This window comes from Melopsittacus undulatus, chromosome 2 (genome assembly GCF_012275295.1).
Source record: "Melopsittacus undulatus isolate bMelUnd1 chromosome 2, bMelUnd1.mat.Z, whole genome shotgun sequence".
Taxonomy (NCBI): domain Eukaryota; kingdom Metazoa; phylum Chordata; class Aves; order Psittaciformes; family Psittaculidae; genus Melopsittacus; species Melopsittacus undulatus.
Genome location: NC_047528.1, coordinates 114,649,013 through 114,790,845, shown reverse-complemented (window position 1 = coordinate 114,790,845; position 141,833 = coordinate 114,649,013). Strand labels below are relative to the sequence as shown.

The window sequence follows — 141,833 nt, the reverse complement described above, 5'->3', positions numbered from 1 at the left end:
AAACAGATAAGATGAAAGGTCCCAGACCTTTGATGAGTGCCTAATCCTAAAAATTCTACACCCCACCTCGAGTGCCAAGTCTTCTCTCATCATCATTCTCACACACAGAATGCCTATACCAGCCCATACCTAGCAGAGACAGAAAGATTCCTCCCCAACATCAGCCTCATGTCTGTTCACATGCATGTACAAACACACACCAGTAAGCCTGCAAAAGCAGAGCAGAAGTTGCAGAAGATATGCTCACCAAACACTGCATATTTCCTCACTACAGACTGAGCAAAATGCACCAAAGCAACTTCATTTTCTTTAGCAGGAGGGGAAAAAACGTATCTCTGAGAACAAGACTAGTTTCATCAAAGCACAGAAAAAAGCATTGTGCCTTCCCTTGTGCATGCGCTTCTTGTACCTCATCATTCTAGGGATGGTGGGGATCAAGTTGATGAAAATAGCACAAAGTTCAGAGAAATAAATTATCAGAAGAAATACAGGTGAGGGAATGCCCCATCCCTGGTGGTGTTCAAGGCCAGGTTGGACAGAGCCTTGGGTGCGATGGTTTAGTGTGAGGTGCCCCTGCCCATGGCAGGGGGGTTGGAACTGGATGATCTTAAGGTCCTTTCCAACCCAAACTGTTCTATGATTCTTTGACAACATGTGGGAACTGCAGAGAATCACAGTGTCCAGCATAGGTTCCTAACTTAGCTGAATGAATAAGGGCCTTATACCATGATTTAATTTAGCTACACTCCTTTGGTCGGAAGCTTCTTACAAGAGGAAGGATTAATAATAGTAAGATAAAAGACAGTTTGGACCAAGGTTTGGAAGGCCTATCAGACTTAGGCTGCATGACAGCTTATTTTTGTGCCAGGAGGCCTTTCTGTGCCTTTACAACTGCCCATTTTCCTAACACTGTGGTTGCTTAATTAAGGAATGTAGTCCCAAGAGTCAGCCTGAGAAACAGACCTCTCCCAACATTCAGCAAGCACTCCATGCTTTTGATGATCTGCTGCTCTTCAGAATCCAGCTCACTCCCCAGCCATCCTGCAAAGCTGCTGCAAGCCTTAGCACTGCTAGAGAGATTACTCAGAGAAACATTTCTGCCACCATGGCTAGGCCTGGTTCTTCTGAAGAGAGATGGACAAGGTCCTGCTACTCCTGAGCTCCCTTCCCATGATCTACTCAAGGCACGAGAATGTTAAACACATAGTGGTAGGAAAAGAAAGACAGAAGAGCCAAAGGCTTTTCACATTTCTCCTATCTTGCTATGGGAAAAATGATGGGAAGTCACTCAGGTGAGATGTAGGACAAGAACTTGAACAGAAAGAGAACTGAAAGGACAGAAAACCACTACCAAGTCTGAAGCCCCAGAGCTCACAAGCAAGCTGCTAAAAGATCCACGTTGGTATTTCATCAGAAATTCATTCCACACAACTGTTCAGGCACTGGCATGTAACACTGTCAAACCAGGGCGTTCAGTTAACAGACACCTGATTTAGGTATCTCTTTCTGCTAACCTGGTAGCTTTTGCAGGATCATTAATACAAATCAAATTATTAATAAAGAATGAAAAATAGATTTACCAATGCTCCCTTACACAGGGGGCTGCACAACATAAAAGAGAGAAATGTTCTTTTGCCTCTTCCACAATATCCTATCCTCTTTCAGATTAGCTCTTAAGAAAGTCAAAACAGACCCTAACATCAGTTTAGTTCCTTTTCAGACTCAGGTTTCCATCCACCTATTGGAAGCATAATGCTAATCTCACCGTAGGATTTCATGAAGGATTTCAAAAAGCAAGTGGCTGCATGTTGCTGTTAGCATTATTAGGTATTTCATGTATCACTGACTTTTAGGTATTTATTCCTCTGAACCTGTAAGAGAAACACTGAGGAACAAGTCACACTGACATGACAGCAGCCACAGGTGAAATCACAAAAGAGGAATTTGACAATCACAGTAAGATCAGAAGAGTAGGCAGAAGCTTTGCCAAGTTCCTCCTACCTGGCCCCAGAAACAGCACAAGAATTAACATTTCCATGGGTTCCGGAGGGTGGGCTTTCTTCAACCACAGCTGGCATTTCAATCTCAAAATCTCTTGGCACGTTCTGGATATTTGGCTCTGTGAAGGCTATTCGACCTGAGAAGGAAGATAAGGCAGAACTAAGTAAGGGTCCAAAAGGAGTATCTCTAACTTAACACAGCAGAGTGCACATCTGCATCTCCAAAAACCAAGGGGCAGGAGGGCAGGACATGACCTGAGAAAACTGAAGGCAAAATAATTTGGATGGAATGGGCCTGAGATGGTTCCCCTGCAGCATTTCTGTAGCATTAATAAGAAACTCCCAAATCCAGAAGATCTTCTGGGGTCAGAGATTTACATGCTAATATATGCAAGAGATTAATAATACTGCTCAGTGAACACAAAAGCTATTTTAACACACCTACACTTTCAAATTCACGTCAAATACGTATTTCAGTATTTTCATTTGGTTTAAGTAGAGCAGGTTTGATTTTCCATCTTTTCCCATTGGAAAGCTGCCCCCCCCCCCCCCCCCCCCCCCCCACAAATTATTAAGAAGTAAGGATTATGCACACTTTTCTTTACCTGTAGCTGTGTGAGTCTGTGACACTGGATATATCCTTTCCATTCCTAATGCAGAATTCAATCGCTTTTCCCTCTGTAGTGGGAACACCACTTTAGTAATGGCATTGTTGATCCTCCTCCATTCCAGTATCAGCCCTGGCAATGGGTGAAGTTTCTTTAATTTCTCCAAAACGTCCTTGTGGGGAGAAAAGGGCACACCTATAACCAACTGCCTTCAAAGCTTGGTTTAGAAAGTTCCTGCAGGAAAAAGTGACTCCTTCACCCACAGTGAGCTTCGAGTGTCACTGCCTTAAAATGAAATGGATACCTCCTGCATTTATGTCACCTACACCTGGATAATCAAAGCACCATGAGACACAGTTACTTCTCTTCAGACTTCTGCATCCTCATCACCACTTTTAGTCTGTACCAACCAATAAATCATATGAAATGATCAAATAAAGTGTCACTTGCCATAAGTCCCCTACATTGTCTCCTCTTGTCCAGCGTTAATGCTTCTCCTCCAACTTCTTCCATATTTTTCTCCCTGCTCTCTCCTATCCGTACACCAGGAACATATAAAATGAAGCCCTTGACCATGCTCCTTGAAAGACAAAGCTGATCACTAGCAATCAAATCCTTTCAGTTTGATCAGAACACAAAGAGACTAACAAGAATGTCAAAAGACAGTGGCACACAAACAACTTAAAATAACCCTTTTTTTGTGTGCAGCAGGTAGCTCATCCTTCCATATCACCAAAGGAAATCATCACTTTGCTTCTTGCTGTCTGCTCTGCCACCACCACTGCACTCACTTCATCACTGCCACTTGAGTTTCAGAAATCAATACCTGTCCTCCAAGCACTGACTACACTGAACAAGGGGAAACTAAGAAAACAACACAGATTAATGAGTCCTGAGAATAGGGAGCACATATATCTGCTAATATCACTTGTCTGGCAAGAGAACTCATTAGCTTGCAGCAACTGGTATTAATGCAGCTCCACAATATTTATCAACTAGCAAGTATGTCAAGAGCCTTCACATATATACAAGCTTTTGATAGACTAAATTTGTTAAGCCATCAGATCAGCCATTTCGAAGACAAATTCTCTAAAGCACAAAATAGAGATATGGTTGTACCAGGCAGTGAAAATACTGGATTTATCACCATGGGATTTAAGTATCTTTCAAGCTGATGTTGAAAAATTCTTCTACTATTGGTTTTACAAAATTATTGTGCTATTTTGGTCTTACATGTGGTTTGGGAAATCAAATTCTGCCTGATTCATTCTTATTGATGCCTGCTATTTATAGTCATGTCCTCACTACACTAAGGTTTTAGGAAAGTAGGAGGAGCTAATGGCTGCTAAGAGAGAAGGCAGAAGCCAGTTTGAATTTCCAGTGGTAACTGGAGGAGCAAAAAGCAAGTAAAATTTACTTTCATTTAAGTCAGCGTACCCAACTCTGATGGATCCAAGCAGCAAATGTGTGAAGCAAGAGGGAGTTATTTGTATAGACCAGAACCCAGCTTTACTGTACCTTGGTTGTACTCAACTGCTTGCTTAACCTAAGCCTGTTTCCCTTAGCAGTTGCTCTTCTGGTGTAACCCAGAGTTTTCTTGTTCCCTTGAACCTTCACATCTCCATTCTGTGGCAGCTTCAGCTCCAGGAACAAAACCTAGAAGAGGTCAGCATTTCCCTTCAGCTTCTGCATGCAACATGCAGGAGAACACAAAAAACAACCGAGCATTGAAACAACAAACACTTGTTCCAACCACAGGACAGGATGAACTCTTCAGGTAATTAAGAAGCTAATGCAGGATCTCTGCCTTCACTACAATTCCATCTCATTTTAATTAACTACAAATGGAATCTAAAACTCATTTTGTGAACACTCTGAGGTATGTTTTCAGAAAAGGTAATTACCTCCATCCAAGAAGTAAGGTTACTGCTGACAGGCAACTGTAATCAAATGTGATGGTAAGATGACTGAAAGTGGGAAGAACATCGGTGGAAAAAAGAAGTGTTAGTAGGGAGCAGGCTTCAGAGCCACAGGAATGGCACAGGAGGAGGTGGGCACAAATATAGAATAGCCAGAATATTAATTTTCCTAAAGCACTGCCAAGAACTGGAAAATGAAGTATCTGCTCACTTAGTGACAGACAGAACATGGGTCTTCATTTCGCATTTATGCAGCATTACACACTATTTAGCAGCTATTGTGTTGCATTTCACAGCTGGCAGAAAGGAACAGAAGCGGCAGAAAGCTTTTATCTTCCTCATTTATAGAGCACGAAATTTGTACTGACACAAAATTAGAAGGGTAAAGCTCTACTAACCTACACAAGATACTTCCACATGGGAAACAAGCTTCTGTAGTTCAGAGAGCAGCACATCTGAGAACACTTTCCTTCCCCTTCCCCAGGAGGAGGAGTGAAATTGGAGCCAAGCGTTATCTCAGGAGTTCCAACTCACACTCCTGTCACTGAGCAAAACTGCATTTGCAAAAAGGGAGAATTATTTCTGTAGAACTTCTTTTACTGGTGGCTGCTTGCACATTTTGACTACTTCCATATGAAGTATAGTCCCTCAGCAAGCAATTAGTATAGAGAAAAGAAAGAATTAGGGGGAAAAGCATGCACAGCAGTTAGAATCTATTCCTATGGTTCCATGTAACATGCATTAATAAGTATATAGGAAAGTCCTTCAGGAATAAATGCCTTGCTAATTTACACAGAAAACTTTCTTAGGCTTTAAAAGAAATCAGTTCTATACCAGTTCTTAAAATCAAACAGTAGCTGACTCAGTTAAAGCAGTCTTTCCTGCTCTTTCATGCCTGTGTAGGGACCAGGGTAATATGCAGCTTATTCAGTACCATTCTTAGACTCAAACTACACATCACATCTCATGTGGAGAGCACTGGTACTGCAAAAAAGCTTCTCTAGTCCCGCACCATTCACCCAAAATATTCCAAAAGGCATTTAATGGTCAGATCATCTCATGCACCATGAGAAGTCAAGGTCCTCTCAAACGTGCTTATTTCCACTTGGCTTTATTTCCAACATGCTTACTTCTACATCAGAACGATCAGTAACAAGCAGGAGACACAGAGCATCTTGCAAGCTCACCATGAGTGTAAAGACAAATCAGCTCTGAGCAGCATTCAGTTTGTGTTTTGTCTTTTCCCCATATGCAGTCTCCTCAAGAAGGCTTTTTTCGACTCCCTCTCCTGCCCTAACCCCTACATACCTCTGCAATGTCATCAGGGCTGGTCAAGGAGAAGCTGTGGCCTGCCAGCTGATATGCCTTGGTCTCAAGCTCACTCAGCTTAGCTAGCATGACTTGTTTCTGGGTTTCATATGCCGCTGTGCTAAAGCCGATGCCATTCAGCTCCAGCAGAGCCAAGCAGTAATGGGAGGGCATCTCCACTTTAGAAAATACATCTGTAGTAAGTAAAAACACCAAGAAGAGTTTTTATGACTACAAAAATAGATCAATTGCAGATAACAGATTCAGTAAAAAAACCCACAACTAGGGAATCCTCAGGTTTTTAAATCCTGAATGTCCTGACACACGGAAATCTTTCAATATAGATTTTAAATACTTTCGTTTCTGAAATATTTCATAGTCAGAAATATTTCATAATAAGTATTCCAGAAAATATTCAAGAAATAAATATCACAAAAATATTATGAGAATAACAACTTTTTTGTTTTCCTAAGAAATACACATTTCTTTGTACTATTGATATTTTATAAACCATAGACATGCTTAATCTAAAGCTTTCCAACTTGATGCACCTCAGAGCATCTTCCAGTACCTGAAGTGGGCCTACAAGAATGCTGGAAAGGGACTCTTCATCAAGGACTGCAGGGATAGGACAAGGAGTGATGGGTTCAAACTGAAACACGGGAAGTCCAGGTTAGATATAGGGAAGAAGTTCTTTACTATGAGGGTGGTGAGGTACTGGAATGGGTTGCCCAGAGAAGTGGTAAACCGCTGGCAGTGCTCAAGACCAGGCTGGATGGAGCCTTAGGTGACATGGTTGTGTGTGGTGTCCCTTCCCATGGCAGAGGGTTGGAACTGGCTGATCTTAAGGTACTTTCCAACCCTGACTATTCTATGATCAAGGATTCATTCCACCACCCACATCTTTTAAATATGTTCCAAGGCTTAATTGTAATCATCAGAAATGATGTGGTAAACTTGCAAGGCTTCAGTGAGACTGGACCCTCATCTTAGGCTTTGGATATAACTTAGGGGAAACGATCATAAAGCCCACCAGTAGTTATGTGCTTTTTGCTTGCTTTTAAACAGAGATAAGTGCTCAGCAAATCTTAAGTGTAAACACACTGAATCATTCACTATAGGAATCAAAAGTTCCATGGATGCAACACGTACATGGGAAACAATGTTATGCGGGCAGGCAAGAAGAAAACATCTGAGAATTTTAGGAATTGTTTGTGACAAGGAAATGCAAAAAGTTTTGTAAGATTTTCATGAGAAACCATAGACAGACCCAAAAGTCTCCTCAGAATGGCCAGAGGACTCACCTGGGACATAGAGATCAGCTTGATTCAGAGACTTAAAGCAAGACTCTGCAACTGCTTTAACCAATGGAACTGGTGGATATTTGGGATGTAAAAAACTTCTTTTAATATAAAGTTCACTATTTTTTTTACAAAAGAGATGTACTTCCAAGGGAAGCTCCCTCTTTTTTCTTAAAAAATGAACAGTTTGCCACAGAATATACTTAGAGAAGAACTTCCATATGTCCTCTCTTCACTGATCATTCAGGACAGCTACCTTTACCCTCCATCTTTGCCCCCAAGTGGAGGAGATCTCTTTACCTGTCAGATTTTCCTTCTGTAATTCATTATGGAGCTGGTTCATGACATTGAAGCAAAGCACAGACTCTATCGCTGCTCTGTACCGTCCAGAATGATCTGCGCTGGCACTAAGCCCCAGGCTCTGCACCCCTTGGCCGGTGCCCACCCCTTCCAGTAGAGGTAGCTCGCTGGGGAGAAAGTTGATCACCATGTTGTGGAGTGTCCGTTCCTTAGAGCCAGAATCAAGCAGCCAACACGCAACCTTAAGAAGGGAGACCTCCATGAGACCTCTTTCCCATTTAAGTCATCACACCAATGTTCCTGTTTAAGTGCAGGTTAATACAAGGTCATAGTGCATTCTTCATTTGGCAGGCAGACTGGCATAACTTGTGGAAAATTTACAGGATTCCAGATAAAACCTTCAAGAGGGGCATAAGTCACTGAAAAGCTTCATTCTCACTCAAAGTTGAAAACCTTATCCCCTGTCAACTAAACACATCTAGAAGTGTTGTCCTGAGGCTTTTTTCACTTATTAAAACCTAACACAAAGGGGATTAAATATGAAGGTCAGAATCAAAAACATGTTTAATCTGAAAACTGACTTTGTAAAAAGTCAGAACTTGCTATTGGTCTAGAATATTAGTCAAGCTGAGCTCTCCTATGTTTTACACATCAGCACTAGTACCAAGAATTATACAAGGCAAATTTTATTCATGGTAAGCCTCATACCTCCCACTGTCTTCAAAGCTATTTCACTCATAGCTATATCTCAATTTCTTGTGTCAAAATAGGACAATACATAGGTTTCTGCACTGTGTCTACTATGCAAGCAGAAAGTAAAAACCATACGTGTATATATAGGGTGGCAGAAGGGGTGAATATGTATATATTCATTGCATCACTAAAATGACCAAATATGAATATGACTTCATTTAAGACAAGAAACAGTGCAGGGAAAGGTGCAACTTTTATTGCTCTTTAATTTTATCCTAACATAAAAATATGTGTCAGTGTAAAAAGCTAAGTTCTTGCATTGAATACCTTAGCTACTTACCTGCAGATTTTAACACTGACATTTTGCTATCCAGCCCAAGTGTGATACAAAACCTTAAAATCAACACTAGAAAATTCAACACATGTAGAGCATTCCCTAACAAGGACAAGAAGGTGTTTTTACCTCTTTTTAGTGTTTCTTCTGAGCTACAAATGGTAATCAAACCTTTTGAAATTACATGGCCACTTTGCTTTGTTTGAGAAAATGATGGTAGCAAGGTGGTCCATACTCATAGTGGACAAATCCTTGCTTACAAAATCTTCTGCTGTTAGAATCAATAACCTGACCAGAAGTTCTGCCATTCTGGTCCCAGGCTTCCTACTGCAACAAAAGAAGAGGTTAGCCCTGTCCACTGCTACAGGGGAAAGAATTAACTTCATCCTCCCCACACAAGCAATCAGGTGTGAAAGATGAATGTGTTAACCTATCACTGAACCTACCCTGTTTCCCCTGCTGGCACCATGAAAACAAATAGCAGAAGTCTTCTCTAAATACTGTTATAGATTTCCCACTGGAAGAAAATGTCACTAAACCTCTTGAGAGGTGTGAATATCCAAATCAAAATGACAGAAGGAACATACCAGAAGGTATTCCTGCCTTTCCACTTGTGTGTTTAAACTAGTAGTTTTACCCAAGCCAAATTTCTTAATCCTGCAAACCTTTGGGTCCTCAAAACTTCCTTCCAAGGAGATGCCACAGGCCATCAGCAGAGTCTTGTAGTGTTGAATGAAGTTATACATCACAAGCGAGCGCTCCTGCTGGGGCTTCTTCTGCAGGTACAGCTGCAGGTGATACAGTCTCTCTGTTACAGACAGGTTTTTGTCCAAAGGTGGCGGTGCCAAACTCATGCTGATTTCTAAGGCAGGAAATACAAGCAAAAGTCCTTTTTTTTACCCACTGCATGATAAGAAAGGCAAGAGAAAAGTCTTGAATGCAATCACCTAAAGCACAAACCCTACAGTTGGACTGTGAACACATAACAATAACTCTATATGGATATTACATATTTTATCAAACCAGACAAGGCTCTGAAAACAATATGCTGTGTCTGTACTACCAAACATGAGGCCACATAGCACAGACTGAGTTATAAATCAGCATTCTAGTGTCATATTTCTTCTGGAGAGCAAAAATTGGAAGAGGCTGAAAGAGAAAAGCAAGTAAGCTAAAAGGAAAATGGGAGTAAGCTAACATCTTAGCTATATGCATGCTCAGCAGTCCAGTGCTTGAGTCAACTACCTGGACTTATATAGCAGCATAGATGCTTCCACAACAGCATGTTAAATGGTGTTCAAAACTTAAGACTGCTGAATAATGTGGCTAAATTACTCCATCACACAACTGAGCTGCACTTGGGACACTCAAAACAATTCCAAGAACCTAGCTACTGAAGGTACTTTCTTGAAATGCCATGTCAGGTAACACAGTGCAGCCTGGCCACTCACCAGTCTGGTCTTCCACCTGCTGCAAAGAGATATAGTAGGCATCTTTTCCACCCCAACATACTGCCAGTCCAACTACCAGGATGTCTTCAGAGCCTTGGACAGGAAATCCGTCATCTTTAACTTGCATCCACTGAGGAGAACTTGCTAAAGAAATCATTTTAAAGTTACAATTATAAAATGGCACCATAAATACAGAAGAGTTTGGATCTGGAATAACACACAGTTATTTTCATGTATAGGGAGAAAAATCTGTTTCTTTTGGGGGAAAAAATATCACAAAACCAAAACTATTTAGAATAGCAAAACTTTCTCTTAACAGAAACAACCACCCAGAGAGCATTCCTGCAAACTCTGGCCTCTCTTCAAGAGCTGAAACAGAAATGTATTCCCTCCTTCTACTCTGATGGATGTTTCTCATTGGTCTGTCAGGTAAGGAACATTGTTGTTGTTATGGCAATATGACAGCAAAGAATCTAACTCTGCTTAATCTCGTCATTTTAAAGGAAGAGTAGTTTTATAAAGCAGCAGCAGCAGCAAACTGCAGCATCTGAATACTCCTGTGGAGAAACTGAAGCCATACTGCAAGAACCCAGAGACTGATCTGAATTTCACACATGCACATTGAGCCTTGGTTAAGAGGCAGTCCCACAGGTAACTCTGTGGAGATGCTGCGCGATCTGTACAGTTTACTGTTGCATATATTATTCATGTTAAAAGATCCTAAGGTTGTTTCTGAGATGGATGAAGGGTCTGCACAAGCCAGATGTATTTTATACACAATGAAACGTTAAGAATGTTTAGATGCTCTCACATACACACAAGCTGCTAACACTTCATTACTATAACCAAAGACTTACTAATGAAATGCTTGACCCTAATTCTCCTTCCTCTGCTAAGACTGAGCTGGCAATATCTAGTTAATATCAGTAATTGTAACCCTTTTTGCAATCCCCTTCATTCTCCACTCCTGCTTTCAGCTGTAGATGCCATCCTGCTGTTCACAAAATAATACACAGGAACATGGAACTGACCTTGTCTGAATTTGCCCCCAATCGTTGATTTGGGAGACAAAAGACATTTTGTCCTTTCACATGCCACTGAGATGGAGAATCTGCTCTTCTTCTTCCACTCTGCAACAAAAGTCTGGAAAAGTTCTTTGTTACTTGCTACATCAATGATAGTGAAACTTTCAGCACTTAGGGGAACAAGTGGAAAAACATCCTGAGAGAGCTGCAGCGAAAAGCCTTCGTCTACAGTGGAATCATCTTTTATCTCATCAGTCTCAATCGAGTCTACACTTCCAAGATTGACCTGGAGTGTTTTTACCTGCTGCTCTGCATTGTCCTTACTATTCTGCTGTGGCTGAATCAGCTGCCCTTCAGGCAAGCAGGTGACTTTTCTCTTCCTTGCAGATGTCACAGGGAGAGAAAAAGAACTCGTCAGAAAAGGTTCTTTGCAGGGTGTTGGAGGAATAAGCCTGTTGTTCCTGTCTGGTGGAGGACAGGATGTTCTGTTGGTTCCCCTCAATGGACGCATTACGCAATCTGTTTTCTGAAGACCCAACTTTTCTCTTTCATTTTCTTTAACCTTGAAAGAGTTTACCGAGTGCTGGCGAGTGGGCAAAGGCTCTGGCTGACAACAGCCAGATTCTAAACCTGGATCTTGCTCTTGATTAACAGGAGCAATCAGCTTTCCTTTCAAACAGGAGCTTACTGAAAGCAGTTCAGTGCCTGAGGCACCAGGCCATTTGTCTAATACATCCTGCAATCCCGGGCTTAATTCAAATGAGTGGTCAGTCCACACTGCTGGATGGATATTCTTGTCTACAGTTTGATGGCTTCTCTGGAGCTTCTCACCTTGATCTTCTGCTAGAGCCTTTGGACAAGGATCACTGCTAGAAATCACTGGGTTTCTTAATCCTGACTGACTGTGAAATGTAGAAGGAAGATCTCTGAGAAAAGACGGGGAGTTTGCATGATCTAAAACTTCAGCTATTATATCAGAGAATGTTGGAGACACACTGGTAGGCTGCACAGGATCCCCATGCTCTTTCTGATTGCCATTGACATCAAATTTATTCTGAAGAGGCCTTAGGTTCTGCAAAAGACCATCTGGAGGAAGCAAAGCCTCTTGCTTCTCCACAGGGTCCTTTCTATCAGGTTCCGTGATGTGAGCAGCTGGAAGGTCATTGACATTACCAAAGCTATCATCAAACAGCAAGCTATCACTCATATTCAGGCTTGTTTCAGGGACAGGGTTGCATTCTACTTGCATGTGCTCCCTGCCAAAAGGGGAGGTTGCTTTATGAAGGTCTTTGGACACACTCTCTCCTTTCACTGACTTTTGGGTCTGGAAATCTTGCAGAAAGCTGTGTAGCTGAGAGTCAGTCACTGAGAAATCACTTCCTGGAAGGAAATGCACAGATTCTGCTTCCTTCACAATGGGCTGGAAATTAAGGCCTCCAGACTCCAACAAGTTATTACTGCAGTGCTGAGATGTGGTTTTTGTGATATTATTTGTAGTGATAAGACTCGATAAGCCCAGTTTCCTAAGTGTTGCAGTCAGCTTCTCATCAGGAGCATTATCAGTCCGTGAAGTGCTCAGTTTCCTGGGGATTTCCTGCTGTGGTATTGCAGCCAGCTCTGAGCCTTGTATTCCCTGCTGTCCAGTGATTCCAGCTGCTCCCTCCTGTTTTATTAGCATCTCAGTTTGAGTATCCAACTGGAAGCTATCTTCAAAGTCCCTACAGTCAGAAAACAGATGAGAGGATGGACCATTACGAACTTCAGCTGCATTGCAAACACCTCTGGATTTTACTAGAGAACCTTTAGGATGACTGCTGGCTTTCTGCAATGCTCCAGCTTGTGGCAATACTCCATTGGGCTTCTCACTCCCATTTTGGTCGCTATTCTGAATCTGAATATGGCAGGATTTATCCTCACCAGAACAAAAAAGCAGAGGCTTCTGTATCCTGCTGCCACAATGGACATGTCTGCTTCCAGAGCAGCTAGCAGTTACGTTACCATGGACTGTGTCTAAAGCCATCTGCTGCTTACCCATCATCATCTCAGCACATCCTGCGTCTGTTTGTATTTTACTCATTTCATTCTGCTTATTAGTACTGGTTTTCTGTATCCTTGCACTGCCAGGTATTACCAGACTTCTTGCAGTATTATGTTTCTCCACATTAATGCGTGGAGTACCCTGCAATGCATCAGGTGCCTGCAAACACACTCTCCCCTTAGGCAGTCCTTCATTGGTGGTGGTAGGCTCTGGAAATAATTCTTCCATTTTGTCTTTTCTCTCACGGTTTATTTCCCCCATCTGTACAGAATTTGAGAGCTGATGACCTCCAGACCCTGTTTCCACAGATTTCTTACTATTTTGGTCTGAAAAATGATTATCTGTTGAAACAGTGGGGTGGAAAGCAGGTGGCTTTGGTATGTCTATGGTAAGTGTATTTGAATCTTCAAGAAGTGACCTCTGCAGTTTTGAAGCAGTATTTCTGTTCCTAGTCCTGTTTAAATGCATGTCCACACTTTTTAGCAATCTAGAGGCTGAAGACTTTGTTCTCAGTGCTGGCGTTTTTGCTTCTTCAGTAGGGAGTACTGGAATTGCTCTTCCAGAATCCAGCTTGGGTTTGACCAGAGAAACTCCTTCTACATTTGCATTATCTCCACACCTATTTGGCCGTTTCCTAGCACTGCACACAGTATCATCACTGCCTTCCTCTGCTTGAGCCTGTCTCCTGCCTGGGAGTTCACTCTCAAAGCTAGAGCTTTCTGTACTACTGCTTAGTCGCCTTTTGTGTCCCTTTTTAGTAAGGGATAAGTTTCCAGTTTGAGAACCAAGGCCGTTACAACGTTCAACTCTGCAGCCTTTCTTGTTTAACACCCTTGAAGACTCAGAAGACTGCTCTCTACTCGATCTATGTAGTCTGTCTTCCCGTTCTGACTCACTGCTGATCACAGAAGATGTATCAGTCTCAAGAAAAGACTCTGGGTTCCATTGCACTCCCATCAGTGCCAAATCCTGCTGGAGAAGTCCCCTGGCTTCCTCCACAATGAGGGAAGCTGCTTCTCTTTCAGTTAAACCTTTCATTCCAGCCATCCAGATGCTGCGCACAGTCCGACGCTCCTCTGCTGATTCTTCATCTTCATCCACAGCCCTACGAACACTATGGGAAAGGTAACAGACAGATGTAAACATTTATGCATAAAATAACAAACAACACAAGGAGATGCCACTATTCTCCTCAGTCCCATTTCATTTCATTTCACAGCTTCACTATATCCAAAATATAATGCACTTAATAGGAAATAACCAGTTACTTCCTATTAAGTGGTTGAGTTTTCTATATGTGAATTGATGCTGATTAAAGATATTACTGCCTGTATACCCCAGAAGCATTCCCAGGTTTCCATGCCCAAGTGTGTACCCCAGATGAGTCCCACCTCCCTCCTAGGGGAAGATTCAGGGTCTGAATCAATCCCTCTTCATGCACTGTTTTCCAAAGCCAGGAAGCTTCAAAAGCATGAACCAGACAAGTGCCACAGCACAGTCCAACAAGTACTTGATCAAGGAAGATTGTCATTGCACCAACATGAAAATCACAAGAGAATCTCAAATGATATACAGTAATAAATCATCAACTCTTTTGATCATATGGCAGAGCCACCTTCTAGTGGCAGCAAAAAGTCTTCAGAAAGCATTAACAATTCACCCAAGACTGAACAGTGCATTGAAAAGAGGAATAAGAAGAAATTTAGGTCTCACAAACTTATGCTGCAAATAGAAGATGCTTCTATTCATTTCCAAATAATCATGGAATGACTGTGAGCAGTCACAGAGACCTACAAGTTATTTCTAACTAATGCTTGACACTGAATACCAGAAGGTTGCCACATTATATTACAGGTTTCATCCTGTTATCCTTCACCTGACAAACTCCTTTACTTGACTTGTGGACTTTGTGATTTCTCACCTTTTAAATGGTACTGAATTCTTCAGAGCGGTTGCCACCTCATCAGGACTGGCTTTAGCAACATCAGCCACTGTGACAAAGCCAGCGTTGTACAGCATCCTGGCACGCTGTGCATTCAGCAGAGACACTCGTACCAGGTCACAAAGCTCCCTGTGAACCCCAAAAGTGAGGCGGCTCTGGAACTGAGAGAGCAACAGCTCCATGTTGTGCCAGCCCAGTCGATTACAGAAAACCGTTACCATTCCTGGAACACAGAATTACAGCAATGCCTTAACTCCAGCTCCACAGTTCAACCAAGCTGAATCCATTTTTCCACCTCATCTGATCTGCATTCACTTCACATTTCTGACCTTCCCATTACTTACAGAAACTAACTCATGTTCATTGTACCCATGACTAGGAGCTGGTCTTGCAAAACTCAGTCTCATAGCAGCCTTCCAGTATCTGAAAGGGGACTATAGGGATGCTGGGGATGGGCTGTTCATTAGGGTCTGTAGTGATAGGACAAGGGATAACAGATTCAGACTTAAACAGGGGAAGTTTAGATTGGATATAAGGAAGAAATTCTTTACTGGGAGGGTGGTGATGCACTGGAATGGGTTGCCCAGGGAAGTTGTGAATGCTCCATCCCTGGCAGTGTTCAAGGCCAGGTTGGACAGAGCCTTGGGTGCCATGGTTTAGTGTGAGGTGTCACTGCCCATGGCAGGGGGGTTGGAACTGGATGATCTTAAGGTCCTTTCCAACCCAAACCAGTCTATGGTTCTAATCTAGAATTAACTAGTTTATCAGTGAGTCATAGATTGTGAATGACACTGCTTTTTCAAAGATGCTGATCTTGAAAGTGTGAAGCACATGTATATCCTGTAACGGGAGTCCAAGGAACCACAAACTGAAGAAGGCAGAAAAAGCAGTGATGAGAGCCACTAAGAGAAGCCATAGATCTTTGAGGAAAGCCAGCACTGATGTCCATGAGAGCAGAACTTGGCCTGTAGATCTTGGCCTTCAGTTACTGAGAGCATCACAGGAGGTAGCAAAGTCTGTGATAAAGGTTACGACTGTAGTTCCCAGCAGATGGAAGGTGCTAAAGAGCAGAGCAAAGATAGTTTCTTACTCACACATTGCATCTTCAGAATATGAAAGTAACTGAAAGACACACATTTCTGACTACTTTTACAGTGATTATGGAATACAACTTTTATCCTCTCATAACTATATGTCATGTCAATAGTTCATTTTACTTCCAAAATTACTTTTGTGAAAATTATGAATACTGGGAATAGAGACTTATGAAACTGCTACAACAAAAAGTTATTTCTACTCCCAGAATTAATTTGAACAACTCTGCATCATTTGGTGTGACCTTTTCATTTTGGGGCTTTGACTCATGCTCAACCCACATACAAGGTTTTGCAAATCAAGCTAAAAATGTCTTAAAAATTGAAGACCCATTTACGGAGTAATAGAGGACTTAGGCATGTCTCATCCACATGGTGGGCTGTTACTTTTACTGCTACACAGCCCTCTTAAGGAAATGAAGTTCAAGGTGACAGCTATCTGTCTTCTTGTTATATGGTGACAAATGACCCAGAAACTACTCACACTGTTTTGAAAACTACAAACTTGTATTTCTGGCCAATTAACATTGCAAGCAGGAGAAAGTCATGTTAAGTTTTAGAGACTCCAAACTTTACCCATATTGAAAGGTATTCCTGATAGAGCAAAGCTTCAGGATGGATCTGTACTTATTTCCACACTTAGTACTGAACAAACCATATTCTTGCACAGCACACAGATGGTTTCCACAGACCTCAGCATGCTACAGCACTGCTTGATTCCACTCAGCTGGCCCCCTTCCCACAGCACACTCTGTGGTTCCATCTCAAAGCAGGGACAACCATAGATGAATCTATCAAGCTGGAAGTGGTCTTACAAGACTGCTTGTTGTTAGTACCACACTGTGACAATCTTATCTGGAAGGAAAGAAAACAGACTAGCCTATGACTCCTGGAGTATTTTGCCCTGACAACTCACCTGCATAGGTGGCAGCAGATTGCTGCAAGGACTGAAGCTGGCCACGACTGCAGCCGTATTTCTTGGTCATATCCTTTAAGGGAACCTCACTGATTAAATCCAGAAGGGCAAGGCTGGTGAAAAACCTGTAGTAGTAGTAGCACACATGGACATAAAATCATCAACAAGGGCACATTAGTGTACATGGCAAAATGTACCATGATAGCATAGAACACAATGGTACTAATAGCATAGCATACAAAAGAAACAAAGGTGGCTTCCAAAAATATCAGCACAAACATCTTATGGCAGCAGTGTCCAGAGCAGACCAGATCCAGACTCTCTGAGCTATCAGCTCACTCAGCAAGAGAGCCAGATTCTGGAAACAGATACAAAGCCTGTTCACTCCACATGTTATATCCTCTAATCTTCACACATTCACACCAATCTGTGGCTACCTTTTGTGAATGGCCATTTGTCTGTGCTGTTTCTCTGTTCTAGCAATGATTTTGCCCTTTACAGAGCGAGCCAGAAAACCTTCTTCAATCCCCACCAGCTCAGCCACACGTTTCATTGAGGCAGGCAGCTTCTCCCATAAACAGAAAAACTGGTACCAGTCAATTGCAGTCCACTCCTCATACACTGGGGTGACCTAAAGAAAGGAAGACAATGCAAAAACCTATTTCAGAGAAACAAACAGAACAGAGCTCTGGGTAAACAAAAACACAGCCTAGGGAATGTGGTTGGAGCATCCTACACACTACTCAGAGGAACTGAGTCATAACCATGTACCCTGAAGAAAGCAAAAGCTCTTCTAACCTAGTTTTTTGGTATTTGTACTGATGAGATATGACTCATATGGGTACTCTAATGATCTAGCAATCTGGAATCTTGGTCAGATTGCTCTCTACATCCAAGCCACTAGAAGATGTCCAAGTTTCATCTTTATTTTCCTTTAACAGAACTAGGTTTTATGCTGGTTTTAACAAAACTGACAGCTAGGTATTAAAACCAGTAGCAACCACACTAACCACTGCCACAGCATCTGACAAAGCCAGAGGGATTATAGCCTTTGCCAGAACTTGCTGAAGCTTTCATTTACCCGGAGTACAAGAAAACTCAGCTTTGATTAACACTAAGAAAAAAGCCACCCAGAGCATTCAAACACTTTTAGACAGAAAAGCAATTCTGTTATAGCTCAGTCAGCACAGAATCAGTGTCAGTAAGAGGAGACAAAATGTCTTCATATCTGTATTGATATACTGCAAGATTCATGAGTCTGAAACTACTAATAGCTCTTGGGGAATATTTAACATAACACAGAATACCAGATGTCTACATCATTGTAAATCATCCATGCCCCTTCATCTGCTGATAAGAACAAACTCTGTTAAGGTTGGGGATTGTCTTTTGTTGTTTGCTGCTCTTTTTTGCTGCAAGTTCTTCTTGACTAGCAAATACTTGCTTTAATCTACTTGCCTAAAACACAAGGAGCTGGAATTCAGTTTCCTATTTGTAATAAGTAGAAGATTCAAGCCTTAAAGAATTAAGAAGCATTATAGCAGATGTCCCTTTAGCAGATGTCCCTTAAATTCCCTTTAGCCTATAAGGAACAATTCTTTAAAAACTAAAGAGCCATAAAACCCAATCAAACCTTCACCCTTGGAAAGGAACAGACTTGCAAGAAAGTGTTTCAGGCTAGCTAACAGAGGAGAATCTCAAGAACATGCTGTTCAACAGTGTATTTGACTAAAAATAACATTAGACATGCTGCATTAGACATGTAATGAAAAAGTACAAGGTAAAAAAGTCTATTGCCATCACAGTCTTTGATTTATCAGCCTGGTAAAGAGAACTCACTTTATACTTAAGGAGGCTAAAGACAACTATCAAGTTTTGGATGATGACTGTATGATGGGCCTCTGGCAGCCATGAATACTAAGATGTTCACTGAAACTCCATCTTGTTTCTTCAGTAATCTTCACAGGTTCATGGCTTCCTCTCCAAAGGTCTTAAATAGCATTGCTTAGCTTAAGTGTTTGTGCACATGACAAACTTTGGGACACATTCCCTCAAAAGATTTATCATGCTTCTTCCTTTAGCCCTGGAAGCATCACCAGGCAAGTAAACCAAATCAGAGATGAATTTCACTGCTACTGAACTGGAGAGAGGCTTTTTTGTAGGCAAAATAGATGATAAAACCCCAAAGGTTTTCTGAGCCTCCAGAAGCAATCCAAGATGCAGCCTGCTGAACCCAAACACGCAACAAACCAATTCTGAGTATCTCAGAAGAATTACCATTATTCTACACACTCAAAATATACAATGTTCCGAAATCTTTCAAGGTCAGAAGTGGCCACAATGGGCTTAGATGGGTATAGAGTACCTGCTTCTGCAACACGAACTATGCGAGCAGACTAGTTCTGAAGGACATTCAATTTAGAAACTTTTCCTCATGAAGCATGAGTGAAGCAGAGCACAAAACACCTCCCTACATTCATGGAGCCCTTGAGTTTTGGCAGGACAAAATACAAAACACAGAAGGAGGAACCTACCAGGTAGACAATATGTAGATCATTCTCCAGAACAAAGCTTTTCATAGCTCGCTGCAGGTCAGCAAAGATTTCCATGGCTTCAGTTGGTGAAAGAGAAGAGGAAAGGGTAGCTGAGCCAAGATGTGTTGGATGATAAACCTTTGCTGTGTAAAAAAGAAAACAGAACCACAGAAGAACATTGAAGTGCAAGTTTCTATCTTACTTTCAGGCTGCAAAGTATTTTATAAGTATCAATTCTACTCACTTCTCCCGACTGCTTTCTCAAGAAGAAATAGTATATTTTTCCATTCTGAAGGAAAATGGAAACAATAAAAGCCTTAGACTTGCCTAAGTCTAACCCAGCCTCTTTCAGAGGGCTGATATCACAAGCTTCTATCTCTCTAACTAGTCAGACTAACAGCTGTGACAACTCTGAAGTAAAACACTGGAATCCCATTTGCCATCCTGCTTAGGAGATATAATTTTTGAGTATTTCTTTCTCAGGAACACAAAACATCTCCTATCATCTTGTCTTAAAAAAGAGATACAAACCACTTGCAATGGGGATTTTCATGGGGATTACCTGACATTACTGTAAGAGTCTCATCCTTAGCCATTTTAATAAAATCAGGAAAAAGTGCAACCATGCCCACCAAGCAGCAGCTCTAGAAGAGACTCTTAGAATGTACTGGTTCTTCTTGAGAAAGCCAAAAATCACAGTCTATAAATAATATGCAGAAATCCTACAGTAAAAGTGTGCCTTGTTTAAGGATATTTTGGGCATTTGTAGACTAGGATGCATCAGTCCCAAAGGTAACAGGCAGAGAGGCCGTCCAAGAACACGCACATGCACAAACTGTTAAAGCAGATGTAAAGACACACTTCAGAAAGCTAAAAACCTCTTGAAACAGATGAGAACACCAACATTACCTTTCACATCATCGCCAGAGTCCAGAACCTGAATGAATTCATTTTCTAGCAACCAAGCTACGCAAGCTTCAATAGGTCCAGTCTGCACTTTGTCTTGTGCTTTCTCATTTTCCCACTTGTCTTCTTTCAAGCTTGATGCAAGAAGAGTGCAAGAAGCATAGGTCTTCACATCATCTGGAGTGCTGGCCACTCCCCCCACTATGATCTGTTGAAGACAACTACTTGTTCACATCATCAGAGAAGCACTAGGATGCATCATAGATCAGAGAATCAAAGACATTGACCCATCAGATATCTAAGTTTTAAAGAACCAGTATGAGAGGGAAACATGAGGCAAAGCAACTGCCAACCTTTAAGCAAGGTTTTCTTTCTTGGCAAGAAGTTAAAACATCTTAGGTAGAAGTAAAAGGACTAAGCTATGGGAAAGAATGAATTATAAAACCTTATTTTGATAGCAGACATACACATAGCAGTAATTTAGATTTGAGACTAGCCCTTGCCATTTTGCTTAGCCAACATTGTGAAATCCTTTTAAAAGGTTAGAACACAAACTGCAATCTTCTGAAGACATAAAGCAAAGCAGGAAGGAGGCTCTTCAGCATACTGAAGTTTGCTCTTAACAAATGTGAGTACTACACTCCACTATTGTTGTCCTGATTGAAAGTGACTTTTTTCCCCTGGATTTTGTTATCTTTTTGGCTCGTAACTGTTTTTTCTTTCCAAGTCATTGCCATGTGTGTATCTTTCTTGAGATAGCAAGGTGTTTAAATAAGAACTTTCTTTCATGGTTTCAATGGATTTGTTTCATGTTATAAATCAATGCTACCAAAAAGGAACCCCCATCTTTTAGATGGCTTTTAGGTAGAAAAATACCTTTAGAAATTCCATTGGTCTGCTAAAAATTCAAAATCTATGCGATCACAACCAACTTGTAAGTGCCACAGCAGCTTTCACAAGGCAGTAGAAGTAGTACAGCAAATGAGCTGTATTTAAAGAGCCTAAGCTCAGTTCCAGACCAAAGGCAACTCTGGAAAAGGAGATAAGCTCACATATGTGGAAAAAAAGATCCTTCTGGTCCATTTTACTCCTGTAGGAACTCTACGGAGGAGAGCAGGCTAAAGGGAGCAGATCAGGTACCACATCTGCTCGTTCACCAAAAATCTACTTACAAAACTCCATTTCTGTGCAAAAGAGGTAGATAAGTTGAGAAAGGAAATAAGGAACCTTCCAAGGTTCTACAAATATAATGGCTCAATTCAGTCTAGAAAGTCTCTGAGATCTGTAGTTTACAAGTATCTCTCAGTTAACAGCTCAGGTCACATCTGCAGAGTGATGCTTCCTCCACTGTGTGCAGTTTACATGCAGACAAAAGAAACTTCTGCTTCCAGGATTAATAAAACTCACAGTGTGTGTGGAACAGGGTGATCAGAAAAGCTGGGACTGCCCCATCCCTGGCAGTGTTCAAGGCCAGGTTGGATGGGGCTTGAGGCAACCTGTTCTAGTGGAAGGTGTCCCTGACCATAGCAGGGGGTTGAACTGAATGAGCTTTAGGGTCCCTTCCAACCCAAACCATTCCATGATTGTGTGATTATTTCTGCCTGAAGTCTGAGCATATCTAAGCAAAGCTTAGTAACCCTTGTTTGACTGTGCTCAAGCCCTAAAACACAGCAAGAAGAGACTGAATCATATCAAACAAAATGCTGAATATTGAAGCGAGCTGGGTAGACTCAAGTAATTTTCTTCTGAAGCTGCTTGGGTTGACAAGGGAGGAAACAGAAGAAAGAGAAAGTGCACAGAAAACATTTCATGGTCTCACAAAAGAAACCACTCAGTTCTAACCCCTCTCTGCATGTCCTGTACCTCAAGTATTGCTCTTTTCATGCTGGAAGCAACACCTTCCCCTTCTCTTCTAAACAAACAACTGCGAACAGGCTTGAGAGATCCCTGCAGTAGAGCAGTTCCTTTTGATCTTTCTGAGGGCTTGCAAACTAAAATGCTCTCACCTACGGGGAAAAACAAACATAAGCAAACAAACAACGACCTTTGTATCACATCTTAGCAGTGTAACAGCTTTTCATCACAGACATATTACTGGAATGGAAAACCATAGATGTTATTTAAAAAGCTGAACACCAAAAAAGAGAAACACCCGTGCAACTTTGAACAGTGTATATCCATTGCTATGTAAGAACTCCACAGAAGCATAATACTTTCAGAACTAAAAGTAGAGCAAACTTAAAAGTTACATTATGCTGGTCAGGGTCTTGCCAAATCATCCAAGGAGATTCCATAGCCTCTCTTCTCATCTCTTTTTCTGCTGAACTATTCTATGATTCTATGAACAACTCTCACTTCTTGTTCTGGAATGGACTAGAACTATAATATCCAGTGGCATCAATTTTTCTTCTATGCTACATTATTAAACTGAAAAGATTCTCAAAAACAAGAGGAAAACATAAAAGCTGAACAGCACTTCAACAGCTTGGCTAAGTCAACCAGCCTCCACTCCTGAGATGAAATAACACAGACACCAAAGTAATTCAGAAATCCAAAGTTATTAATCTAAGTAACTATGCATCCTCTGAACTTTCATATGTGCACATATACCTACACACACATATCTTAAGTATCATAAATAGATACTTAAGATCTGAAGTATCATAAGTATCCTGAATAGTTTCCACTGAAAATACATCCAAATATACCTTACCTTAAAATTCTCTCAGACATCAAGTGAATCTCTTAACTACCCATGGAAAACGCAGCACAAGACAAAGGAGATCTTTCCAACAAAGCAATTTTGGTTTTAGTGTGTGGTGTCTGCCCATAGCAGGGCATTGGAGCTGGATAATCTTAAGGTTCTTTCCAACCCAAACCATCCTATGATTCTATGAAACTAGGTCTCTGGGAGACCTAGCCTAATAAGAAGCCTTGCCAGTTGTCACAGGATAAATGAATTATGGGTAGGACAAGCTTGCCTTTGGCTAAGAAGAGAGCATTAGATATGATTGGCTGTACAGTAAATACCATGATAGGTTTCTGACAACTACTTGAGATTTAAGTGCACACTGTCTGAACACCAAGGTACTTTTGGTAGTGGGTATCTCAGTAAGATCCTAGGAATGTTATGATAAAACCGTAGCTGTGACAACGCTACCATAATTAGCAAATCCAGAGGTAATGAAAACACAACTGCACTTTAATGAACAGAATAAATAGCACAAATGCAGTGTAGGTGAGTAACAGAATAGAGCTTAAACATTATTACATGAATGAATTACAGAATGAAAGGCATGCTCAGAGCATGTGCCTCTGGGAGCTTTATCCTGCCAGGTGAAACTTTTAACATCTGTTCACCAGGTGCTTTTGCCAGAGGTGAGAGTACAGAAGACAAACTGCCTGTAAGCACTTTTCTGTGAAAGCAAAGCTTGTTTTGATTGCAGCAATAAAGAACATTCCCTTATTTCATAGTTGGATTCTGATATGACCTCCAGTTCCCTCTGAAAACACTGACTCTTCAGTGTGATAAATGTGACAGAAGATGGGTATCCACTTGACTCTACTGTATCTGACAGTCATTCAAGACTTGGAGGAAACTCTTCCCAAAGATGCATCTAAGAACTTAAAGCCAGTAATTGCAACCTAATGAACAGTGTGTGTGTGTGTTTGGTGTGGGGGGGAGGGAAGGAACTAAGCTATCTGAAGAACCCTTACTGAACATTTCAGATGAGAAGGGAAGTCTAGGTTAGCATTAGATGAGACAAGCACCAGAAAACTTTGGCTATCTACTCACAGAACTCCATTAAAAGCAAAAAAGGCCCTGTTATATTGCAAAGTTGTGTTCAGTGATCATGAACAGCTTTACCTTGGGAACGTGACAGTTTTGATGAATGCAAAAAAAAACCCAATTTCATTCTCTAAAATGATGGGTTTAAATTTACATCAAATTAGAAAAAGAAATAAAAAAATCAAAACCTGAGACAACCCAACACTATCATATTGGGAGGAGAGGGGAAAACCAACCCAACAGCATTTCTCTGCTGTCAGCTGAATTTCATATCCACATAATGCATTTTTTCCAGCTGAAGTTGCTAATCTCCAGTGTCCCTCCAGTGTCCCTGAAAGAGCAGCAGCTGGTAATGTAGCTTTGTGTTCTCTCCAAAAGACTCTGTGGAGTGGGAAAAACCCAATACATTTACAAGGCTCATCAGCATAAACACAAGTGATTACGGTGCAAAACACAGACATATCACAACTGTCAAAAATGGGCTCTAATTATTGTATCTTGGGGGGGGAGTGAAAGAAACTTCAAGAAATAATGTCATTTTACCCCTGCCAACTACACTCAAATGACAAAGTCTGTACCATTTCAGAATACAGCATGCAGCTGCCTTTTGCTTTAACACATGGGGATAGCTCCCAGAGATATAGGTCGCAAAAATGCTCTGTTGCTATGCTACTCCAGCAAAAATAGAAAGTGAAATGTAAGAACAGTCTGCTTACACAGGGTTCCAGCAAGCACCAATCACACCATCAGTAGGGCAAATCCCACTTCCCGCTTCTGTTAAGCTTCTGATTCCCTGTTTATACTTGTATAATAGGATTTTTCCAAATATCATCCATGAAGACAAATTTCCATTGCAAATTAAAATAGCAGGCAGGATTATTTTGTTGAACATTAACCAGTGCCGCTGTGTGCATGAAGACCCCATGTTATCCATGAACCACTGTTCTTCTTTCCCTGCTTTATTGTTGCATTGCTGCTTTCAAGATCCATAAAGGTTATGGTTAAGTTTAGTGGAAGTTTAAGAAACCCAAATCAGAACTTCAGATAACAGAAGTTTCCAAATTCTAGTTACAGACTCTAAGTGCATTTCATACATTTTAGGCCTGTGCAATAAGAGTTCACCATAAATATTGTCACTGAAACTGTAACTGCTTTAGTAAACTCACCATGGATCATGGATCCCAGACCACGGTTTCCAGAACTAAGGCAAATGAACAACACAGCCTTAGAAGCTAACAAGTATTCAACTCAGAAAACAGCCCATTCCTGAAGTAACTGCCATGTAAATACCAAAGTCTCATGCAGTCAAAAGAACGCCCTGGGAATTACAGTTTTTACTCCATTAATACCAAACAAATTCATCTTGATTAACTTAATCATACTGAATACCAAAGGAATTTATCATGATCAGCAACTAACTGCGAAGCACTGCACTGGATTTAATCCAGTTAACGTTGTTCTTAGAGAACATTAATAAAGCCTCTGCTTACCCTCTGTGTCTACTCCTTTCCTGCCAGCCCTTCCAGCCATCTGCTTGTAAGTGAGAATGTCCAGCAGTTTGCCACCAAACATGGGAGTGCGTATAATGACTCGGCGTGCTGGCAAATTCACTCCAGATGAGAGAGTGGAGGTTGCTGCTAGGACTCTGATCAAGCCCTGGCGAAAGGCTCCTTCAATGATGTCCCGTTCATCAAAAGTAAGACCTGAGGAGAGATGGCTGTTAGTGAATCTAGAAAAGGTGAGACTGGGTTTAAGAGCTAATAATATTACTGGCCAGCAAGGGGAAGAACAAAGTGAATGAATATTTGCCTTTCAGGGTTAGGAACAGGACTTATAACACCACCTCAGTTAACTTCTTTCAAACTGTAAGTGTAGCAAAACTTCACCATTAAGTTTTTATTATTCAACTGACAGGAAGAGCTATAAACTAGCTTTTCTAAGGTTCTTGTACACATCATAACAAGATGAGCAACTGTCTACTCCATATCTACAAGCAGTGCAAGTGAGGGAGAAAGAAACAAAATGAAAAGACGCAAACTGGATGTAAGAAACAGTAGGAAACTAGGAATTAGTCATTTGCCATCCTAACCCTGGAATCCTCCTTCATTATTTCCAGTCTAGGTTAGAGGGCTAATATGTATCTTACTACATTTCCTTGAGGGCTTCAGGCCAATTTTATTCTTGATAAAGAAATCCACACTCAAGCATTTGGAATTACTTACACTACATATTCAATACCATAGATAGTGCTCTCTCTACCAGAGTCAGTCTCTCAGTAGATCAACAGCTCACATACACTAGTGTCAACTTAAATAAGAAATAAAAGATGTAGCCAGAAGTATTTGCAGCACATGCTCTTTTTATTTATGCTTTCATTGCTATACTTCTATTTACTCATCTATTTTAGTATGAAGTTGAGGAAAACTGCTCTGAAATACTCCAGCAGCTTTAGGGACAAGTTGGAAATGACTGGGCTGCAAATCAGATGAATTTTCACCAAAAAAAAAAATATTATGTTACTCAACATAATCGAGAGAAGATTTATCATAGCAATGAGGGAATTCAAGTCTTAGGCCACAATAAAACAATGTGAGGTTCTTGAAGCATTTTAATTCACTCACAAGCTACAGAAGGCTTCAAAAAGCAACTGATTAATTACTGATAACTGCAGCAAAAAGAACCCTTAATACTTGACCATCAAGACCAAGAGATTCAGGAATACCTGCATGATGAAATGCCACTCCCCATGGCAAAGTACATTGGAGCACAGAGTCCAGGCCTGAGACAGAACGCTTCAGCTGCTCCAGAACCTCATCGATCCCTTCTCTGTCCACAGCCACTGGGGCCAGGGTTGAGTTTTTTCCAGAACCTTGAGATAGAAAATACCTTTATAGTTTCTACTAACATTAATTTTCATTCAAGGCTTCAGTCTTCTATCAACTACATTTCTCTTACTCTCAGCCTGTTGCAAACTGTAGAACTCCCTGGCAATGATGCCTGCCAGCTTCTCACACCAGTTCTTGGACGGACAGAAAAGCAGGACTGAATGGCCATCACAAACAGTCTCATAACACAGGCTCACGACATGGTCTTCATCTCCCTGAATTGAGACAAAAGATTTTCAATGCACTTGCACACTGAATGGGGCTTGTAAATGCTGTCATTCTTCTGTGTCACAGTACCAATCTTCTGCTTCAAGTCATAAAGGGGAGCAAACAAAGAAGATGGAGCACCGTTTCTTAGCTTCTCTCTGCTTTTGGAAGTCCAAGCACCAGTATGACCACATTGTTAAGGCCAGCCCTAGATCTACCCATGAATAAATATAAGGTTTAGCTCTTGCTTTCATAGCTCTGTTTCTGAATGAAGGCCACACTGCTCAAAAAAATCACTGCAACCTCTATGTCATGGCTAACAGCAGTGATGAAGAACTAGGAAGAGGTCCAAGGGAAAACATTCTTCTGCAATAACTAAGCAAGACTTATCAACTAGGATGTCTGAACTAAAAGCATGAGACTTAGAAGTTTAAGCATACCCAATAAGATGCATGCAGCAAGCACAGCTGACCAAAGAGTGCAAGTGGAAGGCTTTTATGGATACTTACATAGATGTGCATGCAAACTCCTACTGTTCACATCTTGCTTTTTAGGTTTTAAGATCCTAACAGAGTGCCTGCAACTGATCTGTTTTGCTTGGCTAAGCCAGATTCTCTTCCAGAAAGCAAAGGAGGAAGAGAAAAATGTAGGTGTACAGTAAGAAATAAAAAGCACTAAAATGCAAATGAAAACGGGAGCAACGGCAGGAACTGCATATACACAGCAAAAGATCGGTAAGGATTCAGCCAAATTCAGAATTGGTAAGGTCAAGTTCCCTCTCCTGGTTCAGTCTAAGACACAGAAGTCTGAAAGTCCAGTGACAGATTTCAAGCCCAAGAGGATCATCTGGTCTTATAAAATAAGCTGGCTCCCATAAACTATTGACTCATGAGCCTAGTTTACCTCTTTCTCACACTTAATTTAGTACCTACCCAAAGCAGCCACTTCAAAAAATAGCCAGAAAAGGAGATGTAACACCACCTTCTCAATATGACCTCAAAAGAAAGCTTCCAGGTATTTAGTCACAGACGTTACCTTTTGCTTCTAGGTTATTTTTTCTTTGCTGTACCACCCTGCTACTGGCAACAGAATGATGGTGCACCACAAAACTGTGTGCCAAATATTCCAAAGTATTGCTCACATTCAGCCCGTATCATCCAACTACTACACTAGTATTACACAAAGCAGTTAGAAGAGCTGGGGAGAGAATTCATCCTTCAAGAATCCACAGAAAAGGAGCCTACAATTAGGAAGTGCTAATTTCCTATTTCTACGCATTTGGTTCTTCCAAATCATTACAGTAAATTACTCATAACTTATATCTTTTTCAAGTGCACAAAAGGGCTAACTACTGAAGCAGATTCAGAAGAATCAGGATGGACATCTGCCTTAATGACAAAATTAGATCATTTAGGAATTTAACATAAGCAGGTTCAATACCAGATTTTAATGCAAATATATTCTCCCAATGATTAATGCAAATTCCTTGGCCTAACCAAGAAATACTTTCAGTTATGAAAGTGAAGTGGATTACAGGACACAAGACAGGGTGGTAAGGGAAGAACCAAACTCTTTCTACCTGTCACGTGCTCAGAAACAAGATAACTGCAGTCAACTTTGTCTTCAAGTCAGAGTCAAGAAACTTCATGCATGTGTGTTTTGGTTTGGTTTTTGTTTAAATCAGGAGAGGACAAAACCCCCAATTTTGTTCTCAGTTTAAGCATACAACCTGGGAAGCAAACAGTAAAGTTGGGAATGTCATCTACTACCAAAAGAAACCAATTAAAAAGGTACCAGCATCTGTCTGTTTAACATTAGCTGTATAAAAGCTGTTATTCCAAAGCCACTGCTCAGTTTTGTTACCTTCAGTTGAAGCTTGGGCTGGAATTCTCGCACTAAATTCATGGAGGAGTCATAAATGTTGCTGCCAATTTTCACCCACTCTTTGAGGGGCACAGGCCGAAAATCTGTAGAGTACAGCTCTGCGTCTAACCATGAGGCTAGGAGTCCCAGATTAGGGAGGGTAGCACTCATGCCTATTATCTGTATCCCACCAGAATCTGGACTGGTCGTCTTCACCTCTCTGGAAGTGGTTAAAAGAACACGAAAGTTAGTGACCACACAGGCTCCTGTGCTGGAAAACAGGATTCAGAAAAGCTAACTGAATCCACTTCTTTCCAGTGGCTAAAGTGCAAAGCTGTTTCATTCAGCATCTTGACAAAGAAACAAGACATACTCTTTTCTTAGCAAACACACATCAGGTTATGCATTGATAACAAAATAATACAACTTTTTATCACTTTGAAGCTAAACTTGAAGATTCTTTAGGTAACAACAGCCATAAAATGACTGCATATTTGGAGAAACCGGAAACAAATCAACTATTTCCTTGCCATTCACAAAAAACATGCAAAAAAGGAATGGTTCTTTCTAAGCTTAAATGCCTTAATTAAAACGCTTCCATTTGTTCCAATTTCAGGACAAATAATACTCAGCTAAGGTCTTCTTGGAGTTGGGAACCAAAGCCCTTAGTTCAGCAAAGCAGCAAGCAGCTTCAGTTCTCAAAGTGCTGAACAGCAGCTTCCACTAACAGCAGTGAGAAGTAATGGACTCTTAACAGAACTGAAAACACAAACCCTTAATTTAGATGCCCAGATCTATATTTTAATTCAGGCTTTTACATCCACACAATAGGGGGGGTTATGCTCCCAAGCCTACATTTGAAAACTCCTCATTTGTATTGCACTGAGCCACAAATTGAGACTTTAAAAATTAAATAGTCTGACAAATCACTGTGAGCTCAGAAATAACTTGAACCTTCCTTAGAAGATCCAGGTAATCTTAGTTAAGATAAAGGAAAAAAGACTACTCAGAAGCTACAGTAGATGAGACAGAAAAAAGGAGGATGTGGAGAGGCAGACTCTGTGATCCAAGCTCTTCAAGCATTTGCTAGGATAGCTCTGCCATCTAGGTTGAAGATTTCCCCCCCTACAGCTCCACAACACACTCTCTGCTTGGGAAGCAGAAAAATCTGCTGCAGAATTCTGGCTGGCTCTGCAGAAGCCTCGTGGAGAAGCAAAGCACCCACACTGGTGATGGGCATCAGAGGATACTCTCTTGGTGAGAAGACACAGCCTCATACTTCAGTGGAATGTCCAGCTAACCACTTAAAAAGCTCTTAAAGGCACTGGTCACTCTGATAATCAGTCAGGCTGGACAGTGTTTAAAGAATTTGGATAAAGGAAAAAAAGCAGCACAGACTTGGGAGGACATTTGGGATAAAACGTGGTCTCCAACTCCAGGAATCTCAAGTGGATTCCAAAACAAAGTAGCAGTCACCTCCTTTGTGTCTGTAGGTGGTACAGGGAACCAGTGTCAACTTGACCATAACAAAGAGATGCTGAATCTGGGCATTTGGGCCTATATGATGAAGGCTGAAGTACTGTGTCTTTCCAGGAACATTCCTTGATACATCTGTCCCTTTTTCCCTGACAAATGTTTTCTCCCTCCTGCTTCTTCAATGCAAGGGATGAAAGCAGAGAGTGGACTTCACCTGTGCTGCAGCTGGTGAGGTAAGGTAAAAAGCCAAGGTATATAGCTATGAGGTAAGGTAAATAAGGTATATAGTTATGAGGTAAGGTAAATAAGCCAAGGTAAAAGGAGTGGCAGCCACTCACTCTGCTCTGAAGTGTACTGGATTCCAGGACTTATGGGCACAATATGAGAAAAACTCAGAGGTGATTAAATCCAGAACATTGCTGGATGCTGGAAATCAGGATAGGAAATACTGGCTAACATGTCTGCTGGAGAGCCAGTGTAGAAATGGCAGTTCCCCCAGCACTAAATAGGTAGTCTGTGCTTAGCCAAGCACTGGCACAACTCCAGACAGGAAGCAACAGAGAAAACTGGCAAAATCTGGCTTTTAGTGCTAAGGAAACAGTTGATTTTGACTTTCTCTCAGCACCACCACCAAAGGTTAAGAAGCTTGATGCACCATCTCCTCTATGTGCCTTTGTCAGTGGTTGGGCACTACGGAGCCACTGGGCAGTTTGGTTCTGGGAATCTAGATTCCGAATTCTTAAAAGCCTCTAAAGCTCTTCTGAAACACCAGATCTGTTCTCCAGTGTCCAGTCAGTTGTGCTAAAGGCAAGAAACCATGAAACCATGAAACCATGAAACCACGAAACCACTACGATAGCACATGATACTAAAGATCATCCTGAGCAGTATTGCCTAAGCAGACTACTGGCACATCCCCTCAAGTCTTCTGATCAATTCACCATTGACAAGTTAACAGCATGCTCACTCTTCCACAGTACCTGACCACTTCAGCAGTATAAATACCCCATTCCATGAAACACTGAAAGATGAAGCAGAGCAAGTTTGCTGACAAAAACATTAAAAGAAATCCAGGCTTGGGGGGTTTGTTTTACATAAGTAGGCTAAAAAAAGTAAATGAAAGTTTCAGCCTTATTTCTTTTCCTGAGAGAATGAATCCCATGGCAGCACGCGAATTGAAAACCATGAGGACAAGAGGTTTTGACTACAATGGCAGGCCCCTGAGAGGTGGTAGGATGAGACTCTAATAACCAAAATAGGTCACCATTCTCAGAAAACCTGGAGCAAATTTCCTGTCATCCATACAACAGAATATTTAGAACAACACATAATTTAGCATTAAGAGACAAACATCTTGGTGTACCCACCGTTTTGCAAGCTTCTCTGTAACATATCTAACTTTGGTCAGGAGGAGTTCCAAGAGATATCCTCGATGAGAGTCTCCCAGCATGTGCAACTCATCCACAACCACCACTCCTGGTAAAGAGAAGCACTCAGGTTATATTTGACAAATTGACCAACTAAGAACAGATAGGCTCTTTTCTTTCAGATTCCATATGATGAACTGAAATTTATATCCACAAATGCAGCTGTGCTTACTAAGACCACTTCCTTCTGTCACTGATTCTTCTGAGAGGGGCAAATCATGATCAATGTCATGGCATTTCACCCTCCCACCCCAAAAACCATTTACATACACAACCAGCTCTTACAAAAATAAACATGAACAGAGTGAGGTATTAGTCTGGCCTCCAAGCAAAACAGTACTGCAGCCTCTATACTGGAACCTCTTTGCAAGCAAAAACCCCCAGGCTTCAGAGTATCTAGCAAGGAGCACAAAAGAGCTAGTCAAAAGCTTTGTTGATATCACTGCCCTAGTAAAAACATCACTCCTTACTAATCCAGTAATGTCAGACAAAACCCCCTAGAGCACATGTAATTACACTGGCATACCCTGCTTCCTAGTTTACCTTTTTTCACTAACCAAACCTGAATGAGCTCTACTATTTAACTTTGCCTTTCTATTGAGAAAAATCCTGATACAACTGTCCTGTTGTCATCCCATCTCCTGCAAATTCCTTTTAATCTATTAGCCACCTCCATCGAATGTGTGAGAAATGCAGAACTATTGAAAAGAATGATGTCTAAAAAGCTTTCTGCCTCTCAGGAGCTGAAGACAGCAGAGCAGACTAGGATCTCCCCTGAGGAGACAACATAAAGCCACAACAACTCAGCTACCTCCTGCACACATCCCAACTAGCAGCCGCATGTGCCCTTTCTGGCCAGCTGATAGGGTCACAGTGCCATGGAAGAGGCTGAAAGAAGGTTAAACAAAAGAAAGCAGGGCATAGAAGACACCAGGCTTCATTAGTTCTGCTGCTGAGGAGGTTTTTTCCCTCTTTGGTGCAGCTATGTAATATCTTTCCAGTACAGCTAAAATAGCAGGAGCTTAAGGGCAAATGTGACCCTTTATTATCTGTTTCAATGCTTTTTTCCTGCTCTTTTTTTTTCTCTCCTTCCTACATATGTTCCTTCTCTCTCCGTCTGTTTTCTCCCCCCTTCTCTTCCACAGCACTTAAGTTAGAAGAGTGCTGCAATGTTTCATCAGCCTCTTGTACAAACTCCCACCCATCCAGCTCCTCTGTCTTCCTGTACTTCCTCTGTTCTGTGCTCACTTGTAAAAAATGGTAATTTGTTGGTCACCAAATACGTATTTATCCAGATACCATAAAAAGCCTTTTCCTGCTTCCCCATACAACAGTCATCTGAATGCTTCCAGCAGCTGAGACAGGACAGTATAATCAGGTATCTACCAAAGTGGAATGCATGCAAGTTACCTTCCCAGTCTTTGTGCCAAGCAGCACGTTTTGCTTCCTGAAACAAAACACTAGTAGTACCTACAGGCCAAAGCACAGGGAATGCTTTGGCTACTTGTGCACCTTCTGCTGCTACACAGCTGGAAAACATATTCAAGCCCTCACTAAACCTGTGTGCTGTATTGCACTGACAGCCTGCAAGCTGCACAGTGCAAGATGCACAGTGCTCTCCTTTGCTTAGGCTGTGCTCAGAGCACACCTGCTGGGATAACACAGCAGCAGCCATCAGGCAACCAGCATTTTCCACAAAGTGAATCCTCATCTGGAAATGGAATTGCAGCTGAGGAGAACTTCAGGTCCCAGCATGCAATGGCATCTTCTACTCAACAGCAAGCTCAGAATTGAATCACACTGCGTTGCTACTGAGAATGAGGCCTCAGTCTCCTGTTCCTGTCTGCAAATAGGTCTCTAGAAGACTGCTGAAAAGCACCCATAAAAAAGCACCCGAGAGCTATCCAACCTGTTTATTGTAGCTCCTTCAGGTGTACATCCTGCTTAAAACAAAAGAATTCTGAATAGCAGGCAAGGAGGATGTGATTATTCCCTTTTTTAATACAATTAAACCAGTAATTTTTTAAGTTTAAATTAAGAGAAACAAATTGAGTATCACAAGAGCACATCACAAACCCATTCCCCACTGACACACTGAGACAGCAGCAGATTCTTCTCTAACCACTTTCCTAAAGATTTCTTTAGCATCAGTGTCAAGAGGCTGAAGGAGAAGAGGAACAGCATCTCTTGTGTACCAGGATGTTCAAACCTGACACACGTTCTATTATAATTAGCCACACAAAATTGCTGTTAACTGCTTCATACAGCAAAGAGAGCTCTGCCAGGCACAGGATTTGAGTTTCTCTCGATGATTTCCAGAGGCAACGTGAGCTATCAGCATGGGGTTGACATCAACAAAAGGAACAGCTCAAGCTTGAGATGGAATCCAGCCAGAACTGCAGTCATCTCCCAGTAACTCATCTCAAAAGATAAAACACCCTCGTTATAAACTGGTCTAAATTTAGACTCAATTAGAAGACAAGGTACAATCTTGCAGTTTCAGACATGCTGCCTTGCTTTAGGTGACAGTTAAGCTGGCATTTTAAGCTCATGACTGTATTTTGCAGCTTTTGAGAAAACTTATCTCCAAATAAAACCTCATCTTTAAGGTGAGAACTTGACAAATTTAAACCTCAAATTGAATTTAAAAATTCACTTCAAATAAGGACATCAAGAAAAGGAATCCACAATATGTTTATCCTTTCAGCTATAGTTATATTAGGGCACAAGAGAAATGAGGGGTTGTAACAGAGGTGCATCAGTGTTGAGGACACATATTCGTACATATCTTGTAATCACTTTGTTGGTTATATTTATATGACTATTCTCAGGTACATTCATCTTAGAGAGCACAACAAAATGGAGGGATGGAATGAAGGTACCAACCAAAGGAATTTGGCTTATCTCTAGCTTCTGAAAGATGTTATCATTAAATAATACATTTTAGTATACTGAGCATGCTTCCAAGCCAACATAAATATGAACATCATGACCCCACTCTCTGGCTTCTGCTGGCAGTACAGCTTGTACAGTGTGGTGACCTAGGATCAAACTAACCTTATTTAAAACAAGACTAAAACCCCCTAAACTGAAAACTGAAACTGAAAATAGTCATATATTGAAATAACTAACTGCACAATCAAGTTCTCTTACAAGGGAAGGGATGATGGTATACATTCAAGAATCAGGCTGGACTGCAGAAGCCTTAATTTGAATGAGCTTAAAATGCTGCACAACCATGATCACCCACTCATCTTCCAGCCCACTGGCAGCCTAAAGCATTCATGGTGATTCAGCCCCTATAGATGCAGGTGTGAATGAGTTATCTCATGATTGCACACTGAAAAAAACTGCAAGGCTTTATTTCCCTTATTCTCTCTTGTATTTAATAAACTCTTCTGGCATATAATGCTGCAGAATACTGTGACACCGGCTGCCCATGGAACAGCAGTTTCATAAGTGGAGGTCTCCAAGCAGTTTGATACTCATCTAGTTTTCCAATTTTTATAGTGTTAAAATAGCAACCATCTATGCTACAGGCCAGAATGAAGCTTGGAGGGATTACTGTATAAGATAAAATTTGGTATAGCTTTACTGAGCAGGGAAACAAAGCTAACAAATTTCTGACTGGACTAGAAAACACATCTCTCTCCAAATGCACACTGGAAACATACGGCTTCTTCAGGCTTTCTCCTCCCAGACACTAAATGAGTATTACAATTACCCAGTGGCCATCAGGGCCACAATGATCCAGAAGTCTACATTACAAGAACAGTGGGCTTTTGAGTGAGCTACAAGAGAGAAATGAATGTCACAGCCCTCCTTACTTACTGTCCCTACCCAGAAGAGCTCTGTGCATTCGTTCCACTTATCTGGACCCAGATGTGCACCAACAACAATTCCTTCTCTTCCTTGAGCTGACTGAAGAAAACCAAGGATGCTGGATAACAATCTTTGTCCAAAACAAACATACATACATTCTTGAACTCAAACAAATCCCAGGCATTTAATTCAATTTTATTAACTAGAAGACATTTTCTAGCTATGGGAATCACTGCTTAATGTAGCTGATCACTGTCCATAGATTGTCATCCATGTCAGAGAAGCCAAAAACTGCAGCTTCCACCTACACAATCCAGCCACTGAGCTACACAGAACAGTCCTGACTGCCTTCCTAAATCCAAATCAGAGGTGCTCTGGAGGAAGAAAAACTGCTCATTTTTCTTATCTTGCATGTCTGTCACATACCGAACTGAGAAAACAAGAAATATCCCATGACTTCACATGTACTCAGAGTATGTAATAAACCTTATCCCCACAACAGTCAAGCCTTAGTATTTTACCCAGTGAGTCCATTTTGTTTTCTTCTATTAACCTATTGATTAGACCGTTGGCTTTCTCAATGGTGCAGACAGCAACGTCCAGGGCAGAGAAACGTCCAGCAGGAGACATGCTTCCCATGTAGCCTTCAACTCTCACATTCACATCCTGAAACAATGCCTGTTTTCCAAGGATACAGAATGCCACACCAAGGTTACAACTCTGAATACTGACCAATGCTTGCAACCACATAAAAGCCTACAACCTACAGCCATGATTTCTAGTACTTACAATGTCAACTAATGAGATTAGGGCCACAGCTCAGCCATTTACTTTTTTGTTCCTTACTGCCATCTTTTATTTCCAAAGCCACACAGTACACACTGCAGGATAAAGTGTGCATAGTTGAGTAAGAGATGGGGATGACTGTTTGGTATTAAATATTTGCCATTAAAAAGGCTAGAGAACACAAGTACAACAGTTTATAATAACAATGGGTTATGTACAATGGAGACTTGCTCCTGAGAAATACCAAATGTGGTACCCCAAACACAAAGATGTCACATCTCCCACTGAAAGTTAAGAAACAACTTCTTTTCTTCCATAGTTTGACACTGCAGTGCCAATGCTTTGGCATTTTACACACTGCATTAACAAAACGTATGGAGATTTGAACTAGACTGGGGAGGATACCATAGGATTTCAAGCATGTGCAGCTACAGCCAAACCTTAGGCCAGGAGTAGTAGAGCACAGCATTGAAAATCCTCCAGCTTTACAAGATCAAAGCATCTCTAATTAGAAAATTCCTTTAAAGTTTGTGTATTTTAAAATCTGTGAATAAATTTGCCCTGAGGAGAAGGCCTTGCGGGTGTTGGTCAATGAGAAACTGAATATGAGCTGGCTTCAGTGTGAGCTTGAGTTTAACCTCTCAGGATGCTACTTACCTGCAGGTAACTTTTTTTCTCTTTGGCCACAGAGACAAAGGGAAGGATGAGAAGAGCTTTCTTACGAGTCTCCAGGACTCGCTTCAAAATAAGCAATTCTGCAACAAGAGTCTTTCCTGCACTGGTAGGAGCTGGAATTAAAAAGAAATACATAAATCCAAGAAAGAAGCTTTACAAAGTTAGCATAGAAAGCAGTTACAGGGGGACATGGGCAGGACTCCTCAACAGATGCCCCTCTCCCACAGCCACAACCACATTTCAGTTAACCCCAGAAGACTGCAAAGTATTTCTCTTCCAGCCTCTTCCACCATGCTACCATGGCCTTTGTTCTTAGCTCTGCTCCAGAAGCAACAGCACCTCAGAGATAAGCAAGGGATAAAAATAAACTAAAAACAGAAGAGATCAGCCACAACCTTACTGACTTAACCCATGTATTAACCCCTCTGCTTGGTGAGCACTGCTGTTTCTCATCCATCGTCTATAGAAAACTGTGGAGGAGATGCCACATACCAGGGGACAGCCATTACCTGGCAGTCAGGTCCAAAGTCTTCTGGAACCAAGTAAATAAAACTCAACTCCAAGCCTAAGAAAATCACCCACCCCCCTTCTAAGTTCTTCATCCTCCCAGTGCTGCTCTAGGACCTGCTTCCCATGAAGAGTAGACACTGAACTGCTGATCTGCCAGATCAGAACCCTTCAGCACCAATACATTCCTGTAAAGGGCACTGGGGATGTCAGTGGGGACAGGGTTTGTCAGTTGTTTGCATACCTGAGTAAACCAGGTTCTTCCCTTCGAGAACATGTCCGAGCATTAGGCATTCTGCTTGCCATTCAAACATCTGTACTACCCCCAGGCTGTGGTATTTCTCCAGAACAGCACTGGGAAGACCCCAGCTTGCAAGGAGCAACTTGTCTGCTTGTTCCTCAGGAATATTTACCTGTGGATGTTGCCCTTTAGGATGAGAAAATGAAAAACCAAAGAAGTCAAGTATCATCCTTGAACCTGAGGTCACTGAGGTTATACACCTAAATGTCAAACTTCTCTGCAAGCTCCTGTATTATGAGGAAAGGTAAGAAGAAACCATCGTCCCTGTTCTTTTTCTCAGTATTTCCTATGGATGTTTCACCATTCTGCTTACCTCCTGAAATCATTCTTCAAGTTTTCCTCCTCTAAGATTTTCTGTATTCAAATAATTTCTTTGCCAGACACTTGCTCTAATATTTGCTTTTGAGACAGAGCAGCCATTACCAAACACAGACTCAGTACTGATTAATATAACAGCGTTACAACATATTTGCCATCTCAACTTTACCTATACTACTACAGAGAGCTCAGGAATCCTCAGAGACCACAGAACTGGCCAGCCTTTGTCTTGCTTTATGAAGGTATGAAGAAACCTGCACAAAGCAAACAAGCAGCTCAAGCTACTCTGTCCAATGTGTGTTACTTCAGTTTGTCAGCCCTGATGAGAATCTCCACCACACGGCCAGTACCTCTAGCTTAATTATTGTCTCATTTCTTGTCTTTATGATCCTAAATGATTTTCGGCTGGCTACAGATATTGCCTCCTCCCTCCCCTCCTCTTCCCGTTTTCCAAATCAATGAGAAAACTCCAACGTTTTGTCCCTTTCTTCATCTGAGATAGAGGTTTCTGATCCACAGAAATGCCTTCCCTGTGACTACATAGCTCCCACAAAGCAGTCTGTGAAAGACCTTGTCAAACTGAAATGCAAAACGAGCAGTTCTGTGACTGCCTCTACTGCAGCCATTCTTCTCCTGGCATGTTCCAAGAGCTGAGAGGAGCTTCCCACCATTGCTGACAGCACTAGGGCAGGCTAGATCAGAAACACTACTGGGGATAAGCTGCTACTGTTCTCAAGCATGGTTCCCTTCCATGGGGTGCATCCTTCACAGACAGACTGCTCCAGCGTGGGTCCCTTCCATGGGATGCATTCTTCAGGAACAGGCTGCTCCAGGCTGAGCCCCTGCGGGGGTCACAAGTACTGCAGCAAACCTGCTCCAGTGTGGGCTCCTCTCTCCACAGGTCCTGCCAGGATCTGCTCCAGGGCAGGCTTAGCACAAGTCACAATCTCCTTTGGGCATCTCCCTGTTCCAGTATAGGGTCCTCCACGGGCTGCAGGTGGATATCTGCTCCACATGGACCTCAATGGGCTGCAGGGGAACCTCTGCTCTGTGTCTGGAGCACCTCCTGCCCTCCTTCTTCACTGATCTGTGTGTCTGCTGAGTTGTTGTTCTCACATATTCTTGCTCCTCTCTCCCACTGCAATTGCTGTTCTGCAGCAACTTTTCTCCTTAAACACACTATCTCAGATGTGCTACCACTGTCACTGATGGGCTTGGCCTTAGGTTCATGTGATGTGTCCATCCTGGGGAAGCTTCTAGCGGCTCCTTGCAGAAGCCAACCCTGTAGCCCACCCTGCTTCCAAAACCATTCCCATGCAAACCCAATACAATGATTCATAGGGCAGAATTAGGATTCAGAAACATAAAAGCAACATCCATGATGGGTTCTCTCAAGCTTCTTTCTTAATGTTAAAACCAATGAACTGCATGTAAAAGGTTAAATAAGGAATGGATTACGTGATTCTGCTGTTCGAAGAACATCTGTAGGTCAGCACTGAACATGAGTTGGAAACCTGTGCCTTGGTTTCTAAAGATCTGTGTACAGAAGTATACCACTGACACTAATCTCTTTTTTACCTACTAAAAAAGTGCTATGGAATGAGGCAAATGCACACTCACAACAAGGAAGATGGACAGTGTTATGTAAAGCCCCAGACATCAGATTTCTGCAAAAGGAAACCATTCCAAGAAGTGGTGCCAGCAGGACACAAGTGTGCCACTTACTCAGTGGTCTTTGAGGAGTTGTCCTGTGGAAATACTCACATTGCCTTCCTCAGCTCCATTTGCAGAAGCTGACAAGACTGGATCTTGCAGAACATAAGCATATCAGGGAGATGCGACAGGACTGGGTTAGAGGCTGAAGGATGTAAGTGTTTTGAAGGGTTACAGAGAAACTGCAGAAGAGATGAAGTCACAAGATGTTATATAAACATCTTGATTTTAGATGTCAGATACACCATGATGCTGTGTACACTTTGATTTCTTGATTCAAGAGCACTATGAGCTAGTAAGAGGTACTGCACCTAGAAGCATTACTTTCAGTGGTCCTGGCTGGTGACAGGCCCACTTTATGTGACATCTGGCCACAAGATATTTATATAACACAAGATGTTTATATAACATATTGGCTGTTTTGTGTATGTATATATATATACAGTCAAGATGTCATGTAATAAAACACTTATCTACATTCGCAGGTATCGGGGCACAAGCCAGGACCACGTAAAGCACAATATCAGCTTATTGTGTTCTTGAATCAATTTAGAAACACAATCCAGCCCTGTATCACACACCAAAAAGCGCAGACAATACTGATTGTCTGTATTATGGTAGCACCTAGAGGCCAAGCCAAGAATGAGGCTGCTGTTCAATGACACACAGCGAGAGCAGCGTGACTTCACAACCCGCACAGAACACACGTTTTCTTGCCTTCCTCGACCAGAGGGTGAACAGGGCTGCAAGATCCTTCGGTTCCTATTCGTGCGCTACCGCCCATGCTCCCATCAGCACGTACCCCGGCTGCAGCCGCTGCCCACCCGAGGGCGAACTGATCCCGGACCAAGGCCCCGCACCCCGGCTCGGGAGCGGCTCAGCGCCATGTTGCCCCAACGGGCACCGGCCGCAGGCCGAGCGGGGCAGCCCCGATGCCCTTGCCCCCTGCACATCCCTACCCGGACCCGATGGAAGGAAAGAAAGGCTGCGCCGGTACCTGCTGAGCCAGTGGCGGAGCTGCCGAGCATGGAGAGGTCAAGGCCGGGCGGCGGACTCAGCACAGGGCGGCAGGGAGCGGCGGGGCCGGGGGGCCCAGCTTGCCCCGGACCTCCCGAGCGGCCCCTGCCGAGCCCCGCGGCCGAGGGTGCGGAGCCAACCCTGGGGAGGACGCCGCCATCTTCCCGCCGCGCCATTCAAACCCCAGCTCCGCCCCGAGCCGCAGCGGCCGCCGGGCGCGCTCGGTGCCGCAGGACAGCTCCCCGTGGGGGGGCCGCGCACGGCCGCATGCCCGCGGCAGGCTGGGGACTGACCGGCCGTGTGTCCCACAGCTCCGGCAGGCACACACCGATCACAGGCTCTGATTGCCCCTCGCTCCCAACACGGGATTGGCTCCCGAAGAGCCACACTCACCTTTGTCAGTTTCACCTAAAGATCATCCAGTTCCAACCCCCTGCCATGGGCAGGGACACCTCACACTAAACCACGGCACCCAAGGCCCTGTCCAACCTGGCCTTGAACACTGCCAGGGATGAAGCATTCACTTCTCTGGGCAATCCATTCCAGTGCCTCACTACCCTCACAGTAAAGAACTTCTTCCTTATATCTAACCTGAACTACCCCTGTAGTCAGTTCACCTGTAATGGGTTCAAACTTAAACAGTACCCCGCTACAATATTCATTTTAGATTAAATGTTAAGACAATGTTTGAACTCCTTGAATGGTTATCCCGACCCCAGGTGATCGGTTTTCTGTGCAAAAATACCTGGTTCTGTTTAAGCAACACTCAGGAGTGTACTTATCATCCAGATGAAACACAAAGGTAATTAAGGAAGCAATGTGAAGGAGTCTGCTTTAATGAAACAACCTTGCCACGAGCACACAGACTTACCTGGTAGAGCTTCTTCAACACTGCAGGAAGAGACTGAAATTATAAAGATGGAACAGTACAAAGGACAAATGGCCTTGCTTTCTGTTTTGAATGGCTCAGCTAGTCAAAATAACCTCTCTGGATTCTAAGAGTAGTTTTATCTCTCCCCAGTGACATCAGTCTCAGAAGCAGCCATGTGAAAACTGTGCAATACCCAAAAAACACAGATCTCTGTCCATCCTCACCTGCAGAGCTAGGGAAGGCTGATACACAATGAGTAAGACTCAAGGGAGAAAATTAAGGCTTTTCCAAGTTGCTTTTAATTTCAACTTAAGACAACATATTAATCTTTCTAGAAACACCGGAAGTTACAGGTGAACGTTCAAAGTGGTTCCAGCAGCATGAACATATGCAGCATTTTCTTCTGTCCATCAGCAGTGCATCTTATTGTGGGTTAACACACACACATTCCACTCTCTCAGAAAGGCTTTCATAGAATCCCAGACTGGTTTGGATTGAAGAAACCTTAAAGCTCATCCAGTTCCAACCCCTGCCACAGGCAGGGACACCTTCCACTAGAGCAGATTGCTCCAAGCCCCTGTGCCCAACCTGACCTTGAACACTGCCAAGGAAGGGGCAGCCACAGCTTCTCTGGGCACCCTGTGCCAGCGCCTCAGCACCCTCACAGGGAAGAACTTCTGCATAAGAGAGAACTTTCTCTCCATATTCTGTATATCTCCACAGAGAAATGGATCACAGCTCGGGAGGCTGACTTCATGTGAAGCACTGTCAGTGCACATCATCTCAAACACATGCACACACCCTCTCTAAGGCACCCAAAACCCATGTGAGGGGAGAGGATTAGGGACAAGAACTGGTCACTGGCCCAGGAACATTGGGAAAACAGCTGCTGGTAAAAAGGAGCAGGGAGTGAAGTGCACAAGCAGCAGCCTTCTTTCTAGCTGTCTACCTCTGTAACAGCCTAAGCTTCTGTACTCTCTTGTCCTGCATAAGGAATTTCTGGCCCACAAAGATGAGCATGTGCTCTCATTCCTGTCATTAAAGCAATCTCTTAAAATATTAAATGGAAGCAACATCCTTTAAGAACACTGCTGTCATTTCAGACAATTCTATTTGAATTAGTGTAAGGAATGGTCTAATGGAACAGCCAACATAGATAAAACCTCTTTAAAGCAAGCAACTCAAAAAAGCTTATTTTGTTGTTAAAGTTTACAATATCAGATGCTAACAGTAGCCTCTTCTGTGTTTCAAAGTCCAAGCATCATTAAGGTACAACACATGTTTCTTCTGAACTGATTATTTTAATGAACTGACCCTTGGAGGATGTATCCAGCTCTGCAGACCAAAGGTTGAATGCATTAAAGGGAAGAGAGGCATAAGTAAATCCTTTGTTGAAGACTCCTCAGTGCAGAAAACAATTCCCACAGCAGACTAACCATTTCCTGCTTTATTATTGACAAAATACTGAAGAAAATATTTCAGTAAAGACTTCTACTTGGTAACAATATGTAAGTCTATTATACCAGAAAATATACCAGAATAAGTACTGTTGCTATCTGAAAATACTCAAACCGACATATTTCACTTTAACATGTAGTTTTACAGTTGCAGCACAAAATCTATTACTTCCCCATGACCTCATGTCCAATGGAGTGCAGCTTTGACAAAGCTATTTAAAACAGTAAAGGGACTTCTAGCTCCATTTTAATATTATTTTTAAGGGGGAAAGCCAAGTGTTGCTAACTGAAAATTTTAATCAATTACAAATAGTTTACAAAATGTGAGGACTGACTTACTTTACCAAAGTAGGAAAAAGGGCTAACTAGCAACCAGTCGAAGAATTTGGTTCCTTAAGTATGTGCACAGCTGGTTCATCAAGTCTCTGTTCTGCCCTTCAACCCAATGCATTTCTACTAATACATCGTTTCCTTCTTTCTTGACATTCATTAAACACTTAAAGAGAAAACATCTACTAGGTTCTTTGGGGGTTTGTTCTTTTTCAACCGTCAGATTGCTAGATTCCTCTGAAGAGCAAGATTCCTCCTTTGCATTACTGGAACCTTTGCCAAGTGATGTTTCTCCCTGCTTTGCTTCTGTCTCCTCCTCCTTCACATGCTCACCACCTTCTTCTTTGGCAGCAGATTCTTCTGGTAGCTCATCACCTGTGGTCAACTGGACATCCTCATCAGGTGCCATAAACCCCATTTCAGAGTCTTCAGTCTTGGAGTTTTCACAGCCTGAATTATTGCTCTCACTCTTCTGGCTGGTTTTTGTCTCATCCATTGCTTGCAGAACGTCTTCAGAAGCTCGAGGAAGCTCTCGTAATTGCCTTACTCTCTCTCGTTTCTTTCTCCTCAAATGAATCCAGGAGTTCTCAATGGCAGTCACAAACAGGCTAACTTCATCTTTTCCACAGGGAACACGTTTGTGCTGAACCTATTGCAGAAAACAGCAGAATTTCATACTGTCCTCTCACAGGTATGCTTTTAAGTAGGGTGCTGTTTTAACGTATAGTACTTAATACTGTACCTTCAGATCAGTGAGAATCTTCTCTACCCAGGCTCTAACCACAGCAATGGCTTCTACAGCATCCCAACCCATAGCTGCAGCTTTGATGGATAACTCTTTGACTGTTGAAGCCAAGACCATAAATGTAATTGGTTTTCGTGGCTTTTCCAATTTTCTTCTTTTAGAGGGAGGTGACTAGAAAAAGAAAGAAAAACAAATCATAAAGTTATGCAGTATTACTGGGAGGACTTTTGTACTCAGAAGACATGGGATTAAGAGTGCTATGTTTTAGCGGTGGTCTTGGCAGTCCTGGGATAATGGTTGGACTCAAAGATCTTAAAGGCCTTTTCCAACCTGGTTGATTCTATGATTCTATGAAGGGTAGAATGTAAGCCACTAAACAGTCATTGACATGGCCTGTGTTTCACTTCACTTCAGAGTTTTAGATTAAAAACACCTAACAGGAGAATAAAACCAGCTAGCACGGTCATTCACCTTACACTAGCCTGATGGACAGAGAGCTTATCTTCAGATGTTAGCCAAAAAGTTTCATGGGTACCTTCAAACTATTCTCTGTGAGCTGAAAAAGTGTGGTTACTCTTGAGAATAGTGCTAATATCCACATTTTGATGAAAGTTCACTGAAGGTGTATTTTGCATCTTTTATAAGGCTGGTTATCATCTGTACCTATCTTCAAGTATATATACATATGGATCCAGAAAAGCAACTGGTTCATGCAAAGTAGACAACCTCCACTTACATTCTCGTAGGCAAGTCTGAGATAGGCATGTTTAAGTCTAGTTGGTACGGAATCTATACAGGAAATCAAAACCAAGTTCTCAGAGGGAAGCTTAAAGTTAAAATCTGGTCCCATACTTGGCATATTTTTAATACTACAACCTTGCTATCTGAAGTATATTACAAGTGATCCTTACTTTCACTGAAACCCACAGTAAGTACCTACAAAGGCTTCTTTTACCTTCCTGAACACAGGTTATACCTGAATCACATCTAATGACTGCTAACAGACTGGTGGCCAGTTAAGAAATCCCACTGCACATCCAGTGTTCTAGTCTGAAGAAGGACAATTTGTTTCACAGTGGTCCTACTCATTAGGCCCTTCCTCAAGTAAGAGGCAGAGATAATGACAAGCAAACCAGAATGAAGCAACTTACAGGTACTTGTACATCATCGTAGAAACTCCATGCCAGTGCCCATCTCATGGTGCGTCCTTGACAGAATTCAGTATGAGTAACTTTAGGAACCTGTGCAAAGCAGCAATACCAAACTTCATTTTGTATTCATAAACAACACTGCTTTCCTGCACACATTTTCAAATATTAAATACAAAATAGAGTCATTTTCCCGTAACAGAAATGGAGATCCTTTCTGACACAGCTCATGGATGTCAGGTTGGATATAAGGAAAAAGTTCTTTACTGCAAAGGTGCTGAGGCACTGGCACAGGTTGCCCAAATAAGTGGTAAATGTCCCATTCCTGGCAGTATTCAAGGCCAGGTTGGATGGAGCCTTGGGTGACATGGTCTAGTGCAAGGCATCCCTGACCATGGCAGGGGGTTGGAACTGGATTATCTTAAGGATCTTTCCAACACAAAACATTCTGTGATTCCATGAAACACACTCAGACTACTATTGAAGCAGCACCTAAACAACCAAGATGTCAGATACTTAAAGTTTTGTGCCTAGCTCAGCATCTGCTTTTGGCACTGAGTTTACAGACTCCCTCTGGCCTGCAGTTCATCCTTCTGGGAACTGATTTCACAGGCATTCTCTTTCCTTCCACCTTTCACCACATACAATAACAGCTCTCTCAATCATTTTCTTTGTATGGAAATTAGAGAAGACTACACTTCCTCCAGAAAGCCAGAAGTCCTTACACAGCCTTCTTGCATGAGAACAGCAGCAGAAAGTTCAATTTTTCTTGGTGCCAGAATTGAACACAAAAAACCAGCACTGCCTCTTGAATGATGCTAGCATTTCTTTTATCATGCAAATTGCTAGATTTCATGGTAGCTAAGAGGAAAGAGTGCTAGATTATATTTCTGTGGTTGTTAACAACAGCCCTGTTATTTTAAAGCAGAATCCCTGTACGTTCTAGCGTAACAAAGACCTGCTCCTACGTGTGATAAAAACATAAGTCTGGAGACAATATGTTCTACTTATGTATCAGCTTTGAATCTGCAATAATTAAATCCCAACCACTTTGAGTGCTTCCCTAACAAGGAATCACAGTTTTGTCTTGCAATTAAAAACCTCAGTAAAATAATTCAGTAATAATTACCCACATGCACTGGAACACAGCACACTTTGTATAGAACATATACAGGACTACACACAAACTCACCCCTTGGATTCGAAGTTCCTCTTTCAATGGTGCTAAACTGCATTTCTTCCCCAACATGCAACTGTACCATCTGCAAAAGAACATATTATTTTACAAAGACAGGTCAACTGAAAGTGGCCACTACCAGAAAGAACTACTTGCTTCAGAAACCCGCAAGAAAAGTAGGAGGTTTAAAAACCAACAACAGAAATCACACTCTTAAACACAGCAGCTGGACATGGTACAACATATATTGGAACAGAAGGCTTAAAGACAAACTGGATAGGGGAATCTCTGAGGTTTTAGTAAATAAATGTTCCATGCCTGGCAATGTTCAAGGCCAGGCTGGACAGAGCTTTGGATGACATGGTCTAGTGTGAGGTATCCCTGCCCATGGCAGGGGGTTGGAACTGGATGATCTTAAGGTCCTTTCCAACCCAAACCATTCCGTGATTCTACGAAATACATTAAAGCTATTATTGAAACAGCACCTAAACAACCAAGAAACCTGTTTAAAAGAGTTACTTCAGTTATGTGAAAGACGTTACCCCTTTCAATAATTTGTTTCAATTTCTCCACTTTCTTTGGAGAATGAATCAGAATAAGAAGGAATATTGAACTATTGACAAGCGTTTGTGCATCAGAAACACCCGACTACCACTTCTGCTCATTTTTAACGTGTGATCCAAGATTCCATCACCTAACCTGTACTTCATGAGAAAACACAGAGGAAAAAAGGAAATATATTTATTTTCCCTTCTGGTGAATCTCATCCTTCCACCCAGCTCCACAACTTTAATATAGCTAAACATTACACCTCTGCTCTTCATCTCAATCACTAGTTGAGCTCAACAATCCCCTCTTCCATACTTCTTTGATGACTGGATCCAAAAAGCTTATTCATAAAGTAAATGTTAAAGAGTGCCCAGTTATCAAAGGACACTTTTCTCAAGAAAACGCATTTAAGCTGAAGACAAGCACTTTAATTGCTCACATACACAAATTAAATATATTGTAAACTAAAATATTATCAGCAATGTTAAGGGACAATTGCTTAAATTTGTTTTCTTCATAATCACAGAATCATAGAATCCTAGAATGGTTAGGGTTGGAAAGGACCTTAAGATCATCCAGTTCCAACCCCCTGCCATGGGCAGGGACACCTCACACTAAACCATGCCACCCAAGGCTCCAACCTGGCCTTGAAAACCGCCAGGGACAGAGCATTCACATTTGCTTCCTTGGGCAACCCATTCCAGTACCTCACCACCCTCACAGTAAAAAACTTCGTCCTTCCATCCAATCTAAACTTCCCATTTAAGTTTTAACCAGTTACTCTTTGTCCTATCACTACAGTCCCTAACGAAGAGTCCCTCCCAACCAGCCTTACAGGCTCCTTTCAGATACTGCAAGGCTGCTAGGAGGTCTCCATGAAGCCTTCTCTTCTCCAGGCTGAACAGCCCCAACTTTCTCAGCCTGTCTTCATACAGGAGGTGCTCCAGCCCCTGATCATCCTCATGGCCTCCTCTGGACTTGTTCCAACAGTTCCATGTCCTTTTTATGTTGAGGACACTAGAACTGCACACAATACTCCAAGTGAGGTCTCACAAGAGCAGAGTAAAGGGGCAGGATCACCTCCTCTGACCTGCTGGTCATGCTCCTTTTGATGCAGCCCAGGATACAGTTGGCTTTCTGGGCTGCGAGCACACATACATAATGCAATAAACAGAATTTAATGCAGCAATACTTAAATGAAACCCCAAGATTTCTGGCAAAATGAAAACACACATCTTTCCCAAAATGACAACATCCTAAATCTGCGACTCCTAGTTGAAGTGAGAATGGGGGTAAGTAAGTCAAGACCACATCCTGGCCCAAGGGAATCTCTATTAACACCCTTTGGTGGAGTTGCCAGACCTCATCTTTAACAAAATAGGAAACAGTATTTTAAGTGAACTGTTCTTTCTGTAACAGACTCTTATTTTCCCTAACTGATACATAGTTAGCATCTGGGGTATGTTCTATGCTTTAAGCAATTTATCAGATTTATCAGATCAAGAGATACCCTCCTCTTTCCTAGAGAAATGATGTTGCCAAGAGGAGCAATACAGGGATGATGCATTCCTCGTAATTCCACCTCATCTTTTCAAGGCAAAGACTTCTTGCCTTGAAAGTAACATCAGTCAGTTCCCTACTATATTTGCTCCTCCTTTCAAGCTCATCAAATGGCAACTTATCAAAAGCAAGTTTCTCCTGGACCTAAACACAACATGTGGAACCAGAAATCACGTTGCTACGGCCTTTCAAGAAGTCATCACAGATACATCCTCTGCCCTACCTTAGAGAATCACTTCTGAACATCAAAACCTCTATTTTACCACTCTGACATACTATCTATCCCACTTTTATATTTTATAAGATTTGAGGGTGACAAAAATGTAATGAAAAAAAGGCCCCAAAAAGACCCACATTTCAAGGTTTGCAAAACTGCAGCCTCTGCAAACCTTCTCAACTGTTTTCAGAACACTAGAAGATAGAAGCACTTCTAACAGAACCCAATGCAGTTTTGCTTTGTCCTTTCCCAAAACTGAATATAGTCTGAATTTTTTCAGGCCCATTACTAGAAAACAACCATTCTAAATAAAGATTTTGGTATTAGACAGATGAAGAGGTGGCTTTAATGCAATGCTAAGCCTGGTAGGGTCTTGAACAAACCAAAAGCAAAACACTTCTTCAATGTACAAAAAGCAGACTGTATTTCCTCTGCTTGGAGCACTGATGAAACTGTGGTAACACACACATGCAAAAAAATTAGCAGCTGTAATTTAGAAGGGTATTAAAACAAAACCAAAAAACTAAAAGGAATCTTCCAGAAGAGCCAGAATCATAATGTACACAACTGGGGGAGAGGAAGTCTGATAGTCAGGGAAGTGAGGATGTGCCATCTGTTCATCTTATTCAAAAGATCTGTTTGTTCCTGCAGCTTTTGCTCACCCACGAGAGCATTCAGTACAATAGTGTCCTTTAGCTGCAAGTTACCAACATTCTGCCACAAAAGGACAGAAACTTTTAGATAATCAACAGGCAACATCATAAATCCTCCCCCAACCCAGAAGCCCTTAAGAATCCACCTGACTGTATTTTGCAAGCATGTGTGCTAATTCAGCCGCAAGCTGCAGGTGTCATTTGTACAGGGTTTTTTTTTTGCCTTCAATGAGTTGTAAACTTTTCATGCTCAAGAACAACTAATCTTACATCAACTGAAACTAATTCGTGATGTGTATGTATCATTAAACAAACCAAACAGATACCACCAGACCACAGGTACGTTCATACTTAAAACATCTTGTTTCTTTGGCAGAAATCACATGCAAATGATAAAAGGGGGTTGATTGGATGTGTTTTAACTAGAACAAAGCGCTTACCGCAACCTCTTTTTAAGTTGTAGACTATCGTGAATAATCCTTTTGACAAATTCTAGTTCTCCCCCCTCAGCCATGATTTCTGTGATCCCTCCTGTATTCACAGAACTGGGAGGAGGACGCCGTGGATTTCGAGAATTCACTCCCTGGATGAAAAAGAACACTTGAGATGAACATTTAATGAAACATTAGGCTGCTTTGTACATTGCTTCCTGCCTCAATTGTTAATGGGTAGCAAGCATCTCTAGTTACCCTCCCCACCCCGTAATAACCATGGATAATAGAGAAATACGTTCAAAACAAGCATAACTGAGTGAATTCCCTACAATCTCAAACCTAGGTAAGTTACTTGTCACTTACGTATCACTATACTGCTAATAAGAAACATATGGTTCAAACACATGTAAGACATGCTGGTTACATGCATCTACACAATCTATAGTGTTTAATTTCAACGCTTAAATTTCTTCTGACCTATATTATACAGTTACATTTCTGACTGTATTCAGTGGGTACTGAAAGAACTGTTCTGACATGTATGATCACTAAGGAAACAAAAAGCACAGACAAGCACAATGCCAGAAGCTAATTCCTCTGTACCACTGGTACACAACAGGCACCTGATTTTGGATGTAGTAGCTATTTTCCAAACTAATGCTCTAAGACAGCAAGAACCTGTGAAAGAATTCTACAGGTCATCCTCCACTTTAGGAAGGGCAACATTTAACTTTTCCAGAACTCCTCTGGAGCCAGTGGGTATGGAAAAAGAAAACTTAAATGCTATATCATAATGATTTGGGAGGTTACATTGATGCTACCCTCCCACACACTGACCACTGAGTATATGCAACATTTAGCTTGTTAGCTTACCTTCGCTTCCAGCTGGTTGGCAAAAAAGGGGGGGTTGCACATGCAGAAATCGTAAATGATCTCCGATTCTTCTTTCAGTGCATCCATTAGAAGAGTCTTCTGTGGTACCTTAACCACTAATAGAAAACAGGAATTTGGTCAGTAAGGAACTTCAGATTTTATCTAGCATGCCATTCACATTTCAGTGTGTCTTGAAACAATACATTGTATAAAAAAAACATACTTTCTAAACAATACTTTCTATCAAAAACTGTAACAACATGCAAAAAGAGACTTCAGGTCAAAGACTAGCATACAAACAAATTGTATGTTTACATACAGTAGCAGAATTATACCAGGCTGTTTAAAACAATTGAAACTGCTTGAGTTACACTGAGCTCTCTGATGTAACTACAAACATACCAAAAACACTGTAGTCTTAAACAATTCATCAGAATCACAACGAAAGAAACAGAGGAGAGTTCCTTTCTGGAAAACATTCTGCTTCCTAGGGTCCACCAACTTATTATTTATTCCCCATCACAAGGATGAAAGCAAACATCCAGTGTTGACCTCCACTGCCTTTCCCCAAAGGCTGTATCATTCTCTTAGAAACTGTGGTCAAGTCCTGTAATACATACACTGAAGACCACAGGAACTCCAGCCCAAGAATTTCAGTATGGATGAAGTCCAGTTAAAGCATGTGTAAAGATTACTAGAAGAAGGACTTCTTACAGACTTTACCAGTCCTGCAACTCTCAGATAATGCACACAGAATGAAGATATTTTCAAAAGAGGCAGAAGGCATTCCTCTCTGTCTAACATTTACCATGTCTATCACAATCCTAAGAAAACTAATTCATTACGGTAGCAGACTATCACCCAGGTGTTCAGGTGATATGTAGCAAGAATAATGCCTAGAATACCCACTGACTTCAAAGCTGCAGTTCTGTAAGCCACAAGCATTTCAGAGTACAGAAATCTACAGACAAGAAGGAAACAAATTTTAACTCCTATGAGAACAGAAGGATGGTTCATTTTAAAAATACATTAACATATTGTTCACTGGCTTATAATCTAAATTAAATACTTAGCATTTCTCCCTATATTAAGTTCTTCACATTTAAAATTACTGACATTGAAATGTGATGCTTTATCTCTGCATATCTGTTCTGCTTCCCTTGTAACACTGTCCTACACAACATCCTTGTCTCTAAACTGCAGAGACATAAATTTGATGGATGGACCACCTGGTGCTACTAAATACGCTATTATCTCGTACCTTTTATAAGATCAGACAAGTTATTCTGTTCCACATTCTTCTTGGCATAATTGAAACACATATCATCCACTTCTGTTGCAAGAAAATACCAGCCATTCAAAGTTGCTCCTAGCAGCGGGTATATGCAAGATGCCCCTGTCCCTGCAGAAGAAAAGGCATGAGAAAGGCAAAAGAAGTCTCTGCTATTATACACAGTGTAAGTGTTGGGTGAAGGATGTACTTTTTACAACAAAAAGAACTGATTTCAGAAAGTGTTAATAATCATCTGCTACTCAGCTCTTTAATGAATTTTATCTTCTTGATTTGAAATACAGAATTATCAAATATACACTTTTAATAAAATAAATAATTTAATAATCTGGAATAAAATTTTTAGTAAATTATCAACCTTTTTTTTCTATATGACAATGATTAACTTATATAGCAAAAGCCAAATATATTCTGGTTTTACTGGAGGAAAAAAAAGAACCTATGACATATATATTTTTCTTCTGCATTTTTCTATTATCTGCCACAAATAAATTACTTCAATGCATACAACAACGCCCCAAACAAAAACCAAACCCACAACCAAAGAAAGCCTACAAACATTTCTGTTCCATAGAATCACAGAATGGTTTGGGTGGGAAAGGACCTTAAGATCATCCAGTTCCAACCCCCTGCCATGGGCAGGGACTCCTCACTCTAGACCACATCACCCAAGGCCCTGTCCAACCTGGATGGAGCATTTACCACTTCTTTGGGCAACCTGTTCCAGGGCCTCACCACCCTCAGACTGTATTTCCCTAATGCCCAAAATGGTCAAAGAAACAGAAATGCCAGTTAAGACATCTAAAAAGATAGATGCACCAGATAAAAATTTGGTAACAAACAGAAAGACACAACAGCACAAAATAATTCCTTCTCATAATTATCTAGATATATTTCTAGATATTTCATTATATCTAGGTGAGCATGTTACCCATGACAGTCAAAACTTAGGACTAACGAGATACAAGAAAAGGGAACCTTGAGTTCAGAGGTGTATCATGAGCCTACTGTTACACTGACTTACTAAAGCGTAACTAACAAAGTCAGTCAGTATACAAAAGTGTGTGGTTATTTGAGGCACTCCTGCAACATCCACATTCCTCCTGGATGACTTACTGCTTCCCAGGAGTTGGAACATCAACACTCATTGCAGACTCAAACTGAAGATTTTGCAATAATTGGAGGATTTAAAGGATCTGTCTCTTCTACCCATGATGAAGTTCACAGAAATTGTTTTCAAAAATGAAACCTGCTATCAAATGCATACAAGCTGGCTAACAAGGTTAAAAGTTATGAAAGGAAAGCAGTTGTGCACACACCATGCATGTGATGATACAAAGCTTGCATGAATCACAAATCCAACTAAAAGTACAAGTCAGTACATTTCAGGAGATCACAAATTCCATTAAAAAGAAAAAAATAAGTCATACTAGCCTACACCAAGAAAACATTACCAAGCTTTGAGGGAGTCAGTAACTTCCCCATTTTAATGTCAACCATTAAAACACAACTTAGAGAGGAAATTCCAGCTTCTCTCAATTTCATTATGAGTTTACTTCAGCAGAAAACAATCTTCAAAAACAAACCTTTGAAATCTTACAGGAAGAGTCTATAAACAAAAATAAAGGGTGTGAACTAAATCCAAATGTACTATCACAGGTGCCTTTTACACAATTCATGCAGGATCACCTAAAATGTGGACTCCAAATGCCAGTTTTATTATGTTTGTGGAATATAGTTTCTCTCTCTTACAGAGCTTGCCACTTTTTTTTTCTAATGCAAACCAAATTCTGTGCGTAAGTGTATATCTTATAAACACACATCTCTACTGAGTAACTGTTCACATTAATCTCCTGCTTTATCCACATTGTCCAGATATGATCCAGTAGGAGGTGGCTATAGGAGATCTGTGGCTGGTCTCTGCTCCCAAGTAACAAGACAAGAGGAAACAGCCTCAAGCTGTACCTGGAGAGGTTCAGACCAGATATCAGCAGCAATTACTTCCCCAAAGGATGCTCAGGCACTGAAGCAGGCTGCCCAGGGCAGTGCTGGAGTCACCATCCCTGGAAGTGCTCACACACCATGTAGATGAGGCCCTCAGAGACATGGGTTAGCGGCAGCCTTGGCAGCAGTGGGGAACGGTTGGACTGGATGAGCTTAAAGGTCTGTTCCAACCTCGTTGATTTTATGATTCAATAATCCAGATATTGAAACTGAACAAATGGCACTGGAGACAACATCATCCACCTGTGGATTCTCAGTCCAGTTTGAAAAATATTTTGTTTTCAACACTAAACAGAAAATCTTTGACCACCCACAACCAAAACACAGCTTTGCCAGCATTTGCCCTGGTTTCTAACTAAGCCCCTTTTCCAATTTAGCTCATAAAAAGAGCTGTCTTGGGGAAGAAAAAGCTTATAAAGACAGATCATTCATCTGTCAAATACACCTGAAACAACAGAAAAACATTATTAAAAGGAATGCTAAAAACACTGCTATGCAACTCACAAACTGATGTAGAAATCCAAATCAAAGTTAATAACAGCTAACATAATTCACTAGTTAGAAGACTGAGAAGAGTTGCCATTTTGTTTTAATTCCTTTGAAGTGACATCTTTGCCCGTGTTAGTGGCAGCACCATTTTTAGGTACCACACAAAGCTAAGCTCAAGGCCACAAAAAGCGGAACAATTGCCTGCTATGGCCATGCTTGTGTTTGCGCAGAGAAACCCTGCCCACCAAGAAACCAAATGACATATCAATGCAGTCAGACTGCCCATTTCCCCATGGCAAGCACAGCTCAGCTTTTCTGTCTCTCAAGACTCACGTTTACATACAGACGTGTTACAAGGCTCACCAGCTAGTCTTACAGACAGCAAAGAGCATGCCAAACATTCTGTTTTCCCAAGTACCTATATCAATGCCTCTTCTAACGACTGGCTCGCCAGCATCCTGATGACCGATGAGATCCTCCACCCAGTGGATGTAGTTCAGCCTTAAGGGCACGGTCGGAATAAGCCTTTCCACGGGGATGTCAATCGTAAGCCCAAAATCCTCCTTCAGGAGGGTGCACGTTAGAGCTCTCACCGCCTCGGGGTCCTTGAAGTTCAGGCTGAAAGGTACAAATCACTGCTTAAAGCGGAGCCAGCGCCCTCCCGCTCGCCACACACAGCCCGGCCCGGCCCGGCCTACCCCCGCCACCGCGCGGGCCGTACCTCACCCTGCCGGTGAGGGTGGTCTGCACATGCTGCTGGAACTCGGGGTACTTGCCCGCCAGGTAGGCGAAGTCGGGCGGCTTGTCCTTGTACCGGTTGCGAGCGTGCATGGACTTGTTGAGGGCCATGGCGGCGAGGAGAGGGGCTGGGAGAAGGAACCCGGTGCCGGAGCGGGGCGGGTTAACGTCCTCCCCCGCCACTGGCGGACCGACCGACCCAGCTCCCGACGCGCACCGCGGTGCCCTGGGCCGTACCAAGGAGCAGCAGGCGGCGGGGGATGAAGGCGGGTACCGTTCCGCGCAGACCATAGCGCAGCGCGCTGAGGGGGGAGCAGTGAGTCCCTGTAGGCCGAATAGAGAAGCGACCAATGTACTTTACCCGAGTGTTTTATATACATTCGTCGCCTCAGAGTTAGATACTCAATGAGTAATAAAGATAAAAGAATTAAATGATGCAAGCAGCTGGAAGTGCTGTTCAGGCTCAGACCACTCTTTGCCATTCACAGCCATCACCTGCGGGAGTCACCTCCACTACGTTGCAGAGATTTTTAAGGTTGGGGGAATGGCTTTAACCTGCCAGAGGGGAGGCTGAGATGAGCTCTTAGGAAGAGGTTCTTCCCTGTGAGGGTGCTGAGGCGCTGGCACAGGGTGCCCAGAGAAGCTGTGACTGCCCCGTCTCTGGCAGTGTTCAAGGCCAGGTTGAACACAGGGGCTTGGAGCAACCTGGTCTAGTGGAAGGGGTCCACTAAGAACGGTGTAGTAACTAAGGTATAACACAAACTGCTACTGCTACCACCAAGAATAATAATAATAATAATAATAATAAGGGAAATAATAAGGAAAGAGAATACAACTGCTCACCACCCAGCAACTGATACCCAGCCCAACCCCAGCAGTGATCTAACTTTCCAGGTAACCACTCCCAGTTTACATCCTGGGCATGACATGCTGTGGTATGGAATACCCCTTTGGTCAGTTTGGGTCAGGTGTCCTGTCTCTGCTTCCTCCTGGCTTCCCCTCCTCCCTGGCAGAGCATGAGACTCACAAAGTCCTTGGTCAGAGTAAACATTACTGAGCAGCAACTAAAAACATTGATGTGATCAGTGCTGTTCCCAGGCTGAAAGTCAAAAACACAGCACTGCACCAGCTACTAAGGAGGAGAAAAAATACTGCTACTGCTGAACCCAGGACATTATCATACAGTTGTGCTTGGTGAACATGAATTATGAAAGACAATGTGTATTACAGTGAGCTTTGTACTGTCTCCTTTGATTAAGAAAATAGAAAGAAAAAGAAGCAGCCTTAACTAAAATAGGATGTAAGCATAACAAAACAAAGCTTTACTTTAGTTCCTGGCTTTGTCACTGGCTTCCAAGTTTCTCCATCAGTGGAGTCAGAACAGTCCTTGCTGCCTTAACGCGGTCCTCTGGTTCCTCAGACAAAAACATGGTCTTGTGAGATTAGCATTAACATTTAATCTACTACTTTAAGATATTTCCTCTTTAAAATGCAAAATATAAATCACAATGACTGGGTATTGTCTAAAAAAAAAATCACTTTAAATATGTTATCTGAGAATATGTTATCTGGATATCTGAGAAAACCTTCAGCCCAGTTTAAGTTCAGTCCTAATTCCTGCCCTCAGCCAGGTTCCTGTGACCTGGGGGCAGCTAAGCTTTACATACAGCAGTTCATAAAACATACAGGAGTTCATAAAACCTCACTTGTTTTGGGTTTTGGTTTCATTTTTAAATCAGACCATCAAGCCACCCACTCTGGCAACTTCTGGAAGTCACTCCCCTTTCTCTGCCTCCCCCCCCATCACAGAAGTTGATACAGAGAAACCAGAACAGAGGCAGACGTAAAAGTATGCATTTTAATTCAGAGCACTTAGTGTATTTACAGTAGAAAGTGTCTCTCCAGCCAAGGGATGAGAGAATAAAACCAGTCCACATTACAAATCAGCCTGCACCTGATGCAGGCTAATTGATTTTTGCTGTTTACACTTCAGCCAGTGTAATACCCATGAGAAAATAATGGTGTGAGCAGGGAGATGGTACCAAACAGCTCTTGTACCCGGGCAGCAATCACAGAGTGCAGCCCAGGAAGTAGTGTGAAATTATTCAACAGTTGCTAAAAACACGTATCTATCTATATCTATAGACTTATATATCTATCTATATATATATATATACATATATATATATGTACACATACACAGTCCCATTTGCAGTTAGATCAGATCCAGCAAATCATTCAGAGAGAGATCAGCAGGTAGACACAAGCCTACCAACCTGTGTGCAAGCACAGATGTGCAGAGGTGCTCATGCTACCAGGTACATAGATAGGTACCTTCTCACCCAGACAGATGCACACATTCCTCTGTTTTCTGCACTTGGACAAACACACAAGCTGGTGTTTTGTTAATGCTATCTTATATGGTTTCTAGATATAGGAAAAAAAAACTTCACAAAAAAGCACCAACCTTCTCATCTGACTCACTGCCTCAGAATCCCTGTTCCACTTGAACCTGAGGAAAATGGGAGTGTGCAAAGGATAATATCCTCCCGTTTCCCACAGCCACCACTTCTGAATCTCCATGCCTCTTTTGCCACAGGGATAACCAGTTGATGCCGAAAGGGGGCAGTCCTCTCCTGCTCCCAGAAAGGCACAACCTCCCTCCACTTCCCGTGAATCAGGTTTAGCAATCCAAGGGCTGTAATGTGAGCCAGTTCAACTGTCTGATCTTGCAGAAACACAGATCTACAAAAAGCGAGTAAGTACTTTACCATCTGAACAGCAAGCTTAACCAAGACACCCTACAAGTTCACCTACCACATGCTGCATGGAGCACCTATTTCAGAACTAGTCCATAGAGCAGCTGATCTAAGTCACTCTAAGCTCCTGTTTTCATCCTGGTCACATACCACTTCTTTTATGAGGTGCTTCGCCTCCCTAGGAAAGGAGTTGTTGCAGAGGTCTGTCTTGGCTTAAAGGCATTGAATATATGGTGACTGAGAAGCAAACCTCAGCCTTCCTCCAGCATAATGTGCTGCTGTTCCCAACAAATACAGATGAGTTTTAGAAAGATAAGGAGGTATAAGAAAAGGAAGACAGGAAAGGGATGACCTTATGATCATCTTTTAACAGCCTCAGCCAGGGCAGCTGAAGCAGAAACAGACTAATGATGGAAGTGGAAGCTGCAAGGTTGAGAACTCTGGTTTAGCAAAGCCTCCTGAATGGCTTCACTGCAGCCACTCAGCTCCATCTGGTTGAGAACACAGCTGATGTGCTCCACAGTTGCAGCATGGCTCTTCTGCAGTTTCCACTGTCTTAGCATTTCATACTGGGCATCTCGGAAACACCGATGCTCCATCTCAATTCTCTCTAGATCATGGTCACTCAGGCCCAGACGCCTCACAAATTCTTTCCACCGGGATGGCGGTACATGATCCACCACAGTGTAGAGAATAGAAGGGCCTGTGAAAGAGAAGAAATAGTGTGAGAAACAGGATTCTGCTGCCTCAAGGAGAATGTGAATAAATCCAGGGCTGGATGGTGCCTTGGGATCATGCATTGCCCACTCCTGTTTATTTCTTCTACAGATTTGCTCTTATGCCTCAAAAAGCAAAGGGGATGCTTCCATATGCTCTTGTGTAAAGTTATGAGCAAAGCTGAGCACACGTTTTGGCCTTGCTACCACACATTACAGCAAAAACAAAATGCTCTGTGTTACCATCCCAGAGCTATTAAGACTGACAGCATGTCACTACACGTGATGATCCATTTTGCTGGTAGAGAAAAAGGACAATGGAAAGACCTAGCATAGATATTAAGCATATACAGCCTCACAGGCTCTAGGTGTGCTTCTGGCTTTGTACTGCCTTTGTGCCATGCATTAAGTATAGACACAGGTCATATACACTGAGTAAGGTCTGTCCAACATCCTCCTAAGCTGCATCTGCATAACCAGGTTCTCATTTGCCTGGGGAAAGAGGGAAGGATGAGGGAGTTTCACTTACTGTCTGGAAGCTGCCTCTTCCTGGCAGGTCTGACACAGTCCGGGAACTCATGTGAGCTTTGTGGCAGAGGTGCAGGTGGTGGTGTTGCATTCACCAACAATTCTGTTTCTTTCCGGGACTCAGAAAGAAGGATGGAAATTTCACCTCTTTTTACCTCAACCTGAAAGACACATTTTCTTAGTCCTGAATCACCTGCAGCAGGACAATACACATGTCTCCTGCAAGGAGCCACTAGCTTTATACATTAACATTTATTCCAGATGGGGGGAGCAGGTGCTAAGGTTTTATTTCTTCCTATATGCCTTTTTTGAGCAGAAGGCACCAAACATTTCCTTCCAGCAGAACCCAAGGGGTTTAACTCCCTTCTGGCATCAAAAAACTGTAGTCCAGAAGAAATTATTTCTTTATAAAACCTAGTAAAGCTGGTATCCAAAATCACCACAATTTTAGGAGCTCCACATGCCACCATTCCCATCAGCCTGTGTAAGGCTGTGAAAACCCCAGCTCAACTGCTGCTTACTTGCAGAACAACAGTGGACCTGAGAGAACACTGTGATGCAACACTGACTGGTTTGTAGGGTCAACATCTGAAGTGAAGTAAATTTAGTTAAATCCCCTGAGCTTGGGGTGTATAGGGAGAAAATGGGTTTAAGGACCTATTTGAAAAAAAAATGCATAAAGAAAGAAAAGGAGGGAGTTTGAAAAGCATCCTCTAGAAGAGGGGAAGTAAAATGTTAGTGGTTCCACCCTCAAGAAAACTTCTGAATTTAACAGCTCTATTACTCAGCTCATTTGAAAACAGCCCCATGAGGAAAATTGTTACTCTGGATCCCAGGCTAACAATTGAGAGCAGAAGGAAAGCTCTTATACCCGTCATCTTGCTCACCTCGGATACTGGCTCCTTGGTTGTCTGCGGCAAAGTGGCTTTAAAGAAAAGGAAAGATAAAGCAAACATTATTTTTATTTCCTCTCATCCCAGGAAAACCAAACAGGAAAGCAGCTATTCACAGTCATGCCCACTAAAAGGTTTTCTAGTAAAACACACATATTCCAGCAATAAGCTCACATGCACTTCCAGTCACAGCTATGGGCGTGGATGCAGAATTGCAAGAACCACTGCTCCAACAAGCTTAGCTGTCAAGTTCTCACATTCCTTTGCCCTTGCATCAAAGCAGAAAAATGGGATCCCACTTTTTCCCCTCCTTCACACTTGTGCATACACAAACACACAGAGAATGATGTCGATCCCAAATAACATCACTATATATGCTGTACTCACCACAGGAGGAGGAAGATGTTATCCTCTTTTTCTGGATGAGCTTCACTATTTTTTTTACAATGTAGAGGATGAAAATAACTCCAAATATTGCAACGATGATGCCAAGGACAAGGTTCCCATCTGGACAAAAGGAAGACAGCAAATTAGTGAGTGACTGAGAAAGAAAGAGTCAAGTGCTAGAGGAAGAACAGCAAGTGAAGATGTATAAGCAGAAGGAAGAAAAAGAACAGTTCTGGAGAATTAAGAAAAGATGACTTTACAAAAGGCATTATCAGAACAAAAGCCTGCACTGAAAAGATACCACTGCCCCTCAGTTCCTCCAGTACTCACTCAGCTCCGCTGAAGTTGGTGAAGCAGTCACTGGGCTATGACACTGCAAGCATTCTTCACCAATGCAGCTGAAAGGGCAAATTAGAGGTGAGCATGAATAAAATGAAACACCACTCATTTGCAACAATCTTAAGTAAGAGACAAGTCAAGATGAGCCTACAAAGCAGAGCAATGGAGTGTGGCTAGTGACTCTGGGTTCTTCCTGGGCCAATGCCTACTAAGACTGAGGATCACAGAGGAGATGACCTAATTGCCCCAGAAGGGCAGAATGTTATAAAGTTACATTGAGATGGACAGAGCCTTGAGAAAAATTTCTTCCTGCAGGGCTGTCCTGGGTTCAGCTGTAACAGTTATTTTTCTCCTTCCCAGTAGCTGGTGCAGTGCTGTGTTTTGGCTTTAGCCTGAGAACGCTGATAAAGCAATGATGTTTTAGTTGTTGCTCAGTATTGCTTACCCTGATCAAGGACTTTTCAGCCTCATGCTCTGCCAGTGAGGAGGGGCACAGGAAGCTGGGTGGAAGCAGAGACAGGACACCTGACCCAAACTAGCCAAAGGGATATTCCATACCACAGCACGTCATGCCCAGTATAGAAACTGGGGGGAGTCACCCGGAAGGCCCAGATCGCTGCTCGGGTCAGCCTGGGTATTGATCAGTGGGTGGTGAGCAGTTCTATTGTGCATCAACTTGTGTTCATTGACATTTTTTTCCCTTCTCTTTTTAGTTTCATATTCTTTCCCCTTGTTATTTCCCTTATTATCATTATTATTAGTGGTAGTGGTTTTGTATTATACCTTAGTTACTGGACTGTTCTTCTCTCAACCCATGGGATTTACATTCTTTCCATTCTGCTCTCAATCCCTCTGGGAGCAGGGGGAGGGGGAGGGAAGAAGGGGAGAAGTGAGCATGCAGCTGTGTGGTGCTAAGTTACCAGCTGGGCTTAAACCACACCAGTGGCTCCTGTCTGCTGTCTCTCCTATGAAGGGTATGCCCCCTTCAGTACATGAGCATATAGAGAAAAAAAGCTCACCTGGTGCAAGGCTTGCAAACATTTCTAAGTGTCAGGAAGAATCCAGGCTTGCACCTGCAAACTGCATCTTTGTTCTTTGTACCTGTAGAGAAAAGAAGGAAACATTGCCATGATCAGAACAGAGAAAGAAACAAAAGGAGAAAAATCCACTCCAAGATGGGTGGGAGATTTTCCCTCAGAGTCTGAAGAACTGCCTCTGAAGAACAGAGAGAACTCTGTCTACATTTGAGAACAGGTTTGGGAGAGGATAAAAATAATAACAAGGGTCACTGTCCTGGTAGGCAGGGAAAGGGACTAAAATTACAGTGCATCTGAAACTGGTCTAAAGGATAGTGACAGTTCCAGTGCAAAAGTGGGAGAAGTCACTCAAGTTCAAGCATGACAGGAAGAAGAAATCGCATTACTCAGGCAAAGATGAGGGAGAAGTGGTCCCGTAGCAGCTGAGGTTGGTGAGGAAGTCAGTTCAGGGCAAAGAGAAATCACTTCCAGCCATGGGACACGTTCACTCCTGTGATCTGCTATGCTGTGACTGGAAGGGGTAAGAAATCAAAGATGTATTGCTTCTAAGTAAGTCACAGTATGGAGACTGAGTAAAACAAGCATAGGGAGGAGCAGACAAGAATAGTGAGGGAAGGACATAAACTTGCAGGAGAGGAAAAGATACTAGAACAAGCAGCATGCATACTGTGACAAGTGAGGGACAGGACTAAAACAGTTCTACATCAGCCAAAAGGAAAGGGAATTGCTCAGGGCCAGGGTATGAAGATGACCCTTGAGGGTAAATGTAAGTTTGGAAACAGAGAAAGATTACACAGCACCAGAAGGAACACATGCACCAGTGGGAGAGCAAACCTCACAGTACACAGGCTATGAGACAGGAAAGGTGTCAGGAGAAGCAGAATTTGCAAAGGAGATAGCTTGAGGACAATGTAGGGCACATGAACAGAACAAGACTATAGCTTGAAGTGGAGGGCAGTAAGCAGCATCTGGTTAAGATTCGATTCCCAACTGGAGATGAGCAGCTTATGACAGCTAACACGGGTACTTTTCCCAGACCCATTCCCAGGTCATGCCTGATGCCACTGCGTGTATAGTTCAGCATAACCTGAGCTTTCTTGATCTCTTGACATCTGCTCTAGAGCATAAAGACATGCAGTACATGCAAGGCAGAGGTACCAGAATTGAGTAAAGAGTATCTCCTCATACAGCCAAAAGCAAGAAGCCACTCACAGAAGGAAGATAGAAACTGTGACAGAAAACAGGGATTGATACCAAGGCAGGCAAAAAATGGCAGTCTTCCTGGGGAAATGGGGCAGGCAAAACCAAGAGTTGATCCACAATCCCTTCAGGGCAAGGCGCTGAAGCATGTCAGAAAGTAAACAGAGGTCTGTTAATGTCTACCCTAGAACAGTATGACTGTATAAGAACCATGTCCATGGCATACTCACAGTCGGTAATAGTCCCATTGACACATGAACTGCAGTCCCTACACTGGAAGAGATCGTCCAGACCAATCTGGTACTGGTTCTTCCGACAGCCACATACGGTATCTTGCTTTGGGGTGCAGGGAGTCTCTACTATCTGCTGGAATTCTGAGGAAAGAAAGGAGAAGTGATTATTCCAACCTCTTCCTTCACCTTCAGCTGAGAGCACTATTATTACTGGAGGCATTATGATCCCCTTATCTTCCCAGAAAAGGCCAAAAAGGTCTGCAAACTATATCTCAGGCTGTACACATTTGGTAACTCTTGTTCCTGCTGTCCCCAATCCCTTCCCATACACCGTCCTTCTGCCCAATCAATTGTTCATTTTTCCAAGCTTCCTTACTCACCTTGCCATCCCTTCAAGCCCCCACTCGCCAACTACCATCCTTTTTCCTCAGTTCTATAGACAGCTCACCTGTACGGCAACGTGTGCACTGGAAGCATTTAGACATGGTGTTATCCACAGCTGTGAATGTGCCATTAGGACACGGAAGACAGATGGGTGCCTGGTCAGGCCGACCACAGTCTTTTGCCTTGTAGGTACCTGCAATAAAATCACTTATCAGAGCTCTGACAGAGTATGCTTCCCCTCACCACTATGAAGGACACAGCCCAAAAGAAATGATCAGGAGTAATAGTTTATCTGGGTAGGGACATGTGCCAAGTAAAGAGAGCACTGATGTAGCTGTAGGACAGAGACAGTTTGAGTGTGCAGGGAAATGCTCTAAGGTGAAGGTCACTATTACTGTCGTTTTCTACATACCTGCATGGCACCTCATGCAGCAGTGGGTCTCTCTGGGATGTAGATACTGTCCCAGTTGACACTGTATCTGCCTTTTTTCATTCAAGGAGCTAGAAGGGTCTCTTCCATCCCAAGGTATCTGATGGACTTGCAGTGTATATGGTACTGGAGAAATTTCTACAGATTCCTTCGTCAACATGCAGACAAATGTTAGGATAACCTGTAAATACAGAGGGAGAAGGAAAGGAAGAGAGGAAACATCATATTCCCTTGCAGACTGCACAGCTGACTTCAGCACTAAAATATTGTTACAAAAGTGAGTTCAATTGACTTGACAAATTCTGGTATTAGGAAAAAAAGATAACCAAAAAACCCTCATGCCTGACATTTGTGTTATCAATACTCCATACAATGGTCTCTATGACCAACTGGCTGTATATAAAGCAAATGCTTTTTTATGATGTGAATTTATAGGTGGAATGCCTTGAAAATGCTGCAGCTTGTAAGAAAGTTACTCAAGAGCACAGAAATGTTTTTATTAAGGGAGGCAGTAAGACTGCCCATCCAGAAACAGTTTCAGAGAGAAGAACACGTCCAGTACTTGCAGTTCTACTGAATAAATAAACCAGATGGGAAGTCTGGAATAAGAAGGCAGAGAAGGGTATCACTGCATGCAAAGTCCAGAAAAGCTTCCAGAACTTCTCCTGAGCAAGTGAGCCCTAGAAACATGGGAAAGTTAGGTTTTAACTCTCCCCCTGACAAATGTACATTATTCATCTTAAACTGCAGCCACTAACATAAAGTCTGAAGAGTCTGTCACAAAATGTACACTTTTTTCCTTTTTTTTTATTATTCCTTTAGGATTACTTGCTATTCTTAATTTTTAAGATGCCAGTTGTCAAGAATGTTAACAGGAATATTAAGACTGGCATGACTGCAGTATGACTGTAAGGGAGCATGTGTACACACACACAGGAAGGAACAGCAGAACAAAGGGTTAAAAGAGCAGTCTGCCCTGATAACGAAGAACACCATTTCCCTGGCCATTGTTTTCAGAACACTATTCCCAGCACTGAAATTGAGAAATGTGCTGTTTATGTTGTGGCCAAAAGGTCTCACTGGTGAGAGGACAGTGTAGATGACTCATCTGCAAAAGAAGCACCAGGAGGATGGTCACGAGACTGCAGCAGATCACAGACACGATTCCTTTGCCTGTTGGCCCAACAGAACAGATCCTCAGCATCTATTTCAAACACACATTAAGGAAAAAAAAACCCATACAATAATAAAAAATAAGTTAAAAAAACAAAGCCGTGAACTTAGCCCAAGATATACAGAGCCTAAAGCCAGACAGTTTCTGTGGCAAGGGCCCATCCCATTCCAGCTGATGAGTCCCAAAGAGTATGATGGACTTGTCCAAAAACTAGTCTGTAGTGCCATGAAGAGCCCCAGCAGCACAGTCAAGCCACCACCGCATCCCTTGCTGTCTGTGCTGCACACATGTGATCCTGGCCACATACCTGCTGGTATTTCTGAATATCTCACAGAGTGTGTGCTGATGTAGTCTGTGCATTAGATTGAGTGAATTCATGAAAATCAATTCATGTTTTTGCAAATAAACACCACCCTGCCTGTCTGTACGATCTCACACCAAGTTTTACTACACCAGCTTCCCTACATTGTAATGTTTTCCCACCTTGCTCTTGTGGATGAGGTAAGATGCTTGTACACGCATAGCTTCAGAGTTTGGTTCCTTTTTGCATTTTAAGGTAGGAGAGTTACAGCAAAAGCAAAGTAAAGCAGTAAGGGCAAACCACAGCGCTGATACCAATTTTGTGGTTGCAAGCTTAAGAAAGGATATGCAAAATGAGACAACTATGACAGCTCCAAGCTGTCCTGTTGCTCTCTCAAAATTAAAGCCTTGGGGAGAAAGGTACATACATGAAAGCAACTCAAAACCTCAAACAAGATAGAAGTTTGCAACTCTGACAAAGCAAAAACCCCATTTTTCAGAGAGCTCTGTCATACAAAGACATATTCAATAGACAAATGCTAAAATGGTGAACAGGAAAAAGAAAACCACATATTTAAATACCATCGTTCCAGACTTAATTATCTGACCACAGGGTAGATGTAAGCATTCCAACAACAACCCAGCAAGAAATAAAATTCATTTCAGCAACTGGCAGTCCTACAGATTGACTTGACTGCAAGAAAATGGGTAAAAGATCATTCACACAGATGGTTTGACAGCAAGAATCCTGATTCTCTAGCCGATGATTAATCCCCAACATTGCAATATATACAGCAGGCCCGTAAGTCAGACAAGTCAGCAATAGAAATAACAGAAGCATCAAACACCAAGCCAAAACCACAGAAAATTAGTCAAATACACCTTAAAACACAAAAGAAACCAGGAAAGGTGTTTTAAAATTTTTAGATTAAGTGAAGGCATGTGTATAAGTGTGATCAACCCAGAGTTAACACATTATTACTGATGACAATCGGAGAGCCACAGACCACAAGTGACTCACAAGCCAATGACTTGGCCTTCCAGAACAATGTATTCACATAGCAGCAAAAAAACCCCACCACCATCTTCAGCAGCTTCCCAAGCCATTCTGCAGCTGCAGATTTACACCAAGGACAACTTCATGAAATACATTAAATTTGTATAGACTAATAGACTAGACTATTTCAGTTGGAAGGACCCTCCAATGCTCACCTAGTCCAACTGCCTGACCTATTCTGAGGTGACAAAAATTAAAGCATGTTCTCCCCAAACCAGACAAGCCCAAAGCACACAGCCCTCCTCACAGGCCTTGCCTTCCAGCCCTGTCACCAGCTTTGGTGTGATCCTCTGCATCCATTCAAGGACCTTCACATCCTTCTTAAGCAGTGGGGCCCTGAACTGCACCCAGCAATCAAGGTGAGGCTGCACCAACACTGAAAACAGCAGGACAAGCACCTCTCTTGACCTGTGGCTGTGCTGTGTTTGATGCACTAGGATGGGGTTTGCCCTGCAGGCTGCCTGAGCATCCTGCTGGCTCCTACTGAGCAGCTGCCAACCTTCCTGCAGGACTGCTTCCAGCCACCCCTCTCTCGGGTTGTACATGTGCCCAGTGCTACTGTCCCAGCTGCAGCATCCGACATTTCCACTTGTTAAATTGCATCCCATTAATCATTGCCCAGTGCTCCAGCCTAGCTAGATCCCTCTGCAAGGCCTCCTGTCCCTCAAGAGAGTCAATAGGACCTGCCAGTTTGGTATCATCAGCAACCCTGCTTATGGTGCATTCATCTCCTGCATCCAGATCATTGATAAATATATTGAACAGAACTGGCCCTAAAATTGTACCCCGAGGAACACCACTGGTGATCGATCACCGCCTAGATACACTCCATTTACAAAGTACTAAAGCTTCAAGTCACAGGTAAGAGCTTACCAAGGCAAAGTTCAGAGATTTCTACAACTGAAAATCGTTTTCCATTGTTAGATTTACAACATGCTCCGTTTTCACTTGCCAGGAGAAAGAACAAGTAGCCATTAACCAGTGCTGCATAGAAGTGTGGACAGCATGCATTAGCTGAATGGTAACTCAAACCACCAAACCACATCATGCACACCAGTGACTCACGTTCTTAGTGAGCCGGGAGCACCCAAGAGAAAGAAGAGTAAGCAGAAACTCTAGGTTTTACTTCTGCAATTGCTGCTGAAAGAAACACAACAAACCCAGAATGCTGGTTCCCTAAATCATTCTGCCCCTCGGGGTGACAGCTATGTGCCCTCACATAGGAGGAAACCATAGCTCCTTCTCATGTCTCATGAGAGCACTTACTGTTGGACAGCTACAGTGAAAAAAAGCCCACAACACTGCACAAGCCCAGTAGCTCTTCTGTGGAAGGTTTTGACAGCTGAGACAGGAGTTTGGAGCCCCTGCAGCATCTTCAACCTCAAACATCCCTGAAATACTGCCACTGTTACAATTCACACCCTTGCTTGCTGCTTCTGCCTCAGCAGAACAGTGAACTGGTGAGGTGAGGTGACATCTCTATAGAGTAAGGAAAAAAAGGAGGGAACAGGAAAGATAAAACTGAAGAATGTAGCAAGATGCAAGGAAGATTGGGAGGGCAGGGTGGAAATAAGAAGAGAACTTGAGAACACTGTTCTCAGGCCAAAGAAAAAGAATTGTAAAATCCCAGACTGGTTTAGGTTGGAAGGGACCTTAAAGATTATCCAGTTCCAAGCCCCTGCCACAAGTAGGGACACCTTTCACTAGGGCAGGTTGCTCCAAGACCCATAGAACCTGGCCTTGAACACAGCCAGGGATGGGGCAGCCACAACTTCTCTGGGCAGCCTATGCCAGTGCCTCAGCACCCTCACAGGGAAGAACTTCTTTGTTATATATAGTCTAAGTCTCCCCTCTGTCAGGTTAAAGCCATTCCCCCTTGTCCTATCACTACATGCCCTTGTAAAAAGTCCCTCTCCACATTGTTTCTAGGCCTTATTTTGGTATTGGAACACTGTTACAAGGTCTCCCCTGAGCCTTCTCTTCTCTAGGCTTAAAAACCCCAACTCAGCCTGGCTCCATAGGAGAGATGCTCCTGCCCTCTGATCATCTTTGTGGTCTCCTCTGGACTCACTCAAAGGCAGCATAGTGACTGAAACAGAGGGCCAAGGACAGGGAAATGCAGCATAGCAGGGTTACCTTATTATCTGCCAATGCCCACAAGGCTAGGAAATACCAAATCACTCAGCATGGAATGCTGCAGCTCTGTATCATTTGCTCTGCCCTCCCCATGCAAAGCTGTAGCCTTGCTGCTACCTACAAGGCTCCTCATCCTCAGGTAAAAGGGCAGAGGAAGCAGGTACAGTGACACACAGGTATGACAGTATGACAGGAAAGAGCAGATGGAGAGGGTCATGTTGGGAGCAAGACTCCCTTCTCTTAGCAAGTTGGTGGATGCTTAGAGGTGTCCAGAGTAGAGCAAGGCCAGTCACAGAAAGCAAACTGACTGGGAAGGGAGGGATTGAACAAGTGAGAAGTGACTCCTGCCCCCACCCCCAGCAGCTGGAAACCCCAGTGCCTGTTCGCCTGAACTCACAGGAAGACAATACTTGCTGGAGCAGCTGCTCAAGTATGAGTATTCCAAACAATTCACATAGTATTGCTCATCACTAAGATAATGTTTCAAATAATCCAGATTAATAATTTCCAGAGTTTAAACATCCTTAATAGAAAAGCATAAAGTGGAAAATTTCAGAATAAAACAATTTTATAAGTCCAGATCTGCTGTTAAAATCCAGAGATGGAGGCTTACTCCTTTTTTAGTACATAACATGCTCATTTAATAAAGTGTTTCCCCCCCACCAGCTTATTCAACTGCTTCTCTCAGAAAAGATATCCAGTTTACAACTTCCATTTTCAAACTAAAGAACTTCCTGCAAATAAAAGACATTACAAGTTGTTAGAATTTCTCAAACATATATTAATAGAAATTTCCCTTTGCTTAAGAGTTCAGCATGGTACACACCAAGTAATCGACGCACCAGTTCTATCTTAGCCTTTTTGAAGGGTCATTAAAAATAAATCAGCCAGCTTGGAAGTTCAGAGGAAAACAGATCCTGCTCATAATGAGGTATCAAAGAAATCAGGGTGCAAGATTACCCCTATGCTCCCTGACTGCTTCAGGCATATCCAAAAGCTCTGAGATTTGCATTGTTTTTTGGTTTGCTATACAGTGATGCACAGGGAACCAGAACTTCTGCTTTACACATTGAGAAATGTATATTAAAGCAACATTTACAGGAATTATTTATCATTGCTCCCTACAACTTGGAAAGGTCAAAAGAATGATGTTAAGAGCTATTATTGTGAACAGTACTCTGTTTAATGAAGATCAGAGAGGGGCCCTGTCTAAAATCAGGAGAGTGGGAACAGCTTTCATGCCATGAAGAAAGGCCTTAGAAATCTTCACTTTAAACAACAATAACAGAAAGATTTATTTATAAAGATCACAGACTTCACATCACAAGATGTGTATATATATACATATACAGCATACAAAGCTAAGTTTGTATTTCATATTAGCAGACAAAAAGAGTGAAAACTCATTGTCATGTGAAGTCCTATTCATTGGAATCAAAATACTCCTGGTTTAATAGAGAAACATAGCAACATTGCTTTGAGATGTGCTTTCCACTCTCAGATTCCCAAGACCACAATAGAAAGATCTGTGTTACCAAGGGTTCAAAGGAAACATTCAGCTATCCAGGGATGAGGACACAATTATGGAAGAAAGCACAACACATCTGCCCCAGAAAACAGTCAGAAATGCGATCAAATGAATTATTAGCAAGAAGATTTGAGGACAAAACAGACAGTGTTGTTACGCCAATACATTAATCCATAAGGACTTAATCCTAACTGTGTTTCTGGTCCCCAGTCCTGAGAATATATATTAACCCAGATATTATACAGAGAAAGGTAACAAGGATGATCAGTGGTACAGACTAGCTACCATAAAGGCAATTATTCAAAATACCAGTAGAAGATACTATAGTGGGCCCAAAAGTCATGGATGCCATGAAGAATGTGAACTGGGATAGCTATTCTCTATCTCTCCCAATGCAAGAACTAAGAGGCATCACATTAAACAAGCAGGAAAAAGGTCTGAAACACATACAAGGAGGAACTTTTTTATCCAACATACAGCTGATGTGTGGGACTCCCTGTCAGAGTGCTGGGGGTGCCAGAAACTTGCCTGTGTTCCAAAAGCAATCATCACATTTGTTAGCAGAAGAAAACACACACTCAGGGCTCCAAAATATGAAGACACTGTCTCAACTTGGGAATTCCTATAGTCACAGATCACTGGAAGCTGGGAAAGTGGTTTTATTTTTCATTGTTTTTACACTCACCCTGCTCCAAAACCCTCAGTAGATACATGCTGTTGGCCACTATAGAAAACCGGATGGTAAGCCCAACGGCTCTTCCTTACAATGCTCTTGGTGGCTTGATTTTCAATTTTCATATAACATAGCTTCTAACTTCAAAATTGCATTTCCTCCCTTTACCTTCAAAAGGCTTCAATGCTTGAAGTTCTGTGCACTTACTTCCCTGTGCACTTCCAACTTTCACAGTGAACAAAAGGGCCTGAGGAGAGACAGATGCCCTGTGAAAATTAGAAGTGCACAGGGAAAACACGAAGGACCTGGAAATAAGGTTAAAGACACACAAAAAGGGAAAAATGCAGGGAAACAGCCAACAGGAAATTTTGAAGAATCAGTGGAAATGTAAAAGAATCAAAAACTAAAAGGGGGGGGGGACATCAAGGGAGTAGAAAAGGCCATGAGGGCAAAATGCAGGATGATATGGAAAATACAGGGAGGATGGAAGGGCACACAACAGAGTGAGAACTTTAAAAAATAGTATTATTTCATGGAAAAGATGAACATTATCTGTAATGAGTGAGTATGGTGCTATTGAGAACTTGAAATGACATGTAAATGAAAGAGGAAAAATGTCCTCAGAAAGAAACATAAATCCCACTGAAGGATGCATGCTCTTCTCCACCATATTACTGAACTGAAGATAATATAATGAATTTGGGGAATACAGTAAATTCTTTTTTTTTGTGTACTTTATCACCAATAATATGAATTGCAGCAAAATATATGCACCACTATACTTAATACTTAAACCACCTTTCCAGATTTGCTAACTGCTTTGAAATCTATATGCAAGTCAGTTTATGTATCCTACCTATGTCCCAAGATAGTAAATGATCCACAATTAGAGCCAAGGTGTAAACTTCTTCTACTCCACTGGTTTGGTTGCATTGTCCTTCCAGTGCTAGATGCAATGCTATTTATTACCTGGTTTCCAAAAGCTTCAAGTGCAAAAAAATACAACTTCTGGAAGAAAGGGACTTTGAGCCACGAGTCACTATTTTCTGAAAGCAAATTAACAACTAACCCTGCATTACAAGCCCAGTGCAGTCAAGTGCAAGTTACTAGAACACTCAGCTACTGGGGAATAAAGAGTTTGATCTTGTAACTTCTACAGCAGAATTTATAGCCATGTCATGATGCTGATGCCACCCCTACTGTCATAACTTTATCACACATCTGCCAACACTGGTAACTCATAAAACTCACAATTTCTTCTACAAGTAACTTTTTCACCTGGAGAGTTACAGCTGACAGCTTAACACTCTTGAACTATGATACCCAAGAATTGTGAAGTCACTGAGGATGGAAAAGACGTTTCAGATCATGGAGCGTAACTGATAACCTCACACTGCAAAGTCCACCACTAAACTACATCCCTCAGTACCACATCTACATGCCTTCTAAATACCACCAGGGATGCTGACAACAAAAGCAAATGACAATGATTATGTGCAGACATACAGGCATGTGGAATGTTTTCATTGCTTTGTCAAAGAACCCCCAAGCGGATTAAAAGGTTTACTTATTTCATACTTCATGTCCTTGCTTTCTGTTCTCTTTAAAATTCAATGCAAAAGGCAGCTAAGCTCTTCAGCACAACTCACTGTTCCCAGGCTCAAACCTAAACGAAGATGCTCGACACACGGGGAAAAGATGATTTACCGATGAACACAAACACATCCCACTGTTTGGGCAGTAGGTACAGCCCGCTAACCTCTGGTTAAAAGCCCGCAGAGCAGCAATACAACTTCCCTTGCTTCAGGTGACACCGACGTGCCCATGCCGGCCGCGGCGGTACAGCCGCAGGCACCTGCAGCCGACCGCACGGCGAAGCCGAGCCCGGTGAGTCAGAGGCAGCTCAGTCTCCTACCGCCTCCGCCGGCCCCGACCCCCGCTCGCCGGGAACGGAGCCGAGCCGAGCTCAGCCCAGCCCGGGAGGCTCCGTGCCCTCAGCAGGGTCAACCCAGAGCATCGCTCCAGGAAATTCTCCTCCATTCCTGGAAATCCAGCGGCTTTTTCTCCTGACTCAGGGATAAACCCCGGAAACGGTGCTGGCGAATCCAGGGGCCAAGCGGTGGGCGGGGAGGGAGGGAGGGAGGGAGCCAGCCGGCACCGAGGCCCCAGCCCGGCCTCGAGAGCAGGACACCGGCCGCCCCCTCCGGCCACGACCGCCCACCTCAGGTGATAATGGCTCCTCGGGAGCTGCCACCGCCCTCCCTTCGCTCCCCGCCGCGGCTCGGGGCTGCCATGAGTGAAACGAAAGCCCCCAGACAGCGGGAGCGGAACGCGGGCTCCAGAACGATGCGGACCAGGAGGATAGAAGGGAGCCCGGGCCCCAGAGTTCCGCGGCGAGCACCGCTCTGTAGCCTCGCAGCTCCGGGGAAAAGCCCCCAGCCCGCCCTGTAGCGGGAGCGGAGATGCCGCTCCTGACTGAGGCGCCTGAGGGTCCGGACCCGTCCCGCTGTGACTTACCGTCCCCAGCGAGCTGCGGGGCAGCGCAGGGCCGCGCATCGCTCCGCGGCCCGCTACGTCCCCATGGCAGGGACCCGCTGCGCCCAGAGGAAGCCGTCCCAGCTCTACCCGGCCCCGGCCGGAGCAGCACGGAGCGGAGCTGTGCCCGTGCAACTTCCTAAGGGCGGCAGGAGGAAAGCGGGAGGCGGCCCGAGCCGACCAGGCCCAGCCCCGCCCGCCCACTCATCCACCGGCGCTACCGACTGTCGCCGGCTTTCCTTTAACCCTGAGCTCAACAGGCTAAAAAGGAACGACCGATGGTGTGTCCCGTGGCTAAAACTGCTGTTAAACACCTGGGAAAGGAGTCACTTCAGTGGGACGTGTCCCTGCCCATGGCAGGATGATCATTTTCCAACTCAAACCCTTCTATGAGTCTATCTTAAAATTTCCTATTGTTTCACCTTTACCCCCTACTGTAAATGTTGAGTTCATGTGAAATTAACCATACAGTGATGAGATGGTAACACATTGCACCTCAACTGCCTTGTCAGCACCTAAATAATTCTCAATAATGGTATTTATCAGCCCAAACTAGCATATTTAGAGTATATATGCCTATACTTTTTAATTTAAAACACATTTTCTTGTATGCTCCGATGATCCAGCTGCATTAACAATAAAAATATAAAGTGAAGGTAATGTAGCATTCTATGCGAGCTCTGCTTCATTTAATATATGCTTTTAATTATAGTGTTTAAAAACACTAAAGATTAAGTGGCAAACAGATAAAGCACTCCCTTTCATATGTTGCACATTAAGATCCCACCTTCCTGTTGTTTCAGAACTATTCCCTGTTGATATAACCAGCTGCCAGGTTAGTTACCTAATCTTGACTCCTTGTCTGCTAAGGGTGATAGGAACTGGTTGGTTGTTAGCACAGGATACACGTATCATAAATGGGAGGGATCCCGAATGGAAACAGCCACAGCACTGACTTCCCAGTGATCAGGTTGTGACAGAGAATGCTCCCCTATTTCCTGCACTATCCCTGTCATGCGAAGACATTAAATTGAGGTATTAAGCACTGTTTGGGAAGAATATATCCATTTCATGTATGTAAGCCCAAAATTTGCATGCAATTCACTCTGTGCACTGCCTGAACTGCTGTGAAGAAAGGCAAACAGCTCCATGGGCTGCACCTACTATGCAGTTGCTTATCTGCACTGTGGAAGCCAGCAATGGCACATCCACAGGACAAAATGACAAGGTCCACACAGCTACATAGCTCTCCTCCACACTTATGGCTTGGGCAGCTTTGACTTTGCAGTTGCAAGTGGGAAGAAAATAGAATAATACGTTATAAGCCTGCAGCCATCTCCAGGGATAGAAATAGAAACAATTTACTGAGTTTTGTCTAGTTCTTTTCTTTGTATTAATTGGGAAAATGCAAAAAATAGAAGGGGGTTTGAGCCCCTCTCCTATGGGGAAACCTGGAGAGGGGCTTCAGACAAGGCCATGTAGGGACAGGACACGGGGAATGGCTTTAACCTGCCAGAGGGGAGGCTGAAATGAGCTCTTAGGCAGAAGCTCTTCCCTGTGAGGGTGCTGAGGCGCTGGCACAGGGTGCCCAGAGAAGCTGTGGCTGCCCCATCCCTGGCAGTGTTCAAGGCCAGGTTGGACATGGGCTTGGAGCAAACTGCTCTAGTGGAAGGTGTCCCTGCCTGTGGCAGGGGCTGGAACTGGATGAGCTTTAAGGTCCCTTCCAACCCAGTCTGGGATTCTACGAAAATTATCCCCTAAAGGAAAAATCCTCATGCACCGATAAGTACATTCTGTGGATAAGGAAATCCCATTTCTAACGGGCTGTGTCACATGAGTGCAGCAGGCACACCCTTCAGTGGAGCTTCAGTTTCCACAACAACAAAAGCATTTCTCCAGAAGAGAAGTGTCAGAGGAACCCCTCTCCCTGCACTCCCCGCAGGAGCAGGATCTCACAGCCCGCTGCAGGCCTGACATTTACACTAACACCAACCGCCCCAGCGCACTTCCCATCTCCCCCCACAACTGCTCAGGCCACGCCGCGCCCCGTCCCAGCCGCCTCCCTGTGTCCCAGCCTGCGGAGCCCTCACGGGTCCCGTTTCTCGCCAGTGTGAGGGGTCAGAACCGTTTCCCGGTGAGCCGAACCGCTCCCGCCGCCGCCATTGCGACACTTCCCTTCCGGAGCTGCGACCGCCTCCGGCGGCGGCCATTGGCCTGAGCGGAGGGAGGGGGCGGAGACGCGCCCGGTGCCGTGATTCGTGCGTTCGGGCCCGGTCATGGCGGAGCCCAGCGCGGCGGTGAGTGACCCAGCGCGGATCCGCTCCCTCCCCGCCGCATGGCACTGAAGGTCCGTGTCTCTGCTTCCCCCTAGGAGCAGCGCTGGCTGCAGGCGGCTCAGGACTTCACCCGCCGAGCGCTCCCGGCCCACGAGGGGTCTGGCGCACCGGAGGAGCCGCCGCTGCTGGACGCGGTGCTGCGGTGTCTGCGCGGTGCAGGTGGTGGGGACCTGCCGCTGGGCTACAGGTGACAGCGGGGTGGAGAGAGGAGCAGAGATGGGGAGGAGTGAATGGGCAGGGTCGGACCGCGGCATGGGCCGGAGGAAGTTACACACACATGTGCAGGGCTGCCGGCATCGGGGGGCCGGTGGAACGGGGCTGGTGGGGTCCCCCCTTGAGCTGGGAGCTCGGCAAAGCGGCTACCGCCGGACCAGTGCCGCTCACTCATGTGCGGTGCCTGCCGCGGATGCTGGTGTGGGAGGGATGTTGTCAAAGGCAGATAACCACATGCGTGTTCTTGGCTTCGGAACGCCTCCGGTCTCTCTTGCACCGTATCTGCAAGTCTGCAGTAGGGAGAGTGTGTGACCGAAATGAGGCATCCTGCTGAGAGCGAGCTGCTGTCCTGCACGGCGGCTTCCCGGTTGGATACTGGCGTTTTGGTGTTTACCATCATGAAAAACTCACAGTTTGCCGAGAGATCCAGACTGGAGGATGTGGCTCGTCTGGATCTATTTCTCTCTTGCTCCAGTTTATGGTGGAAGGATGTCTATAAAAACCCCTGGCACAGCTGGTTTGGGGAAGGTCAACTGGAATTGATTTGGGTCTTATGACCTTTAATTTTGTACTAATAGTTTATAAATGTAGATGATGCATCTTTCAGACCAGCTAAACTGATTTCATCTAAGCCTTATGTTTTCTATAGACTGTATTTCACAACGTTTAAAACAGTTTGGTTCATGTAGAGGAGAATTCATCAAGAAGAGTTGGTACTTACCTTGCGTGAGGCCAGTGGTCTGTTTGTGAGCAGCGTTCTCCATCCACAGTCAAGCTCTGGATTACCAGAAAAGTCCATATAGTTTTCTGGATGTGATAACCAGGATCCAGCACACTCCTGTAGTTCTGGTTTCTCTCAAAAGCAGCCAGTACATGTGATGTAAACACAACCAGTGCTGTGTTCTCCTTGTAGATCATAGATACCAGTATCATTACTGGTGCTGTTCTGACTCTGAGCACAAAGCAATTTGCTTATGTTATTTTCAGCTAATCTTGAACAAGTGTTCAAAATCTGTGTAGACAGGCCCTCAGTGACATGGGTTAGTGGTGGCCTTGGCAGTGCTGGGGAGTGGTTGGATTTGATGATCTGAAAGGGCCCAACCTATTTGGTTCTATGGTTTATTGCTGATGCAGACCCATCGCTCACCTAGACTGGTTTCTGGCTTTGAACTTTTAATACCTGACTAATCAACTGAAACTCATCAAATTCATACTCTTGCAATTTGATGTCCTGCTACTGAGCAAGTGCGTGTTGAGAATAGAGTTCCAGTTTCACAACCTAAATTTGTCAGCAAACCTCACTGGAAACAAGTATCGAAATCACTAGCTGGAGGCCAGTTTGTATTCACTCTGTCAGTATTTACATTATTGTGGAGAGGGAACTTCTGTTAGTGTATTTATGTTATCATGGAGAGGGGACTTCTGTTAGTTCTCTAGAATGCAGAGCCAGAATGTAAACAATGATGATGAATGCTGCCAGAATCATACACTGAAAAGCCTTAGCATGTACTGAGAATGCTGCCTTGCTCTCCCATAGTTGGTACTGTGGCCAGTCTAAGCGTGATAGATGCTAAACTGCGGATGGCCTCACATGCCAATTTGATGTTACATCTCCTCCCCTCACTCTCCAAAGCCAGGAGCATAGGTGGGAAGTTTCAGGACTAGCTTGGCTCTGATATTATAAATGAAGGCCGAGTCTAAGATTACTGGCTTGTTGTCTCTGAGTTTTGTACTGTGTAAGCTATTCACAGGAGAGAATTTGTCACAAAACTGTCACAATCTTCATCTAGAAGTTTTCAACCCTGCTTTTTACCACAGTTCATCAACTTAAGCACACAATGACAGAATTAGTCTGTATTTACCTGTGTTCGTAACCGGTATGTAAACTGTTCGAACAGTTGTTGGGGTTTCCTCACAGTCTCCCATTCAAGCTAAAAATGTCTGAATTAATAACTGTTATCCTTCCCACACCCCACCTCCCCCCACCCCCACCCCACATGTACTAGAAAATATGTTCCATTTTCTTACCCTTCAGTTACTTTTTCCCCAAGCCTTCTGCATGCCTGCTAAAGTAACCATAGTAGCAGAGGATGTCTGTTCTCAGAGAGGATGCTCAAGCAGCATAGACATGTTGACTGAGCTGAGAGAGATCATTGAATGAGCTGGCTTTTGCCATGTGGTATCATCAGATCATATCAATAGCTAAGGCTTGTTTGACTTGGCCAAACTTCGTGCACTGCAATGATCACTGTAATCCCTAAACTTTGTAGACTTGAGTTTTTCCTACATCCTTCTATAGTCTTGCTTCTCTTTTTTTTCCAGTTTCATCTCCATCTCTGACCTGCAGCATCAGCAATGTGTGCCATGCTGCAGCCACCTGACCTGGAGCACTAATGAGTTTAAAGCATGGGCTCGTCAAGGACAAGCTGCTTTACCCATGGAGAGCCCTTTGCAGAGGACTTACCTCATTTTGGTTGGCTATTTAACAGATGGAAGGCAAGAGACCAAAGAAAAGTTGGTAGATGGTTGTCTATATGTAAAAGACAATACTGGGATAATCCCATGTGAGGTATGTTCTCAGTCTGAGGAATCCTGCTTTTACTCCCACTGATGGGGCAGTGTCACAGACCACTGGGGCTTCAAACGGTCTGCCAAAGTCTAGTGAGGGAAATAATGCAGGCAGGACAACAGGTTCTGGGGGGAAGATAGAACATGAACATTTGTCATTGCTAGGAGAGCAAATGTTGGATGCTCTGGCCTGGAGAAAAGAGACAGCCTAATGTATAACTGTTAAATTCTCAACAGTATAAGGTGGCCTGGGAGACCTGGAGGTCATAGCACTCTCCTCTGTTTGATCTAACCAGTAGAGCAGAAGTAACTTTCTGGAAAGTCATACTGGGTGCTCAGCGATGCAGTGATGACATTCTACCAGCAAATAAGAAGTTTGCTTGATAATTGAATTAAAAGCCTTCTGAAAGTCATTGTATGGGGAGTCTAGACAAGAGGTAACCCCTAGAAACGGTGATGAAAGAGTGCTGAGGTTGTGCTTTCCAAGGAGATGAAGAAAAAAGCTTTATTGGTATGAACTTCTAACTGAAAACAAAGGGGAAAAGAAGGCAGGTGAGAATTCTAGAGTAGTCTGAAAACAGCTAAGCCTTGCAGTGAATCAATGATCCCCTTGCCAGGAGGATGCACCTATAACCCAGGAAATGCTAGCTGTAGAGCTCAGCAAATTTCTTCCAGATTTCCATCTGCAAGGACAAAAGTTCTCCTTGCAAGATAAGAGTGTCAGCAGAAAACACCACTCTCATATAGAAATGAAGCCCAGCAGTAGAACAAGTTTGTGATGTGCATGCAAGTGCAAATTAGTAATGCACATTGTAAGTAATGCTGAAAAAACATACTATTAACTCATCTCAAGCATTTATCTCATTATCTTTTGTCTTAGCTCCTGCATTTTGAACTTGAGTGGCTGGAGTCACTGTTTGTCTTCCCAAGTTGGTCATATATACCACAGACAGACAAGAGTGCAACAGGGTATTTGGAAATCCTGTTGGACCCAGTGCCAGTAAATCTTCTCAAGAAAGTACCTGACAGCATTCCAGTCACCTACCAAACATCAGCCAAGACACTGCTTACCTCCAGGTAAATAATTAGCATGCTCAACTCCATCATAGCACTGTTGCTCTGGTGTGGCAGGTACCATGAAGAGCACTGGCCTCAGCAAGAGCCAGATTCTGTTTCTGCCACAGGTGGAAGCATAACAGTGAGTGGTGGAAGTAAAAGTGATACAATTAAGCCATTTTTCACTTACCTGGCTCTGTAGTTCCAAGACCTCATACCTGTTATTCAAGGGCAACTGGGAGGGAGGAAGGGATTGTGAGGGTTTTCGCTTACCTCTCCGAGGAGGGACCTCCCTCCATACCTCCTTGTCCCTTAAGTTCTCTCCTTCTGTCTGATGGCAGGAGGGAAGAGGATCCATCACTTGTTCAACCACTTCCCTCTGCCCCTGCCTTAGGGTGTGGCTCTATTTCACTTTCACGTTCTCTGATGGCTCTCAGCCTTTCTACCTCCTCCCTCAGTTCACCCACCTGCCTGAGCAGGTCATCTGTTTGCTCACAGCGAACACAAGCAGTGTCACTGGCTCCCTCCAATACAAGTGCCAGGCTCAGGCATTCGCTGCAGCCAGAGACCTGCATGGCCGCATGTCTGCAGGAAGGCTTAGTCTGGATACCCACATTATTCCTCACTACAGGTTTTGATCATGTTCTATCTGGTCGATTGATCCATCTACGTCTCTCCACACAAACAAGCACTCCTTCCTCCTCCTGCGCTCCAGGCGAGTCCTCTTGATGAGGTGGTTATCCCGCTCGCCTGCCCACAAACTGCCTCGACCTGCTCTGTTAGCCCACTCTGGTCACCATGCTCCTTAATCAGTTGTTTCCCAGGAAGCTTTACTGGAAATTTTAGTTCTGTGTTTTGACAAACTAAAGCAAATTTAAGTATTTCGAAGTGTATTTTGATATTACAGAAAGGACATGAGAACAAAGGGATAATTCAGCTTTCACTGAGGCTGGAATTCACTCCTTTGATTAACACAACTTTTTCTTTGACCATGAACCAAAAGTATTAAAAGTATTATTGAAAGTAATTATAGATTCTAATGTGGAATTAATATACACCACTGGTCAAGTTCTTGTCAGATTGCTGAGATAAATGTGCCAGTTAAATGTCAGCTGCTAAGATTAACTGTTGTCTTCAGTGGAAATAATACAGTATGTGAAAATGTAGCCAATGGAATTGCAAATCTCACTGAAGCTGATAATTTCAGGTTGTGCTGGATCATATTTTATCTTCTTTAATAGAGAATTCTTGGTGTAATAACGATAAAATGTCACTAGTCAGGCTGCTGTAGTTTCTTTTTAGTTTTGTTTTAATTGGCTGTATCTGCTTTGCTTTAAGTGTTTCATGTAGCTCACCAGACCTTTCTGAACAAGAAGACTTTCCCTATTTCAGTGTACATTCTCAGAGCAGCTCCTCTGCTGTTACCTGATAGTTTGAACAGTTTTCCATGTTATTTCTTTAAAAATGTTACCAATAAAGTGCTGGTATTAGTGTATGTGGGCTTCCCTTCTAGAAAGTCATAAAGGTAGATAAGTGTGTGGTTTAGAATCAAGGGTGTGTTTGTTCACAGAGGGTTATATTCAAGTCCAGTTGGAGCTGAAATGAAAATGACAAATGTTTGAAGTTTTGGTTTTCAGCTTTTAAATGAAGGTTTGGCTGCAGAAATGTCACCTTTCTCTCTCATCTCACCTACTTTCAGTTTTGCTGCTCTTTCACCCTGTGCCAAGATTGTTAGGAAGGCTCCATTATTGCCCTCAAGCCTCTTTTGTTTATAGGCGTAGAGCTTCCACAGTGTCACATTCCATGGATCTACAAAGCCAAGTTCTCTTTTCTGCTGAAGCTTGTGACTTCCCCTCTCCTTCCCTTTTGATCTCTAATTAGTCTCTTATTTGTGGTAAAGCTTTTTAAAACCTGGTTGTTGTCATGGAGCATGTGCTGTATTCAAACGTGAAGGTTTTGTGAAGTGTCAGATGGTTTTAGCATATAAAACTAAAGAATTTTGCAGTCAAATATTGGTCTGAAAACCTCTCTGAGAGGTGATTCATGTTGGATCCTTTATTTCCAGAAAGTGCATGCTGCAGATTTGTTTATTTTGCTTTTGAGACACTTCTTTCATCTCTGATTTCCTTTGCCTCTTCAATTGTCTTCTAGGAGTCTGGGTAAGAAAAGATCACAGCTCACTGTGGCAGGTGAATTGACCCAACGTAGGCCTCTCCTTCGTATTCAGCACAAGACATTCTTCTTTCTGTTTCTGAAGTGCTGTATCTCAGGTGTTCAGGTCCCTGTGCTGGTGCAGGCAAGTGCTTGGAATTTTGCTCACATACTCACTGTCTGTACCTGTGTATGTGCTACTTGATTAATTCTTTGAAGGTTGCCCTTGACTTCCTGGTTTGATTTATTATTCCTTTTACTAGTGATTTATATATTTTATTCCATGCAGCCTACAATAGTCCTTGTGTGTAAGAAGTCTAGTACTCTAGTTTTATACCCTGCAGAAATATAGCCCTCCTTCCTTATGCAGTTGCAGTGTTCCTAAGCATCTATTGCAGAGTGATTGCAGATATCACCCTTTTGGTAAGAGTGTAAGGCAGTCCTCTTGAAGCAAAAGGTTTTTTGAGTGGGGTTATTGGGGTTGGGAAGAAGTTTTTCCAGTGCAAAAGATGCTGATGTTGCTTTTGATTTCTCTGCTCTAGAAGCCCAGCCAGCTGGCATGGCATTATACCCTCCAGTTGGGTCGCAGGTATGCAATCACAGGACTGAGTCTGGCCAGCCTGAAGGAATCTGGACAAAGGACATTTGTCACCAGTGATTCTTCCTGCCTTCTGCCCTACTGTGCAGAACAAGTGAGGGAGCAGTCACTGGACAGTGCTTGGCAGGACGAATCCACTCAGTCTTCTTCCCTTGAGACTGATGAGCAGCTCAGTGACATTTTGGAGCTGAGAGTTGAAGAAGAGAGGCCAAGATCAACCAAAGAGTCCAAGATCATCTCATATGTGGTAAGGATTTGTAGGGTTACCCTTCACCCACTCATGCTGTAGGGTATCAGCTCCTGGCCTGCAAGATCTCATTTTTCATCATGAATTTATTTCCTTATTGCTCAGGCCTATCAGACTCTTGTGTTCTGGGTCTCTCTACACTCGTATAACTTTCTCTTTGCTTTCTGTTTTAGGGATTTGTCACCAAAATACTCAACATCCAAGCTGGTCTCTTTTTACTGGATAACAAAGTCTGCTTGTGCCTTGCTTACCACCAGTTGTTGAACTCTGCACGTGGACTCCGACCAGGAGCATGCGTGGAGGTAACTTGTGACTTAGAAAGGCATAAAGCATTCAGTGGGAAAGACTTGGGCCCTGGGCATAGCTTGCCAGTGTGTGGCTTAACAGAAGACTATGGAAACGTTGGAATTATTTCAGCAAGTCAAGTATCTGGAACAGAAGTGGGGATCTTGCTGTCTAGGTTTGGTCATGAGTGTTGAAATGATGATTATCTGATTCCTCCCTAAGCAGTGCCAGGTTCCTCAGGCCCATTTGATTTATAGATAATCCAGTAGAGTGATAAAGGATTTGGGGTGGGGTGATAGTTTTGGGGGTGGTGGCAGACCAGCTATCTCTTCCCTTAAGTTGTACATTTGTGTGTCTCAGCTCATCGATGTCCACCTCGTGCAGAAGCCTCTGGTATCCTTCCCTTTCATTGTACTTGGTTGTTGCCTGAGCAGCACTATTGTGCTGAAGAGTTTTTCAAGGCTCAGCACCCCCTACCAGCCACCAGTCTCTGCTGGAAATCTCTACTTAGAGCTGCTCTTCCGCTACAATCTTGGTGTGCCACTCTACCTGTGGCTGGTGAGCCTAATGGAGATGTTCGAGGAGAGGTGAGGACACTTCTTCTGAAGTCAACTATGTGTGAATATGCTTCGTAAGCTACCTGGGTGGTTTGCTTGGCAAGTCAAGGTGGATGCAGGCTGGAGTTGGAAACGGCTGCTACAATCAGATAACAACAAATATAAAGGCTTTTTAGTCTTGGCTGCTCAGAGGAGCAGCTGCAGCTGCTCAGCAAACCACTTTGATATATTCTGAGTACGGCCAGTAGTGCAAGCATTTGTTTGAGAGCCTCTGGCTTAGCAGAGGTATTCCAGAAGGCTTCATGCTCTCCCTGACAGCTGCACTGCATAACAGCTGTGGGCCAGATCTGGATTTATTTCTGGGTTTGTTCTGGAACCATTATGGTTGATCACTAACAGCAGCCTTGGACTTCAGAAAGGAACATTTATGTGTTTAATCTCAGACAGTTAAGTAGCAGTTTATGGAATGCTCAGTCTTCCCATGGAATTTTTACGCTTTCCAATCAGACAGCTTCAGTTTTGCCCTGGGAATGATGCTAGCCATAAGTTTCAGTTTTCATTAGCTTTTTCACTTTCTTTAAATGTGACTGCTTTGCCCTGGTGCTGCCTGAAAGTTGTTGCAGTGAGTTAGTTGCTACCTCTCTGAGTTTGCTTTCTGTCGTGTTTTGACTGTCAGCGTGATCACTTCCAGACATTCAGAAGCAGTGAGCTAAACTTGTGACAGGAGCACAACAAGAGGACAATGCTGGAACCAGGGCAGCCTGTGGTTGTTTCTGTCTTGTGATTGTTTTATTTATTTATTTCCTGTAAAAGAAAGCCAAGCATACCTAACATGAGTAATCATACCAAGCTTAGGCAACATACACGCAGATCCATTTGTGTGGCTTAGAGAGAGACTATTTTCAGGTGTTTTGGGGTGGAGTTTTTTGTCCACTTGAGTTTTGAGATTTTGCCTTTCCTCCCATTTGTGTACATTTCCCTCTTCCTTGTCTGACATCAATCTGCATCACCCTTAAATGTTCCTTTTTTAGTCACTTCATGTTCTTTTTGTGCTATCCTTAGTTCTTGTCCTCCTGAGCACATTCACTCATAATAAGCAGAAAGAACACTTGAGTTACATGCAAATCTCCCTAAGAAGCAAGGACTGCTAATGCTTTTTGTCATCATTTTTTTCCAGGTTTTCTTGTTTCTTTGGCCACTCTCACTCATTGCTTCGCTCCACGCACAGAAACCTTGGAGCTGCTGAGAAGTTCCTTGTCCCCCTTCTGCAAGCTGTGGTCCCAGATAGAGAGAAAGCAAGAGATATTTATAATGAAATGCTAGATAAAAAACACCGGTGCCCCCTGCAGAAGGTGAATAAATGGTCTGTGAGCTGCTTCCTGTTTGCCTGATGGGAATAAAACTCACCTGGTTCACTTGTTCTTTCTTGTTTTCTCAGTATTCAACCTTGAACCCCCCATGCCAGGCCCCATCTCTGTCTGCAGTTTGCCATATGGCAGAACAGAAGAGCTGGGAAGGCTTCAGTCCATCACAGTTGTTCTCCCCCTTGGAGGAACAGCACATGGGCACCCAGGAGCTGAACCGCAGACTGGCCTGGTCCTACTGCACATTCTCAGCAGGAAGTTTCCAGCCCCGACTGGTAAGTGCCTTGTTCCCTGCCTTGAGATTTCCCAGATCTCCCCATGCCTTCCAGCACCCTGTTTGATGCATGCCTGTTCTTCCTGTTTGGCAATAACACTTTTTTTCTCACTTGTATGTTGAACACAGGCCAAATTCAGGCTGCTGCTATATGGAGTTTGATTTACAACCTTCTAAGATGGGAAGTGTTTGATGCTCTTTGCAGCTTCCTTTCTGTTGCAGATACTACTGGGTGTGCTGAGAGTCTCCTCCAGGAGCAGTTCCCTCCAGCTGCAGGACAAGAGCAGCTCACTGCCCTGTGTGATATGCAATAGGGATGGTAGCCCCTTTGCCTGTACAGCTCTCAGAGGTATGTCCCACTAAGTTAAATTTGAGAGTGCTGAGTTTCTGGTGTTCTGCCATCCAGCTCCAAAACAAGGAAGAGGAGGCTTAGCATGGAGATGCTGAGCTGGCACTGCCTGGCCTTGTGACTGTAAAATGGGGAAATCAAGCTTACTGGTTTTATGTTTCCTTATTAGCTCCTCTCTGTGTTCGCAGGATCACTCTTGCAGGTGGAGACCTATCAGCTCATAGTGGAGAGATTCCTTCAGACTGATTTTCCCTCCTGGGAGCACCTGGCAAATCTAGAGCATATAAGGGAGAAAAAACATAGGTGAGTCCTTTTATTTGGTGCACAAGTAAAAACATCCCTCTTCAGTTCCACAAGCATTTTGGACTGTGGCAAAGCTGCTGATCAGCATAGTATGTTGTGCCAAAGCAACTGTCTTTTGCTATGTGCAGAGAGGGATCAGCACATAGGACCCCTTCCTGCTGACTGCTTGTGGGATACTCACTAAAAGTGCTTTTCCCAGATAACTGCTTGTTTTGGACAACCACCTGTCAGGAACAGGGAGTTTCACTGCTACAATTTGTCGTTTCAGTGTCTACGTGCAGTTTTACTATGAGGATGCTCAGGTTCTCCGTGCTGCAGAAGGACACATCCAGAAAAGCCTTGGGAGAGCAAACAGCTCCTCTTTGAGAACAAAAGACGGTGGCAGCTTAACATCTGAGCTGGAAACCCCAGAGGCAAAAATGCTCAAATTGGAGGATCCCAAGCCAGATACTCGCAGAGATGACAATTGTCAGGAGGGGCAGAGCAGCGCTAGGACAAACAGCTGTGTATCTCACCTCTTCTTGGTTACCCAGAAAGAGAGTCTTATGTATCGCAATTACCAGTTACCCAGGAAAGACCATGGAGAAGGATGGAAGCTGCAGCACAGTTTCCAAGCCACGGTGCTGTGGCTGGGCAGACCTCAGCTCTGGAGCCACCCCAGAGAAATCAGGAGTCTACCAGAGCTGGAGGAGAGTGGCTGTGATGGAGAACAGGACATGACACAGCAAGAAGTGAGGCAGGAGGCAGCTTTGGCATGTGGTTTGATAAGGCTGGGAGTTGGCTCTTCAGGGAGCCTGTGTGATAAAGAAGTATCTGTATTCCTAATCAATGGGAAAGTGATTTGTGTGTTGGGTACAGATGCATGTTTATGCAGGGGACTTCCTTGTGCCATCCCAAGGGAGTTTCATCTCTTTATCTGTCACCTTTCTGTAAATGCATTCCCCTTCCCTTACCTTAATGGTGCCAACCTTACTTCTCAACCAAGACATCTTCTGCTGGGCTTGCTCTTTTCTCACTGTCTTTTAAATTTCCTACCTTATTCTTAACATTTCTCATCACCTTTTGTCTCTCTCCCTTCCCCACCAGGCACTGCTGCTGTTTATGGGGAAGTCTCTACGATGGTTTCCATTTCTGCACCGGGATGGGCTGTATCGCTTCATTGTGCCCCACTGCTTGGTAAGAGAGAGGTTGTCTTTCTGTTCCCTCTTAAGACTTGCTGAACTGCATGTTGAGGTGTCAGAGGGTGACTAAGCTCTTTTTGAGGCTTGGAATTCCCATCCATTTTGCCAAGGAGCTGCTTCTGTTCTGTGTTTGGTTAAAATTCTTGGAGCTCTGAGTTCAAAAGTTGGGGTTTTTTTTTAGCTTTAAACCATTGTTCTTCAGGTTTTTTCCTACATAGTTTTCATCCCTTCTTTTAACAGTCTTCTTTCTTGTCTTACCACTCCTCTCTCAGGACTTGGAAGTGTTTGACAAGCTTTGTTTTCCACCTGTGCCAGTAAAGTTCCTGAGCAGGTCATCCTGCCCCCCGTGCCTGCCTGTCCAAGATACCTGGCACTTACAGCATGTGACATGGATCTCCTGTCTGCCTGAGGTAAGTGCCTGATTGCTCTGGGCTTTCACAGGTGACTTGTAGATCTCTAGAACTAGCTCAGAAAACTCAGTACAGAATGTCTTGTTGATGAGACCGTTCTGCTCTAAACTTCATCAGAGAAGGATGCTGGGTTTCACATTAATTAATCTGGGGAGCAAGCATCAGCTCTAAGTATGACCTAGCCCTAAGCATGCAGAGCTTGTCTTTACTGCTCTGGCTGGGGACAGCTATAAACTACAATCCATCTGAGGCTGTGTCTCCCTCACTTCTAGCTGGCAGCCAGGTCAGTGCTGACAGGCATGGACCAGAAAATTTCCTCCATTCCAGAAGTACTTAGCAACAGGTATGTTGGTCTGCTCCCGATTACATGTGACTGCCTTAGGGAATGGGTCTGTATTCATCTTTACTGCAAACAGATTACATTAAGCAGCAATGAATTATCTGCCTTAGAAATATGGTTTGGAAGCCCTCCTATGTGCAAGCAGTTCAGGCTGCCCCTATTCTGTCTAGCAAAGCTAAATTAAGTGCTGGTGACAAGATTGCAGAATGGTGTCCAGACAAAATTTGAGTTACTGCTGGTGTGGACTCGGTCCCAAAAGTTTCTGCTAAATTCCTGTCAGAAGCAGGAACAGGCACATCAGGGAAACAGGCTGAATGTGTGATGGCTTTTGTTGTTTTTTGATTGTTGTAACATAATTTGCTCAAATATTAGGCTTAGAAGGTTATCTGCTCAAGAGCATGTTCAGATGTTTAATCTGGAGTGACAGGCATTCACACTGAAATCTTCCCCAGTGCCTTATGGCAAACTGAGTTTTGATTTGCTTGGCTCCTTCCTCTAATTAAGGAAAACAATTAGGAGTTAAGCAGATAGGAAGGCTGTAATGCCTCTCCCTTTTTCTTCTTCACTGCTGAGCCTGAAGAAGCAGAAAGCAAGTTAAAGGAGCCTCTTGACCCTGTGGTGGGGTAGGATGCAGTAAGCTGCCTTCAGTCCAGTAACTCAGGTGCTCAAAGGCAGGTTCTCCTGAAACCAAGCTCAAGCAGCAGCATTCCACCCTGTCCTTTACAGCCATCTTGAAGGCAGGCATTCATCCACTCCCTTTGTCTTCAGAAATCCTGGTCTGCTCTCAGTTTCACAGGTTCCCTTGCTTCCTTCTCTGGCAATATAGTGGAGAGGACCTTGTGTGCCTCTCCCAAGACCGAGAAGCCACATGTGACTGTCAGCCTTCAAAAGCAGACAGGTAAGATTTTGACAACCTGTCAAGTAACAACAGATTGATTCTTGCTTCTCTCTGTTTCAGGGACAGTGCTAACTGTGCTCCTATGTCTGACAGCAGTAGAAGTATGCCAGGGTGTTGCATCCATTGCATGTTAGAGGGTTGGGAAACTGTGCTGCTTGTGTGTTGGGATGGGAATGAGAAAACCCTGCCTGGAAAATCTGGGAGGTGGAACAGTGATAGTCTCATTGTGATGGGAGGGAAAACACCTCTAGCAGATCCAGCTCCGTGACAGATTATGCTACCTGCTTGTGAGTGAGCTCATGGTGTGTGTGGTGCTGTACCCTCTCAGGGAGTCTGCTAGCCAGTGAGCACACCGTGAAGCTCAGCGTCTCAGTTGCACCAGGCTCCCCTGTTGTGTTGGACGTTTACATTGCTTCCACCTATCTGCAGCATCTCTGGGGTTTGCTACCTGGAGCCACGATCCTCTTCCAGAACTTGGAACGCAAAATCTCAAGGTACCTCTGTCTTTAGAACCCAGATCTAGGCTGCTGACCTCTCTTATTGTCTTTGAAACTGTATCTTAATCTCTCCTCTCATGTGAACTTCCTTTATCCCTTGTCCATACTTTCAGGTATGCCAATCCCTTACTACAAGTTATTTTCCCACCATGTTACAGATGAAGATCAGCCCAGTCATCTCAAGAAAACTGAGAGTTTTAGTTTCTACAAGCTCTTTCTGACATCTACTCTTTCATATTGCAGATTCCGTAATGTTTATTGCATCTACATTGCCTCCAGCTGTGTGAGCATCATATCTCTGCCAGCTTCTCCCTTACCTTTTCCTTCCAGGTGAGTTCAGCTTCTGTTCCCACTGTACAGTGTCCTAAGAAAGGTTTTTGTGTTCCAAGATTCTCACATTCCTGTTTCTTCTAGTCCTGCAGGAGAAAACTCCTCCCCCTCACTAGTGTTTCTATCCAGCCTGCAATCTCGCCTGCAAAGCCTGCCCCAGGCACGGATTTTATGCCACTTGTCCTGTGTTCTGAGTCTGTCCTTGCAGTGGGTTTGCTCACTTTGCAACAGCATCTTCAAAGAGGTATACAAGCTTCTACAGGGATAATTTGTGAGGAGCTTTGTAGACTTTCTACTCTGATACATCCTTTGCTACCATGTAGGAAAAAACAATAAGTTTCTGTCCCAGTTCCAAACCCTCTTTTTTCCAGTGTCTGAAAAGGATTTGCATATTTAAAAAGGGGCTAGAGTGGCTACTGATTAGAAGTATGTATCTCATGCCAGGCAGGCTGGCAGCTGAAGTGAGGATACTGCAGGGGAGAATCCTGCTCTGTTAATGCTGTGCTTTTTCCATGTTCACTGCTGCTGGGGTTCAGCAGGTTGCAGCACGTGATTTTTGTCTCCATACAAACCTTTCCCAAGACTCTCATTGGAAATGCAGTGAAGTTCCGTAATCCTTTGCATATGTAATTAAGGGAGGGCTAAAAGAAGCAGTGGCCCTTCCCCTTCTCTCTCTTATACCCTTCCCCATACATAGCTGTAGCTTTACTCTTCCTTCAGGGGAGGTGCACCCGCCACAGTCCACCATGTCCATCACACACTGGAGTGAGGCAAGCCAGTGCACGGTAAGCACTGTAGAGCTTGGGTATGGGAAGAGGTTTGTAGGAGGGAACAGATTACACCGCAGAGGGGAGAGGAAAATCAGATCAAGGAGGAGATGTGGACAGAATAGCAAATATAGGTGGTAGAGTTGTCATGTCTTTCCAGATGCGACCAAAACTCCCGCTCTCTTTACAGAGATCCATTGTCTGGCACATGACCCTCATGAGGCCAGACATTGTCCTGACCTCCTCCACATCTTATTCTGCCTGCTCTCTCCTTAGGGTGGTGGTAGAAGATGGAACAGGTGAAGCTTTGGTGCTGTGCCGGAACCAGCACGTGGCGGCAATGCTGGGCCTGAGCCTTCTCGAGTGGGAAGTGCTGCAGAACTGCGTGCAGAGCAGGGGCAGTGTGTCCATTCAGCACGGGGAAGCTACTGGCACAGGGGTGAGTGGGTTATTCCTGTAGCAATAGCAGTGTGCTGGGCTCAAGCCTCAGCTGAACTGTGTTTCCCTTTGCTGTAGATGTTCCAGAGGCTCCCTGCCTCCTTCTGCACATTAACTAGCAACACACCCTTTCCTTCCTCAGTGTGTAGAGGAACCTGAGGATCTCATTGCTTGCTACCTAAGGAGCCTGTGCAGGAGTCCTCTCATCTGTCGCCCTATCCTGCTGGATTTCAGCCTAGACAGGAAGCCCTCTAAGATCCTGCAGCCTGGTAAGCAAGCACTGTTGGCTTTAACCTGGGACGGAAGGGAGGAGGCATCTCACCAGGCTGGGGAAGGAGAGCAAGGTCTTTGGAGGATTTCCATGGAATTCTTAACACTGTAGTGTAGAGCTAAGATGTGTCTTAGTAGAACCAGGGTTGCAAAAACACAGAAATAATATAAAAGTCACTATCTGCAACAATATTATATATTATTTTTTTCTACTTTACATGAAAACATAGAGCTGGTTTAGAGCAAGGTTCCCTGCCCATGGATGGGAAGGGATTCTGGCCAGGCAGAGTTACTGTGCAGACCTCTCAAATCAATCGGGTTTTAACTTTAGACAGGACAGCAGGTGGTGTCAATACTAGGCCTGGAAATCCTCACCATGGCCACAGAACTTAAAGTGCTGAGAAGTTTTGAATCCCCATAGATGCTGATCCCTGAGCTCATGCTGCCATAACTGTGCAGTTGCTGTGTTAAGGGACATTTGTCTTAGCCATTTTCTCTAGCACTGACGTTTATGTGTCCAGGCACTGCAGGGGTTGGTTTGCTGAGCTAACCAGAGAATGTTCTCCTGTGGAGATATTATCTTTTGGCTCTCATTTAACACAGTTTGTAAGGCCAGGTTGCTGATAGTGATAGAAGGTATAAAGCTCAGCACATCAGCTGTGTGAGCAGCACATAGTTCACAGCATTTCACAATGTAGTATGCTGTTTCCTCCAAGCTGCAGGGGTGCTGGCCAAATGCCTTCATCTGCTTACATCCTGGATTCATTAATCATGCTGTCCTTGGAGGTTCAGCAGATGCCAAGCAGCTGCTGTAAGGCCTTCCTCCCCCAGCAGCTCCTACAGCTGTGGGCTAGAACAGAGCAGGAGCCCTGGGCTGAGCTGTTAAAGGTTGTGTCTTTCCCCTTCAGCTCCACTGCAGCTCAGGAATTTTCGGTGTGATGAAGTGCAATTTGTGTCACAAGTGGGACCTCGGCTGAGCCTGCTGTGCCTGAATGTGAAGGAAGTGGAACAAGACACCTTGAGCTATCTGAACAGCCAGAGGATGAGAAAGGACATCTAGTCACTGCTGAGTGAGAGCCACTGCTGAACATCTCTCCCAGTGGGAGAGGAATTATGGAAATGCCTGCTGGGATTAGGAGTTTCTTTTAATCTCCTTTCTAGTGGGAGCACAGGCCTGTGAGCACAGGGTGAAGGGTGCAGCCAGGAAGCTGCTGTGACTGGAATTCCTGAACAGTCATTCTGGACCATTGCCACCAGCGACACTGGGTTACGGTTTGAAAGAGAGATGTTGAATGCTTCCTATGTGATAGCCGTTACTTTGGGGCTAAGGCACACAATGTGTGAACTTCATGTGGTAGTATCTACTAAATAAAGCTATTAAAATGACATTTAAATAACACTGTAACTGTCTTAATATTAAGGGGGCTTTGCTGTAAGAGGGATGAGGTAGAACACAGATCCTCGGTTTATGAGCCAGAGCCAGGCATTCTGCAGATCAGCTACAGTTGCCACAGGGCAGAGTAGTCTAAACCTAATTGCAATTATTAAACTGCTGGTTTTAAAGCATTTTCTTCCTCCAAAAAAAGAGAGGGGAAGTGAAGAAATTACAGTTTGGAGACTAAATCATGGTACTAAAGCTGGAATCCAGCTAAGAGGAAGGCAGAAGCCATATTCAGGCTGCCAAGCCTTTTCAAGGCATGAACACAAACCCTTTGGAATGTGCCCCAACAAGCAGCTTTGCCCTCTTCAAGAAGGACAACAGAGACCATCAATCCCGGAGAATGAGATGTATCTTGACCCTCCTGTGAGGTAACTGCTCAGACTGTTTCCCCTTAGAGCCTGACCTCTCAGGAGTGCAGGATTCTGAGTACAATTCTGAAGTAGTGCAATTCCCAGTCTGCTCCTGTTCAGACACAAAACAATTCTGCACACACACCCCTGGGTGCAATATAAGGCACAATTTTATTTTCTCTCATCCTCCTCTCCCAGCTCCCACCCATCACAACATTATTCTCTGGCATCAAGTCTATGCAATGATGGTGGGGATCCTCAGGGTCTGTGCCCATGCAGAGGCAGCAGCAGTGCCCTGGGCTGCAGGAGCTCACCTGGCTGCTCAAAGTGCCACTGTCCTGAGCAAGCCCTTCTGCAAGGCATCACTGGGTGGCCCACCCGAACACTCTGAGCTCTTCTTCACCTGTCCACAGCATGACCAGTGTGGGCAGCCAGGGTGACCTTTGTGTCCATGGCCACAGCCCTGGTACCCACCTGCAAGAGAAGAGGTACCATCAGCTCAGTCCAAAATGGGCCGGAAAATCCCAGTGCATCAGAGGTTTTCAGACAGTGCTTCAGCTCCAACACTTCTCTAAGATGGGGAGGCATGTGCTGATGAAAGCATGGCATATTCAAGGCCAAAAGTACCAGCTCCCCATAAAGAAAGGAGAAAAACCAAGGAGAACCTCCCTGTTCCAATAGCTGGGAAAAGATTAAGATTTCTATCCCATTGCCTGTTGAGTAATGCAAGACAGAGGCCTGCAGAACCCCATGCCAGCTGCTAATGGCTATGGGCAGAGATAGAAACAGATTAAGCACAGTAAAAGGAAGAGGTCAGTTACATACTAAAACCATGCAAAACACACAGGGAAGCTGGCTGGGATTAAACAAATAAGAGAGTTGAACTCTCATCCTAAGCAAGGAGTGAAGCTTCTCCAACATACCTGCACAGGAACAGTATAGACACAGTGCTGCTTAGCCTTACTGAGATGGGCTGAAAGACAGAGGTTCGCTGCCCATCTCCTGCACAGTTAGCTCAGGTTTCTGTTTATGGGGTGTGCTCCAAAGACCCTTACTGTGTTCTGCTGAATTTCTCACTGCTGCAGTCACATCCTACCAGATCTTATATACCTATAGGTTACCACAGACCTGAGGCATGCACAAGGCAAGAGTTGGGCTACCAAATGCAATGAATCCTGACAAGAGCAGTGTGGGGAAAGCTGACCACCCACCTGGCATGGTCCCACCACAGGCACAACGGGCAGACTTCTGCCCTCCGCTGGAGCAGAACGTGCAGCAGTGAAACACACCTTGGTGCTCACGGAACTTGCCCTTCACCATCACAGTGAACGGAGAGCCCTGTGGAGGACAAGCAGAAAGGCTGCTGCAGTGGATGCTATCAGATGGTGTCTCTGGTAGAGGTAATTCCTAGAAAGACTGAAAGCAAATACTTAAAAATCAGGTAGAGCAGCAGCAGTGCAAGAGAAACAAGAAATGCTACCTGTACATGCTGCCCTTTCACACAGACACAGACGGTGTACACGCCTGGCTCCTCAGCGCTGTAGGATACATGGTAGGTCCCATCACCATTATCACACACTGTTGGCTTGACTGTACTATGAACAGAGAGAAGTCCAAGAGGTCAGTGACTGGCAGAAAATTGCTCTCCATGTGAACCACTGTTTGGTCTAGATGTGTGGTCAGCTCCTTACCCTCAGCCTTGTGGGTCTCAAGCAAGCTTAACAGGATGCACGAGCAATGCTCAAGCATGGAGTTGCTTATACACCCTACTGCTCCTGCTGCTAGGAGCTGCAATAACCATGCAGAGGAAGTCACACAAAGCTAGCTGCACAGCATGAATCTGCAGCAACCCTGAGCACTGAAAAGAGCAGATAAGAGACACTTGCAGGTCAGATTATCCTGTCAGATAAGAGCCCTCAGAAATGGGGTGAATTCACAGTCTCAGAGAGCAGTTACCTCTGGAAGACCCCGTGAAGAAGACGGGACATAAACAGGGCAGGTTTGAATCACTTCAACCACTGTCCCAGCCACATTGACTCTGAGGAGTTCTAGGTCCCTGCTGCTGAACTCTCCAAAGTGAAGCTCACTGGGTTCCACAAGAACACAATCTGGTGGACAGGGTGCCAGGGAGAAAGCATCAGCTAGTTCTTCAGGGACAGGCTGCCTGCTTCACAGAGATGGAAACAGCTTTCCACAGACAATTACCAGGCAGCTCTGTACAGAGGAAGGTGTTCTCTATAATCCCCACTAACTAGTCTCTTGTGCTTTATGACAGTTTAGAATCTGCAGATGTGCAGACTGTATTCCCCACCCTTCACCATTTCACATCAATACAGCTGCCTGCATCATATCCTGCCATGAACTGTGTGGTCGTACTTCACACTCATCTGTCGCTGCTGTGCCTCAACCCAAACCCAGACAGCTTTCAGCAACAAATGGAGCAACTGCGTGCACGCAAGAACAAGGAACTGAGTTAATGTCGCCACACCAACCCCTAAGCCATCAGGCACAATCCTTGTGTGCACACCTTACCTTGTATGTGCACCTTGACACATTGGAGGGAAGGGATGGGATCCAGAGGGACCTTGACACGCTTGAGAGGTGTCAATGCAAACCTCATCAAGCTCAACAAAGCCAAGCGCAAGGTCCTGCCCCTGGGTCAGGGCAATCCCAGGCACAAATACAGGCTGGATTGAGAGCAGCCCTGAGGAGAAGGACTTGGGGGTGCTGGCTGACAAGAAGCTGAACATGAGCTGGTTTCAGTGTGTGCTTGAGCCCAGAACTTCCCCCCCCACCACCTTGTGTGCTGAGCTGCATCAAAAGGAGCATGAGCAGCAGATGGAGGGAGGGGATTCTCCCCCTCTACTCTGCTTTTGTGAGACCTCCCCTGCAGTCCTACACTCAGCTGTGGGGCCCCCAGCATCAGAGGACATGAGGCTGTGGGAGCGAGTCCATGTTGGTTCTGCTGTCAGTGGCTCTGTACCTGTTCTTGTCTGCTTTATAGTAACAAGTGCAGCCTGGAAGCAGTTACAAATCATTTGTTCTAGTTGGTAATTTTCCCTGTGGAAGCACCGAAGAGCTCAAGGGCAATCTTCCCTGCCTTTGCTAAAAAAACACCAAACATGCTGATGTGCCCAATGCTTGCAACCACAGGAGAAAGCACAACAAAGTCCCAACACAGATTCTTTCTCCAGAACATGAACTAGGCATTTCCATCACTTGCCAGATGCTCCTGGCCTTGGTGGACTGTCCAACCTGGGACAGTCATTCTGGGGTTGTGATGTTTTATGTTCATTCAGTCTTAACAAAAGCAGGAGCCCTGGATGTCTGCTGTTAGGGGCAGGAAGGAGCAACAGCTCATTCTGACAGTGTCTACCACCCACTGAGAGCTGAATATGTCTCAAATCACTCTAAGCCAACATTGTCAAGCTCCACATAGTAAAATACAACCAGTAAGAAACACTGCTATAGCAGTGTGAAGAAGAGTAATGCCCTTTCCAACAGATTCTGACCCACACGCTGAAGCGTGTTCTCCCACCTGCCCAAGCACAGAGGGAGCCGGGATAAGGGAGGCAGAAAGGCAAAGAACCAGGGAGTTTTCAGGTGAAACACTCACCAGTCCCTCTTGTCCTTGTGGGTGATGGTGACCTGCACAGCCTCTCCTCCTCGCCCCATCTGCTTCCCCATGGTGTCATTGCAGAGCAGGGTAAAGCCAGTCAGCTGGTTCTGATGGGCATTATGGAGATCTGCAAGGCAGAAGAACAGGACCAGAAAGGATTCACTCCAGCCATGACTGTCACCTCCCACCTATTTGGCAGTGCTGTGGTCCCATCAGAGTACAGTCAGGACCTTGCTGCTGGGGTGCACAGCTCCTTCCACTCAAAGGGAAAAGTAAATACATGAGTGGGGATCAGGAGAGTCGTCGACAGCCATAGGCACAGAGATGTCAGGCAGGCTCAGCCCAGGTCTCTATGGTACTGGGTGGTCTTCCTGCCCCCTCCAAGCCCAGCTGGAATCTTCCCAGAAGGTCTTAAGGTGCACAATGCAACCAGGAGGGAGAAGGAACAGCCCTACTGTGTGGTGTGGAGCCCCCAAGACCTCAGAACCTAGTTTGGTATGGAAGAGAACAAGCAAGCCCTGGGTCTGTCTCAGCTGCTTGACCAGTGATGGCTGTGCTCTGTGGGCTGGTCTGAACGTTATCTGTTTGCTGGCACTGCCCCAGGTCCTTAATAAACACATACCCATGGAACCATAAATGCCAGTTATTCCCATGGCAATTCCAGCAGAAGTGGTATGGGAAATGAAACTACTTGCTCAGCCAGATTGGGGATCTGCAGGGGCCCATGCTGCAGAACAGGAGACAAGAAGAACTGACGTTGTAGGCATCATTCCCATCTCAAATAAGCTGTGGCATTTGCCCTAAGGGTTGCTCTCCTCACACCTGAGCCCCATGCTGAGGTCAGTGATATTGCAAAGGGCAGCTCCAATATGCTCAGTACATCTGGATGGGGATAGGCCTCTGCCTCCCTGCCCCACACAGATTCCATAGGCCCTCAGCAAGCAAAGCAACCTCTGGCAGAGCTGTGCCTCTGCACCTAGGCAATGCCTGGACAGCAAGGAGCCCACAGTGCCTAAGCTGCACACCAGGTAGGTACAGAGAATGGAGAGATGACTCAGGGAGTGGTGCATTCCCATTTGGCTGTCGTACAGCTCCCCATTACCTTCCCCATGCAGGGTACATCTGACTGGATCAACTGCTTTATTGAGAATGGCCCCAAAAACTTCATAGCCGCAACACTGCCCTGCCTTCTCCTGGGGAGAGAACTGGATCCCGTCATCCATGCTGGGGTGGGTGTTGTAAGCAACTCTGTTCAGCTTTGTCAGCCTGCTTGCCACCACTCCTTTGGTGATGAGGATCTCCAGATCCGAGCCGCTCGCCAGCAAGTGCTCTGTGAACCCTACTCCTGTCCTCATGTCCAGCAGCAGCTGCTGCAGCTGTGCCTTCTGCAAGTGCAGCAGGTTTACCTTCTGCACCTTCAAGTCCTCCAGCTGCTTCAGCAGCCTGTCCCGGTGCTCCTCAATGGCTTTCACATAGCCACTGGCAAACAGACAGATCTCTGTGGCCACAGCCTCTGCGCGACTGTGGACAGCACTGCCCATGGCATCAATCTGGCTCAGTGCACTCTCCAGGGTGCCCATGTGCTGCTGGGTGCTCTTCAGCAGCTCCCGTAGGGCATCCCCATGCCTGTGGATGACATTGCCAGTGAAGTCACAGGGGTGCTGTCGGTGTCTGCCCACAAGGCAGTGCTGGCACACTGCCTGGTCGCACTGCTCACAGAACAGCCTCAGCTCCTCTGTGGGATGGGAAGGGCAGAGGAGAGGCTTCCCAGCCTGGCTGCAATCTTTGCTGTTCTCCAGCTCTGTCACGGTATGAGAGGCTGTCTTCTTCTGTCTCCTAGAAGAGAGCAACCACACATCACTTTACACATGTTGGATATGAAATGCAAACATCAGTGTGAGCTGCTCCCTCCTGTCTCCACTGAAACCCACTCTGCATGCAGGGACTTCACGTCTCCTGAGGACAAGGCTCCACACAGAAGAGGACAACATCTGCAAGCAGATCATTAGAGGCTGCTCTCGAGCTCCCTGCATGCAGTCAGCACTGTTTTCAGACACAAGAGCTTCGTGCCCCACCATGGCCACACACAGAGCAGGGAATGGGCTGTCAGGCTGCTCTACCAGCAGTGGCTTCATGAAGTAGGATACTTGCAGTGACCCCCAGAGCCTGCTGTGCCAGCAGGAGGGTGCTGAGCCCTGCAAAGTGAGAGCTGGCAGGAGGTGTCTCAGCACAGAACTGGTCACTGACAGTCACTTCTGCAGAGGGACAGGAGGTGCCAGGCTCTTTAGCCTGTGATTTTCACCAGCTTTGAATTTGCTGAGGCAAATGAGTTCTAACATCCCTCAGGGGAAAACCCATTTTAGGCCACTGCCAGAACACAGTCTGTGGTAAAACATTTAACATGCCCAAAGCCAAACTCCATTTCCTTCTGGCTGCCAGGTTAGTTCCTGTACAGAGGAGGCCAACAATGGGACACAAAGAACCTGTTATGACCCAGACATCCACCTTGTCACAGGGCAGCACTAGAGTGTTTCCACTTTATGCTATTTTGTACTAAGGGAACGAGTTATTGAGAAGGATGTAAACACCTTCTCTCCTTCCTTGTCTCCTGCACTAGTGGCTTCTGGAGCTCCAAGCCATAAGACTCAGCCCTTTTGCTACTCCTTTCACTTCCCACTCATCTCCTTTGGGCCCAGCACTTTTTCAAAGCCTTCTAGCAATATCTGCATAACACCCTTTACATTCCCACTTCCCTGACTCCAGCCTAAGATCCCTCTCACTTATTTCCAATGAACACAATGGCACTCAAATATCTCCCCAACACACCAAGGAATCATTTCAAAATGTGTTTTCTTGGCCCACGTTCTGCTCTACCATCAACTGAATCAGGTGCAAGTCTGCAGATGATAGCAGGGTGAAAATGGTAGCAGTAAATAATGTAGGAACCTGGTTCTGGGGACAATTCTTCTACTGCTTTACACCTCCTGCAGTTATTTCTGTCCATGCAGCAGCCTGCTGCTATTCAGCGTCTCAGTTTATCACCCGTCAGCACTTGCTGGGGTATGAAGCACTATCTAATCCAAATGGTATGCTGAAAATTACAGCCTGGGGTGGAAAGGTGACTAAGAATCTCAGCCATTTCACCAAGATACCATGTGTGCAGGGAGGGCAGGCAGTGAGGAGTATGTCCCAGTTCTTTGTGGGGAAAGGATCTGCTAATCAAGTGGAAAGGAACAGCAAACGTGGATGGAATGGGCTGAGCTGATTAACCCAGGCTGAGGCTTCCCTGGCTAGTGCTGCGGGGTGTTTTGTTCGACCCTGCTTGTGATCTCCTTGCTTCAGAAGGCCATTCAGACTTGCTAACACTCTTCTTCCTTAGCGCTGCCTATCCTCTGCTGTGCTCACAGCCACTGTGGACGCCTCCTCTTCAACTCCTACCTCTGCTGCTGTCATCTCTGCTTCCCACCTTACCCATGTGTCTCCCTCTACACAGCTGCCACTTCTTCCCGTATTCCAAGAGAACTAAACCCCGCACCATCAGGCACTCTGCTACAGCTCCTGGCCCTGCAGAAGCACTGAAAAACAGACTCAGAATCATCAGGGTTGGAAGGAACAGGTGAAACCCCCTGCCAAGGCAGGGCCACCCAGAGCAGCTCACACAGGAATGTGTCCATGGTGGGGTTTGAATGTCTCCAGAGAGGAGACTCCACAAGCCCCCTGGGCAGCCTGTGCCAGGGCTCTGCCACCCTCAGTGTAAAGAAGTTCTTCCTCATGTTGAGGTGAAACTTGTTGTGTTTTAGTTTATGGCCATTGCTCCTTGTCCTGTCGCTGGGCACCACTGAGAAGGGTTTGGCACCACCTTCCTGGCACTTGCCTTGAAGATTCACTCAAGACACATGTACATACCAGTTAACGGTCAAGCACATGGGTTGATCATCAGGAGGCAGTAACCACAACAGGCAGGATAGTGTCAGGACTTCCAGCTATCTCCTTTCACTTCTCCTAAGGGTGCATTTGTACATACACCCTGTAAACGTTTCTGGAGGTGGAGAGAGGCAGACCAGCAGCTGAACTTCCCCATTTTCCCCCGGGGCATGTACCTTCTCGGATGCAGGTCAGCACAGTATGTGAAGCACTCTGCCTACACCCTGTACCTGTGGGAGCATTGCCAGTCTTCCCACCCAGCTATGGTCGTGAACACCTGCACATGCAGAGGGTGTCCTGATTTTGGCCTTATAATGGCTTCAGCTGAGGAGGGCTGACCAACCCACTGCTCAGCAGCATGCCTGTCCCACCTGAACACAGAGAGCACCCTCCGGGAAGGACGAAGCCCTGCTGGGGACTGAACAAACAGCGCGACACGGGGGTTGTCCGGCCAGCTCCGCTGCATCCCCTCCGCAGGGTCCCGAGCACCTCCGCACCCGCTCACCTGTGTGCCTGGCAGCAGAAGTGGCAGAGGTCAGCCCCGCACGTCAGGCACCGCCTCACGGCCGCCCCGTCCACGCACAGGTCGCAGCTCGCCGTTCCCACCGCCCCTCCGCGGCTCAGGGCCAGGTAGTCGGGGGTGAGCTGCCCGACGCCGCCGGGCGGCAGCGGCACCTCGGCGTCGCACACCGGGCAGAGGACGGAGCGGGCGGCGGGGCGGCCGGGCTCCGCCAGCGTGCAGAGCCGCCGCAGGCAGGGCGAGCACAGCGAGTGCAGGCAGGGCAGCAGCCGCGGGGACACCCAGGGCTCGCCGCACACCGGGCAGCCCGGCCCCGACGACATGGCGGCAGCCGCGACGGAGCCGCTGGGCCGAGCATCGCGCCACCACCGGCCGCTGGGCGCGGGGCTGCCCCGTTGCTAGGGGAGACGGCTGTGGGGAGGGGGGTGTAGTACAATGGCGGCCGCGGCGTGAGGGGAGAAGCCGGGGCCTCTCCATCACGGACGGGACGAATAGAGGAAAGCGGAGGGAACCCAGCAGCTCGCTTTGTCCTATCCCTCTTCTCTTTGTGCTTCCCCTCTTCTCTCCTCTCTCCTGCCGCTTGCCACCTCATACCCCCCGTGCTTTCCAAGCCAGCTGTCCAGGAAGTAGCCCCTTTCCCCACCCCACCACGGGTACGCTTTGTGTTCCCAGCTCTTCCAGCTCAAAACCTTGAGGTTCAGCTCCTGATGGAGCCTGCTCTGACCGGCCTTGGCAACCATACCTTTGGCGGTCCGCTGGGTGCTTTCAGGGGGTCGGGGTTTTCCCTTCCGATCAGCGGTGAACTTGCTGAGCAGCTGAGGGATATCGGGGAAGGTCTTAATGGAAGTAACGCAACACAGTTGGGATTCCCCCAGGTGCCTGCATTGATTCACTGTGCCTGCAGAAGGCAGGCTTTGAAATCGGTGTCGCTGGAGTCCTACATCAAGCTCCTTGGGCATCGACGGTATCTGCATGATTGCTGTGATCAATGTGATTTGTAAGCTCCTCAAAGAATGAGAATCACAGAATGGTTTGGGTTGGAAAGGACCTTAAGATCATCCAGTTCCAAGCCCCCTGCCATGGGCAGGGACACCTCACACTAAACCATGCCACCCAAGGCTCTGTCCAACCTGGCCTTGAACACTGCCAGGGATGGAGCATTCACAGCTTCCCTGGGCAACCCATTCCAGTGCCTCACCACCCTCACAGTAAAGAACTTCTTCCTTATATCCAATCTAAACTTCCCGTTTAAGTTTTAACCCATTACCCCTTGTCCTATCACTACAGTCCCTAATGAATAGTCCCTCCCCAGCATCCCTGCAGGCCCCCTTCAGATACTGGAAGGCTGCTATGAGGTCTCCACGCAGCCTTCTCTTCTCCAGGCTGAACAGCCCCAACTTTCTCAGCCTGTCTTCATACAGGAGGTGCTCCAGCCCCTGATCATCCTCGTGGCCTCCTCTGGACTTGTTCCAACAGTTCCGTGGCCTTTTTATGTTGAGGACACCAGAACTGCACACAATGCTCCAGGTGAGGTCTCACAAGAGCAGAGGGGCAGGATCACCTCCTTTGACCTACTGGTCATGCTCCTTTTGATGCAGCCCAGGATTTAAAACAGATTATTGGTTTTTTTTTAGTTCTTGTCTATAAACCACATTGACCGGCACTAGTGATACTCCTACAGTGTGCAGGGTTCAGCCCTTGACTGAACATTGTCCGAGCTTCTCCATTATTTTGCCTAGGACCATGGCTGTCTTATCTGTACTATCCTGCTGGCCTTTTTTGTGATATGAACACCATTTGAGACTGCTGGATTTTAAGTTCCCTGAGTTGTATTAAAAATGAACAAGCAAAGATCTCTCGTCAGGTTTCCTTAGGACTGCTGAGTGCAACATATCTAAACCTGTCCGTACACACTTAATTCGTCATGGATGTTAACAACCCTCTGATAATGGCACAATGTCTTGATGCAGACATTGTCTTCTTCATGCAACACATTTCTGTGTCTTTTATGTTGTAATATGGGATCGAGTGTTTACAACCTTGCCGCTGATCAAAGATGTTCTAACAGCCTCCTTTCAGATTAACTGGTAGTGAAGTGGTTGCTGAGGATAGAGGGTAAAAGTTGCAGTCATTGTGAGACAAGATGATTACGATACTAGATATTATGGCAGCTAAGAAAGACTTGTTCTTCTAATGGTGTTGGAGGAAGGAATAGCAAATTACACTCAGTGTGGGAAGAAAACAGGAGGAGAATCATAATGTCAGCATCTTCCATCGCTGCAGGGAGATGATTAAATAAGCCATGGCTGGCAGTTGCAGAGGAAACCTGAGGTTTCTTTCACCCCAGCAGACCTGATCTGATCTTGCCCTCCACCTGCTCAGGTTGGAGCACAGAACAGATCACTGCTGAGTAATGCATCCCTGAGTCATCAGCAAGCAGCAGCAGCCACCTCCTGGTGACTAAAGAATGGCAGTGAAATGGGCTGGAGAGAATGGTACTGAGAGCCCCAGCAGGCTCAGAGAGAGAAAAGAGAAGCAGAAATGCCAAAAACCAGCCATGCCTGAACAACCCTCACCCAGTGACCTGTGTCAGTACAGACTTGTGCTTTGGTTTGGGTTGCTTTCCCCATAATACTGCTTTCTTGGCTACTGCCCATCTGTGGAGGAAGCCCCCATTTCACAAAGTCCTTAATTACGGAAGACAACTCAGTGGACCTGTATACTGTGCCTGTGAATATCTTCAAGAAAGCACTGCAAGAACTGGCCTGGGAGGCCCTCTCTCATTGCATTGTAACTGGCCAAAAGGTAAGGGTTTAAAAAAGGAAGTGTTGACTTACAAACACTGGTGGGCAATACAGGAGCATAGTTAAAAAATGAAACAATAGAAATGTGTCATTAAACTCACACTAAGCAATAACATTTTCCTTTTGCTGCATTTCATAAGAGCTGATAGGTGGCTAATTATCCTTATGCAACCCATGATTTACTTGAAATGGAATCCTCTTCAAACTCATTTTCCTGCTCCTATTGTTAGTGATGTCTATCAGAGCCTCTCAGGGTACTTGCTCTGAGTGACCTGTTCTTTCCTGACACTTTTGCTCCCAGCTCCTTCCCCCTTTTTCCTGTTTATCTGCTTCTCATTTCCCACCATTAAGACTGGATTATCCCAGGGACATAGAAGATTTGATGGTTCCCTTCCCTTCAAGGGCTCTTGAGTAATATTTCTATTGTAGTTGCTAATTAGCCTGTTCTGGGGGGAGCTTTATGCTCCTTTTCTGTTCCTGCTCTTTTCTGAAGAAATACTGGTAAAACTTCTTGTATCACAGACCAAAAACAAATCTTTGAGGCAGAATTTCCTTCCTAGACTCTTTGTGAGGAGCATGGGCATAAGGCAGGCATTACATCTTGAATGGGATGCCTTACACTTCCCTGTTCCTGCCTACTCAGTTAATTTTAGGGAGCTGTTTCTGGATATCCTGCTGTAAGAAACAAATGGTTAAGGTGGTGAAGCCAAAGCCATTACTGAACAGGCCAGTGAGGAGCAGATCTGCAATCTTTGGGCTTGCAGGAAGGTCCAAACTTGCTGATGATGAAGAAGAAGCTCTGAAATATGTTCAGAAAGAGCCTTTTTCACAGAAAGAACCTTATTCACAGAGCCACAGCCTGGCTTAGGGCAGCCAGAGGGAGGTGGGAATGGCTTATTCAGGGAGTTCGGAAAAACTGAGCTGGTGCTCATCCAAGCCTGTCCATCAGCTCAGGGTGTGAAGCAAGGTTAGATCTGGTAACAGGCTCAGGACGTGTCATTAATGTGCTCTCTGTGAACAAGACCCTCCCATGGCTCCAGGTGTTGTATGCAGTGTCTCAGACACAATTCTGGTGTGTGCCTTGTTACAAAGGGTTTGTGTGTCTCTGTCTCAGCCTGAACCTCTGGGTTGAGTTGGTGTCTCTTTTGTCTCCTGCAGCAGTCTAGCTACTAGACAGTAGCTCTGACAGAGCTGAAGGAGTGGACCTGCTCCCTCCAGCACATGGGATGAAGCTGCAGTGAGCAGGTCTGCCTTTGGACCAGGAGGAGCCAGCAGAGCTGTGCCTGTGTTGGACCTGGAGAGCACATGAGCAAACTGCCCTAGCCCAAGGCTCATGTGACAAACCTTGTGCAACCTGACAGCATGGGTGTATGTGAGCTGCTGCAGGAGCACAGCGCTGATCCCCTGCCTGGGGACACTGCCCAGCACGGACAGGGAGCACTTCTGCACTGGGATCTCCCATAGACTTTCTACAAGGCATTTCTGAGGATACTCACACTTTGGAGAAAGACCTTCACACATCTACTCAATACACTCCATTTTACACTTGCTGGTAGGTTTTGCTCATCAGTGTGGTGTTGATCTTAATGGAATGAACTAGGCTGAAAATCAGGAGACCTCATTTTACATAAGCCCAAGTCTCTTCACGTCCATGCTGGACTCCAAAGCACATTTCTGTAAGCTGCTGTCATATATCAAACCCAAGCTCCAGTAGAAGGGCTTAAGCAACTGCTGTGTGACCCAGGAGAGGCAAAGGCAGAAGGCAGCAAAACTACACATCTGGCAGACTAACCTCTGTTGCTCACTGGGTAATGGAAGGGACACAAAACACACTCAGGTGCTTGGCTTGACCCTAAAAACAGCAAACTGGAAGCAAACAGGATACAGAGAGCTGGTTATATAGGAACCACAGAAAGAAAGTGGCACCAGAGACGGGTGGATCTCTCTTGTCCTCCCCATTTGTGACAGGAAGCACAGTGTTTGAGGTGATCAAGCAGTATTACTTTCAGTTGGCAGCAGCACTCTAAATCACAAACAGTTGCAGCTGAACCACCCAGCACCACTGGCTTTGTGCAGTCTTGCCCTTGCAGTGGCATCCAACCAGGCATTCTTGCCTTCCCCTCCTCCCTGCAGCTTCCCAGCCACCTGCTGCTGCTTTCAGCTTTCTGTTGCTATGTATGTCCTTTGTAATCTCTTCTGAATCCTGCCTGCATTTTGTGGAGGGAAGATGAAACTGGATTTGTTTTCAAGCCAAGTTTTCTAAGGAAGAAAGTTCTTTGTGGTGTCCAGCCACAAAGAAAGTTTTACCTCCCCTTCAGCCATATATGAGACAGGGGAAGTGACCTGAAAGACTGTGAGCAAAGTGACAAGCAAAAGAAGATTGGTAGGTCAGACACTTAATCCTCACAATGGGAAGATAATGGTGCCATTTGTTGTCGGGACCATGATGGACAGGAGGATATTACAGCAGGATATTACATGTGCATGGAGGGGAGGGCAACTAGAAAAATGGGGAAGCACTCCAGAGACAAATTCAATTCATTCTGCTGCTCACAGAGCATCTACAGACCATACAACTGAGGGGGGTGTGTGGGGAGAACAGATCCTGCAGCAGAGTGTCTGTGCAGTGAGCACACAGCATCACAGTGTGCCATCTGATGGGGCCACTTTGAGGCAGCATCCCAGCATCAGTTTGGTTAGCCTCCAGCACTATATAAAATTACACTATACAACAAATAAAAAAAGCTAAGATAAATAAAGCAGCACATTTTCATTCGTGCACTATACTGACTGTGCATCTTGCAGTAGTAAAATATTCCAGTATTCTGGACTTAAAGAGCTGTGCAGCTTCCTCTCCCTTTCGGTATAAATGTGGCTTTTAAAACATCCTTGTCCTAGCAGCCTTCCTCTTTCTGTGTTCACAGGGTTCTTCAGGCTGTAAGAGAGACCTCTTGCTTCCACAGTTGAAAAGACATCTCAGCACCAGGCCCCATCACTGCTGACCTGCAGGGTTACATCACTGTCAGCAAGGGTGGTCACCTTAACACCCACCCAGGCAACATGAAGTAACAGGGCCAGGCTGTGTTCACAGAGGAGCTGGCAATTCCAAATAGCTAAAGGTTCCAGGGGAAAATACTCTCATTTCAGATTCTTCTGTTTAAAAAGACCTTACACAATCTCAGGCACAGCTACAGGCTGGGGAGAGAGAAGATTCAGAGCAGCCTGAGAAGGCCTTGGGGCTGTTGGTTGATGAGAAACTGAACATGAGGCAGCTTCAGTGTGCGCTTGAGCCCAGAACCCCCACCATATGCTGGGCTGCATCAAAAGGAGCGTGACCAGCAGGTCAAAGGAGGTGATCCTGCCCCTCTACTCTGCTCTTGTGAGACCCCACTTGCAGCACTGTGTGCAGTTCTGGTGTCCTCACCGTAACAAGGATATGGAACTGTTGGAGCAAGTCCAGAGGAAGTCACGAGGATGATCAGAGGCTGGAGCACCTCCTTTATGAAGACAGGCTGAGAAAACTGGGGCTGTTCAGCCTGGAGAAGGCTGCATGGAGACCTCAGAGCAGCTTCCAAAATATGTACAGGAAAATTTCCCATGCTTTCCATAGGGAATATTTTCAAAGGGAAAACAATTCCTATGTGGTACACCAGGGAAAGGAGAAGGACAAGAGAAATCAAAGGCTGCAGCTCTTCCCTTTCCCTGCTCTTTACTACTGTGCTTACCCTGGTCTGTAGCCAAATGTCCTGCTGCTTGGCTGCCAACCCCCAGCCAAAGGCTATGGAGGAGTTGGTGGGAGGGTGACTAGATACCTGGTAGCACATTCTTGCCTTCTGAGATGAGCACAGCACACTCAGCCGCTGTTGGAAGCAAACACTGGCACCACACCAGCCACATCAGTACAAGGTGACACCTGATCTACTTAGCTGTGCCAAGTGGAAGGAGGTGCTAGCTTGAACATGCTGCTCTGCTAATGCAGCTTTAGGGAGCCAGGCTGGAGCTCTGCATAGACCTGCTGCTTCAGATGGGCACAAAACGGGTGCCTGGCACCACAGATGCTAGTTTTTGAGGTAACAGAGTCCCAGCTAGTCCTGACTTTCCTCCTGGACCTGAGTTCTACTGATCTCAAGGAGACTTGCATTTCACTTAACAATGCAAAGGAAAAGCTGCAGTATTTCTCACCTCACCAAGTGGTTTTAGACTGGAAAATAGCAAGATGACTCAACTTAGAAACAAACAGCTATTTGACAGAGCAGCTTCCAAGTTAAGGAAGCCAGAGGATGACTCAAAAGATCAATCCCATGCTCCAAAAGGAGATTTCTGACTAGATGGTTTCGGAGCATTCATAGCAACCATTAGCCTGCAAGAAGTCAGAAGCAATGATATTAATGTGTGGGCACTATGGTTATGGTAGCCCATCCCAACCTTGGCATTCCTGCCTCTGCAGGAACTGGGGGACATCTTCCAAGCATTTTTAACTGTTACTTCACAAAATGCAAGACTAGAAGCCTTCTTCACATCCCAAAGTTACCACTGGAAAAAGAAACTGCAGAGGTGTCAATGAATACTTGAGCAGGTCCTCTTTTGAATCCCATTCTAAATCTATTTCAAACACCATCAAATTGAACATTTTAAAATAGGAAACCATTAAATCAAGTTGATTCTAAATCTAGTTTTGAGACTTGCAGGTATTTTCTTCCCCAAATGTGCAGATTTTATCTCCATTATAAAAGGTTTTGCCCAGATCTCCTACACCATAAAGGAACAGAAGTATCAGCATTTCTTCAGTCCTAGATTTTATTGTTAATTATTAATAATAAAATAATGGCTCCTTTAAAAAGTCAAATAAACTCAATAAAAAAATACAGCCATTAGAGTACTACATACACCCATAACAAAACAGCTTAATACAGTCACACTTGCATCAGTTTTCTGTTGTATCAAAGACAGCATACCTTAGTACACAGCAGAGATTCTGATTTCAACTTCAAATAGTCACTTCAGATTTAGTATAAAAATATTAAATGGGATCTTTAAAAAGCAATCCTTGAGTCCAGATGTAATTCCTGATACAGAAACTGCACAGAAAGCAACTTCTAGGAGCAAGTGTAAACCATAGAAGGAACAAGTTACTTCTTATGCAGGAATAAGCCCAGAATAACCTGGCCTCCTAATGTCCAGGTTGCTTTTGAACATGAGGCTGCATTCCCTCATCTCAGTTTTTCCTGAATTTTTCATTCCCATCTTGTGTGAATACATGACCCAGGAAGTTTCACATGGAATTTCCAAAACCTCCTGTCTTCAGCCTATCTAAGCACAGGTATCAGTTGTATTACTACAGCAGCCTGAGTTTGCACTCTTGTGAGTTATTTGGTGTAAAGATCTGATGTCACAGCAGTATGTCTACCTCAGAAACTCATTCCCAGGAAATTTCACACGGAATGTGAATGGCATTGACAGAAAAGCACTTCAGAGTTAAACTGTACATCTGGAGAGGAGGACTAGCTAGTGTGGTAGTGACCTAGTGTGGTTCATAAGGAAACCATACAAAATATAGGACTTGAGCGCAGCTTACTTTACATGACGTGCATTGACAATGCAAACCAGCCTTCCTCTTTGTGCTTTTCCACCTGCACAGAGAAGAAATCAGTTGAAATTCATATATCATAGATTTCCCACAGATTTGCTAGTTAGTTCTGGCTTGTGTAGGGTTGGTACATATCAGTTCACCAATACATAGCAATTGTCTGCCATTGCCACCATGAGGGGAGTCATACCACCTACTTTAGACACCTCACTTAAGCCACATCTACCTTAAATATTCCAAATTTCCCCTCAGGGGATGTGTGCTTTGCTGTCAGGACAGGCAGTCTTGGACCCTAACTTGTTTCTCTTTATCACTCCTAGTTTAGGTTGTTCTGGATATCAGGAGAGATGGTTAAAATCTCCTCATGGTTGCTTTCAGACGTATAAACAGATGTCTGACTGGTTCACCAGACTGTGCTGCTGCCTGGAGTTCCCCATGAAAGCATCTGGCTGTAGTCTATTCTCTTTGCACATCAAGAATCAGAAATCTAGATTAATGATTTTTCTTTACATTTAGATTTATTTATCCTTCAGCAACTAACTTGTGCAAAGCTAGGTAAGAGCTTGCTGTCCTCTTACACATAGCTCTACCAGTACAGCATAATGATTACTTGAAATTCTCAAGCCACCAGTAAAAGACTGCCAGAGGTTCCCAGTTCCAATACATGAAGATGCCACAGCAGAAAATGTAGTTACAGGATTACTCAGTTCTAAGTAACAGCTCTGTGGCAGCAAACAACTAATATCACTAGCACTGCACTCAGGGCTTCCCTTACCAATTGTCCAGAATTCTTCCCTGTGAGGGTGCTGAGGCGCTGGCACAGGGTGCACAGAAAGGCTGTGGCTGCCCCATCCCTGGCAGTGTTCAAGGCCAGGCTGGATGTGGCTTGAAGCAACCTGCTCTAGTGGAAGGTGTCCCTGCCCATGGCAGGGGGTTGGAACTGGGTGAGCATTAAGGTCCCTTCCAACCCAAACCAGTCTGGAATTCTATGAATTCAAACCACCATGAATTGATTACTATTAGCCTCAGTAGGTTTAAGGTAGGACAGAGATCTCTCCCCTTCTTTACCAGCCTTGCTTTTTCCTTATAGGACAACCACAAACAAACTTTCTCACACTGAAGACTTTAGTCTTACCTTTGGCCTTTGGCTGACAGGAGTTAATTTCACACTTTCTGATGTGTCACTTAGGGGTGAACAAGGTTTGCTAGAGTCTCCTACTGACCTGTAGACATTGAAAAGGAGATTGAAAAAGTGAAAAATGGATGTGACTACTAGAATTACATCTCAGATCCTGAGTTAGGACCCCTCATCAGTAGCCTTCAACAAGCCAAGTCATCTGGTTTATGTCACATTGCAGGTATTTCAAATACAAACAATGGAAGCTGTGAGAAAGCTATTGGACCTTTGTCCCATATCCATAGAATTGAGTGTGATGAAGTCAGGGGAAGTCCATGAAGCCAAAGGAAAAACATGGCAATTTTTCCACTGTGAACAAGTTCAGCTGCATGGGTAATCAAAACACCACAAAAATCAAATAGTAAAGGGTTAACTTTTACCTTCTTATACTGACCATACTGGCAGGAGAAACACTGTCTTCTTTGGAGCTGTCCATAGCAGCTGCCACAGGAATAGACACTTCAATTGTCCTGGAATTTTCTAGGCAATAAAGAATAGCTTGATTCTGATGAGAACACAGCAACATCACACAACAGTCACTTAATTTTCTCATTTTTTGATGGCACCACATATCTCTCCATCATTGCACAGAATATACAGATGAGACATAAAACACCGGGCTAAACAGCAGCCCCATACCCAGTCTCTGAAAATGACAGCTGTTGAAGGCTGATACTCAGAGCTACTAGGGACAATGTGCACAGACACAGAATGATACTTCCATGGATAAACCTTTCGGTTTTGGCAGTCAGAGGCACAGAGAATTCTGATTACTTTGTTCTTTTAAGATTTTACTTATCGTGCTGAACTTATGTTACAACAGCAGTAGAAATGTCAGAACTGTTATGATCCCACAGCATGAGTCATTGCATATGAACCTGCATGCATAAGCACACACCCATGCTCACTCCTCCCCCTCCTTCCTCTCCCTCTCAAGTCCTTTCCTTTATACATCCTCTGTGGTTTAGGAAGGGGAAAAGGGTAGGTGTCCTAGACACAGCATGTCTATACGCTCGTATGTTCTGCCTGTCATTACAATGATTCCATGAAAAGATACTGAAACCTTCACCTGCTGGAAAGCATTTCTGTTTATAGTTACACATGGCAGCTTATCTATGAATCTTGAATTAGCAAGAATATTCTCTTTGCTAATTTACCTCTTCAGATGACTGCAAAGCTCCAGTTATTTCTTTCTATTAGCACTGGCAGTAACTCAGCAAGGTAGTCTGATGGAAGCAGCACCCAAAATACCAAAAACTAAAAGTGCTTGAAAACTGGATAACCACTCTACCATGAGTTTTAGAAACCTAATGTAAATACTTAAAACTTATCATTGAATGGTTTGGGTTGGAAGGGACCTTAATGCTCACCTAGTTCCAACCCCCTGTAACAGGCAGGGACACCTTCCACTAGACCAGGTTGCTCCAAGCCCTGTCCAACCTGGCCTTGAACACTGCCAGGGATGGGGCAGCCACAGCTTCTCTGGGCACACTGTGGCAGCACCTCAGCACCCTCACAGGGAAGAGCTTCTGCCTAAGATCTCATCTCAATCTCCCCTCTGTCATGTTAAAGCCATTCCCCCTTGTCCTGTTACTACATGTCCTTGTATAAAGTCCCTCTCCAGATTTCCTGTAGGCCCCTTTAGATACTGGAATCTTTTAATAGAAGATTCTCCAACTGATTAAAAAGCCTAGTTCTGCCCATCAGTGACTATGTAGCAGAGCTGTTCTGCAGACAAGGACACAGCAAACAACAGATTTACCATGAAGCATATCTGCAACAGGCTACTTACTAAGAAACTAACTTCAGGAGAAATTTAGCTGACCTATTTTTGGCTCTCTGAAGTAAGCAGTGTTTGTATCACAGAGACATTAGCAGCAACTGTACCACTGACCACAACTGCTGATCCAATCGGAAAAGGACAGAGAACTCTCAAAAGGGGAAAAATATTGTCTTTCTAGTTTTGTTTACTCCTGAAGATGGTTACTTACCAGGATATTTTAGGGATGGGGGCAGAACAGGAGATGTCATTGGAGGGACCGTATCAGCAGCAGCTAACTTCTCCTGCTCTATTAGCTGCAACAGTTTATCACGTGCTTCTGTACTCTGACGATTCAGCTCTGCTATTCTTTCCTCCAAGCTCTTCGATGCCATGAGATGACTCTACTTGGATAAGGACTTCCAATTAAAAACTTACAATTTGCACCTTCAAGGAGAGTATACAGTGTACTTCAAGCACTTCTGTGGATTTCATTTGCAAACTGAAAGTAAACATGATGATACAGCACCTCATTTTGTCCCTTCCTCTGTCCTGTATCTAGTTCCTTCACTGACTAAACACAACAGTGTTTTAAACTGGTCTTCCTACAGATAGGAAAAGAACCCCAAACAATTGCTGTCTGCATAATTTAAGGGAAAAAAGAAAAACAAAGAAACCCCAACCATCCAGCAATTAACCATCATTAAGAAAGTATTTACTCAGAGATAACACATATTCAGGAGAGTGTGGGGAAGCAAAAGCAGATTTTTAGCAGAAGTATCCTGGAACTCATCTTTAAGCTCGGTTTTCATCCACTTTGATCTCTTCCCCTTCAGAACTGCTTCCACAAAAACACCACTTCAAAAAGTTTGCATCATTTTGCACGACTAAAGGAGTAAATATTACACAACATAATAGAATGGGGAAATGATCAACACTCCCAGGCTGCATTTACATGAAGAGATTTAAAATCTTTAGGATCTTTAATTGAACAGTAATTCAACCCCTGTGATGGAATCAAAGTAAAGACAGTAGCAATGGCAGCGATTAGGCATTTCTATGATGTTCATTCCATTAATGGGTGCCACTGAATAGCTGCTTAGTTTCAGCTTAAAAGGTTTTCTATGTGAACCAAAGCCTTCAAGTTCTCCTTTTCCCAACAATCATGGGATTTTCACCAGATAGCAGGACTAACAAGGCAGACCCAACTAGTACATACACTAGAATCAAGTATTTGCAAGAGATGCACCTGCACTAACTTCAATCTCACGGGCTTTTGGGTCACAATAGCAGGAAAGATGTTTGACATGGGTTTAAATGTGTAATTTATTAATAATAATAAGCTTGACAAGAACCTGTGGGTTGGTGCAGTGCTTTCACTAGTATTGTCCAACATTCAAGAGGATAACATTGCAATCAAACCTCTTTTTTACATGATAATCTTATCCTAAACTCATAAATATGCTGCACACTTTCAAGCACTCAATATACAACATAAGCCCAACATAAGAAACTACTGTTAAGCTCCTAGGGAAGGATAAAAATCACAAGCCTCCAAACGAATGGATTAAAAGAATATTTGGTTTTATACTCTTTACAACAGAAAAGGAACAGTATTAAAGCATCAGTAAGCTATAGGAAAGCAGATCAGCAGAAAGGGGAATCCATAATTTATGTTACATTCTCACCTGTCCTTGTGAAGAGGCTGGACTAGGATTTGCATTTTGTAGTGGGTCTAACTGATGTAGGTAGTCACTTGTGTCTTCAGAGAAGCCTCTGAATTTGCTGAGTTGAGCTTTAATGAGAGAGTTCTGCCGGGTGAGCTCAGCTATCTGTCCCAGCAGATCGCTGTTTGGAAGTAACTCTTCACCTGGGCTGCTTTTCCTAGTGTCACAGGAGGAGGACACACTGCTTTTCTCATGGGAACTCTCCAAGTCTCTGTCTGCAGGAGGAACTGGTTGCCTTCGAGAGATGAGACAGTTCTCAACTGTACTCTGTGCTCTCAGGAAGGAAGGTGAGCTTCTTTCCTTGCACGGTTCTCTGTCGGTGTTTTCAGGAGACTGAGGAATGACTGTGAATGCTGCAAACAAGAAACAAAGGAACAGTAGCGAAACAAACGTGATAATCATCAAGGAAATTGACAGTGACTTTATTGCATCAGGTTAGTAACAATCAAGCAGGCATCTGAATTGTAACATCTAGCTTGAATGGTGCTATGTAACTGATCAAAAATCACTCTCACTGGCTTTAATATTTCCTATTACAAACAGTCTTACATTTAAATGTTTTAATTTAGCTGACAGACCAAACACCACTTCTTAGTTAGTCCTCCATTTTCCAAAATACATCTACTTTACCTAATGGATTGTAACTTTGTATTTCAGCTCAGATATTTATACTGGGTTGGGAATTAAACTACTTGAATAATAAAACAAAATAATACAGACTTTTGGCATAATAAACTGGCTACTTACTCACCCTCTAGGAAAGGGGCTTCCATGCTCTGCCCTCAATAGTGTCATGGTCATCATTAGAAACAGGTAACACACCACACACTAAGCATGTTACTGCACTGTCAGCTGCTATGTCCTAAATCCAAGCTGGATTTTGTGATCAAACACAGATTTCCTATGTTTTATATACCAAATAGCCTATCCCTTCCCAAGCTTTAGCTTCTGCCTCTTCAGCAGAGCATGACATTTAAAAATTTACACACAAATTTGCTTTATGAATCATTTTTCATACAGAAACATTCAAGAAGTTTAAGACTGGTTAAGCCATTAGCATCCTTCACTGTCTTAAAAGAGTAACAATACATTTCGACATAGCTGAATTGTAGCCAAGTCCAGGAATACAGTTTTATATTCCTGTTTCAAGTAACCTACAGTATCTGACAGTTCTCAATGGGACTGAAACTAGATGTTGCTCTTTGCAGAACACTACCTGTAGCTCATATCCTCCTGATGTGCCTTCTCACTCACAGCAGCCCACCAGAAGGTTAAACTAGACAGAATCTTTCAATTACCCTGCTAACTCCTTAGAAATCAAAAGGACTTGTGGGTTATTTTTCTGACTTGGAAAAGGCTTACAAAGCCACACAGCTGAGGTGTGGAGATATAAAACCCCACTACTGTGCCCTGCTTCCTGTCAGCACAGAGGATTACAGAGGCCTAGCACATCCAGTAAGATGCATGTGGTTACAGTGACAATTGCAGGAGAAAACAGCTGATTTGGGGAGTTGCAAAGGGTCCTAAATACCTTCCCTAATTACACCTGACGAACTTTCTTCCTCCTAACAACCAGAATTGAGTGTCTGCCTATGGATACTGATACAAGACTGAGTTATTCTGGTTATCCCGCACCACACAAATTCACTCCAAACTTCTTCAAGCCACTTCCTGTGTATTAAATGAAACCAAATGGAAACATGCTCCCAAAGCCTTTAGAAAAAGCTCTGCTGGGAAGATTGGCTCAAAGCAAGAATATATAACCTACAGACATCCTGGTTTGTCTGCAGCACAGAATGCAAAGGCATTGAATTTACAGCTTTCAGTGGTCCCACTGTTACAGGTGATATAGGCTGGATTACACCAGCAGCAGATAGCAGTCTGAGATGATGTGATGATATCAAAGAGCTACAGCAATACTACAGGTCACAATCAAAACCAGTATAAAATAAAAATGTCAGTCTGGATTGCCACTGACAGGATCACAGGCAGCAGACGGAGAACTGCAGAAGACAGAAAGTCTAAAGGAAATCTAGCAAAAGGCACAGAAAGCAAAGAAATGCATACGTGGATGCACAAGTTGAGTGTTCCAGTCATATAGGACTAATGTGTTTAAGTATACAGATTAAAAAATTTCAATAGAAAATCATAGAATCACAGAATGGTTTGGGTTGGAAAGGACCTTAATATCATCCAGTTCCAACCCCTCTGCCATGGGCAGGGATGTCTCACACTAGACCATGTCACCCAAGGCTCTGTCCAACCTGGCCTTGAACACTGCCAGGGATGGAGCATTCACCACTTCTTTGGGCAACCCATTCCAGTGTCTCACCACCATCACAGTAAAGAACTTCTTCCTTACATCTAACCTGAACTTTCCCTGTTTCAGTTTGAACCCATCACCCCTTGTCCTATCACTACAGTCCCTGATGAAGAGTCCCTCTGCTTGTAGGCCCCCTTCAGACACTGGAAGGCTGCTCTGAGGTCTCCAAGCAGCTTCTCTCCGCCAGGCTGAACAGCAACAACTTTCTCAGCCTGCCTTCATACAGGAGGTGCTCCAGCCCCAGATCATCCTCGTGGCCTCCTCTGGACTTGCCCCAACAGCTCCATATCCTTCAAATAATATATCTCCAAAGGTAGTGTGAGATTGAAACATCAACACCCTACAGACTCCCAAGTCTACCAGAGCCAGAGAGATCTCACCATTCTGGAGGGGAGACAATTCCTGACTGCTCTTCTGCCGGGGGGGTGACAACAGCACAGCTGGCTGGAAGACATGAGCTGGCAAGCCTCTACCAGATCCCACACCACCTGAGGTGCCTGGCCTTGGGGGACACGTGAAAGGAAGTTCTTCCTGTGGGAGTTTCAGCATATTTTCCCTGTTGCCTGCATCAGTCCTGGGCTCAGAACAGCTCAAGTCAGGTTTTTCTAAAGAAAAAGACAAAGCAGGGATAAAGTAACAATAAATAAATAAATAAAATAATTAGTTTTAGTGCAATAGCAGTGGAAGGAAACATCTCAATAACAACGCTTCTGTTCAGGTATCTGAAAAGACAGACTACAGTACGCTCCACACACACTCCAAACTTCCTTTTGATCCACAGGTACAGAACTCCTTCATTCAAGTATAATATAAATCTTTACTGTCCTTAAAAGCAAGAAGGGCTCTTACATGTGGCCTTACAACTCGATCTTTTTCTGACTTAATTCAAATCAGACATCTCCTACATTAAAGAAAGAATAATCACTCTTCTGTATTTATCTACAAGTAGTTTATGTCTACATTGCCATCTATTTTGAAAGTACTAGGGAAGCAGAAGATGTAAAACATGAAATCAAAGTTTTAGCAAGCTATGAGACTACAGAAATTTTAATATGCTTTACTAGTGCTGACTTTGAATTGTCCCTTAATGATTTTGTTTGGGACATTTGTTCCCAGGAGAGAGTTAGTGGAAAATTAAGCAGAACGTACCTGATTCCAAAATGCAAGAGTAGTCAAAAAGCACCCTTCAAAGGTGAAGAGCCAGAAGAGAATGTTCACATAAAATACTGCTTGTGGTTCACATTACTGATATTCTACGATTGAATTTAAAACCTATCACCTATTATTCAATGACCCTGGCAAGAAACAAGCAAGATCTTCCTGTTCTGCTTCACTGTACAGAAATGCATTTATGAAGTACACTCCTCACATGCTACTGTCACTGTGATATCCCCCTCTCCTTTCTCAAGTCATTCTTTCTCTCTCCAGAGAAGTCCTCTGTTAACTTTCACATGGTTTCTGTCCTAAACTAGCTATCTCAAATGTTTCACATCCAGTCAGATGCCTTAAGGGTACAAGAGATCTCTTTCTGAAGCAGGAGAAGGAAGAAATAGTTTTGTAACTTTGGGAAGCATTTCCATAACTTTAGGAAGCTTTCCTCTCAGGAAGATGCCTTTTCCTCAGAAGAGACCTATAAGAAAAGATTTGGATATTCCACTCCTGCAGAACTGTTGATTAGGGAGATTTGGGCTTTGGCTGTTTTTTGTGGGGAGAGTGGTTGTGTGGTTTTTTCCTTCTATCCCCCAGAAAATCAGAGCAGAACACTGACAGAACAGGCTCCTTTCCTTCCATGTAGCTCTTGCCTTGCCATACTTCTTGGTAAGTCTCTCCCAAGGCCCTGTCCAACCTGGCCTTGAACACTGCCACGGATGGAGCATTCACCACTTCTTTGCGCAACCTGTGCCAGTGCCTCACCACCCTCACCGTAAAGAACTTCTCCTTTATATCCAATCTCAACTACCCGTTTCAGTTTACAAGTATCAGGTAGCAGATTTGTCTGGTTAGCTAACAGGCCTCAGAAGCTGCTATTTCTGATCAGCAGCGACCTCCAGTGTCTCATGGAAGAACCATTCTCAGACTGTCAGGCTGCTTCAGGAACAGAAAGGCAAGATCTGATTCGGTTTTTTGTTTGCTTGTTTGGGTTTTGCTTTGTTTTAAGGTTAATCTTGAAGTCCTGATCCGGACTGAATGATGCCAATGGGGATGGAATACAACCTATAATATTGTTAAAAAATAATCTGTAGCAAAAGACAACGGAACCCCTGGCATATGAACTACCAAAAGTAAGGTTCATGCTCATGCAAGGCATAGATGTCTGCTTGAGTAACTATTAAGTACCAGATTTCCCACTACAGGGATAAACTAGCCACAACTCCCGTTTCATCCTTCACACACTCATACACACACCTTGGCCATTTGCCGGACCTTTGCCTGTAACTCCAAAATGGTTTGGACTTTGTTCTCTTCTGGGTTCTACCAAAGGGAGGCCTTCAAATGCTCGTGTGAGAGACATCAGCTGTTCATCTGTTACTGTCATGTATTGCTGAAGCTTCTTCTAAGGAGGAAAAAGAAAAAAAAGAGAGGGATATGGAAATCTGTACTCCACAAACTAGAAAATTAGATACTACAAGCAGCCCTGTGAAGAAATTTGGCCTCTTAATACCACTGCATGTGTCTGTATTAAATACCAGTGTCTCCAGGTTTCTCATTTATTTCCTCTCCTGTCCCAAACAAATTATTTGGTATTCCTTTCCTAACTCACGACCCCACTTCCTCTCCAATGTTGCTTTATTGCTTCATTCCCAAAAATAACCACTGAACAAATCTACATCCACTGCAAACTGGAAAAAAAGAGTAAATGCAGTTTTACATCCAGGTTACTCAGCTGCTCCAGTAGTCTTACTAGTACAGAAGTGCTGAGGAAGATGCTTAAGGTTTTAGATTGATAAAGTAAAGCTCAATTTCACAGAAATACAGTTTTCCTCAGGCTTTGAATTTAAATGAAGGTAAAATAATGACTTTCCAAGCATTCCTTCCTCACATCTCCTACTTGCTGTTGAAATTCCCAGGCTCCTCATTCAATTTTATCATTTCTTGAACATGAGACAATGCATCTCAGCCCATACTTGCAACACAACTCAGTATTCCTGCAAGTCATCCTAATGGGTAAGGAGCAAGGGGATCAGTACCTGCATAGTACTGTTTTCCTCCCTGACTAGAAGTATTTCTGCAGTCAGAGCATCAATCAGTTCTCTGTGTTCATTCAACGTCTCCTCGTGCTTCTGCCTCATCACCTCCTTCTCACGCAGCTGCATTTCACTCTAAAGAGGGAGAAAAAGTTAAAAACCTACTATAACCCAATACAGATTTATATTTAGAACCAGGAATGGGTCAACAGGAGCTCGAACTGCAACAGCTCTTGCCACTATTGCTAAATTGACTTCATTACATTCACAAAATCCAATTTTCATGGCTTAAGAACTGTCAGAGAGCTTACTGTTCCTTCTTTGTTGCTCCAGAACACTGTAGGGAGTCCTGTACGTCTTTTTTTTTCCTGCCTTTACAACTTTTTCAGACTGTAACTACCAGCATTGTCTCTCTGCATGGATACAGGTTTTTAAGTCACTGAATCTTCGTGCAGTAACTCCAGATGTGTTGATGCTTGTCAGTATCCTATGCTACTTGTGCCTATTCTTTAGTTTCCTTAATTCATTAATGAAGACAAATTTGACTAAATAGAGAAAATATTTACTTTCTAATGTGATCCCTTAGGGAAAGTTCTACAGGGTTTAGTTTGTTGTTTTGTTTTTTGGGGTTTTTTTTGTTTTTTTTTAATTTAAAAAAGCCAAAAGTTTTATATGATAAATAATCAACTTGAGCATGAGGAAAAAGACCTTACTGTAATGAACCTCTTGCACTAAAAGGATATTATCATAGAGTTCCAGACTGGTTTGGGTTGGAAGGCACCTTAAAGTTCAACCAGTTCCAACCCCCTGCCATGTGCAGGGACACCTTCCATTAGATCGGGTTGCTCCAAGCCTCATCCAACCTGGCCTTGAACACTGCCAGGGATGGGGCAGCCATAGCTTCTCTGGGCAACAGGGAAGAACTTCTGCCCAAGAGCTCATCTCAATCTTCCCTCTGGCAGGTTAAAGCCATTCCCTCTTGTCCTGTCCCAAGAGGACCTTGTAAAAGATCCCTCTCCAGACTATCATTTATTATCAATTGCTAAACAGATTAGTCTATTATTCTGACATAGACCACTGTAGTAGCCAGGCTTCCTGTACATAAAAGAGTACTATTCCTGTTCATAAACATTCCTGTTCATGAAAGAGGCCCTTCTATCACTAATGGGTAAATGGACTGCCACTTTTTGGACCACCACTACTAAAAGAATAGAGGCTACAAAGTCAAATAAACATATCAGTATTAGTAGGTGGAGCTCTTCCCCAGATGGTTGCCTGTATTTACACAAAGGAATTCCTGAATAAGAGAAATACACCCCATCTCCAAATTTCACATAATTTCAGCTGGTATTTTCCACTGAGAGACACTTGCTCCAATCAAATCCTCTCTTTTCACTCGGGATACCTGTTTCTAACAAAGTTCTAACTCTAAATTGCATGCAATCCAAATAATAAGAAACAATAATCAGACTTCAAAGTGAACTGACTGGGAGCCAAAAAAGACAGAAGTTCATGTCTGTAAAGCAGCTTTATACCTTTTTTATGCACTCTATAGAAGCAATACAAAGTCTTCTCACCTCTTTGAGGTAGCGCATCAGACGACAGAGAGCGTTCACCAGTGACAAGGTAAACCCACTGAGCCCTTCACTTCTCTCAGTTTTCTGAACCACACGACCTGTACATCGTTCATATTCCTCCAATTCATGCTCCACTTCATGCATCATGTGGTTAAGAACATCCAGGCTGGATTTATTGTCCCTCTGAAGGTCAATGGGGATTGAATTACCTGGGGAACCATCTCTCCTCTGTCTCACAGAGCTCTGTGCAGTTTGTTTCCTTTTCACTGAGGAGAAAAAAAAACCATAAAAAGTGTAATTGGAATTTCAACTTTTATAAAAGCTTTGCAGTACCAGAAAAATGACATTGTTTATTAAAGCAAATCAAAGGAGAAGCCCTCTCTTGCCCTGAGCTGGAATGGACCATCAAAGAATGTAATTTCAGTTTTCACATCATCAAAAAACACATCTTCTACCACCGCATTAGTACCTCTCAAGTACGATTGCTTGGTGCTTTTATCTTAGATACCTGTTTATACTTTCCTCCTTCTCAGCTAACAGCACGGAAACATTTGCCAGTGAACAGCCAGTGAAAAATACCAGCTGCTTTCAGGTCTCATATTTAGTGAACAACTCTTTTACAACAGTCCTTTCATGTTACAGTTTGTATTTGATATCAGTTCCCACATACAAATTCGTGTAGAATATGGGTACTGAAATGCATCACAAGTCTGTGCAGCATAAAATAGAAAGCTGTAACAGAAACTGGCTCACAAGAAGCTCAACATGACCCACCAATGTGCGCTTGCAGCCCAGAAAGCCAAATGTAACCTGGCCTGCACCAAAAGCAGCATGGCCAGCAGGCTGAGGGAGGTGATTCTCTCCCCTCTATTCTACTCTTGTGAGACCCCACCTGCAGTACTGCATCCAGCTCTGGGACTCCCAACACAAGAGGGACATGGACCTGTTGGAGCGAGTCCAGAGAAGGGCCACGAAGATGCTGTGAGGGCTGGAGCACCTCTTCAATGAAGACAGCCTGAAAGAGCTGGGCTTGTTCAGCCTGGAGAAGAGAAGGCTCCAGGGAGACCTTAGAGCAGCCTCCAGTGCCTATAGAGGCTACAAGAAATCTGAAGAGGGACTTTTTACAAGGACATGCAGTGACAGGACAAGGCGGAATGGCTTTAACCAGCCAGAGGGTAGATTCAGATATTAGGAAAAAATTATTTACTGTGATGACAGTGAGACATTGGCACAGGTTGCCCAGTGTGGCTGCCCCACCACTGGCAGTGTTCAAGACCAGGTTGGATGGGGCTTGGAGCAATCTGCTCTAGGTGAAGGTCTCCCTGCCCATGGCAGCAGGTTGGAACTGGATGAGCTTTTAAGGTCCCTCACAATCCAAACCATTCTGTGATTCTAAGAAACAGAAAAGCCCTGCACAGCAAAGAACTCCACAGCTTGCAAAGTAACAGATGGCATCAAAGGGCTGTATTTATGGTTCCCAGATTCCTATGGAATTTGCTTTGCCAACGAACTTGCAGAATAGAGGGGAACAGGCTATAAGAGGGACTATGAAACATCCATCCTTAGAGATGCTCAAGACTTACATGGACAATGTTTCCCATAATCCAACAGTCAGCCCTGTGACAGCTTCCAAAGATCCCTTTCAATCTATGTCACCTTATGATATTGAGGACATTGGTCAAAGGGAGGTAAGTACTAAACCTTTTGCTGCAATTTGCTTTTGTTTCCTTGACTTCGGGTTCAGCACTTGTCTCACACTGTAAGTGGAGTCTCCAGTATCTTCTTCTTTGTCTTCCTTGTGAAGTCTTGAATGAATTCTCTTGACTACACTGCTACCATTGAGGGCTGATTTAAACACAACACAAAAAAGTACATAAGTAAGTGAAGTATTTCAGGAATGTTCTGAACAGTAATATGTTATAAAGTAATTTTATTAGAAGAACTGTCTTTTTAGTCTGGAAATGTATCCAAGCTAAATAAGCATATGTCTCTGTCTCCCACGCAAAAGAGGAATCCACACAGGATCCTGCGAGTAGCTCAACCACCCCCGAGATGCTGATTTGGCAAATCCAACCTGACTGATCCCATGATGGAGAAGCAGTTGGAGTCAAAGGCACATTTGATTCCTGTGATAAGGCAGTTTTTCTCATATCCTTTTCAGCCCACAACTGGGAATTCACCAAGGAATTTTCTTCTCTCAACAACCGAAGTAGTCTACATGCAAAACAAGCATAACAGTGAATTGCAACAGGATAAAAGCATGATTCTAAGTTATCTGTACAGTCTGGAAAAAGCTTTTTAAGATATCTGTAACTGCTCAGGTGAGTTTCCTCCTCTAACTAATGCCCAGTCTGAATGTTACAAGGAAGGCTTTCCCTGGAATTCTGAGGTCAGGAAAGGAGGACAAGGGCAAAATGAAAAACTGACTACAACCATGCAATACCTTAGACATTAAAAAATCTTCCAGTGTTAAGGAGGTGGAAACCTGACTGGATATATTTGTACTGACCTGTCAGAACTGATGCTGGATTTGAAACGCGGAGAGTCATGGTGTCCATCTTCTGATTGACAGATTGATGATGCCTCCTCTTCCACTTCATTAAGAGCCTTTTCAGGAGACAACAAAGGAAACAAGAAAGGGACTTTCAGAGCAATTTCAGTTTAGTTTTAGGAAGAAGTTTGAGATAAATTTTTGGGAACTGTTTCCAAGAAAAACAAAAAACATTTGTTCCAGTCTCCACTTCCGCAATAGTATTGGGAAGAAAAACAAGAAAAGAAGAAAACCCAAGAAAAACGCAATCCTCTGTGGCAAGAATTTTTGGGGACTTCAGCACCGATAAAATCCTGATACTAACAATTGCCTCTGAAAATATCACAGCAAGTGATTAATTCAATTTCTAATACTGGGTTTTATTACTTGTATTAAATAAGAAAGACTGCACACACTAAGATAAAAAAAAGCTTTAAAGACTGCACCAAAACAAATGCAGACATATAGCAGGCAGAGGATGGAAAAAGCAACTTAAATTACAGCATTGCTAAAATTCCAGCCTTTTGAAATTAAAAACTAAACAACTTTGCAATGAGAGCTGTAAAATTACATTTATATTCTATGTGTAAAATGCAACCAGAGCAAGATACAATTCTATGCCCTACATGCATAGCAAAATTTCAGCAATCAAATTTGGAACTAGGGTTCTTCAAAATACCAGATCTCTATGCTTCTGGATAGGCTTCACCAGAGAGCCTTTAACTATGATTTTGTAGGCAAATAAGGACAAGAAAAATCACACAGAAGTTCAGCAGACAACTCTCCGTATATGTTTCTTTTACATAGCATAAGCCTATCCTGCAGCACGCATCCAGCGACACAGCTCACAAAAGATGCTACACTTAATTCTTCATATTAAAAAAAACCCAAAACCAAATACCACACTGAAATACATGACAAAGAAGTACTGCAACTCCAATTGCAGATATTTGTGCAAGATAGTAAGAAACAGGATTAGAGAACCATGAGAATAAGACACCATCACTTTTGCTCCCACAGCCCTTTTTGTCTTTATCAGTGAGCTGTTTTCTGGGAGTGTCATATGCCTGTTCTCAAGCCACAGTGAGCATTCCTGGTACAACTCACATTATGAAAAGAAAACAGAACACAAGGTCAACCTAAATGGATCTTTAAACAAACTTAAAGAACTTCAAAACTTTTTAAACAGATCTAAATAATTGTAAAATACTGTGAAGTATTAAAACTTGAACTTGTAGGACTAATCAAGACAGCGGAGATAACTGGAGTACATGTACATGTGTTGTCAGAAACAAATTGGAGCCCAACTGGCTATGTCCCCATATATGCAGACATAATTAGAAAATCAGAGGTATGTTTTATATATTAAATATACTATTTCTATGTGTATATATAAATATGTATTAAATATTAAAATATACATACATTTCACTATGTAACAATTAGTTAAGCGAGAGAATTGCTTTCTTAGTCTGTAATTTGTTCTCAAGTTGTTAATACCAGGATTGCAGAGAGAGAGCATGCTAACATGAGGGCACTTCTATGCCACGTTTGTTGTTCATATTCAAAGTTTAAGAAATCAAAAAACCACAGTTCCCAGAGTCTCACAAAACCAACTCAGCTCCATTTAACACAATTTTCTACATATGTTCTCAACATAGTATACAACACACAGAAGACAGGCTTCTGCTTGGAAACTCTGCCGTTGAATATTATTCCTTTGTGCAACCAAAAAAACCACAGGACATGCACAGAACAGGACATACATTACCTGGGAACGCATGACAGATTCGCTAAGGATGGAAAGCTGAGTGGGAGTATCACATTTTTGTACAATGGGTCCTTGAGATGATTCTAGGTCACAGTTAGGAGCCATTGTTACATTAGGGATACCTAGAGGAATTAGACAAAACAGGGAAGAACACAGAGGACTCGGTCTGTAGTGTATCACAAGACTTTGTATCAAAAAGCAAGTTCCCATACTTATCACAAAAAGGGTTATAGGGATGTACAATGCTTTAAGCAACTGCCAGAGGCCAACTATACTGTTATCTTAACATATTTGGCCACGTACCAGGCTTTTGTCCTCATCTATGTGAATACACTTGTGCAGAAGCAGCATGTAGTCATTATAAGCAAAAGACAATGACAACCTACAGAGAAAATAACCTATGTTTAACATTCCACATGAAAACAGCCAATCCTGCCTTCCAGCAGCGTAACGACCCACAAACTAGGGTAAGAAAATGAAAAGCCTTGTTCACAAATTACTGAGGAACTTTCTGCAATATCCAAACAGTCAACCAATGTGGTAATGACCATCAAAGCTACTCCAGTGGCTCAGATTGGTGCTCTGTACAGCCAGTAGCTTGGCTGTGGGAAACAGTAAGCATGAAGTGTTTCACACTAAATGATCTGAAATTCCACAAGTGGTCCACAATTCCATAGTACAGCAGCATAACAAGCCATGGGTCGCTCTACCCTGCCATGGAAGGTGCTATCTGTGTTTTATCCAACATGAACAGGATCTGATCTGCTACATCACATGATGAGATGAAAACAGTTAAAAATAACACTTTGCAAAGCGGAACTATTTAGGAAAAGCAAGGAGATAACCTTAAATGTGCTACCATATATAAATGAGATGGTCTACCTGTTCGCGTGCGAGGAGCATCCCCAACCAAGTCTTTTGCCACAGCTATAACCTGATCACTTCGTTCCAATACATCTTGCAACTGGTATTGATCAGACAGAATCTGAAAGTATAGCATATAAGGAAATATTCCATACTGGGCAGACCAATTTTTCCTTTGTTTTTTTTTAGTATTGTTCTTTCAACAGCTAGCAAGAGAACAGCCAACAAGACAACGTTTGCAAAGCTGGTACTGTGCAATTAGATCCTGATTAAGATAGAGAAGAAAAACATCCTTCATTCTTGAGTTTCTGAAAAATTAAACAGTTAATATTTGTGGGGCCCCCATCTGCACTGACTCTTCCTCATTAATCCTCTCACACTCTTCTCCTTCCAGCTTGACACAAACACAAGAGTGTTTGACATGCTCATCAAAACAAAGACATACAGCTGGTGATTAAAAAAACACAGTATGTATCCACAAACCATTTGATCTGAGTTGTCAATAAGTGTTCTAACATATCATTATAAGATGAAATGATGAGGCAAAGAAAACTTACCTAGGTCTCCTTCCCAACCTTAACTATTCTACGATTTGATAATAATTATCAGATAATTATAGTTTAATTACAATATATAAATAACATTATTAAACAGTCAATTATCAGATAATTATACTGAGTCAAAGAGCCCTTATCTACATCTGATCGTAACGATCAGATGTGATAATGATAATGATGCTGTCAAGTCATAGAACACTTATCTACATCTGACAGGCAACCAAAACTGCACTATTTGCTGAGATCCAAACCAATTCAGGCAGACTTGCTTCATTCAGCCTTGACTACTGAAAATCCTGCTGAAAAACTTAAGCCACTGACCACGACAGAAGTTTCAACAGACATAAACACAGCTGACTACATCTGTCATCAGAAGATGTTTTGGGAATCTCCACACATTTCTCACAAGGCACAGATCCTGTATTCAAGGTCTCTCTCCCCCAGTATTTGAAGTCCATCTCTGGCACCAGGGTGAGTGACCAGAGTCCTTAAAGTGCAAAGCAAGAGGCATTTAGCTACTGTGAGCTGAATAGAGCTGAGCAGGGATACGGTTTCACATGTCCCCAGTTTGAATTGAACACAATTTCAAACTCCTCACTGACTCGTGGTGTTCTTCACAAAGCTGGAAATTTCAACTTAGTAAAATTACACCCCACAACTTGGGAAGAAGGTAGTTACTCTTGTACAACTGAGAAGAGAGCAGATGTGAGAGTGACCTCCACTTCATCGTGGTTAATTCAATTTAGCCAGAGAGGCTGCAAGCACTTCAGAAAATCCTGCAGAAAAGACAGGTGTATGTATGCTCTCCTGCTCAAGATCTGAGAACTGAGTGACCTTTCTTGCTCCCCCAGGAATCATAACAGGGACTTGTCTGCAGCAGTTTCACAGCACTATATGCCGTTATCTCCACTAAGCTTCTTTCAATGTCCATTGATGAAATGGTTTATATTCAGCCTCATTCAAAAAATTCTAGGCAGTGGCAATTTCATCTGTTGCCCAGTCCTGTATCTTAGTATGCTTTGTTATGTCAAGAAGTTTCCCCACATACCTACATTCCATGTCTTTCTAATCCTTGAGCCTGAATTACACTGCAGGACATTATATTTCTCCTCAAAAGCAATTCAGCAAACCAGTGAATATTCATCTTTCAGTCATCTCACATATCTGTTTTCCCAAATCACTACTGAGTTTTCACACATGACACCAACTAAATTTAGTCTTTCCATTCCACCATCTGATGTCAAAACAATGGAGGTTTTTAGACAAAGCTATGCCAGATCTGAAGGAAGAAGAATGCAAGGAAGGCAGGGAAGGCATGGAAATAATTTCCTGTCCCAAAACAATTTCTTTCCCCAAAGCAATTAAAACTAAGGTGGTGTGTTTAATCAGACAAAAGCTATACCAATTCATTTTTCACTTTCCCTACTAGATCTCTTTCAGCATCAGCAGCTTCTACAGCTTCACCCTGCTGATGAAGACATTATGAACATTTCAGAACATTGTTCCCAAGTTAGCTTAGCTCACATGTATTTGAGATCAGCAGAAAACAATGTGGTATCTGCTTCTAGCCCCTCTGGGCTCATTTACATGCCCTTGACAAATGCTGTACTTTGTCTCAGTTTAGTATCAGCCATGGATTTCATTAAAATTCATCTTCTCTTTAAATTGTTTTTAAAGACTAGACTAATCCTAAAACCTCCCCATTATGATAATCCATTCACCACCTACCCTTCAGTGCAATACATTAACATGTGTGGCACCTCCACATTCACAATCCACAGTTACAGAGGCAAGCTTGTATTATTTTTTTCATTCAGATTTTTAGACAGACAAATCCCAAGATACTAAAATTTTGCTTATCTATTTCATAACTTTTCAGCCTACAAGGTTGAAAAAATCACTAGCAGCAGCATCTTCCTAGTTTTTGCCTCCGAGTCTGTTGCAATAGAGTAGGATTCAAGAGGCTTAGGAAGCTATACTCACAGCAGTAAAGGAAAAGAGATCACCAAGATAAGAGGACACAATCTACAGTGGTGTCTTCTATTGGGAGACACAGAATGAAGAGTCCCCTCAGTTACTCTGAGCAACAGGACCTAGTAATTAACAAGATTAAAGCCCCAGACAGGAAGAAGTGGTGACTCTCCTCCACTTATTTTTTCTCTCCACTCAAAAAGATGCTAGTGTTTCAAACAGCAACAGCCAGATGGGTTTCATCTCACCTGGCATCATCTCCTGTTGTCCTCCTGTCTGGAAACATCTTTTCTCCAGTTCAGAAGCAGACACAGAGTATGTTGAGTAAAGTAACCTCTTAAGTATGAAGGGCAAAGATACTCAGTAGGAATTGGTATGTGTGCATTACCATTAGAAATGGCAAAAACTTCACAAGACTATTTCCTATTGATGAGTTATACATCTGTGAAATGAGTAAAATCACATAATAGGTAGTACAGCCAAATCGTAGCAGGATAGCCATCAAATCTAACTTTGTGTTAAATCATTTATTTCTGCAGGGAAGTCTTACTGAAACTAACTTTCTACTACATTAGAGAAATCTGTATAAAAGCCCATCATAGCTTTTCTGAATGCTCCATGAAAATGCACTTGGCAGAAAAGTATGAAGGTAACTAAGGTAAAAATTAATTTTGAGGCTTCATCAGCACGATACCCTTAACACAAAAATTCTACGGGGTCAAGCAGGTGTCAAACAGGAAACTAGAAGGTGAACTTCAATTCCAAGTACTTAAATTCGTTTCTGTCTATGTCTGAATGTTCTGAGAGATCAGAAGACTTCTGAAAATGCAGAGAAGCTGCAAGAGAGAAGGGGTCTGTGATGGCTAACTCACTGCACATTTATAGCACTACCAGATCATGTTTATCTGAACTGCTAGATGAATACTGTTCATTAGCAATTTTTACTTACAAGAAAATTCTCAGGTTGTCCAAGTGCTGATGAGGTCTGAAAGCTAACAACCATGTTTTGAGACTAGTTTTTGTAACATATGGCAAGGAGTTGTCTGGCATATGAAACAAAAGGATGTCTACCACTGAAATCTTCTTCCAGATAGGGACATCTACTGTCTGTTAGCTAAGCTTAGGTTTCCTGCTATAGTTCAGTATTTAAAAGCAATTAAAGCAGTACATTTTCAGTAGGAGTGCTTCAGAATGCCCAGAGAACAACCTTTTCAATTCCCAGATGATAAGCTTGTCTGCTAGCAGCCATAGCTCCCCAACCTCTGTTGGGTCAATTTTCCTTCCAGACAAGCTCTTTCTTACCAACTTCTTGCCCCTATGATTGCATTTTCTCTGTGTTACAAAAGCTATGGTAGATAAGGATGTCCCTCCCAGAAAGAGAAACACTGATGTTTCCATCAAAGAAAAATACTAGAGAGGAGGAGGAAAAGGTGAGAGAGCAATAAGAACACAAGGAATACAGATACTTTTCACAACACAAAGTTTAACTCTGCAGTTACTGCTGAGATGCCAGGAGGCCTGCAAAATTACACAGGGCATAGCCAGGCAATAAGGATCAAATGTACAACTGTATAGATGAGTTAGCCTATACTGTATGCACACAGCACAGAGAGGAGGGAGAGTGCATGCATATACAAAGTCAAGTTATCCACCAAGAGGAATCAAATGCTGACCTATCTGCAAGAGCAGTTTTCCACTACTGCTGCAAATAATCTTCAGCAGGCTGAAAGTGTGGGTTTAGCTCTCACCTCACGCATCAGAATCAATTTTCTTTTCTCCAAGGAATCAGTTGCCTTTTGCTTCTTCCATTTTCTTTTCAGTGCTTTCTCTTGCAGTTCCAGCTGCGCCAGTGCTTTGTTTTTTGACTTGTGTATTTCGTGGCGACGCAGCTACATAAACATGAAAGAAACCATTTCAAAATCAAGGGATGCTCTAGAGCAGAATTTGCAGGGTGATGCTAACTAGCTCTTCTTGATTTTATCATTCATTCACTGAATACTGTTTATATTCACTTCATGGTAGCACCAATAACAGCTTCACAAGCATCTAGAAGCTTACAGTGCCATTGTTTTCACCTGCTCCACACCACTGACTCAGCAAGAGTCATCTCAGCTGTAAAGGGAGAAAAAAACCCAAACACTTTCACCTCTAATATGCATAAAAAGACATAATGCATTTCCTGATTTAACACTGTCAGTCACCAGCAATATTCTCTCCTAACACTTACTAAAGTGTCTGGAAGCTATGAAGTCAACCATTTATAGAACCAGGCCTCTCTCTGCTATTGTGTCCATATGTCCTGACAAACCTGTCAAAATTCATAAGCATCAACAGCTCATACTGCTATTCCATCCTGGTAATCAGTGAGACCAATGACAATGAAATAGAGCTTACATATTTTGTAATGAACAGGTGTTTCAGTATAAAGTTACATTAAGCCATTAAACAAAAATTGAGTACACTCTGAATTAGAGAGATTCCTAAAATAAAGCACAGCTTTTAATCCTTCCAGCAGAGATGAGACTTAACTTCAAAACCCACTGAGTTTTTATGCATTTATGGTTTTATGATGGGATATAGTTTACTGAAATAAAAACTGTAGCTCCTGCTTCCCCAGGGAAACACAAAACTGAAAACCACCAACCACCAGAGCTGGGGATGCATGTTATCATGAACAAAGAACTAACACTAAGGAGAGAGTATTTTCCGAACCTTAAAAAGGGAGAAAATATCCCCCAAAGTAGGGTAAACACTTAGGTCAGATAACCAGCTATATCTCCTTGCTGCAGCGACTGCTATTACACTTACAATGTCCTCAGGAGTTGCACGGTGGACTGACAGATCATGGACGGTGCTCTGCAAACAGGAACCCCAGAACACATTAAAACCCAGTACAAACTAGGAGTTTTTTCAACTTTCATATAAAAAATACAAACCAAAACTCTAAATTACAATATAATTATCATATACAGTATAAAACTGTGAATTTTTAAGCCACTGTAAAGCATTCCATCCTCAGCGAGGTAGGCAAACAGCAAAACCGACACCTCTACCAAGCCAAATCCACACACAAACTGAGAATGTCCCGTATGTGACCCCCCACCATGGAGGACGGCTTCCCCCCACCCCAGCCAGCACCTCCGTGGGCACGGAGCCTCCTTGGCTCTTCCCCAGCCGGCCAGAGGCCTTAGCTCGGTGTGCGCGGCACCCGGCTCAAACAACCCCGGGCCCGTCGTGCTGCCCGCAAGGAAAAGCCTCCCCAGGCCGGAGCAGCCCCGGGGAGGAGGAAGCACTTACGTCCCAGTCCCGCTTAACCGGCAGCGGCCTCCTCGGGCCCTTCCTGCCGGCGGCACGGGGCCTCGGCCCGCGCAGCACCGACATGACCAGTCCCACAGCGCGAAGGGGGCGGGAGCACAGCGGCGTAACGGCGCCTAGAGCCTCCCGCTGTTGCCATGGGAACGGCGCCATTACCCGCCCGCCGTGCTCGCTGGCCCTCACCCCCTCCGGGCGGGTCGGTACCGCCGGTGCCTGCCGCTCCCGTCACCGGTTTGCGGTGGGGAAGCAGCCGCTGCCCCTGCCCGCCCCGCTGGGCAGTACTGCAGGGGGGCACAGGGACTCCCGGTGCCCTTACCCCTGGTGTAGGGCAGCGCCTTGGCAGTTCCAGCCCTGTGTGGACACGGTTCTTTATACTCCACAGGGAAAATCCACATGAGCTACTCCTAGCACTGTCGATTAGCCATATCTTCTGCCTGCCGCATTAATGTTCCTTTCCTTTACATCCTTCTTCACCACAAACACCCTGCCAGGCCATCTCTCAGTGTCCTGAGGAAGCCTTGGAAACCTCCCCATGTAACTATGTATTTCAGATCCCATTAGGGATGATTGAGAGCAGGACATCACACACACTACTACATTGAGAGCCCATCAGATTAAAGAGTGGCCCTGGGTGGTGTATTAACAAACAGATCCCATTAGCTGTGCCGCTGAGGAAGGGTGTACTTCCATAACCACAAGGAATTTCTGGCTTCCACAAAGCAACTGTCTGTTTTTAAACAAGTCATTTAACTTACACAGTGTATTTCCTATAGACTCACCCCACAGAAATGTGACAGATCCTCCATCTCTCTGTCACATAGCTAGAGATGAGATGTAAATTACCCTGAAGGGTTAGGGTTAGCATCTTGTATTATGGTATGAGCTTAGTATTTTGTCTGTGGGAGCTGGAAAGTGAAGGCACAGGATTTATCAGCCTTTAATTCAAAACTCCTTCCTTAAAAAACTCCCTTTCATCAGGGTTTCCTGGTGCTTGAGGTCCTCATCAATCCTGTTCTGGCTTTACCAACATCACTGTGGGAAGATTCATGTGAAGGTGTGAATGGTTAATATGCCAAGGGAAGGAACTGCATTGCATGTGATACAAAAGGTTGAAATTATGAGGGGGAAAAATGTGACAGAGAAATACTATCAGCAGTTGCCTCTGCTGAAGTGCTGCAAATGTGGCTAAGTCTTCTTTAATACTGGAGGTTGCATCTGAACTTCAGTTTCTGCCTAGGCACTAAACATAGATACCATTCACAACCTGAAACTGAACATAGGAACACCTGCAGTAAAACAAATCCTTGCTCCTAGGCACATGTGCAGGGCAATGAACTGGATTCATTACTCCCTGTTTGAAAATTTGGAGCCCAAAAGCATGAATCAAGGGTGCACCTGAAGTTCTCTCCTAATATCAAAAGGAGCATGACCAGCAGGTGATCCTGCCCCTCTACTCCGCTCGTGTGAGACCTCACTTGCAGCACTGTGTGCAGTTCTGGTGTCCTCAGCATAATAAGGACATGGAGCTGTTGGAACAAGTCTAGAGGAGGCCACGAGGATAATCAGGGGCTGGAGCACCTCCCGTATGAAGACAGGCTGAGAAAGTTGGGGCTGTTCAGCCTGGAGAAGAGAAGGCTTCATGGAGACCTCATAGCAGCCCTGCAGTATCTGAAAGGAGCCTATAAAGCTGCTTGGGAGGGACTCTTCGTTAGGGACTGTAGTGATAGGACAAGGAGTAACTAGTTAAAACTTAAATGGGAAGTTTAGATTGGATGGAAGGACAAAGTTTTTTAGTGTGAGGGTGGTGAGGCACTGGAATGGGTTGCCCAAGGAAGCAAATGTGAATGCTCCATCCCTGGTGGTTTTCAAGGCCAGGTTGGACAGAGCCTTGGGTGACATGGTTTAGTGTGAGGTGTCCCTGCCCATGGCTGGGAGGTTGGAACTGGATGATCTTAAGGTCCTTTCCAAATGTAACTATTCTATGATCCTATGATTCTATATGGACTTAAACAGTCTTAAAGAATAAGGTCTACTAAAGAAGAAAGTTATAAAGTCACAAACAGATCAGCACACCATCCACTTTGAAACCCTTTAAACCTCTCTGTGAGTATTATTTACAATCAAATATAAACACTAAACACTTAATACAAGCCAGAGGCATTTCTCATTCAACCAGCCTATTCTCAAACACTTCAGCCACCTATAAGAAAATGGGAAGCAGGTCCTATCAGATGTCTTAAAAGCCTGTCTGCCTTCAAATTCTTGTTGTTCTTCACATACATCTCCAGTAAAGTCTGAAAATGTTGCCTTATCTCTGCAGAAGCCAGCTGAGCATCTACAACATCTATTAACTCACAGCAGAGCTTACATAAGATGCAGATAACATATTCAAAGAGCAGTGATTTAAAACCAAACAATTTGGTTTGTTATACATTTATACTCTTTCTCGCCCCCCTTCCGAGCTAGTATGATTTGGGGAATTCCTTTGTAATCAAGATCTTTCCTTTATCTTGGATGTTTTTGCAGCCCTGGTTACCAGGAGAAATGTCATTTCTCTACTGTGTTGGTTTGGGTTTTTTCTCCTCAGTAGCAATGAGATTTTCTACTTTTGTGCTACAGAAAAAAAAAAAGGAAAAAAAAAGAAAAAAAAGAAAAAAGAAATAAAAGGGGAAAAACACCAAACCCACTCTCTTGTGAGCCTCTGGTTCAGCACAGTTCCTCCTTCCCCAGAGACACTCACAACCCTGGGCTTTGCTTATATTGGAAAAACAGGCCACATTAGACGTGCCTCACACACAGCCACAGGCAAGGGCCTGGAGAGCATCACCCCCTTACACAGGCAAGGGCCTGGAGAGCATCACCCCCTTCCTGGAGCTCTGACACCCTGGGCTCACTGGCAGTCAAGAGACAGTGCAGCTGAGGGCTGCCCCTTTCCCTGCAGGGATCTTGGAGACAGGGCTGGAGGGAGACCTCAGGGAGGCTCTGCTGCTGGGCTCTGCCTGAGCTACCACTGCAGCTCTGTGACGGCCAAGCCTATAGCTCCCTGGACCTGCTGACCAGCTTCCTGCCATATCTCAGGCCTGCCTCACTGCTACGGACTTCCCTGCTGATCATGGGGCTGTGTCCAGCACCATCGACTGTCACTGGACCTGACTCATCAGACCTATCCCATCGCCATGTACTTGTCCAGCAATCTGGACTATCCATAGACCCCAGCTGCCATCACCAGGCATGCCCTGCTCACCTTGCATAGATCCTGTGGGATGAGGCCCTGGGCAGTGAGGTCCATGCTCCACTGGCCATGTTCTAGCACTTAGATCCCTGTCCTTTAGGGAGCAGCTGGCCCTCACTGGCCCCTGATGTCAGAGTATTGTGGCACATAAAAGAATACCAGGCCACTTCCTCAGACCCATGTTTGTCCAGATCAGCATATTGTCTCTTACAGGACTAGTTCTTTTTCCCAGAATACATGCTGCCATTCAAGAACAAGATCCAGGTAGAAGTGAAAAGGGAAAACAGGCTACCCATCTTTATCAAAGGGTCTGAGTGAAGAGTTATAAATCAACTGACCTCCCTTTGTTATTTGAAGAGATAATGGAACAAGCTGTTCAGCAATCAGTGTGCAAACAACTGAATAACAATAAAGTAATGAGAAACAGGCAGTGTGCATTTGTCCAGAACAAATCATGTCAAAGTAACCTAATTTATTTCTTTGCTGAGATAACTAAGTAGGTGCTGAAAGGAACAGATGAAACATCTTTTTACTTCAGTAGGGCTTTTGACATTGCCTGGAACACCACTCTCATAAAGGCAAACAGGTCTCAGATGGTATTAACGTGAGAGGTGTGTGTGATTCAAAAACAATTCCCAAACTGTAGCAGTGGATATTTTGCTGTCTATAGGAAGATACATCAAATTGTGAGATCTGATCTGTCTGCTAGGATTGATTAACTAGGGACTGACCTTTGATGTCAAACTTCTGCAGATAACAGGGAGTCAGGCAGTACCACACTTTGGAGGCAAAGATTTGAACATCATCATCAGTTTAACATCACTAAATGGCAGAAAGAGCCTCAAACCACTGAGATGAAACTCAGTGAAGACAAGAACAAAGTATTACACTTCTAAAAGTTGAATTCTCAAATTCAAAATGAGGAAAAAAATGTGTAGCCTTTGGTAAGATACCAAAAAGTACATCCTCTCAGGGCAAATACTTTAAGAAATCTGTAATTATACATTGGAAAATGTGGACTAAATGAAAAGCCACTTCTTTGTCATGAGGACAGCATGACTGGGAAGTGACAGTGTGCTGACAACACAGTGATCTCCCAGTTAGAAATACACACAGCACCAAGTAACACAAAAATCATTCGCAGCATCAAAACTACCTTGGTTTGCAGAATACTGGCCTTGTGCCATCTGTCATACTGCTCTGAGCAACCTCTCATGGCCCTGATGTGCTTTCCCTTTGCCATACCTCCTCCTGTTGCATGAAGCCTCTTTTATCTGGGAGAAGATGCTGCTAAAGGGCTGCTCACCCTGCTAGAGGGCAGTGGGTGAGAAGGGAGCTATAGATTCGGGAGCTCTGGGCTCTACAGGACGAGGAAGGGAAGACACAAGTCTCCCAGTGCCACCACTGCCTGAAGTCCCTCAGGACAGGTCAGGACTGTGTCCCAGTAAGAGGCAAGACAGTCACAAGAGCTCAGAGGTGACATTGCACAGGTCTCCTGGTCTGCACAGCATACTACAGGCTGAGAGGCAAACCCTTCCTGTTGGAGTATCCATTTTCTAGCAGAGCCTGAATCGATTATTTTTGCCCTCAGTGCCACCCCCTGTTTGGACTGCCAAAAGGCAGGGTGACTTGAACAGCAGCCTGCTTCAGGACAAACACAGAAATCACTGACAACTGTTTTGGTTTTGTTTCTTTTGGCAGATATCACACAAAGGCCCAGAGATCAAAACTACGGCATAACACATGCTGGCTCGTTTTACTGAGCTTTGCAACTTTTCCTCTGAAGATGCCAAGTGACCCCCAGGAAATCTCTGTCTTGAAGCCAAACCCTAAGCTTGGAAAACTTCTGTGGCCAGCGACACCACAGTTGGAGACTGCAGACAGGCTTTGTAAAACAGGGTCCCCTGCAAGTTCATCCTCAGGCTGAAAAACCTTTCCAGTTGCTTTCTAGTAACACTCTATCTTCTCTGTCTTAGAAGTGCATCTCTCCGCCATGGGATATGACACATTTCCCAGATGTGGTTTCAGCAGAACACAGGAGGGCTAAGCTGTACAAGAGACCCCTGATGCTTTCACAGCGCAACAGTATCACTCCCATCTTGCTGAAAGGTTAAGGGTATCACACTCACAGCAGTTTCACGAACGACTCAAAGAATGCAAGATGTACCAAGCCACGCTTGAATTAAGGAATTTACAATTTGCTGCAGCCTTTCACACCTTCGGACAGAACTAAAAGACGAGGGCATTTATCCCAAAGTTACGAGCAGCCAAAACTGAAGGCTGGGGACGGCTCCGTGCAAGATGCATTGCAGGTGCAAGCCGGGAGAGCGCTGACTCGGTGGGCTTGGGAGTGTTGAAGCCCCGCGGATGCCGCTGCAGCGGCCCCGTACATCATGTGCCTGACGGTGCCCCTGAGCTCACAGCACAGCTCCCCAGGGGGAAATGTTCCCTGACAACCGTCTGCCAAAGCCGGCTCAGAAACTGGGGCCGGGCACAGGGAGGAGACCCTCCCCCCGGGGCCAGCCCGCCGACCTCCCCTCCTTTTCCTCCCTCCCCTTCGCCTCCGGCCGGACTGCGGAGAGTCCTTCTCTGGGCAGGGGTGTGTGGCTGCTCATTTAAATCGCAAATACAGCCGCTCGGCGCCCGCCCAGCCGAGGAGAGGCGGGTCCGGGTGTTGCACCGGTCGGCGGGTGTGAGGCTGCCCCGTGGGGCTGGCAGCGGCACGGACGAGCCCATGGCTCGGGGGGCGGCCCCGGCCTCCGGGGCTTCGCTCTGCGCCCTGCTCTGGACAGCGGCGGCAGCAGCGGCAGCAGCGGCAACAGCAGCCGGCCCCGAGGGCAGCCCCGCACCCGGCGCCTTCGGCCGTGTCTACCGGGGCAACGTGAACATCAGCGCGGAGCGGGTCTACGCCTTCGCTTACCGCAGCCAGCCTGGGCAGGTAGGAGCGTCCCGCGGAGCGCCGGCTTCCCCGCGGCAGGGACATGTACCGGGGCCCCTCTCCCCGCCGGTGTGGCCGGAGGTGGGGGAACCGGAGCCGCTGCGGCTCCGCCGCTCTGCGGGAGGGGGCCGGGCTGTCCTCAGAGGCCCGAGGGGTTCTGCCTGCAGCCTCCTGCCGCTGCGGGAGCAGGCAGCGGTGCACCGGTGGGCTCCGCTCGCCCTCCCGTTGGCTTCCCTTGGCACGGCCGGGGCACACGGGGCTGTGGGGCCAGAGGACACAGGGCGGGCGGTGCAGCCTCTCACATGGGGGTTTGGTAGCCAGTGCTGCCAGCTGCAACATGGGCTTAAAGTCTAGAAGGGAATTAAGAGCATAATAGTACTACCTAAAATATATATATCTGTATAAAAGGTATATGTGTGCCTGTGCAGTTAATAAACCTTTTAAAATACCATTTACCACCCTTGAGCACTCCTGTAGGATCAGGGTTCTCTCCCCTGGAAGGTGAGACAAGTAAGGTGCCATGTGAAGAGGCTGCCCAGCAGCACTGCTAAAGCCATGGCTGTGAGACTGGGGGGAGGAAACCTGTCATAGCTATTGCGGCTTTTTCCCCTTCCCCCCCTTTTTAATGTGGTGTTTATCTGAAGGAGCTAAGTGGTACCTTGGAAACTGTCCCCGTTGTTTGGATTGGGTGTTAATTGCTGGGCAGGATGTTCTGATGAACCAAAAAGATGGTGAACAAGGCAAATGAATCTTTGCTCCTGTCCTCAGCTGCACAGGGCATGAAAAATTGGAAAATACTGCTTTTCCCACACTGTATTTGTCATCTTTCAACATGGAGTTGGTAGAGAGCATGATAAAAGGGGGAGAAGGTGAAGCAGGGGGAGGTGGTGTTAACCATCCCTTTGAGAGGCTTTGCTTTACTCTGAAATTCCAGAGCTTTAAAGACTCCTCTTTCTTCTGTGTGTTACTATGTAACAAAATGCAGCTGGTATTTATGGGGCAGGAACTGCGTGTCAGGGCTGTGATGCAACTGAGTCCAGCATTACTTACTTATCTCTTAGGTATCACTACTGAACCCAGTAGGTCAAAAGCACACTTTGGGCATGAGCCTCTGTGTGGAAGCTGGTGATGATGTACATTAAGCTTTTTCAGGTGTTACAGATACTGGGTATTAGGATGAGGGTCTGTTGGCAGGCCACATGTTAGTGGGGCTTGTTAGTAGTGACAGCTCAAGTACTGACTGCAGCCAAAATGAATGTGGTTCTTTTGATTTAATGTCTGTTAATGTGTGTTTGCCAGACACCTTCCATAAAGAAGGAGATCTAGGGTGATGGCAGAGTGGGAGGAGGCAGGTAGGGAGCACATGGCTGCTCTGTGGTGTTTGTGGGCATTGAAATGCATCTGCTGCTCAATGGCTACTTTCAGACACTAGACCATTCCTATGGCTGTGAAGAGCCACCTAGTCCAGACTACTGCATCAACTTTAGTGGACTGATCTCCACGTTCCTGTGTGCTGGAACATGAAATTTCTGCAGAGACGCTGAGCAGGTCAAGGGCATATCTAAGATGGGAAACCTCTGGTTTGAGGCTTAATATTTTTTTAATGCAGAACTCTCTAAGCACTGCCAGGAATGTGCTTTAAAAGGGCCATGCAACCAGCGCCTGCTGTGAAACCTAATTTGGAGGAGAAAGACTACTTAAAGATGAACTGTCCCAGGCTTTCTGGTGAGGGATACCCAGAACAGGTTATGAGGATAGAGAAGGTACTAGAGAAGAGAATGTTCCAGGGAGATCTTATTGTGGTCTTTCTGTATATAAAGGGGTCTTATAAGAAGGATGAAAAGAGGCTTTTTACAAGTCTGTAGTGACAGGACAAGGGGCTACAGCTTTGAACTGAAAGAGGATAGATTTGAGTGGGATGTAAGGAAGAATTTCTTTTTTACAATGAGAGTGGTGAGACACTGGAACAGGTTGCTCTGAGAAGTTGTGGATGCCCCATCATTGGGAGCATGCAAAATCAATTTGGATGGGGTTTTGAGGAACCTGATCTAGTGAAGATGTCTCTCAGCACATGGCAGGGTGTTTGGACTAGATGATCTTTAAAGATCCCTTCCAACTCAAACCATTCTATGGTTCCTCACTGAGAAGTCCTACAGATGCTGTTCCTGTGCTGAAGCAGAAGCCTGCAAGAAGATGTCTGGCATAACTGGGATAATGGCTGCAGGTATGCACAGCCCCCTTCCCACTACAGCCCTGAGCTAATAAGAGGCAAACATGGCTGGGTCTCCTCTTGCCAGCCTGGTCAGAGGCAGAGGTTGATCTGTTCTGGTGGTCCTGCATCTCCCTGCTGACGAGGATTGTTCAAGGTTTAGAAGCTTGATAGTGGAAATCTTGATTTAAATCTGGTACCGTGCAGGTATTTCTTGTGCAAAAGTTGTGTAGATACTTAGGGAGGTGCTGTCCTCTAGGTAGTTATTGGATCTTCTGAATGAATGTATGTCCTGCAATGTGTACTGGTGTTTGCCTTCCACTGCGGTCTTTAGCCTTGAACTCTTGGTGAGTGGAACGTGAGCCGTAGTTTGCTGGTTGCCTGCCACTTGCGAGCTCTCTGCTCATCTTGGGCTTTCTCAGTCTCTTCCTGTTTGTGCTGATGGCAGGTCAGCCAGAAGCCTCTGATACCTTGAGGCAGATACCACATGGACCATTAACCTTAGTTACAGGAAATATAATTGAATAAAACGAGCATTTTCTATGTGGAAGGGCTGCAGTGGGTGAGTTTAATGGCTTTCCCTCTGAAGCAAAGTCAGGGCCAGAGTGGTCTGGCTCTGAAATAGGGATTTTCATTTTTTTTCCTGAGCTGTAAATTCTGCTGTTTTCCCATCTCTGTTGTTCCCCCTCATGAGGGCAGGCCTGCAAAGCAAGGGATGACATGGAGCCCAGGGTAAGGTGTATGAGCTGGCTCGTGAGCCATCAGTTCTTTGGATTTGTTCTGGTTGCACATGTGCTATGGCTGCCTGGGCACATGTGACAGTGCAGCTGGATAGAACAGTGCTTGAATGATGGATGAGAGAAAGGAGGTAATTGTATCATAGAACCAAAGAATCAGAGAATGGTTTGGATTGGAAGGGACCTTGAAGCTCATCTAGTTCTAACCACCCCTGCCATGGACAGGGCCACCTTCCACTAGACCAGGTTGTTCTAAGCAACATCCAGCCTGGCCTTGAACACT

At 44.1% G+C, this 141,833-nt stretch overlaps 6 protein-coding genes across 8 annotated transcripts in view; 1 reads left to right on the top strand and 5 right to left on the bottom strand.

The window, feature by feature from the left end:
• Positions 1-41,332, bottom strand: part of POLQ (DNA polymerase theta) — a 52,787-nt gene extending 11,455 nt beyond the window's left edge. The window contains exons 1-24 of the mRNA XM_034074416.1: positions 41,137-41,332; positions 38,052-38,234; positions 37,283-37,413; positions 36,361-36,517; positions 31,958-32,066; positions 29,115-29,334; positions 27,115-27,259; positions 26,882-27,028; positions 25,650-25,862; positions 22,233-22,375; positions 20,373-20,577; positions 19,464-19,606; positions 17,367-17,560; positions 16,930-17,054; positions 14,899-15,142; positions 12,964-14,091; positions 10,946-12,867; positions 9,915-10,058; positions 9,129-9,325; positions 7,437-7,677; positions 5,836-6,029; positions 4,127-4,264; positions 2,606-2,780; positions 2,002-2,137 (exon numbers count right to left, since the gene is read on the bottom strand). Of these exons, the coding sequence (XP_033930307.1) occupies positions 2,002-2,137; positions 2,606-2,780; positions 4,127-4,264; positions 5,836-6,029; positions 7,437-7,677; positions 9,129-9,325; positions 9,915-10,058; positions 10,946-12,867; positions 12,964-14,091; positions 14,899-15,142; positions 16,930-17,054; positions 17,367-17,560; positions 19,464-19,606; positions 20,373-20,577; positions 22,233-22,375; positions 25,650-25,862; positions 26,882-27,028; positions 27,115-27,259; positions 29,115-29,334; positions 31,958-32,066; positions 36,361-36,517; positions 37,283-37,413; positions 38,052-38,234; positions 41,137-41,332 (6,830 nt within the window). The remainder of the gene's footprint in view (positions 1-2,001; positions 2,138-2,605; positions 2,781-4,126; positions 4,265-5,835; positions 6,030-7,436; positions 7,678-9,128; positions 9,326-9,914; positions 10,059-10,945; positions 12,868-12,963; positions 14,092-14,898; positions 15,143-16,929; positions 17,055-17,366; positions 17,561-19,463; positions 19,607-20,372; positions 20,578-22,232; positions 22,376-25,649; positions 25,863-26,881; positions 27,029-27,114; positions 27,260-29,114; positions 29,335-31,957; positions 32,067-36,360; positions 36,518-37,282; positions 37,414-38,051; positions 38,235-41,136) is intronic.
• Positions 41,333-43,105: 1,773 nt separating this feature from the next.
• On the bottom strand, positions 43,106-55,898 carry METTL16 (methyltransferase 16, RNA N6-adenosine). Its single transcript, XM_031043633.2, has 9 exons — positions 55,676-55,898; positions 55,373-55,572; positions 52,432-52,572; positions 51,171-51,286; positions 50,304-50,446; positions 46,900-46,969; positions 45,711-45,800; positions 44,557-44,730; positions 43,106-44,463 (listed from the first exon to the last, which is right to left on the bottom strand). The coding sequence occupies exons 1-9, from the start codon at positions 55,801-55,803 to the stop codon at positions 43,846-43,848; spliced, it is 1,680 nt and encodes a 559-aa protein (XP_030899493.2). The 5' UTR covers positions 55,804-55,898; the 3' UTR covers positions 43,106-43,845.
• Positions 55,899-57,536: 1,638 nt separating this feature from the next.
• Positions 57,537-74,159, bottom strand: TNFRSF1A (TNF receptor superfamily member 1A). Its single transcript, XM_034060137.1, has 10 exons — positions 73,984-74,159; positions 64,581-64,779; positions 64,233-64,361; positions 63,782-63,925; positions 62,334-62,415; positions 61,306-61,373; positions 60,976-61,095; positions 60,583-60,620; positions 59,697-59,856; positions 57,537-59,154 (listed from the first exon to the last, which is right to left on the bottom strand). The coding sequence occupies exons 1-10, from the start codon at positions 74,020-74,022 to the stop codon at positions 58,856-58,858; spliced, it is 1,278 nt and encodes a 425-aa protein (XP_033916028.1). The 5' UTR covers positions 74,023-74,159; the 3' UTR covers positions 57,537-58,855.
• A 2,050-nt stretch (positions 74,160-76,209) lies between these two features.
• Positions 76,210-92,830, top strand: CTC1 (CST telomere replication complex component 1). Of its 2 annotated transcripts, XM_034060075.1 has the most exons (24): positions 76,210-76,298; positions 76,373-76,524; positions 78,873-79,119; positions 79,999-80,195; positions 82,326-82,470; positions 82,868-83,170; positions 83,344-83,472; positions 83,816-84,042; positions 85,190-85,364; positions 85,451-85,651; positions 85,873-85,999; positions 86,188-86,302; positions 86,571-87,033; positions 87,389-87,478; positions 87,756-87,893; positions 88,166-88,236; positions 89,022-89,131; positions 89,460-89,625; positions 89,872-89,958; positions 90,043-90,202; positions 90,679-90,743; positions 91,002-91,164; positions 91,306-91,432; positions 92,342-92,830. In XM_034060075.1, exons 1-24 carry the CDS (start codon positions 76,278-76,280, stop codon positions 92,491-92,493), a joined length of 3,831 nt encoding a protein of 1,276 aa, XP_033915966.1. In that variant the 5' UTR covers positions 76,210-76,277; the 3' UTR covers positions 92,494-92,830. The 2 variants fall into 2 exon arrangements, with proteins under 2 accessions (XP_033915966.1, XP_033915967.1); XM_034060076.1 differs by lacking the exons at positions 90,679-90,743; positions 91,306-91,432; positions 92,342-92,830 and having other exon boundaries at positions 91,002-91,157.
• Positions 92,831-93,376: 546 nt separating this feature from the next.
• TRIM45 (tripartite motif containing 45) lies at positions 93,377-101,610 on the bottom strand. The gene is made up of 6 exons (XM_034060032.1): positions 101,273-101,610; positions 97,946-98,679; positions 96,841-96,970; positions 94,705-94,819; positions 94,436-94,562; positions 93,377-93,698 (listed from the first exon to the last, which is right to left on the bottom strand). Exons 1-6 carry the CDS (start codon positions 101,608-101,610, stop codon positions 93,547-93,549), a joined length of 1,596 nt encoding a protein of 531 aa, XP_033915923.1. The 3' UTR covers positions 93,377-93,546.
• Positions 101,611-108,923: 7,313 nt separating this feature from the next.
• On the bottom strand, positions 108,924-132,510 carry SPICE1 (spindle and centriole associated protein 1). Of its 2 annotated transcripts, XM_034060030.1 has the most exons (17): positions 132,417-132,510; positions 131,928-131,975; positions 130,868-131,008; positions 126,610-126,712; positions 125,728-125,849; positions 123,936-124,033; positions 123,501-123,640; positions 123,128-123,271; positions 121,427-121,692; positions 119,853-119,984; positions 119,071-119,218; positions 117,045-117,269; positions 114,303-114,694; positions 112,847-113,018; positions 111,236-111,335; positions 110,814-110,901; positions 108,924-109,721 (listed from the first exon to the last, which is right to left on the bottom strand). In XM_034060030.1, exons 1-17 carry the CDS (start codon positions 132,498-132,500, stop codon positions 109,668-109,670), a joined length of 2,457 nt encoding a protein of 818 aa, XP_033915921.1. In that variant the 5' UTR covers positions 132,501-132,510; the 3' UTR covers positions 108,924-109,667. The 2 variants fall into 2 exon arrangements, with proteins under 2 accessions (XP_033915921.1, XP_033915922.1); XM_034060031.1 differs by lacking the exons at positions 108,924-109,721; positions 110,814-110,901; positions 111,236-111,335 and having other exon boundaries at positions 112,919-113,021.
• Between the last annotated feature and the right edge of the window lie 9,323 nt (positions 132,511-141,833).

What these genes read in the sequence shown, in the direction of transcription:
- METTL16 (XM_031043633.2), bottom strand. Translation starts at nt 55,803, where the DNA reads ATGGCCCTCAACAAGTCCATGCACGCTCGCAACCGGTACAAGGACAAG. An exon ending in TAGAAGAGGCATTGATATAG is followed by an intron (nt 52,573 to 55,372) that starts GTACTTGGGAAA and finishes TTTCTTCTGCAG; the next exon opens with GGACAGGGGCATCTTGCATA. An exon ending in ACGATGATGTACAAGTACCT is followed by an intron (nt 44,731 to 45,710) that starts GTAAGTTGCTTC and finishes TTCTTTTTCTAG; the next exon opens with TCACCTCCCTCTAAAAGAAG.
- CTC1 (XM_034060075.1), top strand. Translation starts at nt 76,278, where the DNA reads ATGGCGGAGCCCAGCGCGGCG. An exon ending in GACCAGGAGCATGCGTGGAG is followed by an intron (nt 83,473 to 83,815) that starts GTAACTTGTGAC and finishes TGTGTGTCTCAG; the next exon opens with CTCATCGATGTCCACCTCGT. An exon ending in GTGAGGCAAGCCAGTGCACG is followed by an intron (nt 90,744 to 91,001) that starts GTAAGCACTGTA and finishes CTCTCTCCTTAG; the next exon opens with GGTGGTGGTAGAAGATGGAA.
- TNFRSF1A (XM_034060137.1), bottom strand. Translation starts at nt 74,022, where the DNA reads ATGCGCGGCCCTGCGCTGCCCCGCAGCTCGCTGGGGACG. An exon ending in AACATCTTCCTCCTCCTGTG is followed by an intron (nt 60,621 to 60,975) that starts GTGAGTACAGCA and finishes TTTTCTTTAAAG; the next exon opens with CCACTTTGCCGCAGACAACC. An exon ending in GAAGAGGCAGCTTCCAGACA is followed by an intron (nt 59,155 to 59,696) that starts GTAAGTGAAACT and finishes TCTCTTTCACAG; the next exon opens with GCCCTTCTATTCTCTACACT.
- SPICE1 (XM_034060030.1), bottom strand. Translation starts at nt 132,500, where the DNA reads ATGTCGGTGCTGCGCGGGCCGAGGCCCCGTGCCGCCGGCAGGAAGGGC. An exon ending in AATCTGTCATGCGTTCCCAG is followed by an intron (nt 124,034 to 125,727) that starts GTAATGTATGTC and finishes TCTCCTGAAAAG; the next exon opens with GCTCTTAATGAAGTGGAAGA. An exon ending in AGGAAAACAGTACTATGCAG is followed by an intron (nt 119,219 to 119,852) that starts GTACTGATCCCC and finishes TTTCCTCCTTAG; the next exon opens with AAGAAGCTTCAGCAATACAT.
- TRIM45 (XM_034060032.1), bottom strand. Translation starts at nt 101,610, where the DNA reads ATGTCGTCGGGGCCGGGCTGCCCGGTGTGCGGCGAGCCCTGGGTGTCC. An exon ending in CACAAGGACAAGAGGGACTG is followed by an intron (nt 94,820 to 96,840) that starts GTGAGTGTTTCA and finishes CTCTGTTCATAG; the next exon opens with TACAGTCAAGCCAACAGTGT. An exon ending in TGAAAGGGCAGCATGTACAG is followed by an intron (nt 94,563 to 94,704) that starts GTAGCATTTCTT and finishes TGTCCTCCACAG; the next exon opens with GGCTCTCCGTTCACTGTGAT.